Source organism: Parambassis ranga, chromosome 14, assembly GCF_900634625.1.
Source record: "Parambassis ranga chromosome 14, fParRan2.1, whole genome shotgun sequence".
NCBI classification, from domain to species: domain Eukaryota; kingdom Metazoa; phylum Chordata; class Actinopteri; family Ambassidae; genus Parambassis; species Parambassis ranga.
This window is the reverse complement of record NC_041034.1, coordinates 19306722-19450900: the sequence shown is the minus strand read 5'-3', so window position 1 is coordinate 19450900 and position 144179 is coordinate 19306722. Positions and strand designations below refer to the sequence as shown.

Genomic DNA, 144179 nt, shown 5'->3' with positions numbered 1-144179 from the left:
TCTGCAGATTCCCAGGCTTTTAAGGGCTTTTGTGCCAAACAAATTACATACTGCACTGGCTGTAGCATTTTTCATCTGGATGGACTTTAGCCCGTAAAGGTCTGAAATGCAATCTGTGAAGCACATGCTTTATCTCATCAATTTGAAATTTCATTTGTTTTGTTTGAGACACGTGTTCACTGATACATTCTATTTGAGCTTTTTTGGAACAATGCTTCACAGATTCCGAGACTCCCAGGGCAGCCGGGACTACAAGGGGAGTCTAGACCACCAGGACCGATACAGCCCGGGCAAAATAAATAATAAAAGATAAAAGATACTGAAGTAGACGTACTGTCTCTTTCATTAAGTCTACCTCTCAGCATTATTTGTAAATACAGCAAGCCAATAAAAACATAATCAAACATCTGCCTGTGCTGCCATGTTTTTATGTATTTACATTAAAGGTCATCTGATTAATGCCTGTTTAAGGTCATGTGATTAATGTCTTTTTTTAAATACTATAACTATATATATATACACAATACAGACCAAATGTTTGGACACAGCTTCTCATTCAAAGAGGTTTCTTTGTTTTCATGACTATGAAAATTGTAGATTCACACTGAAGGCATCAAAACTATGAATTAACACATGTTAAATAAGCTTCCGGCGTGGCCTCGAGGTAGCAGCCAGCCAGAGAAGCTCCGCACACCGCGGGTGTATTAAATTGTTTTTCATAATTTATTTCTACTCTAAACGCGGTCAGGCACTGCAATAATGCGTCTTTCTTCGTGGTCTTCATCACTTTTGGAGCACTTTTATCATGCCACGTCTCGGCCGTGGCGGAAACACGCCAGGGCTCCATTGTTTCCACCAGGGATCAGCTGATGAATCTCCAGCACAGCGGGATGTATGGCCAGCGACACGAAATCCCCAAAGAGCTAAGAAGGAAACAACGTGGAAGCAGAGGGGGCAAAAGAAGACAGCTGAGGAAAAGAAGATACAAGTCGTATCTTCCTTCTATCGTTATGGGTAATGTTAGATCACTGGGTAATAAGATGGAAGAGTTAACATCTCTCACAAAGAGCGAGTGTGTGTTTCGTGAGGCGTCTGTAATGTGCTTTACAGAGACGTGGCTGCACGAAAACATACCGGACTCTACCGTGAGTTTAGCCGGCTTTCAGTTGATACGGGCGGACAGAAACTGCACCGAGAGCGACAGGAAGAAAGGAGGGGGACTTTACTGCCATTGTACTCGTTCACATTGCTCATTCAGCTGAGGCGCCGCAGGCTACTGACGTCATCAGCTCTGTGACCACGAGGCTTCAGACCCAGCACCTAATGCCTTCATAGCGATTTCTGGCGATTTTAACCATGTTAATCTGAAATCAACTCTGCCCACTTTCAAGCAGTTTGTGGACTGTAAAACAAGAGAAAATAAAACTCTAGATTTACTGTATGCTAATGTTAAAGATCAAATGTTAAAGCTCCGTAGCTCTCCCTCCCTTGGGCAGATCAGACCATAACCTAGTCCACCTCAAACCCCAATATATACCAGCAGTACAGCGGCAGCCGGTGACCACCAAAACTGTACGGAGGTGGACACCGGAAGCCCTGGTGACCCTGCAGGGATGTTTTGAGGTGACTGACTGGGATGTGTTCTGTGACACCCACGGTGAGGATGTAGACATACTCACAGACTAATTTTTGTACAGACTCTCTAATCCCCACCAGGTCAATACGCTGCTTTCCAAACAATAAACCATGGGTGACAAAGGACATCAAGGCATCACTCAACAGAAAGAAGACAGCCTTCATGAGTGGAGACAGAGAGGAGATGAGGAGGGCCCAGGCAGAGGTGAAGGAGAAGATTGGAGAGGGCAAGGAGAGCTACAGGAGGAAGCTGGAGAGCCAACTTGCCCGGAACAACTTGAGGGAGGTATGGAGTAGCATGCGAACCATCACTGGCCACAATAGGATCTCTGACCAGCTGATGGATGGAGATCTGCAGGAGGCCAACCAGCTGAACCTGTTTTTCAACAGGTTTGACAGGTTTGATAGTCCACTCCCTGACCACCCTCCGCCTCACCCCTCCTGTGATGCACCATTAACACCTGTCTATAATAACAATGTACCTCCTCCTCCTCCCCCTCACCACACTAACCAGTCTCACCTCCCCATCAATAACATCACCCTGCCCATTAACCCTGTCCATTAACAACCCCTCAGCCTCCCTGCCCCCCTCCCCCATCAGACCACTCTCTCTGCTCTTCTGTGTCCACAGTTACCATCACCACAGAAGATGTGAGGAGGGAGTTCAGTCGCCTACGACCGGGAAAAGCTGCAGGACCGGATGGACTCAGCCCCAGAGTACTCAGAGACTGCGCCACACAGCTGTGTGGGGTCTTCCAGCACATCTTCTCCCTGAGTTCATGTTGATGAAGATTCTCAGTCATCCAGGTCATCATACGTAGAGAAGGTTGAAGCAAGGCGTCATGTTGATGAAGATTCTCAGTCATCCAGGTCATCATACGTAGAGAAGATTGAAGCAAGGCGTCTGGACTTGTAGAGTTTTCTAGAAGACGTTTCGCTGCTCATCCAAGCAGCTTCATCAGTTCTAACTGTTTGGTGGGGAAACATGGTTTATATGTGGTTACAGACCTATGTGGGTGGGTCTGGGTAAAACTTAAAAAAAGCTTAAAAAAAAAACAATAGCACTAAATGTTTCCATACTTACCTGTGATGTTCTGGCTGACTGGGCCAGGTGTGTCTAACGACTGGCTAACGACTATGAAACTGCCAGAGGGGGACTGGTTGACAGCCCTTTGTTCTTACTGTGAGTATGTGCAAACTTCCTGGGAATGGATGGAATCACTGCATTGTATGTGGTAGAAAGATGATGTCTGAGGCCACCACCTCTGTTAAGGGAAGGTTTTTCCAGCTTAACATAGATGGCTTCCTTGACTCCTCTTTCATACCACCTTTCCTCCCTGTCTAAAATGTGAACATTGTTGTCCTCAAAGGAGTGTCCTTTGTCTTTGAGGTGGAGGTGAACAGCTGAGTCTTGTCCTGAGGAGGTGGCTCTCCTGTGCTGAGCCATTCTTCTGTGGAGTGATTGTTTAGTTTCTCCAATGTACAGATCAGAGCATTCCTCACTGCACTGGACTGCATATATCACATTGCTGTGTTTCTCCCTGGGAATCTTGTTTGCACACATGTTTGCAGGGTGGTGTTGCTCCTTCTTCTTCCCCTCTGAGCTGGTTGGTACAGTTTGTGCTCTGTGCTGCAGGGTCCTGATGACTCCCAGTTTGTGTTCCAGTGGGTGGTGTGAATCAAACAACAGGTACTGGTCCGTGTGTGTGGGTTTCCTGTACACTTCCACATTGAGGCTCCTGTCCTCCTCAATATGTACTGTGCAGTCCAAGAAGGCCAGATTGTTGTCCTTGGTGTCCTCGCAAGTGAACTTGATGTTGTTATCCACTGCGTTGATGTGTTCTGTGCACCGTTCCACTTCGTTGGTCTTGATTTTGACCCAGGTGTCATCCACATATCTAAACCAGTGGGTGGGGGTGGTTTCAGGATAGGAACTCAGGGCTCTTGTCTCCACTTCTTCCATATAGAGGTTGGCCACAATAGGAGACACAGGTGATCCCATCGCACAGCCGTGCTTCTGTCTGTAAAAGTTCCCATTGTACTGGAAATAAGTGGTGGTCAGGCAGAGGTCCAGCAGGTCACAGATGTGGTCTGGCGTTAGGTTGGTTCTCTCCTTGAGTGTGCTGTCTTGTGTGAGGCACGTCCTTACCATCTCTGTGGCTTCTGATGTAGGGATGCAGGTGAACAAGGAGGTGACATCAAATGAGACCATGGTGTCATCTGGGTCCATTTGGATCTTCTCCACCTTGTTCACAAAGTCCTGAGAGTTGTGGATGTGATGTGGTGTGTCACCTACCAGTGGTGTCAGGAGTTCAGCCAAGTGCTTAGCCACGTTGTATGTGACTGAGTTTGTGCTGCTGACGATGGGTCTGAGGGGGACTCCTTCCTTGTGTATCTTGGGGAGTCCATACAGGCGTGGAGTGGCTTCCCCAGGATACAGTCGAAAGTAGAGCTTGCGGTTGATGATTTGGTCCTGAATCCGTGCTGTTGTTGAACCATCGCTGGACCCCCTGCAGTTTGCTTACCAGCCCCGTATTGGAGTGGAGGACGCCATGATCTACCTGCTACACAGAGCCCACACCTACTTGGAGGAGGCAGGCAACACTGTTAGAATCATGTTCTTTGATTTTTCCAGTGCGTTTAACACCGTGCAGCCTGCCCTTTTGAAGAGGAAGCTCCTGAACATGCAGGTGGAGACCCCACTGGTCACCTGGATCACTAACTATCTCACAGGTCGACCACAATTTGTCAGGCTGAGGAACACCGTCTCGGACACGATAGTGAGCAGCACGGGGGCACCCCAGGGCACAGTACTGTCTCCATTCCTGTTCACACTCTATACATCGGACTTCAGACACTGCTCACAGTCCTGCCACCTGCAGAAGTTCTCGGATGACTCTGCCATTGTGGGCTGTACCAGCAAAGGTCGGGAGGCGGAGTACATGAGTGTGACAGCTTCGTGGAGTGGTGCGGGCAGAACCACCTGCAGCTGAATGTCACAAAGACAAAAGAGCTGGTGGTGGACTTCAGGAAGCACCAGACACTCCCAGACCCGGTCAGCATCAAAGGTACCAACGTGGACATTGTGGACAGCTACAAATACCTGGGTGTCCACATTGACCGCAAACTGGACTGGTCCACAAATGCAGAGGCAATATACAAGAAGGGACAGAGTCGCCTGTATCTCCTAAGGAGACTCAGGTCCTTTAACGTCTGCCAGACCATGCTGCAGATGTTTTACCACTCGGTGGTCTCCAGCGTCATCTTCTACGCTGTAGTGTGCTGGGGCAGCAGGATGAAGACGGCCGACACCAACAGACTCAACAAGCTCATTAGGAAGGCTGGCTCGGTACTGGGAGTGGAGCTGGAGTCTGTGGTGGAGGTGACGGAGAGGAGGATACTGAGGAAACTCCTCAGTATTCGTAACAACATGTCTCACCCCCTGCATGACACACTGCTGTCCTACAGGAGCACATTCAGCGGTAGACTGAGACTACCAAGGAGCAGCACAGGAGGTCCTTCCTGCCAGTGGCCATCGGACTGTATAACTCCCTTTCTGTAGGGAGAAGAGCTAGATAATCATGTCAGGCATCACTGACATTCCCTCCTCTGGTCTATATTTATGTTTACTTAGCACCTTATATCTCCATATTTGTATCCATGTATCATATATTGTGCTCATACTGCGTACTGTACTCTTATTTGGATTATAGTGACACTTATACTCTTATACACTGTACTTAACTGCATTAAAAGTAACTTGATACCTCTGGCACAAGAATTTCCTTTGGGTTTAATAAAGTTTTATCTTATCTTATCTTATCTTATCTTATCTTATCTTATCTTATCTTATCTTATCTTATCTTATCTTATCTTATGTGGAATTGTATACATAACAAAAAAGTGTGAAACAACTAAAAATATGTCACATTCTAGGTTCTTCAAAGTAGCCACCATTTGCTTTGATCGCTGCTTTGCACACTCTTGGCATTACCTTTTGATGAGCTTCAAGAGGTAGTCACCTGAAATGGTTTTCACTTCACAGGTGCACTGTCAGGTTTAATAAGTGGGATTTCTTGCCTTATAAATGGGGTTGGGACCATCAGTTGTGTTGTGCAGAAGTCAGGTGGATACACAGCTGATAGTCCTACTGAATAGACTGTTAGAATTTGTATTATGGCAAGAAAAAAGCAGCTAAATAAAGAAAAATGAGTGGCCATCATTACTTTAAGAAATGAAGGTCAGTCAGTCCGAAAAATTGGGAAATCTTTGAAAGTGTCCCCAAGTCCAGCCCCAAAAACCATCAAGCGCTACAAAGAAACTGACTCACATGCGGACCGCCACCGGAAAGGAAGACCGAGAGTCACCTCTGCTGCGGAGAATAAGTTCATCCGAGTCACCAGCCTCAGAAATCACAGGTTAACAGCAGCTATGATTAGAGACCAGGTCAATGCCACACAGAGTTCTAGCAGCAGACACATCTCTAGAACAACTGTTAAGAGGAGATCATCATTTCATCATTTGGACCATTTCATCATTTGTTAAGAGGAGACCATCATTTCATTTTCAACAGGACAATGACCCCAAACACACCTCCAGGCTGTGTAAGTGCTATTTGTCCAAGAAGGAGAGTGATGGGGTGCTGCGCCAGATGGCCTAGCCTCCACAGTCACCGGACCTGAACCCAATCGAGATGGTTTGGGGTGAGCTGGACCACAGAGTGAAGGAAAAAGTGCTAAGCATCTCTGGGAACTCCTTCAAGACTGTTGGAAGACCATTTCAGGTGACTACCTTGAAGCTCAAGAGAATGCCAAGAGTGTGCAAAGCAGCGATCAAAGCAAATGGTGGCTACTTTGAAGAACCTAGAATGTGACATATTTTCAGTTGTTTCACACTTTTTTGTTATGTATACAATTCCACATGTTCATAGTTTTGATGCCTTCAGTGTGAATCTACAATTCATAGTCAATTATAAAGTCAAAATAAAGAAACCTCTTTGAATGAGAAGGTGTGTCCAAACTTTTGGTCTGTACTGTATATATATATATATATATATATATATATATATAGTTATAGTATGCTGAATTACCAAATTCTGTATACAAGTATTGAAGACCACAATGTTTGAAGTATTTTAAGCTTTGAATGGTTTCTCTCTATACTTAGCACACACACAAATACAAACATTTCATTCCATGCTAACTAAACAGGATCAACTAAACAGGATCATCTTTATGCTTTGATGACATCATCATGATGTCATCAAAGCATAACGGATGACATAATTATCAGATGTCTGATTAAGGTTTGTATGATGTCATAATCTTTATGCTTTGATGAAATCATCATCATAGGATGATGTCATCGGAGCATTGTAACTGCAGGTTGCAGGAAACAGATTTTCACCCTTTCTCTGTGTCTTGACGCAACGCCTACTGAAAACAAACAAATAGGGAAAATAGAAAACAAACTGTCATGGAACTCTCACTGGGAAAAACTGATGAAGAAATTCAGGAGAGTCTGTACCTTAGGGTGCGATGTACATGTAACATCAGTGAGACCCAGACTAAACTCAGTGAAGCCTTGGACCGGGAGAGAGAACTCTTGCAGCAGATTTCCTGTTTAGACAGGGATCAGGGCATTCTGAGGATGGAACTTTCAAATCAGATGGAAAATAACACCCGTCTCTTGGAGGAAAACAAGGCGCTCAAATTGCAGTTAGAGGCAGCTCAGAATATAACTGAACAAAAGAAGGCTGTAGACACTCCTCTCCAGCTGCTCACCTCCCGCCTGACCCAGCTCCAGCTGGTGGATTGACGCCATCACCTCCGTCAGCTCTCCTCCCCCTGGGCATGCCTGCTTCGGCCGATGGTCTTGCATGTTCCAGGTAGGTGGTTCCCCCTTCATTTCCCGTGGAGGGTCTTCAGACGACCTCGCCCCCCCTCTGCTCCTTCCGAGGGGGCACTCCCGATGACGTCGCTTCCCCCTGCTCCGTCAGACGGCGAACTCCAGACGACGTCGCTTCCCCCCGCTCCATCAGAGGGCAGACTCTAGACGACAACGCTTCCCCCCGCTCCGTCAGAGGGCAGACTCCAGACGATGTCGTTGGATTTTTGGTGGCACCAGTTGTTACTCTGGGGACCTCCCCTTTGAACATTGAAGGGCCTTCAACCCAGCGTTCCAGCCTGGGCCCAAATGAGCCCTCAGCTCCAGTGACCAGCCCGGTCCTCAGCTCTGGCTCTGGTCTTCCAACTGGACCCTGGAGGGTCCTCCTCTCTGGTCTCCTGCCGGACCCTGGAGGGTCCTCCTCATCTCTGCTGACCTTCTGTCCTGACCCCGGTGGGTCACCTCCTCTGTGTTCCTGTCCTGTCCTTAGTGGACCACCGCTCCCAAGCTTCCACCACAACCCCGGTGGGTCCACCTCGCCTTCCTCGTTGGTCTTCAGTCCGGACCCAGGTGGGTCCACCTCGCCTTCTTCGCTGGTCTTCCACCCGGACCCAGGAGGGTCCGTCGTCTCGTCCTCGCTGGTCTTCCGCCCGGACCCAGGAGGGTCCGTCTTCTCGTCCCCAGTGGTCTTCCGCCCGGACCCTGGAGGGTCAGCGTCTTCATCTCTGGTGGACTTCCGCCTGGACCCTGGAGGGTTCACCTCCCTGTCCCTGCTGGTCTTCCAACCGGACCCTGGAGAGTCCGTGACTCTGCCTTCTCTTCTTCAAAACTTTGCAGACATAAACACTATTGTATTATAATATTAAATACTATACATCATAATATTAATGTTTACCGTTGTGATTACTACCAATATGAAGGGCAATTTAAATATTAATACACAACTACTTAGAAAACGATAGCGTCAATTTCTTTAATTTAAAACAGAGAACGTGCGCTCTTTAGCTAACTGCATATGGGATCGAAAAGAATAATGTTTTCCATATAGTCCGGCTGAGGAAGCGGCCTTCAAGCAGCAGATAGTTTGTGTAATAATAATACGAATAATTATCAGATGTCTGATGTCTGAGGTTTGTAGGATGTCATAATCTTTATGCTTTGATGAAATCATAGGATGATGTCATCGGAGCATTGTAACTGCAGGTTGCAGGAAACAGATTTTCTCTCTTTATCTGTGTCTTGACGCATCGCCTACTGAAAACAAACAAATAGGGAAAATAGAAAACAAACTGTCATGGAACTCTCACTGGGAAAAACAGATGAAGAAATTCAGGAGAGTCTGTACCTTAGGTTGCAATGTACATGTAACATCAGTGAGACCCAGACTAAACTCAGTGAAGCCTTGGACCGGGAGAGAGAACTCTTGCAGCAGATATCCTGTTTAGACAGGGATCAGGGCATTCTGAGGATGGAACTTTCATATCAGATGGAAAATAACACCCGTCTCTTGGAGGAAAACAAGGCGCTCAAATTGCAGTTAGAGGCAGCTCAGAATATAACTGAACAAAAGAAGGCTGTAGACACTGAGCTGTACCAGGAGAAGAAGAACGTTACAGAGCCAGAAAAAACACATATCACATAAGTTCAGAAGGACCTTGCGGCTGTGGAAATATATGGTCAAACTTGGTCAAAATATATGTTTGTTTGCACATATGGTAAAAGTGTATGGTTGCTCATAGATCGAGACCTCTGACTGAGGCCATAAAGTATTCTGATGTTTAATGGTTAGTCTAGAAATTCGAACTGCAAACTCCTTAGTTGACCCCAAAGATGAAAACACAAGCTTGCCAAAGAGATAAGATATACTCAAGGTCGTAACAGGAGGACCTGTGAGAATACACACACACACTCACATCAAAGATGTGAGTGGAGAACTTCAATGTCTTTTAGTTTCGGAATCCGGGGTGACCAGATCAGGTCACAACAATTTGGGGGCTCGTCCATGGGATCAAAGGCAAAAATCATCCTCAGATCCGTCAATTGAACACAGGGGCCGATTACGAACAGACAGAGGACACGTGCCGGCAACAATAAGGTAAGCAGACCTTTTATATCTGCATTGACTACTCTAAAATGTAACGTGTCCCGAGTCTTAGTAGTAATCTGTCTGTAAAAGTAAAAAAGAACATTGACTGAATGAATTTAAGAGAATAACTGTAAGTGAATGAATTATGACTACAGTGAAATAACTGTAAGTGAATGAATTATGACTACGGTGAATGAGTAATGACTACAGCTGTTTAAGAGATAAGTAAATGATGCCTGCAGAGGATTAAGAGAATTTAAGAGAAAAAGGGGTAGCAGAAAATCCTGAGTGTGGCGACTCCACCGGTGCTCTGACGAGAGGCCGGAAAAGCTGGGTTTGAGGCCCGGGGCTTGAGGAACCCTAAATCACTACAAAAAAGAGAGAAAAAGGAACAAGACCAGGCAAAAACACATGGTATGAATGTTGGACTGACTGGAAACTGAAACAATGACCGCACTAGTTAGGCGGGAGTTGTAGTAAGTCTACAGGCTTCCAAATTACAGATATATAAGATTCTGGTGTCACGGACAGAGGCTAGTCTCGAATCCATTGGACTGAGTACCAGGGACACAGCGTGCCATATTTCTCAGTCGGCCAGAATCTAGAAAAGAAAGGAACTCTGAGACTCATAACTGTGAGTCGTCTGAGATAAAGACGACAAGACCAGAGAGTAGAGAATAAATAATGAAATAACTGTGAGCCGTTCTTACACTGGACGGCAAGACCAGAGAATAAGTCCTGTGAGTTCATGAAGCACCCCTAAAGAGAAACAAAGAGAAGTGAAGATACAGTACTGACACACACACAGAGCTCGCAGTATAAATGGGTAAAGCATGAGTGTGGAATGTGTATGAATGCCAGAGACGAGGTGAACTGAAGCAGCAGCACTGCTGGAAACCTTAATTGGTGTAAACGTAAAGCAGTGGCCTGTTGAAGTAGGTTCACTCACGGACTGGATTAGTGTTTTTGTTGTGCACATACTTTTGTATATATTTCTGAGGTGAACATAGTTTGTGAACTTTTCTAACAATATAGTTTTGTTAATTCTTCTGAGCACAGTTTTGCAAATAACACAAACTTATTAAGCTTTAGTTTTTAATTTTCACGTAATCACATGACTGAGACTTTGATGACTGACGACATGGACGGAGATTTTAACAGAGACACTGTTGATGATGGGTGGGGTCCGAACAGCCCACTAAAAACAGTAGAAGCTCAACTGATTATTTTAGAGAAAGCGCTGCATCAGGCTTTTGACTCTAAAACCGCATCTGAAGAGATGACTCAGATGAGGGAGGCAGTCATTAATTTGTTGGGAGAAATAGGCCGTGGCATGAAAGATAGAGGTTGTTTACAGAAGGAGTTTTGGAGAAAGGAGGGTGAAGCGAAGGCAGAGAGGGAGAAGGCCAGGAAGAGTGCAGAGCAGTGTGGCTGGTCTAAGAAAGGGAGATTTAAGAGGGAGCAGGAAAAAGCAGAGGAAAAGAGAGCTCAGTGGGCGCGATGGGCTTTGATAGGTCAGGGTGTAACTCACCTCATGACTGAGAAGCCCAAAACACAGGATGCCAAAGCAGAAAAACATAAGGATCCCCCACCGTATACACCACCCCCTCCTACTGCACCACCATCCTCTCATTCATCCGCTGGATTATATCCAGTTTTACAAATAACTCAAGGCACACTGGCCATAACAGACATGCCTGATTCCCCTGAGGCGTGGTCTGATGACAGCTCTCACACGTCCCAAGTGAGTAGTGTGTCGGCTTTACCCTCGGGAGTTAGCACCCGTGAAGGGCCTCCAGAGGCCCCTGACCTCTCACCTTTCCAGCTGCGAAAGGAGAGAGAACCGAGCTGCGACAGAGAGCACGTGTCTTACAGCTTCAGAAGTGAGGGACATAGAGGAGGACGCCGCCACTACTAGACAGAGAGATGACACACCTTTCACTCAGGTCAGCACTGAAATAGGCAGAGCACTAAGAAATAAATATCCTCTGCCTGCTGGAGCCGCCGTTCCCACTTTGAAATGGGACCCCAAACAGAGTCCAAGAGAATATCTTAATCAAAGCAAAGACACATGGATCAAACACACCGGGTGCCACCCTGGTAACCCAGGCATTCAGAGGGTGTGGTACAGGACCGCCGTCCTAAACGGGGTCCCTGAGACCGTAAAAACTGCCATGGATAATAACCCAGACATGGCAGGGTGTGATTCCAGTGTGTGGGAGAGACATCTAGTGCATCATTTGGCTCGTGCCCAAGAGGCAGCACAAGCTGACAGTAAGGATGTCCAGGATTTGCAAACACAATTATTGAAACTGCAATTGACTGAGGCCAGACAGAAGGCCAATGACAAAAAGAAAGATAAAAATAATAAAGTCATAGTTGTCACTGAAAGCTCTGACGCACCTCCTGTCACACCTTGGGTGCCTCCACCACCTTATTCTCCTGATTATCAGCAGCCTACGGGGTCATACAGGGGGTACGGATCAGGGAGGGGCAGATGGAGAGGCAGGCGCGGAAGGGGTGTGTTAGGTGAAAGATTTTATTTTGTATAATGTTGTTATGTGGTGTGGGTCCACATATCTAGAAGTGTGTCCCTAATATGAAGTTTTCATTTCTGTATGCATATTACTGTAATGTGTTTTATAAGTACTTATGTGTGAAGTAAGTTTTACAGAAGATCAGTTAGCTGTTGTCTGCTCTTTGGAGACAGCTCTGGTTGATATCAAGCTAAGGTTGTAAATCCAGATCTTGATTGAAGGAATGTGTTAATCTCCATGACCCCATTTTACGACCCACCCTTCCTGTGAGTTTGTTTTTCTGGTCACTTTCAGATTTGACCCACAGCCTATGAGATGTTAGGACTTAAAGTGAACTTACATGGGGGAAGAGGTGTAAGCTTTTATGGGGCGTCATAAAATCACTCGTATGGGACAGTGATCATTGTCGTGGTGAACTTATCTTCAACTTAGGTTTACGACTGACAAAAGGGGACCCCCTGCTATTTCCTTTCTGTTTTCTCCTGACTCTCAGGTTTAACCATTACCAAATAAGGTAAACTAAATATCAGTTGAGCTGACCCCATTGGTGCAGAGTTAGGGAAGGACATGATTTTATGGGATCTCAAGATAGGATAAAAGGTGTTTACAAGAATGGCATATTGTTCTCTGGCTGTGAGGCCAGGCAACCACAGAGATCTCTGTTTGTGTGACCCAGAACTTGCTTCTTTACTGTTAGAATAAATTGTAATTTTGAGACCAGATATTGTCAACTTCTTCTTAATCAAAGAACCGGGGAAGATGAATGAAAGGATCCAGAAGATTTTTATGTCCCTAACAATTTGGTGTTTCCGCCCGGTTTGAAGAAGTGAGGGTCTAACAACATCCTGCCTGACTGAGTGACTACTGGCTAGCCAACAACAAACGAGGTAAGCAGAAACCTGTTTAATCAAATTCTGCATATTGGACACTCTAAATTAAGTAGTCACTGTGACTGGTATGGTGTTTTAAAGTTAAAATTGTATGAGGCAAATTGTGAGTCCACATAATTGAAGAATTATTCAAAAATTAAATATTAAAATAAAAAGAGTAACACATAAAAATTTAAGAAAGTCATTGGGTTTTGCAGCCCCGACTATGTTTGGACGCGAGCATAGATAAGCTCGGTTGAGAGCCCGAGGGAATTTGATGACCCCTGAAAAGAAAGAATGGATTGGCAGTAATAGAATCAAAGTGTGTTAAATGAATGAAAAAGTGAAAAACTTGATGTAAAGATTGGGCATAACCAGAATAAAAGTGGATTGGCAAAAATAACGATTGATTGGCAATACGTTTAAAATGTTTTAAAAGATTGGCAATAAGTTTCAAATGTAGGCCTAGGTAAATTGAGAAAGCGCTGTATTGTTAAGGAAAAGATAAACCGGTGATTTGTTGTCTTGTCTTGTCGTGGTTGTTTTATGTACTCCATACTGTCGGAGAATTGTTGTGTTTGAAACTGATTCTGCGCTGGCAGAGAAGTGAGTTTGTGCAGAGTGTTTGTTGTAAGTTGAATGTGTGACATGTATGTGTGAAAGTGTGACTGTGTTGTCAGAGTCACAGTGAGGGATAGAAGAAGGGACATATAGGAAGTTAAATTTTAATATAGCAGGTACATAGGAAGGAATTTTGTGGTAATTATGTCTGAGTGGAAGACAATTGATGAACAGATGAGTAAGATGTTAAGCCGTTGTCGTGGACAGGTAGGTCCGGACAACAAGCAGAAGGTAGCTGCTGAAATGCAAGCAGTGGTTTGTGAAGCGGTGACAGAACAGGGAGTGAAAGGAGATGATAAAAAGTTGCTAAAAAGTGTGATTGCAACAGTGGAGAATAAAGTTAAATTAGAGAGAGAGAGAAAGGAGGAGATTATTAGATCCTTAGTATTAGAGACAGTTGAGTTGAAGAAGGCAGTGAAGGCTGATGAGGAGAAATGTAAGATTTTATATCAGGCATATCTGTGCTGCATAGATGATGATTGTGAGGAGTCTGGTAGTACCACTGATATTAAACAAGAAGTAGAGAGCGAGGGAACTCAGGGGGCGGAGATACCACCTCCTTATTCGCCCGCCTCCACAGTAGCCGCTGCCCTATCTCAGACCCCACCTCCTGGGATGTACCCCATCATGACTGTCCCTGATGGGAGGGGGCGAGTAACAGACAGACAGACAGGAGAGAACTTTAGTCAACCTGGTGCCCAGCAGCACTGGTATAGACCAGCAACAGTGGAGGGGCTTCCCCTGTTGCTTCAGCAGGCCTGGAAAAATGACCCTGATTTACCAGGAAGTGATTCTGTTGCTTGGAAGAGACATGTTGTACACCATATGAATCTACACACTGACAAAGAGACCATGGAGATGAAAGGGCTGCAGACACAATTATTAAAGCTGCAGTTAGCTCAAGCTAGAAAGGAAGCAGCATATCAGAGGAAAATGAAGAAATACACCCATACATCACAGCTGGTAGTTCAGCCTCAGCTCACTCTCCCACCTCAGCCACAGTCCCCAGTTGTGGGAGAACCTGATATGTATTTAACCCCACCTTGGGTCACCCGCACCCACTATCGTGATGGGTGGTGCCAAAGTCATAGAGGAGGTAACTGGAGGAAGAGGGGTGGCCGTAGGGGAGGGGGGCATGGAAGGGGTGGATACAGCGGTATGCGTGGGGGTGACTGCTTCTATTGTGGAAAACCTGGCCATTGGGAAAGAGACTGTCCCTACAGAGTGCAACCCCTACACTGCCCACAAGGGGCTCCCTGGTATCCTCCCCAGGGAAATGGCATCCAAGGATCACACTGATATCTGACATCATTCCATCAGTTGGCTTCTTTGGGGAACTTCAACATCTGCCATTCACAGAACTTGTGAAACTGCATTAGCAGACCAGCACAGACATTGTTTCATTTGCTCCAGCTCATCACCAGTGAATGTGATGGGCAGAGACTTGTTGATCAAAACTGGAACCTCCATTTTGTGCTCCCCAGATGGACTAACAGTGACATTCACTGATGAACAGAACTTTGCCTGCTCCCTGAGTGTTGGAGTAACTGGATAGTGGCTGATGACACCACTAAGATACAGAGACTTGTGCAGATATCTACTGGATTTGCCTCCTGCCTGAGTTTCCTCAAGGGGGTGGTCTCCTCAGTCTATTACAGCAGTGGAAACCCTGGATAATGTCTCTCTGATCCTATAGGCTGCCACAGACCCTCTGTATGTTACACTCTTCTATGACAGGCATGAGGATCTCTCTACCAGGAGAGGTTCTCTTCCTTAGAGGGACGAAATTGGTCCATCATAGTAGATGATATGTTTGTGGCTGAGGAAGGAGTAGTTGCTGATTTTAAGTGGCTCAAATGTGTGCCACATGTTTTATTAGCCATTCATCCAAACTATCAAGCTGTAGAATTAGGCTCCATGGTCAAGAAATGTAAAGCTACTTCTGATAGGTGGCTATCACAGCGGATAGGTATTCAGCATTCTTCATCCTCAAACCTTATTAGATTACCATTCACAAAGTAGACGATTCCATGTTTTTTAACACAAACACAAACAGACGGTATAGCAAATGATTGATCATAAGGCTCAGGAGCTGTTAGCTACACTACCACATAATTTCTAGATGTAAGTTGTTGTGTCACGGTACTCTTGTCTCTTTCAGAGTCTCAACTTCCACACTGATCTGGCTCTTCTAGTATCCACATAAATTGTTATTAGAGGTAGCAGAGCAGTCATTTATTGACTTGAAGGAGTCTCTGGCATGTGCTGTTGGATTAGCCCTCCCAGACCACTTAGTTCATTTTACTTGATGTTTCTGAAACAGATGGAGATGTGCATGGTGTTCTGTTTCAGAAAAAGGGGGGTAAGAGATAGGTTTTAATTTGTTTTAACTTGGTTAAACAGTTAGATTGCACCAGACATGCAGCAGGAATTATTAAAATGGTGCAGAAAATAGCTTATCAGGTCTTTAACTTCTCCCAGGAAAAGATGGTCTGGGTGTAGAGGGGGCAGAGTCAAGAGAGAGAGTCAAGATGTATGCGATGTATTCTCCAGAAGGGAAGCCAGTGCTTCCACCAGGGCTCAGGAAGAGTGTCTTAAATGAGGCGCATGGGCATGTGGGACATAAACAGATGCTGAGGAATCTGGTACATTGGTGGCATCCATTTATGTCAGAGATGACTAAAAATTGGGTAAAAGAGTGTAAAATATGTACACAGTATAATCCCAAACACACAGTGAGGCCGGATATGGGAAGTTTTCCACTCCCAGTTGTTCCTGGACAGGAAATAGTTATTGATTACACAGACATGGTGGAGAGGCACCAGGGATGTCGGTATCTCCTGGTGGCAGTAGATTCATTCACAGGGTGGCCAGAAGCGTGGCCTGCAAAGAAGGAGGACAGTGCTACAGTGATAAAGTGTTTGATTAATCATTACATTCTACAGCATGGATTTCCAGAACGAATTAGATCTGATAATGGGTCTCACTTCAAGAGTGCAGACCTAGAAAAGGTGGAGCAGGCTTTGGGCCTAAGACATAGGTATGGTGCAGTATATCACCCACAGTCACAGGGAAAAGTGGAAAGGATGAACCAGAACTTAAAACAAAAATTGGCTAAAATCTGTGCACAGACCAAATTTATATGGGTTCAAGTGTTTTTATTGTATTAACATGTATATGATGTTCAGTGAATAACGCCACATAATTCACATAATATGAGTTTTTTACAGGCTGACAGCCTCTTGGAATGAATTTTAAGCTTTGGTGTGAGTATGTATATCACAGGTGAAAGGAGAAACTGAGAGACCAGATGAGGACACGCCACATACTGAGTGGGTCCTCCTGAAGGTGATAAAGTGGACAGGCCCTTACCAGGTGGTGAAGCGCACCTCCCATGCGGTGCGGCTGAAAGGGAAAGGAGACACCTGGTATCATTGGAGCCAGTGCACCCCGGCCGTGGAGCCAGGGCGGACCCTGGCCGACATTTGACGAAGCAGGACAAGGAGAAAATACAAGGGGCAGAATAATCCCCTAAACGCAGGAATGTGACCAGTAGGTAGTCTACCCTACTTGGTTGAAGAGGACGAGACGTGAATTACAGCCGACACGAGTGAGCAGTTGTCAAGAGGAAGGTTTGAAACTTCAGGAGCAGAGGTTTTGGTTCCTGTTATCAAGAAGACCTCGACTGTCAAGATGGAACTGTGGGGAAAATGGAGAGTGTTGGGTGGTTTTATTTTGTTATTTGTAACTGTTGTAATTCTGAGTTTATATGTGTGTGAAAAGAGAAGTGATTTGTTTTTTTCCTCAGGGTCCAGCATACGTAGGGTGAGGAGAGCACCAGGGACAGGAGGAGATGCATGTGTGAGAAAAGAAAGGGGTATAGAGTTAGACTATTATAAGGGTGCAGAGTCCTCTTATATTTTTGATCTGTGTGCAGTAATCAACTGCGGAGGACATAATGCATCGTGGAGAGAGTATAATGTCTATGTTTGTGGGTTAGGATGGCCAGGGGCCTGGAGATGGTGTTCCTCATGGGAACATGTATGGCAGGCAACAAATTGGGCACCTAGAACAGCTAAAACAACCTCAGATGGGCGGATCTTGTTAAGTGGGTTTTTCCGTATACAAAGGGATTGGAGCCACACACAGAATCCCATTATGCTATCAATTATTGGCTTGGAGCAAAACCCTTATGTTAAACCTTCTGGAGTGCCTGGCCAATGTTGGGACTCCAAATCTGATGATTTTTATATTGTCGTAGGAGTAGACGTGTCCGGTAGGGATCCTGTAGGATTGATTAAGATTAATTTGCTTGATAAACCGGCACTGATTAATCCATTGCCAACTCCCCCTCCTCAGAAGGACATCGTAGTTCATGATTACACTATGTTTACCCCATTTGATGTATTAGCATTGTCTACTGGTTATGAGGATGATAATATTTGGCTCAGATGGATGGTGAAACAGGTGAGGGAGCAAAATATGTCAGATTGTGTTGCCTGTGCATCAGCGCGACCCCACTTGTACACTGAACCCGCCCCATTGTATCCAGATGATGCATGGGGATTTGGTTGTATTATGGCCATGACTCGTGAAGTCTCTCCATCAAATTGTACCACGTTGTCTTCTTTATTCCCACCAATTAGTGAACAAACTAAAACTGGACCCTTCAGGCCGTGGAAGGGTACTGGTAATTACACATGTTTCAACATGACAGGCACAGGAACGGTTAATTATGGAAATATTGATGTATCATGGTGTGAGACGGTGTTGCAACGTAATACCTCGGTTTTAGGATCAAAGGCTAGAGCAGATTTATATTATTACTGTGGGGGGCCTCATTTGTTTGTTTCTTTACGAGTAGACGGAAGGGGTTTATGTTCTATGGTCAGATTGATGTCTCCATTGCAGATAGTAGGTGAGAAAGCTACCAGGGCACCATCCCAACAACAAGTAAATGCGGCACTGACTCGCAGACGGCGGCGACATGTCATCACAAAGCGTTACGCAAGCCACTTTGATTTATCCTTAGGCAGTCCCACCTACATAGATGCAATAGGGGTTCCAAGAGGCGTTCCAGATGAATTTAAATTGGCTGATCAGGTTGCAGCAGGGTTTGAGAACATTCCTATTCTCTCTGCTCTTTTTCCAGTGACTCCTAATAAAAATGTTGACAGAATTAATTATGTGCATTATAATGTTCTTAGGTTAGCTAATTTAACCAGGGATGCTGTAGAAGGTCTTTCTGAACAGCTGGCCCCCACCTCTCTGATGTCAGTACAGAATAGGATGGCTTTGGATATGTTATTAGCAGAAAAAGGAGGGGTATGTGCTATGTTTGGTGAAATGTGCTGTACATTTATTCCTAACAACACTGCCCCGGATGGTAAGGTGACAAGAGCATTAGAAGGCCTCAGAACCCTATCTCAGGAGATGCATGAGCACTCAGGAGTTGATAACCCTTTAGATGGCTGGCTAAATAAGTGGTCTGGTCCCTGGAAAACCTTAATCATTTCTGTAATGACTTCTCTTACAGTTTTTATAGCTATTTTGATTACATGTGGATGTTGTTGCATACCTTGCATGCGTAGTTTGTGTAATAGATTAATTGTATCAGCTGTTGAGAAGAAGGATATAGGTGTATATCATCCATATCAAATGCCTTTGTTAGCAGCAGAGGTGCCTGAGGGAGATGAGGATGAGGAGGCTCCGTTGTGAGCTCTTAAATGAGCTCAAAAGGGGGAACTGTTAGGTGAAAGATTTTATTTTGTATAATGTTGTTATGTGGTGTGGGTCCACATATCTAGAAGTGTGTCCCTAATATGAAGTTTTCATTTCTGTATGCATATTACTGTAATGTGTTTTATAAGTACTTATGTGTGAAGTAAGTTTTACAGAAGATCAGTTAGCTGTTGTCTGCTCTTTGGAGACAGCTCTGGTTGATATCAAGCTAAGGTTGTAAATCCAGATCTTGATTGAAGGAATGTGTTAATCTCCATGACCCCATTTTACGACCCACCCTTCCTGTGAGTTTGTTTTTCTGGTCACTTTCAGATTTGACCCACAGCCTATGAGATGTTAGGACTTAAAGTGAACTTACATGGGGGAAGAGGTGTAAGCTTTTATGGGGCGTCATAAAATCACTCGTATGGGACAGTGATCATTGTCGTGGTGAACTTATCTTCAACTTAGGTTTACGACTGACAAAAGGGGACCCCCTGCTATTTCCTTTCTGTTTTCTCCTGACTCTCAGGTTTAACCATTACCAAATAAGGTAAACTAAATATCAGTTGAGCTGACCCCATTGGTGCAGAGTTAGGGAAGGACATGATTTTATGGGATCTCAAGATAGGATAAAAGGTGTTTACAAGAATGGCATATTGTTCTCTGGCTGTGAGGCCAGGCAACCACAGAGATCTCTGTTTGTGTGACCCAGAACTTGCTTCTTTACTGTTAGAATAAATTGTAATTTTGAGACCAGATATTGTCAACTTCTTCTTAATCAAAGAACCGGGGAAGATGAATGAAAGGATCCAGAAGATTTTTATGTCCCCTAACAGGTGGAACACTTAGGGGACAGCCGAGGGGAGACCCAAGTCGTGACCGCTGCTATTACTGTGAGGAGTTGGGACACTGGGCCAAAGACTGTCCACACAGACAGGGACAGTATGCCCGAGGACGTGCAGCGTCTGGTCCACGGAGGGCTTCCTCCCGCCCCCCAGGACCTCCATTCACTGGACAGTTTCCTGTTTCCGGCTGGGAACAGTGGGATTGTGACTTCTCACAACAATGACACACCCCACAGAGCAGCTCAGATTACATCGTTACGGCAGATCCGATGTTATCTATGCAAGTAGAGGATGAGACACTGCCTTTTCTGGTGGATACTGGCGCCACCTGTTCTACATTATTTCACTCATCTTCTATGGAATTGTCCAGCAACTCTATCACTGTGATGGGCTTCTCTGGGGATAAACAGACTCTGCCTATAACCACTCCCATGACTGCTCAGCTGGGACATCAGACTGTTTCACACTGTTTTGTACACTCACCTCTTCTGCCTCTGAATATACTGGGGAGAGACTTGCTGATTAAGTTTGGAGCATCTATTTTGTGCGGCCCAGACGGGCTGACAGTGACACTGCCGGACGGCACCATGTTCCACTGTAATGTTGCAGACACAGGCGGACAATATCTGATGAGACCTGTGACTGACCCATGTGCTGACATCTACTGGGGCATGTTACATCCTGAAACTCCCCAGACCTCAGGAATCCTCTCTGCCTACCTGCAGTGGAAGCCCTGGATAGCGCAGGTCGAACCATATGTTTCTCCCCCTGACCCCCCTCATGTGACTCTATTTTATGACAGGCAGCAAACTGATTGGTACCATGAGAAGTTTGCGCACTCCCTAGACGGACAGGACTGGTCTATTACAGTCGGAGACATTTTTGTGGCACCTGAGGGCGTGGCAGCCGGTGTGGACCTCACTCCAGAACAAATGTCTTGGTACATGATGAGTGACGAAGGGCATCCCCACGTCTCATTAGCTGTACATCCAAACCACCAGGCCAAAGAACTAGGTGGCATGGTTAAACGTGCCATGGGGCAATCAGACTGGCAACCCACACCTTTACCTCAAATCATGTATTCTCCATCTGCTAAAGCATACAAAATAACTGTTTCAACTATGAACACTGTCACTCTGGCACATGAACTGCTTGCTAGACATCATGGTAGAGAGAAAACTGATCATTCTCTGGCACAGGCTTGCCACCACAGAGCTTGCCACCACATTTATGGGCAGACGGTCCCACTGATGTGGGTCTGGTGGACTGTGAACCTGTGACGTTTCAGATTAACACACCAGGCCCTTTATGGATACCACAGTATCCACACAAGCCAGCAGCCGGAGCTGGCATTGCAGATACTATTCATGGACTCTTTGAAAATGGCGTGCTGGAACTCTCTCACTCAGATTGGAATACTCCCATCCTACCTGTAGAAAAGAAAGGGACAGGTAAATATCGCATGGCACATGATCTGAGGGACATTAACGCTGCACTGTCAACCCCCACGGTACCAGTTCCGAATCCATACGTGGCATTGGCCCAACTGGATCCTTCACAGAGCTGGTTCACCTGCATAGATTTAGCTAATGCTTTCTTTTGTCTCCCTCTGGCACCTGAATGCAGAGACATTTTCTCATTCACATATCAGGGAACGCAGTATCGCTACACCAGGCTACCTCAAGGTTTTGCGCTCTCCCCCGGTATTTTTAATCAGGTTTTGAAACAGATACTCAGTCACTGCACCCTCCCAGAAAACACTACACTCATTCAGTACGTTGATGACCTTCTTATCGCAGCTCCAACGGCAGCAATCTGCCTGGATGCCACGCAGGCTGTTTTGCAACATCTGGCCACAGCTGGTTTTAAGGTCAGCAAATCTAAACTCCAATTAGTCAGGAAACAAGTTGCTTTCTTAGGACGCATTGTTTCACAAAAGGGAGTCAGCATATCGCCTTCACACAAATCTACCATTTTGCATCATCCGCGTCCTGATAAAGTGAAGGACATGCTCTCATTTCTCGGTCTGACTGGCTACAGTAGAAACTTTGTTGCTAACTACACTGGCCTCACACAACCTCTCAGAGACCTTGTCAAAGAACATGGCATGCGTAATGTGTCAGCTCGCCTAAATTGGACACAGGCCGCGGAACAAGCATTCATTACTCTTAAACAATCTTTGGCCACTGCAGCAGAACTAGCCACCCCTGACTACACTTTACCTTTCTATTTGGATGTCTCTGGAACGGATGCCTGCATCAATGGCATCCTGTTCCAGAGAAAAGGGGGAGAGAGACTAATACTGATGTACATCAGTGTCCCCCTGGACAACATGGAGAAAAGACACCCTCAGTGCACACAACACGCAGCAGGAATAGCTAAGCTAATTCAAAAAACCGCACACATGGTCATGGGACACCAGCTGTATGTACTGACAACACATAGTGTAGTGGCATACGTGAACTCAGAGACATTCACACTCACCTCATTGAGACAGAGGAGGTTGAGCAAGATTTTAGAAGCACCAAACATCACCTTCACACATGATGGTATAAACATGGCAGAGCAGATAGGAGCTGGAGAGCCACACACATGTGTAGAGAGGGTAACCAGAGAAGAAAAAGTCAGAATGGATTTACAAGCCACACCTCTTTCACAGGCCAGAAATCTGTTCACAGATGGGTGCTGTTTTAGACATGACACAGAAGGACTCAGAGCAGCATACGCAGTTGTTGAAGACACAGGGGAAGAAATGAGAACACTGAAAGCAGAAAGATTAGAGGGACAGCAGTCAGCGCAGAGAGCCGAGGTGAGGGCAGTGATTGAGGCACTAAAGATAGGTCAAGGACAGGACATCAATGTTTTTACTGACTCAGCATATGCGGCAGGAGCAGTGCATGTGGAATTAGGGCAATGGCTGAGAGCAGGTTTTCTCACTGCAACTAACAAACCTATACGGCATGAGGCTGAAATGAGAGAGCTTGCTGAAGCTCTGTTGTTGCCTAGCAAAGTGGCTGTGATTAAGTGCAAAGGTCATGGAGCAGGAACTGACAGGGTCACAAGAGGAAACAATGCAGCAGATCAGGCAGCAAAACAGGCAGCAGGCTATGTTGAGCGAATGATTTTTATGTGTTCAGAAACAGACTTGCCTCCCCCTGTTGATTGGACTGATTTGATGCAATTGCAAAACAAAGCCTCTCCACAGGAAAAAACTGTGGAAAGCTAGAGGGGCGACTGACACAGGAGGAGTATGGAGAGGGCCTGACGGACGCCCCATACTGCCACCTGGACTGAGACAGACTGCCATGGAGGAAGCACATGGGGTAGGCCATGTGGGGTGTCGTGATAAACTGTCATTAAATTTCTGATTAACACCTACATCCCTAGACATGGTTTTCCGAAAAAAAAAAAAAAAAAAAAAAACATGCTTTTGGTACTGTTTATCATCCACAGTCTCAAGGAAAGGTGGAAAGGATGAATCAAAACTCAAACAAAAATTGGCTAAAATCTGTGCACAGACCAAATTTATATGGGTTCAAGTATTATCTATTGTATTGATGTTCTGGTAATAACGCCATATAATCCACACCCTATGAGCTTCTTACAGGTCGACAGTTTCCTGGACCAGCTGGCCGGCTGAGACTGAAGAAGCATGCAGTATGGTATTAATATAAACCATAATATAATGAATTTGAAGCTTTGGTGTTAGAATTTGTATTACAGGAGAAAGGAGAGATGGTGAGTCCAGAAGGAGCCACACACAGCCGAGTGGGTCCTCCTGAAGGTGATAAAAGGAAGTGGTCGGAACCAAGGTGGACAGGTCCCTACCAAGTGACGGAACGCACCTCTCACGCGGTTCGGCTGAAAGGAAAGGGGGACACCTGGTATCACTGGAGCCAGTGCGCAGGCGCAGAGGAGCCTCAATGATCTCTACAGGACGTCCACGCTGATCTGAGGGCGCAGAAGTCTGAATCGGCTGATTCAGACTTCAGATCCTGTCACAAAAGGGGCAGAATAATCCCCTGACAGAGATCAAGGGTCCTGGGTAGTCTACCCCAGTGATCTGAAGAAAGAAGACACATCCTGGGGACGAGACGACCAGAGAACCTGACGGGGGCTGGATGGACGAGGCAGACGGACCGAGACCCACCCGTGGACGGCTGAATGACACACTTTTGAACATTCTTACTGTAGGATAATTTTCATTATATTTGAGCTGTTAGGAGTATCTGGGGGCGGGAACGGTGAAAGACCGACCGATTAAAATACCCCCACATACTATGATGTATAACATGTATTTGTTTTCTTGTTAGGATAACCATATTAGGGTTGTTCATAATTTTTTTGATCTATTGGTTACACTGCGAGTTCCCTGGACAGAGGTGTAATACTACATATTCATTTTTATATTAATCTTTATACTGTTCTACTTGTTACTTATATTATTCTTATATTATCCCATTGTTGGCAGAGGACTTGGAGGACGATCTGATTTTCAATGCAGGGATTTAAACGTTGCCATCACGTTTCGTTTTATGCACTCACATGATATGTTTTTTTAATACACTACATTTTTCAGAGTTTTTCTTTTTTGCACCTTCATTTATGGTTTTGACACACATACACACACACCAGGTGTTTGGACATTTACTCACAGTGTTGTTACATATAGATGTCACTTTTACCCATAGTTTTGTTTGATTACACACAGTGTTTTCCTATTTGCTGATGTGACCGTTTATTGTTTCTTTTTCCTTATTTTGTGTTGGACTCTTAGTAGAGTCCAAAAGGGGGAATTGTGGAAATATATGGTCAAACTTGGTCAAAATATATGTTTGTTTGCACATATGGTAAAAGTGTATGGTTGCTCATAGATCGAGACCTCTGACTGAGGCCATAAAGTATTCTGATGTTTAATGGTTAGTCTAGAAATTCGAACTGCAAACTCCTTAGTTGACCCCAAAGATGAAAACACAAGCTTGCCAAAGAGATAAGATATACTCAAGGTCGTAACAGGAGGACCTGTGAGAATACACACACACACTCACATCAAAGATGTGAGTGGAGAACTTCAATGTCTTTTAGTTTCGTATACGCCCTCCACCTTGTGATTATTGAATATGCATGTTTCACTGAAAAACATTACCTTTTATGCCTTTCTATGTAAATGTAACCACACCTTGTTGTAAGATTAATAAAACGAGCCTAATGCATGGGACAGACAGAATGCAAATGGTCAGCTGCAGGAGCAGATCGAGGGGTCTGTATTGAGCTGTGCATTCTCCCTTTATATAAAGGCGAAACTGAAACTGATCAGTACTGGTTTTCATTCAATGTTCTGTGCATCAGGGACGGAGTCTGGGAATCCGGGGTGACCAGATCAGGTCACAACACGGCGTATGGTGAGCGCTGTAAAGAAGAGATTGCAGGACAGATTCCAATGCTCGCGTTGCAGCGAGCTAAACAAGGTGTTTTCTGAACTGCAAAGCAGTATGAGGCAGTTGGAGGAGGAGGTGCAGAACCACCGAGAAAAATTGGAGGTCGCTCGGAGCAACATGGAGCAGAAGAGAGAGTCACGGACCCTCCAGGCTCTCTCATTGACTCCCATGTTTATTTGAGGGTGGAAAATGGTTTCCAGGAATGTCCTGAATGAGCTAATATTTATATGCAGCTCTCCATCCATCCATCCATCCATCCATCTTCAACCGCTTATCCAGGGCCGGGTCACGGGGGCAGACATAGTCTCTCCACCGCTTCCTGGGTCTTCCCCGGGGCCTCCTCCCAGTGGGACATGCCCGGAACACCTCCCCAGGGAGGCGTCCAGGAGGCATCCGAACCAGATGCCCGAGCCACCTCAGCTGGCTCCTCTCGATGTGGAGGAGCAGCGGCTCTACTCCGAGCTCCTCTCGGGTAACCGAGCTTCTCACCCCATCTCTAAGGGAGCGCTCAGCCACCCTTCGAAGGAAACTCATTTCGGTCGCCTGTATTCGCGATCTCATTCTTTCGGTCACTACCCAAAGCTCATGACCATAGGTGAGGGTAGGGACGTAGATCGACCGGTAAATCGAGAGCTTCGCCTTCCGGCTCAGCTCCTTCTTCACCACAACAGACCGGTACAGTGACCGCATTACTGCGGAAGCTGCACTGTCAATCTCCCGCTCCATTTTTCCCTCACTCGTGAACAAGACCCCGAGATACACAAACTCCTCCACTTGGGGCAGGAGCTCTCCTCCCAGCCAGAGAGGACAAACTACCTTTTTCCGGTCGAGAACCATGGCCTCAGACTTGGAGGTGCTGATTCTCATCCCTCCTACTACTCTTTCCACCGTCCAACCACCCCCTCAGACGAGGTCAACAGCTCCCCACCTCCACTGAATACAGTGTTGGCAGAGTACTGCTTCCCCCTCCTGAGGCGCCGGACAGTTTGCCAGAATCTCTTTGAGGCTGACCGATAGTCCTCCTCCATGGCCTCCCCGAACTCCTCCCAGGCCCGAGTTTTTGCCTCCACAACTGCCCTCGCTGCAGCACGCTTGGCCTGCCGATACCTATCAGCTGCTTCAGGAGTCCCACAAGCCAACCAGGCCCGATAGGACTCCTTCTTCAGCTTGACGGCATCCCTGACCTCCAGTGTCCACCACCGGGTCCGGGAATTGCCGCCACGACAGGCACCAGAGGCTTTGCGGCCGCAGCTTCGGACGGCCGCATCGACAATGGAGGTGGAAAACATGGTCCACTCCGACTCAATGTCTCCAGCCTCCCTCGGAATCTGGGTGAAGCTCTCCCGGAGGTGGGAGTTGAAGATCTCCCTAGCGGAGGGTTCAGCCAAACGCTCCCAACAGACCCGCACAGTGCGTTTGGGCCTGCCGGGCCTGTCCAGCCTCTTCCCCCGCCAACGGATCCAACTCACCACCAGGTAGTGATCAGTTGACAGCTCAGCCCCTCTCTTCACCCGAGTGTCCAAAACACAAGGTCGAAGGCCAGATGACACGATTACAAAATAGATTATTGACCTCCGGCCTAGGGTGTCCTGGTGCCACATGCACCGATGGACAACCTTGTGCTCGAACATGGTGTTCGTTATGGACAAACCATGCCCAGCACAGAAGTCCAATAACAAAACACCACTCGGGTTCAGATCGGGGAGGCCATTCCTCCCAATCACGCCTCTCCAGGTGTTACTGTCACCGCCCACGTGGGTGTTGAAGTCTCCCAGCAAGATGACAGAGTCCCCGGTTGGGCCGCCATCCAACACCCCTCCCAGAGACTGTGAGAAGGTCAAGTACTCTACACTGCTGTTCGGCGCATACGCCGAAACCACAGTGAGAGACCTCTCCCCAACCCAAAGGAGCAGGGAGGCGACCCTCTCACATACTGGGGAAAACTCCAACACATGGCAGCTACGCTGTGGGGCTATAAGCAAGCCCACACCAGCCCGCCGCCTCTCACCATGGGCAACTCCAGAATAGAAGAGAGTCCAACCCCTCTCAAGGAGTTGGGTTCCAGAACCCGAGCTGTGCGTGGAGGCGAGCCCGACTATATCTAGTCGGTACCGCTTGGCCTCCCGCACAAGCTCAGGCTCCTTCCCCCCCAGCGAGATGACATTCCATGTCCCCAGAGCCAGTTTCTGTGTCCTGTGGTCAGGTCACCGAGGCCCCCGCCTTCGACTGCCACCCAATCCACTCTGCACCGGCCCCTTACGGTTCCTCCCACCGGTGGTGGGCCCATGGGAGGTTGGCCCGTCGTCGCTCCTTCGGGCTAAGCCCGGCCGGGCCCCGTGGGGAAAGGCCCGGCCACCAGGCGCTCACATTCAAGCCCCAACCCCGGGCCTGGCTCCAGGGTGGGGCCCCGGCTGCGCCATACCGGGTGACGTCACGGTCCTTGTTCTTCTTTTCTTCATAAGGGGGTGTTTGGACCGCTCACTCAAACCCCTCCACCACGGTAAGGTGGCGGTCCATGGAAGGGATATATGCAGCTCTTATTTTGAAAAGTAGAAAATCTTAATATTATGAAGCTTAAATAATGTTGGAGAGACAGGTGTGTCAGCCTGCCACCATGGTAACAGCCCTGCCTGCCTGACTAAGTTGGAGACACAGGTGACTGTTAAACTGCTTTTACTCCTGTCACGGCAGATCAGTGTGTGTTCACACATCTAGAAGTGTGTCCCTAACATGAAGTATTCATGTTTATATGAGTATATTACTTAATAATGTGATTTTCATCAAGTGTTTATGTGTTAGGAAGTTTTATAGAAAATCAAAGTAATTCGAGGATACTGAATGTATTAAGAAGTAATTTCATAGTGTGTCATATAACTTTGTTTTCTGCAGTTCAGGCTGTGGCAGATGAGATCAGTTGTTCTCTGGAGAGAGCTCTGGTTGGTACGAGATGGTCATAAATTCAGACTAAGGACAGCAGCACCTCTGACCTGATAAAAGCCAGATTCTAAAGGAATGTGTTTTTCTCCTGAGTGCCCATGTTATGGTCATCCCTAGATTGGACTCACAACCTATGAGATTTAAGGAATTGGAGCTTTACCTTATAAGGGAATAAACACTAATAGTCTATTCGCTGTATGACCCCAGGGTCTGCAGGGGGGGCAGTAGATGCCCCTGTGGGCTGGCAGGCAGGAACGCCCATGTGGTATATCAATGTGTGAATTCCATGTCAAGTTGTGGTTGCGTTGTTCGTTGTTTGCTATGTGGTTGTTTGTTCTTGTTGGTTGTCCTGTTCTTGTGTTGTTCTTGTTCTTGTTGTTCTTTGGTTGCAACAACCCAGAGCTCTGTGACTCAGAATCTGCCTAATTGTTCAATAAATTGTAATCTTGACACCAGAATTTATCCGCTCCTTCCTTGTAAACCAACTCGGGAGGGGATCAGAAGAAACAAGGGGAATTTTAACCCTAACAATTTACACTTTAATCACCTGTAAGTGTCTGCAGGCTCCTCAGCTCTCTATAGTGTTTTGACCCGAAGGACCCCTGAGCTGCCCCAAAGTGCCTGAGTCAACTGTTATTTAACAATAGTTACTTCACTAAAATTGATATTAGCTTAAGCACAAGAAGATGGATTAAATTAATAGTCGGCATAATAATAAAAATAAAAAAACACATGATGATGAGTTATCTAATGTCCTGTTTATTCATTATTATGGCATTATCGTGTTATTTTATATAACATTCATTTTATCACATAAGTCAACATAGGCTCATTGCCATTACTGTACATAGACCATAACACCTAATGTATCCTAAAATATTATAATGTTTGTTTGTTTTTTTTTAAATTGATCCACAATAAAGAATATGCATGTGTTTACCTTGAGCTCCTTTAGCTGCTGCTCCAGCCTCTGTTGCTCCTCTTTGGCCTTTTGGCCCTGCAGACTGAGAGCCTTGATGTCACCCATCTTGGCCTCCATGTCAGTGTGCAGCTGCTTTACTTCTTTGTCTAGCTTTTCCTTCAGCCTCATCTCCCGGGAAATCTCATTTTGTTGTACCTGAAGTTCCTGCTGGAGCTGGGTTTACACACACACAGACACACAGACACACACACACACAGACACACACACACACACAGACACAGGAGCAGCAGGTTGGTGTCAAACTGGATGTAAATCAGGAACCAAATGCAGTTATAATCACCATAGGAATTGTATCATAAAACAGTTTTTTGCAGCTAAGTACAAAGTTTAAGTCATGAATACTACTGTGTATAGTTTAAAACATATCACTTGATTCAACTGTGCAATTGGGGGGTTCTGTCCATTTGCCGAACCTGTGAAATATTCTCCAAGGATTTGCGGGGAAACGGTGCACAGGTCCACAACGAGAAGCAGCACAGAAAGGACAGGACTGACTGAAATAAATGGAACATAAAACTAAATATCTTTTAACTGTTACGAAGCTATATCTGACTAGCTTCAGCAAAGGCTCCTGTAGCTTTGAGTTTGCTGTTTGATGTAATTGCATAATGTGATCAGCCAGTCAGAAAGTCATTCTCTGCTCAGTGCAGCAGGGGGCAGCAGCAGTTCTGTCCATAACTTTGCATGCGTTTTATGACATAAATGTGGAAATCTGGCCAAAAAAGTTTTACACAATATCATACTGTATGAATGCATATGATCTTTTTTTTGTTTATTGGACACAGGCGTTTAAAATAAAACTTCTCTAAGGGCTGATTGGATACACATGTTATCAAACTCTTTGATGCACAACATGAGACAAAAGTGACCTGATTGATTTTTGCAATGAATGAATGAAATTCATTTAATGTCATTGAGTCATAGAGTTCTTGTCATATGTATTAAAGGTTCATAGGACACTGACTAGTCAGTGCGGCTCTTTTGCTTGGGTTGCTGTTTTATCAAGTTTCATTTTCCTTTGCTTGTTGTTGAAACTGAAACCTGAGTTGCAGTTTTTTTTTTTTATTTTGTCTTAGAAAAATGTAATATGCAAAAAAAAGAAAAACCAAGAAAAACATTCTATTTTTGCATATTGAGTTTTGCTAAGAGGTGACTTGATGCTGAAAAACAACAAGCACCCTGAGGACATGCCAACCAGCCCTTATTCCTTCTCTTTTCCACAGTTTGAATGAGTTTTTTGTGTGTGGTCAAGGACAGGCTGTTGACTCTGTTTGGGCTTTAGTTCAGGCATGCAACACAGGTTCACACAGTATTTCATTTTCCCTGTTGTAGTGCCTGGCTGCAACAAGACCGTGGGTCCACTGCGATGGCAGCATGGAGGTGTGCTTCCTCTTCAGTCTGCTTCACATGGTGCTGAATGCTCTCCTGTGCTGACGTCTGGCTGCTGCAGGCCTGTGAACTGTCCTGCTGCAGCCCAGTCAGTTGTTTTTACTGGGCTGGTGTTCTGAAGGAAGTTGCTTCCAAAGAATGGATGGCTCAGCACAGCCATAGGCGTGAGGCACTGATCAGTATCAAGATGAAGCTTCCCTTTAATTATAATTTACATAGTTTAATTAACCTGTCCAGGGTGTACCCCACCTCTCGACCATAGATGGCTGGGATAGGCTCCAGCCATCTGTGACTCTGCATAGCAGGACAAAGCGGGTTCAGATACTTATGACACACTGTTCAAACCCATCATTCCCAGCTGGTGTGGGAGCAGGTGGAGCTCCTCCTAGAGGAGCTGGAGGAAGATGTTGGAGACAGGGAGGTCCGGGAGTCTCTTTCTTCCAGTTGCTACCACACCATGTGTTTGGAAGTAGTAATGTGTTGATGTTGTGTTGCATTTGAAGCACACTGAAGGGGTGGATGATTGACACTGTGGTTGAATCGTTACTATTCATTCAAATCATATCTGCATGATTCTTTGATAGTCTTGTTGTGTGTGTGGTAAATGCTTACAAAAATATCCATGTGATCCTTTGGTGTTACTTTTTGCTGAAGAACACCAACAGCCATGTTAGAAAATTTAAACATTTTAATAAATAAAAACTGATGTAATATACACCATTATACAAGCTACAACAAGCATACCAAGACATTTGAATTACAAAAAACTGACAGTTCAATTTAGTTGCTTTAAAAGCTTCAATTGTTAGGAAGTGGGGGAGTGAGCGGGGATTACAATAGCCATACATTCTTGTTAAGAGTTTGTGCCAACAAATATAAAAAGCATCATGAGTTCTGACTTCTCAGAGATGGATGGACAATAAAAAAAAGGAATAAGTTACACATCTGGACTAAAAGACATTTTTGAGGTACTGAGTTGTCTACACCTGTAACTAACAGTGAACACACTCACGTGTTTGTTTTCCAGACGGTCTGTAACTCAATGCAGTTCTACACATCTCAGGAAGACCGAACAATGCAGAGGAGACGATGAGTTCTTCTTCCACTTGTATTGCATTTTGTGATGAAAATAACTTCATGTATGGAGGCTCCAAACAGCTGAGTGTGGGATTACTTCTATAGGTGGCTCCATCTAGTGGTGGATTTTTATTTTTTTTTAAGTAGCTTGGTTGCACAGGAACCACACCCTATACCACCTACAATAAAAAGGGTCTGCCTGCAGGGTATGCTTCATCTACATAGTGAGCATCACTCAGCACCAAACACAATCTGCAGCCACCGATACAAAGAAAAAAACAAACAACACGATGTGTATTTAAATGAATGTCCTATTAAATTTCCTTGCCGCTCTAAAAGTTAGTCTGATCGGATCTGTGTATTCCCTGAAACAACACACAACCTCTGACACACACATGAGCTGGGTCAAAGCAGCCTACAGTACAGTACAGGATTGTGTAGCTACATTTTGTCTGAAGCGAGGAAATAAGTAACTTAAAAAAAGCACCACAGATGTTTTTTTTTTTTTTTAAATAGCACCAGTTGTCAGAATGTATGTGTTTTTTTTTTTGGCAATGTACAGCACTGAATTGAATGTCTGGAGTATCTTTTAGCAGCTGCTGCAACGCTCGCCTTTCACCCAAGAGCGAAAGTCAAGGAAAATGTCCATTAACTTGCACATGCTTTAGTTTACACACCAAAAATTTGGATTCCCCCTCCCTCCTCTTTTTTTTTTTTTTAAATGTCAGTTCAAAGCAGCATCACGAAGCACTGCGTCTGTTACATAGTACATACTGTAAATATATCTATCTGCACAGTTTGAATATACATTTAGATTGCAGTGCTCTGCTGTGATACAGATTGCAAAGGAGCACCATAGTAGGGGAAGAAAAAAAAATCAACTCATGCCAAAGCATTTCAAAAACAAACAAACAAACAAAAAGGGTGACTGCAAGAAGCCAGCAGGGGGTTAATAACTCATAAAACCTAGTGGGGAGCTAAACTAAGCTGCTGTCCCCTCCCCTACAGAACGAATGAGCAGCGTGGTGAGATGACAACCCACAAGTTTATCAACAGGTACGTTTGCTATTCACACCAAATGGACATTACTATAAAAACTAGTTTGCTGTATTCCTTTCTCTGAGAGTCTGTGTGTAATAGACAGTGAGATATACAGTATAGTTTGGTGCACCATTCTTTTTTTTTGTACACAACTGAGACAACTCTGCATCGCTACAGTATAAAGCAACAAATGGATAGAAAAATAATAGACTTGTACATTCTTGAAAACAGTTACTGTCCCAAATATAGATACTCATATAACCATTTTGGTTCCATGACAATATATAGATATATATATATTTTTTTAATTCATGTATTCATTTATTTATTTATATATATATATAAAATTTGTTTTCTATATTTCTTGGCTCTATAATTTTGATTTTTAAACTAATATCTAGCTTTTTTAAGCTTTCCATCACTCACATAGACAGTGGTCTGTTACATCATGTCACTGAAGCAGACCCTACACTACTCAGTTCCCACTCACTCATCAGAATGTGCATTTGTGTATTTTCTCCTACAAAAAACAATATATATATATATATATATATATATATATGTATATATATATATATATATATACATATATATATTGACAAGGTATGCTCATTCGAGAGATTATTTACATGCTGTTGAACTTTTTTGAATCTCGAATCTGTAGTGCCTTGTTGTACATTGATACATGATCAATACTTGAGTCCACGCTGCTGCACTGGTACATTGGTTGTAGTGTCTGCAGTGATGGCTGTATGTTAGGTGAAGGTCTCTGCCAGGGTGCTGCTGCTGGCCCTTCACTAAAAGATCACTTCTGCAATTAGGTCGTATAATTTTGTATTATTTTGACCCAAAACACGTCATCTATCCGCGGACCTCGAAGCTGATTTGTCCTTAATGTATTAAGGAATTAACTGTGAGTCCTGTAGCATTCGCCGACATGTGTTAGCACCTCCATTTTTTCTGCAGCTGTTGATTCAGACTCTGTCAACATTTGTCTTTGAAGACAAATGAAGTGAAAAGCCATGCTATAAATCTCCTCAGCTCAGGAGCTGAGAGGTACAGTACTGAGATCAAAAAACAATATGATTCTTCGATTATTCCAAGTTAATAGAGTCAAAGTATAGAGCGCTGTAGGGGGCTGAGTAATCCATTAATTTCACACTAAAGTACTGACTGTAATCTGTCAAAAGTATATAGACACCCAGTCACCATACATCCATTTTTTCTGCTTTCCTGTCAGCCCATTAAGCATTTGTCAAGTCTGGTGAAGGGTGATGAGGTCAGGTGTCAGGCCAAAACAGGAAGCCAACGAAGTTATCATCTAAATCCTCCTCATATGCTCTAAAGCTCATTTTCACTGGTTTGTTCATGAAATGGCAGAATGCCTTGATTATGGCCAATCAATAATTAATTCAAACAATCATCTAGTAGTATGCAGTGTTAAAATATCCAAACTGTAACCACACAAAAAAAAGAAAACACCAGCAAAGTGGCACATTGCGTCCATTTACTTTTGGTCACCTTGTGTATATGGAGCACGAAATGACTTAAGTATAAATAAATAATATGCATGTCAGCTGAGCGACCCTGACAAATCAGATTTATACACAATGGCTGCATGTAAAATTATGCTAATTATATTTAGTTGCCGTTACATACTGTGGCTAATGCTGTTGCCAGATAAGACAAATGTTTTTGCATTTCTGCAGCCATATCCCCTGCAGCGCTGAGGATTGTGGGTAAGAACAGCCAACAGAATGTGACAAACTTTAAGCAGATGTAATAGTACATCCTGCAGTACAAATATACCAGGATGTAGTAGTTCTGTTTCTGGCATACTGTGAAAAAAGGGGATTTATTTTTCATTATTTATATTTAAGTCATCTGCTGTCATCCATAGACTATAAAAACATCACAGATGTAGTAAATACTAATTTATAGATCATGGTGAAGTTAAAATCCACATGTTGTGTGCTTTTATTGCATCTGGGAAAACGACTTCATTTGTACACATCATGAGCAGCCTGAATAAATGTACAGCTGTCATGTGTCAACATTGCACCTCATAAGCATAAATCATAGTGGCCATTCCATATTTTAGTCAGTAGCATACAAAGATCACACGTTACACTAACACTACGTACACGTTTCTCTGTGGCACGTTAAGAGGTATACAGTACTTCTTTGTTGAGGCCCCTGGCGGGGGTTGGGGGCCTGAACGTTAAGATCACCACGCTTCACATAAGTCTCATTTAAAGCCCTTGGTGATGACACGACTGTCACACAAAGTTTCCCACCACAGAGCTGCTTCTGTGACTGTTTGAAAAAATGTTTTAGGGTGTTTCCATTTAACCAAGACAAAACATTATCTGAAAAATTTGGACTGGCTTTGATCACAGCAGCATCGTCAGAATATTTTTTATGGTTTTTCCATTTTTCTAACTGCATGCTATAATTCACCAATTTTAATAAAATATGCAATTTATTTTACAATATAGACTAATAATTACATCTACAAATCTCCTGTATATGAGAGGGTGTTTTCCAGGTTAAATGTAAATTAAATACGACACAGAACAAAATGTTCAGTTGGCGAAGTGATCAGTTTGGATTGTAATATGTGTACTTCAATTTGCAACAAAACATTATATAAGCTAAGTATATTTGTACGTGTACCAACATTCTGTACATTATAAGATAATTATTGGTATTTTTAAAACTCTTTAAAGGAGGTTGTGTGTTAATATTGATTCATTATTTTTGAATGAATTTGTGGGCCTATTTTCTTTGATCTATGTATATATCGGGGAGTTCATCTTTATACTGTATGAATTGTCTGTCTGTTGCCACAGCAACAATCCGAACGTCCCGCCCAAAGAAAACTGCAGCGTCCCTCCTCTAATATGTAGCTACTTTTACAAAGATGTTTCCCTTTCGACTTCTGCACGTGCGCTTTTTCTGTCATCCACTCCGAAGACTCACTTTTTTCTCTTTCAGTGTGATTCTGTATCTGACCACCACTCCAACAGCCTGTTCTTCCTGCTTTCATATGAAAGATAAGACAAATAATCAGTCACGAAAATGGAAGTTGTATGGAAGGAACAACTCAGCGTTGTAGCACCTTAGGCTGAGCCTAAAGCCTCTGTCCTCTTCACAGAGAATCATTAATCATTAATAAAACTGTCCTTATGGATGTCTGGATGGACTAATGCCACTTTTATCTGAAATTATTATTATTTTTTTTGGAAGTAGAGATTTTATTTCCACAATAAAAGCCTCTGGGAGACATACTAATTATGTCATAAATAAAGGCACTAGCTTCTTTACTGTCTTCAAAAGCAACTTGGATGAATTTTTGCTGAATATGGTTGTGACTCTCCTGTCTTTAAAAGGAAATAGTTTGTTTACCAATGTGTGACAGTTACTGACACGATCCCCTGTTTCCTCAATATGTAAATGAAAATGCTCCTTTGGCATTTATTGTGGAAATGTTTGACTTGTGTTGGAGTCGCAACTCAAAATCCCAATAATAAAAAAAATAACAAAAGTACACAAATAAATACACAAATAAAAACACACACAGTCCGAACATGTGGATATACACCCTCTGAAAGAACTGAGCACCTGTTTGAGCAGAAAAACAGCTAAAGTGTGAGTGAGCAGCAGCGTGTGTGGTGTGTGATGTAGCTGAGTTGGCACTTCCTTCTTCTCATCCAATCAGAAACAAGAATCACCCCCATCCCTGCTAAAACATAAACTTTGCTTTGACTGATGCCACATAGAGGAGAACTGTAGTCTGTCTTTTAAATGAGTGGAATAGAAAGGATGCAGATACGCACACACAAAAAACGATAGATTTCAAAAAGTGACATTCACAAAAGCAGGCAGAAGCTCAAGTAAGGTCAAACAAAGCCTCTAATATGTAGGAAACAAACTACTTACATGCCATAACAATCCTATCCTCCACACATCTTTTATTTTGGCATGACTTCCTGGATAGGATTCAGAGCCCTCTAAGCTACCTAAAGTAGAAGAACTGGAACAGAGGATTGTGAGACAAGATTTTGCTCCAGTGCAAATGAATGAAGCCGAAGTCAGAGCTGTTAATTTGGAGCAAACTATATGCAGAACCGAAACTCTGAGTGGTAATGGTGCGTGTTACGATCTCCTGTTTCATTCTAAATTCTCATCCTGTGCACACACAGCAGCCTATTTACAAAATAAACGAGAGCGATAAAGGCTAGTCTGTTCTGCTGGCTGATCCTGGTGGTTGTGTGGTCTTCGTGTCCTGTGCTCTGAGGTATACTTGTTACAGTAGGAGTGAGGCGAGTATCTCGGCAGATTGCTGGCGGAGAGGATCTGGTGAGGGTGCTGTAAACAGAGACACGCAGTTTGTGTGTGTGTGTGTTTTTTTTTTAATTTTGTCAGGGTTAAAGGGTTAGGACGGGTAAGGGTAAGGGTGGGGGGGTGCACTGGCTCAGCACAGGGATTAAAAATGCTTACGCTGGAATTACACCATAGGAATAAAAAATGATCATTTTTACTCATTTTTGAATTTTTTTGCACTGGAGTAAAACTTTGACAGTGTGAGTTTGATTTGATCCTAGACATTGAAACACACATCTTTAAAGGGGAATACTACTTGAAAAGATGCACACACTAAAATTTCTTTCTAATGCAACTTGACTGACCGAGGGCGCAACTACAGAATCTGAAATTTAGGTCTCTTCCCTGTTAATAATCTGCAAAAATCTTTCATAGAGTTATAATTTTGGATTGGGATGTAGCTAGTGCAGCGTTGGTTTTGAAATGAAAGAAGGGGGTGGCAGGTAGGGAGGGATGTATTGCACTGTTGTAACCTTGTCCTCACGGGCTTTCAGAGGAGGGTGGCGTGATCGAGGTCTATGTTGTCCATGCTGGCCAAAATTGCCTTCTGGTCCTCCCGAGGTGGGCGGCGGTACAGCAGGGCAGAAAAGCGAGTGTACGGGTCATGGAGGATGGGCCGTTTCTTCTTCTTGCGGAGGTAGAGAGCTTCTTCTGGCTGGAGTACCTGAGAGGTGTAGGCCTGCTGGGTCTGAGAGGTGGAGACACCTGGGGGGAGGGAGGTCATAGAGGTCATGGTGACAATGTTTATGTGCGCTTGAGCCACTGCTGAATAAGGAGATTGATGTAAGAGTATATTAATAATACAATTGCTGCTACAGCTTAGCATACTGTGTGAGCATATACAGTACAATACACTGCATCTATACTTCAAACTGTATTGCTACAACAATTCTATACCAGATACGGCAAGCTTCATTTCATGTCAACACTGTAATACATTTATGAGTAAATGTGACCTGCAACCAGCCTGTGTATTACAGGATTATATGAATTTCATATTCAGCAGAAACCACTGATGTTGATATGGATATAATGGCAGGGTGCCATCTAGTGGTAAGTTTAGAAATTGCAAGCAACTGAGTCCCGCTCGCTGACTCCCTGAGAATGTCCAAGTAAACAACAGAAACTATGGTGGCCTGTAAGTGCCTAAACCTACAGGTAATGTGATACTCTAATGTACACACACCATCAAAACCCACTATTTATATGGTAAATGTACTTATACAGTCCTTTTTTAATACTCTTCTGTTTCAGAAGAGTCAAATTGTTGGCGTGCAGAACGGAAAGAAAGCAACTATGGCGATGCACTGTCCAATGACGTGTCCAATGCATAATTAAAAAAGCTTCCAGGAGGAATTGTGGTTGGACATCATTTAAACACAAGGTTCCCAAAGTGGGAGTTGAGTTAGGTGATTTCCAGAAATGTAATAATATAAAATTTTATTTTTTTATTTTTTTAATAAATTGTAAAAAGCTGTTTGTTGTAAAATAAACCATGCAAATAACAAATATTATAATTTAGAACGTTCACAATAATGCACAATAAATACAGCAAATAACAGGCCTCTGGATCTCGGGACCCGTCCATTGCAGGTCTCTGCATGCGCAGCATTTTTTGGGTTGCAGGTCTCGGTCACAGTCTGAAAAGGTGCTCTAGGCTATCTTGTGCGTGTTTAAAGTCATTTTTTGCTACAACTGAATTTAATCCAAAGCACCAATCTCATTTTTTGGCCTTATGGGAGCTGAGTTGAAGGAAATCCGTCATAACAACTTTAATCCATGAAAACTGGACAGAATCAGCATTCGCACCTGCTTTCTTCCTGCTCTTGGAGTTATTGTTGTTCATCGTCATCTTCTTGGCCTTTTTAATACGTTGGTATCTCAGTGCATCAATCCTCTCAGACCCCGAAAGGGCACTCGGCGCACCTCGATGTTTTCTAAATGAGGAAGGGAGAGAGAGAAAGAGAGGAAAAAACGGGTAACTCCGGGCCAGGCACGGACAGCACGCTGTGATTTTGCACTACGGAGTGCAACAAAGACCCACACAGTCTCAAAACAGCACTGCTCGTGCTAAGCAAGAGGTGCAGCACATCGCCACAGGATCAATGTGAGACACCTGAAGAGCTCCAGCAAAAGGATTCATTTCCAAGGTTTAAAGATTAGTTTTTATGTTGCCATTAACACGTCAATCATCTGGATTTACCATTTCAGAGCAATGTTTAGGATATTAAAAAAAAATCAATGCAGATGGTAAATTTCTTTGCCCTTAAGGGCCTTCTGAGATAGTTCGCTCAAATTGATCCAAACAATCTTCATCCAAAAAAAAGCAAAGTATCACACAACCCCTGAAACCATTACCTCATGATGTAAATCAGTCAAGTTTCTGACAGGATACAACATTTAAAAAGACTTGCACTGTTGGTTTCAGAGGAAAATTCTCCAAACAAATGGAGAATATTTGGACTTTAGAATTGATAACATGTCTGCAGTTTTGGGATGTTTATTGTGAAATTGAATCTCTGAAAATAACAGATGCAAATGCTTCTTCAGTGTGGAGTGTATATGTATATATATATATATATTTGTACAGCTGCTCATGACCTCCCTCCCAGTCACGGAGGCGACTCCCACAGATCTCTGCCACAAACACACACTTGGTTCTCTCAAGGCACAGAAAACAATTAGCATTACAGAGAGGGCCATCTTCCCACCGTGGCTGCAGAGAGAAACCGAATGTCGTTAGTAGAGGGGGAGAATCACAGCTGAGCAACAAAGCATCGTCAATATGTGTTCATAGACATGGATACTGTCTACAATGGGCTTCACCATGCTGACAGGGGGAGAGATGGCGGGAGGGGGAAAATGACTACTCGGGAACAGTCACATAATGAAAAATAAGCCAAAGAAAAGCGAAGCACTAGGACAACAAATGTAACAAGAATTTATCCATATAATTGTTTCGTTTTGGAAACGGAAGAGCGATATTTAGCGATGGCATGCATGGCAGTTTGCACATGGAACACGACTTTAAAGGGGAATACATTCAAAAGCACTTCGTCGGGCAAGTTGACTCAAACATCAGGGGGTCCTCAGCCCCGTGTGCCCCTCCTCAGCTAAATGTTTGTTCCTTTAGAAGAAAAAGAAGTGCGGACACTTGCTTCACATGGCAGTGAGAACTGTTCTGCAGTCCAAACTTACTTGAATACTTACAGTAGATGGATTGATTCATGCTCTGTACAGATGCTTTATGCCAGGGATTAAGGCCATGTGTCCACCAGGAATCTTGTCTTATCTTATTGCTGGGGCTAAAAAGAGATGCTTTTTTTCTGGAAGTGCTGCTCATGGCTCCTGCTGCTGCTGCTGCTGTTCGGTGTGTCTTTTTATCATCTCAGATCTGACAACTGCGCACATGCTAAGGTTTCATCACTGCCAGGAACATGCAACAGCATTTCTGCTTAGCAAGAAAAAAAACAGAGAAACAGCTGCGGGGTGGTGGCTCCCAGTGGACACACAGCTTAAGGTGACGTCACAACGCCAATCTTACAAAATATTTCTTTGGAATATAAATATTTTTCAATTGGTGTCATACAATATAAGCATCTGTTTAATAGAAATGGCAGAAAGTGTCACGCTTGAGGAGAATGCTAAGAGTGTTTTTACAAAATGAGAGAATAAGAATATCTGCGTCTTCCTATAATTCCATAAGTTATTCTTATATTCCTATAATTCACTTGGCCCTAGTTGTGTTGTGTCTTTTGCTGCCATGTCTGTTAGCATGCAACATCTGGTTGGTGACACATCCTGGTCTGCTTGCTCTCATTGTCGCCACTACAGTCCGACACGCGGTTTCTCAATGTAAATATAAAACATGTTGGACATATAAAGATCGGGGACGCTGCGACTAGATTAGGAGCAGTAAAATAATCGTATTGACACACTAGAAGACTATTTAGACAAACAGATCATTGGTGGGTAAATCTGGCCAAAATTGGGCATAAAATTCTCTAGCATGAAACATTTGACAGGAGAGGAGACTATACCATGCAGAAACAGCAGAGTTAAACACTCACGTTTCTTCCGATCTTTCAACCATACCAACACACAGTACAGAGCGCAACAAAGACCCATGCTATCCACAACATATGTAGTTGGACTAATGTTAAACTAAAAGTGTAGATAAGGCCTGAAACTTGTACTCATTAAAGTCCAGGTAGGCCACACACACATCCATTTGTATTTGGGACCAAATACTGTACTAAAACCTGCCCTATTGATCGCTGTATCTGGCTTAGTGTACATACAGTACAGTTCTCTCATAGTTTATAAGTTGGACTCTTAAGCTGCTTCAAGTCTTGTGGTGGGTGAGACCAAGTGAGCCTGCCAAGAAGGCTACAACTGAACACTCAACAACACTGGCCAGAAGGAAAATGGAATCAAAACAGACCCCTAGAAGCCAAGATGGCTGGTCACTGGACTACAGGGAGGAAGAGAGAATGTGGTACCTACGTTTCAAGATTATGCTACAATCATGAGACCACACTGTAAAATGTGTGTTTAAAGAGAACAACAAACAAATAAGACGCTTCTTCGCCAGCGTGTCTAATGCCAAATACAATTCTGTGCCTCTTAAAAAGGTGCATTGTGGCGGATCTGTTGGGTCCATTACATGCAGAGTGGCCACAATCAACTACACAAGCCATGACACAACTGGATCGTGGATCTGTGGCGTGATGGACACAGAATTGGGTGTCTTGACGACATGAGAGGGGTCTTGTCCACACTGATACCATACATGATGTTTGTCTTGCCTTACGTGGCTTAAAGCAAAGCCAGGGAACAAAACCATAATCCATCTATCCATTTTCTTCCTGTACCACAGGGGGGGCTGGAACCTATCCCAGCTGTCAATGGGCGAGAGCCAGGGTACACCCTGGACAGGTCACTAGTGCAACACAGGGCAAAAACACTGATCTTCGCACTCAATTGCAGCATACTACATCCTAACTAGGTGTCAAGCACATCGATCTGAGTCCGGGTGCTGAGATTCATTAGGGTGAATCAATAGAGTCTAGAGTCCATAGAGGGCTGAGCTGGCAGAAAATACAACCAACCTGTAGTGCATTGTCAAAACTTTATCACATTGTAGGAAGTTTGCATCATCAATGATTTTACTTGGGGCTCAGGCTATCTACGACATATACAGTGGGGCATGTCTGAAGTTAAAGTGGAGAAGGCCTGAAACCTGTCCTCACTCAGGTGGCCAAACGCAAATTAGTGTTTTGCACCACATACTGTCCTAAAATGCATGGATTTGAACCAAGTAACTGACTTGGACAAATTGAAAATAAAACTGGTTTGCGGAGACTTGTGTAAACCTGAGGGGTGTTTATCTGTGGTTAGGTTAAAAAGCTGCATGTACTTTCTGTCAATTAGCAAACAACTCAAGCATGAAGTCATGTTGGTGATACATCTGACCTAATCTATTAGCTAAGAGATGGCATATGCATACCGGTCAGAATGCATAATGTACTTAAAGACTGCAGAACTTAAAATGCATAGCCACTTTGAAAAAAAGGAAAAAAAGGAAAGAACTGAAATGAATTACACGTGTTGGCTGAAGGAAGGAACAAATCAAAGAAAGACTCAACGTCTTGTATTCCCCTTTAAAGGACGAGGTGATCAAAAAAGTCCCACCTGCTAACCCCCCCCTTTCAGACATGGATCCAACCCTTACCTATTGCGGTGTAGAGGACCTGGTCACAACAACGCTGCCCAGATAGCTGAGATCAATCAAAAACAAAGCAGGTAAGACTCCAGGAGCCATCAAGAACCACCACACTGCCCCTAATTCATAATGATGGAGACATTGCAGTACATGAGAAGCGGACAGGCCCTGTGACACACTTTGCCCAACAACCTTTTCCGTGGGAGTCAGACCTGGGGTTGGTGACCTGAGGGCATTTAAGAGGGTTGGGGAGACGAGGGTTACAGAAAGGGAAGGGGGAGGTAAGGTAGGAAAAAATCTGGTAAAGGGAGAATTGGTCATGCAATCAGGTTACTGAGGCCGAGGATGGGCCGCAGGGCCTGCCACGATGAACTCTTCTTAAAGCATCCCTCTGCATGATAAAGGCATCTTCAAGGCTTGGAGCTAGACATAACAATGGGTGTTTTGTCTGGGGAATCAATTGGATGAATATTATGGGATTCCTCCTGTTAGGTGAAAGCAGGGTAACGCATGATAAAGATGGAAAAACAGGGACCTTGTAGTGATGTCTGCAGATTCCCAGGCTTTTAAGGGCTTTTGTGCCAAACAAATTACATACTGCACTGGCTGTAGCATTTTTCATCTGGATGGACTTTAGCCCGTAAAGGTCTGAAATGCAATCTGTGAAGCACATGCTTTATCTCTTCAATTTGACATTTTATTTGTTTTGTTTGAAACACATGTTCACTGATAAATTCTATTTGAGCTTTTTTGGAACAATGCTTCACAGATTCAGTGGGTGAACACCTCTAACTTGATGTCTGACATGAAAAGCAGCATTTGCTGAATTGAAACTAAACACTTCCAGAGCAACACAACAAAATGATCTTCCTTCGCCCATAATTTTCATTTATCATGAAGTGTAAATGAAAAAAGGTATAAACTAAACTATAGAAGTAATTTGCCACAGAGATGATGGATATAAGACAGCACTTCAGTAACCAAAATGTCAGAGCAACTTGACACATCAAAGCATTATGGGTTGGGGCAGATGATTCAAATGGCATCCCTCTCTGCATGCCTAATGGACCTACCCTGAAGCTGACAACTGGGGTGGAGAGGGCTCAGATGGAAGGATCTCCTCCTCAGTCCTCCTCTGAGATGGCATCTGCCCAAATATGTTGCTGCTTTCCATGGGGGGTGACGGGGACTGGGAAGCTGGGTAGCTGGTTGCAGAGGTTGCAAAGGCCATGTGGGAACGGTAGCTGGGGCTTGCTCTCCTGCTACCCTGGCCTTGGGCAGGAGAGGAGGAAGGGGAAGATCTCCTTGAGAAGCTGGCTGCGGAAGGAGGGAGGAGGGTAATCTCAGACATCTCTGGGGGTATGGGAGGTTGGACAATGCTGGGACGTGGCCTGGGACGTACTACGATTTCTGGGGAGCCCTCGTGGGAGCTAAGGGGGCTTTGGGTGAGGGGTGAGAGTCGAGAGGGCTGGAGAACCACCTGATGCAAACCAGGATCCATCCTGCGAGCCTGTCTGGGACTGAAACGAGGGGTGGTTTCAAACCATCGAGTGTCCAGGCTACTGAATGTGCTAGGGACTATATGAGCCATTGGATCGGTGTAAGGCAAACCCGGCACACCCATACCGTGGCTTGTGTGTCTTAGCTGCCCTAAATGTGCCTCTTGCATAGCTAAATGCTTGGCTGGGGAGCCATGAGGCTTGGCCTTGCGGGGAGACTTGTGGCTCTTTGGGGCCTCCAGTGGCAGGACAGCTGGGTAGGTGGGCATTGGTAGGGAGGGGGGCTGTAAAGCACTGAGGGGAAGAACATGAGGTGGAGGAGGATAGGGAGAGTCGTGGCGAAGATGCAAAGGGTGATGTGGTGGAAAAATGAATTGGGGCCCCTCTAGACTTGCAAAGGTGAAATCCAGTCCCTGCCAAATCTCTGGTGAACGAGAGGAAGAGGTGAGGGTTAGAGGAAGTTGGAAGCCGGAGACAGCATATTGTGGAAAGTCACCCTCTCCCATTTCTTCTGGAATCATGGGGTGACCAAAGGGGCCTTCAGCAAGGTATGGAGGGGAGGACATGACAGAGCTGAGCGGGCTGGTATCAGGCATGTAAAAAGGAGGTGGGGGATCATGATCTCCAGGGGGTCCTAGGTAGCCATAGAAAGCCCTGTGGTGGAGAGAGCCTCGGATCTGCCCTGCGGCCTGGAGCCGACTGCTCTCCATGATGGTCATACCTTCGAAGGGCCTGTGGAAACGAGGGCTGTAGGCTGGAGGTTGCAGGTAGGATTCCTGACTTGAAATGGGGGAAATCTGGTGAGGCCGAAGGGGGGCCATTACTGGCGGCAGAGGCCTGGGATCGTCATTTTCTTCGTCTGACTGCCGGAATTCGGGATAGAGGTCTGATTCTTCCACAAAGGGGAAGCCCTCGATCCGTCGTGGCTTGACAGACATTTCTGCGTCACTGGCGTCTAAGACAAAGCGTCCATCTGGACCTCGGCTGATGAGTTCAATTGGCGTTGTTGCTTCAGCTTCATGCTTGGAGATGCTGTACTTCTTGCTTGTTATTGCTCTTTTGGTCTTCTTGTATAAAGATAATTCCTCCTTCTTCCCTGGACTTGGGGGTGGTTTCTTCCCACGCTGGTCATGACTATCTTCAGATGATTCTGACGGAGACGCCTTGGAACGGATGCTCTCTGGGCTCACCTTTCCTGAAGATGACCTAGGGAACAAAATAAAGAGCATGTGAAGGCAAAGACTATGAACCAATGAAAATAAGACATAGAACAACTCTTTCATGTTGATACTAAATGATTTTCCTTTCATTAGCCCAGCTAGCATGTTGTTCATTTTTTTGCCTCACTATTATCCCACCGCAACACACATTTTGCCTAAAAAAAAAGTAAGTGTAGACACAAAGGTTTAGTGAAACAGAGGTTTGTTTTTCAAGCAGTAAGGAAGGTGCACACAAAGGAGGGATATCAGACAACAATTACACACTGCAGTCAATGATCAAATTCATGCATAAGGAGGAAATAACTGACAACAACAAGCTGGTTTATTAGTAGCCACACAAAACCTCCAAATACCTTATGCTTTGGAAGGTCATTTTAGTTGCTGCAGTGAATACATAAAATACAAGTAAAGTCAACAATTTGAACTTAGTATACAATTGTTGGTCTAATTTGCTGCACCAGATGATCAGTTTATCAGATTAAACTGACAATAAACAAAAAAAAACCTGTCATCAAATTTACACTCAAGAGTGTTTGGTATTACATTCCATCACACCTTCTCTTTTACAAAGCATAGATAAGGACACCAAATAACCCAAACTGTTCTAATGTTTAATTGCAACAGTTTTATACATGCTGTTGATAATACAAACAAGGACAGGAGTATATGTGAATAGAACTGCCCCTTCAAAATAAAACTAAAAGTTATATGCTAAATATAAGGTACATATTTACATATAAAGTTACATGTTGTAAAAGCCTCTCTTAGCTTATTGCCTATGTGAATGACTGGGATGGTTAGTATGTATATGTACCAGTCTAGCTGGTACAGCTAACCCCCAATGCATGTAGCTGCAATGCTAATGGAATAAAATGCTCCAGATAAACATGGCTGATATAGGAAAGGAGAAGGAAAAAAAATGTTGGTCATCATAGCTGTGTGGCACTTGGTGTGTGCTACAACAATGTAAAGGTCAGTTCACAAGCTCTTTAAGATGGCTCAAAGAGGGAAAGCTATACGTTGGATTTTTTTTGGTAGCCTTTGTATCCTTATATATGAGATCTGAGACATCATGACAAGACTCAATCAGCCCCTTATATACACTCAACAAAAATATAAACGCAACACTTTTGTTTTTGCTCCCATGTTTCATGAGATGGACTTGAAGATCTAAACTTCATTCCAGATACACAATATTACCATTCCTCTCAAACATTGTTCACAAATCTGTCTAAATGTGTGATAGTGAGCACTTCTGCTTTGCTGAGATAATCCATCCCACCTCACAGGTGTGCCACATCAAGATGCTGATCTGACATCATGATTAGTGCACAGGTGTACCTTAAACTGCCCACAATAAAAGGCCACCCTGAAATGTGCATTTTGTTTCTGCTTTATTGGCGGTCTGGGGACTCAGAACCAGTCAGTATCTGGTGTGACCACCATTTGCCTCATGCAGTGCAACACATCTTCTTCGCATAGAGTTTATCAGATTGTCTATTGTGGCCTGTGGAATGTTGGTCCACTCCTCTTCAATGGCTGTGCGAAGTTGCTGGATATTAGTGGGAACTGGTGCACGCTGTCGTATACGCCGGTCAAGCACATCCCAAACATGTTCAATGGGTGACATGTCCGGTGAGTATGCTGGCCATGCAAGAACTGGGACATTTTCAGCTTCCAAGAATTGTGTACAGATCCTTGCAACATGGGGCCGTGCATTATCTTGCTGAAACATGAGGTGATGTTCATGGATGTATGGCACAACAATGGGCCTCAGGATCTCATCACGGTATCTCTGTGCATTCAAAATGCCATCAATAAAATGCACCTGTGTTCTTCGTCCATAACAGATGCCTGCCCATACCATGACCCCACCACCACCATGGGCCACTCCACAACATTGACATCAGCAAAGCGCTCACCCACACGACGCCACACACGCTGTCTGCCATCTGCCCTGAACAATGTAAACCGAAATTCATCCGTGAAGAGAACACCTCTCCAACGTGCTAGACGCCATCGAATGTGAGCATTTGCCCACTCAAGTCTGTTACGGCGACGATCTGGAGTCAGGTTAAGACCCCAATGAGGACGACGAGCATGCAGTTGAGCTTCCCTGAGACGGTTTCTGACAGTTTGTGCAGAAATTGTTTGGTTATGCAAACCAATTGTTTCAGCAGCTGTCTGAGTGGCTGGTCTCAGACGATCTCGGAGGTGAACCTGCTGGATGTGGAGGTCCTGGGCTGGTGTGGTTACTCGTGGTCTGCGGTTGTGAGGCCGGTTGGATGTACTGCCATATTCTCTGAAACGCCTTTGGAGACGGCTTATGGTGGAGAAATGAACATTCAATGCACGAGCAACAGATCTGGTTGACATTCCTGCTGTCAGCATGCCAATTGCACGCTCCCTCAATGCTTGTGGCATCTGTGGCATTTTGCTGTGAGACAAAACTGCACATTTCAGGGTGGCCTTTTATTGTGGGCAGTTTAAGGTACACCTGTGCACTAATCATGATGTCAGATCAGCATCTTGATGTGGCACACCTGTGAGGTGGGATGGATTATCTCAGCAAAGCAGAAGTGCTCACTATCACACATTTAGACAGATTTGTGAACAATGTTTGAGAGGAATGGTAATATTGTGTATCTGGAATGAAGTTTAGATCTTCAAGTCCATCTCATGAAACATGGGAGCAAAAACAAAAGTGTTGCGTTTATATTTTTGTTGAGTGTAACTTGTACCATAAAAGGTTCATGGTATTGGAATGAAGTGCTTTTATAGGAAAGAGGAAATGAAAACAAAAGTGTTCTTTGAAGCCACTTTATTAAGTGATAAAAGAGACATATAGCTGAATCACCAGCACTTCTCTTTAAAATGATAATTCCAATGTTTATTACGCATCTGCCAATGCAAAACACTGTTACATGTAAATATATTCAGTGCCTTGTTGGATGTGTATTTAGGTTGCTTAAATAAGATTAAATCACCATTTCTGTTCATTTGAACATTTTTATTATTTGTTGTTTACAAAACCAGTTTTTTTAGGTCATATTTTTTAAATCCCCTCTCCTTCTGTCCTATCCCCCTCCTCCTTTCTCTCCTTCTCTCTGAAAGGGAGTTGTTCTTTGCCATTGTTGCTGTCATTTGTTTTTAGGATTAAATCACTTAAATCAGCTTAAAACAAGTAAAAAGCACTGCTGATGATCTTCAACTGGCTGTTACACGACAAACTGCAAATTCAAGCCAAGTTAATCCATTGACCTTATCAATATACACAATTAGCCCCTTTTGAAAATGTCATTCTGTTAAAAATACTGTTTCTCATTCTGTTTAATAGAGCAAGACATTTACAAACATATACGTTTTATTCAAGAAGCTTGCTCTTTTACACTTTGACAAGGTTCCCAGTTCCAAACACACTTAGGCACTGTCCCAGCATTATACTGCCACCAATGCTTCACAGTGTGAACTGTGTTCTTTGAGTTATACGCCTCTTCTTTCTCCAAATGAAGGCACCATCTCTGTGACAAAAAGAACTCTAGTTTTGTTTCATCTGATCAAATGACACACTTCCAGTATGTGTGATCTGTCTCCAGGTTGTTGCTAGCATACTTCAGTCTGGGCTGGAGGTGTCTTTTCTGCAGTTTTTCTTGGTCTGCAGGGTCTATAGTCACTCTAATGACTGTCTGCTTTGACACTTCAGTTCTAGACTTTAAAGGTTAAATCCTTCACTAGTATCTTGGTTGGTGGTTCTCTTCCTCTCTCTTCCTGCCTCAGCCAGTCTTGTTCTGTTCTTAATAAAACCACTCACACCAGTTCTTCAAACATGGAAGCACTTTGATAAACGTGTATATCCTTCTCCTGCTTTGTAGACAGTAACAATCCTTTTTCTCTACACTTTTGCTATGATGCTTTTACTATGATGCATTATAGCAAACCATTACTTGTCCTACAAGAGACCACTCCTCACTTTAAGTACAAATCAAATCCTCTCAGTTAAAGCAAAGACTACAAGTATCACTCATAACATATATCTGTGGATGCTCACATTCATCCAGGTCATAGTCATGTCCAAGAGTTTAAATCAAGGCAACTGGACTCAAGGATTGTCATGAAGATGTCTTCAAGAAACAATCCTTGAGTATCACTCATAACAGTAAACTGCACTATGGCTAACAGAGGGCAGGTCTGAGTTTTTGGTTTGTGTGAACACAATCTGTTCATTAAAGCCCTGAAGGCTTCATCAAGGGAACCACAATGTTGTTCAAATTTCTTTGCTCAATTAAACAGCAGTCAGGAAATATTTGAAAAGAATGACATTTTTATTAGGAGGTAATAGTTGTCTCTATCAGTGGATAAAATACATCATGACAAAATTTTCCATGAGCTCACACACTGTTTTATAAGCAACATTTGGCACTGATGTCAAAACATGCAGCATGACAACTTAAAAACTGGACTCTCACTAAAATGAAAGAAGTAAAGTAATAACTGCGGCATCTTAAAAGAGAGAAGAACAGTGGAGAAGAAAATCAGTTCATAAGTGTCAACGAGAGGAGGTGGAACGGTGATTTGAAGGAGTTAGCAGGACAGAGTTACACACAGCAGAGACGACCAAAACATGACACAAAGCATTAGCAGAGTGCTGTGCACAATCAGTGTGTTAAAGAATAACACTGTTCTGCTTTACTGTAAAATAACCACTTAGAGCTGTAAGTCACATATAGTCACAATAATTCTGGTTTATATCCCATTACTGTGTCAGCTGGAACCCTGAGGGTCATGCTAACAAGTTCAGGGAGTATTAACAAAGGGTTTCTAGGAATGTTGGTTTTCAAACATAAATTATCCACCTGGAACGTCCCACTAAAGGTCAACATCCTTTATAGACCACTGTGAGGATGGACATTTAAAATGGATTACCCCACATAGAGCCAGTGTAGGTGCATTTACTTTGAACAAAGTCATATTTCCAGGTTCTGTGCTAAGCTAAGCTAATTGACTGCTGACACCTATGAAGAATACAATGAGGCACTGTGAAAAACTGCACAAGAATAATTCTATTTATCTAAAAAAAGAGGAAAATTGCGGATTGTTAGACATAAATTCTTAACCTAAACTCAACATTTTGATGACTATACAGTGAATGGTCGTTACTCTGTACTTTGGTTTACTAGCAGGGTCTCAGTAGCTGACTACATTAGAACCAGATGAGAGACATAAAAGGCATATTAGCCCATGTAAACTAGTAATGTACAGCATAACAATCATTCAATGTACAGAGAAAATAGTGAGTGCTCCCAATTAATTATTCAGTATCTACTGATGATGAAGACCAGTATTGTTGTTGCCTGGTGACATTTGGTCAGAAGCATGCAGACAGGTCAGGAGTCTGAGGAGCTGAAGTGAAAAAAGGGGGTGGGGGGGGGGGGGGTATATAGTGTGCAAGAACAGGGGAGAAGAGGGGTGGGGCAATGGCTGGCACACTCACTGAGGACTGGACGGTTGGGGCCTGTACCTGCTCAGCCCCTCCCAGTAGGGCTCAACGCTGGGAATGAGGCTAAGTGGGCTCCTGTAGAAGTGAGGAGATCAGACAGTAAGAAGTGGGGGAGGATATGGAGGTAAAGAGGAAGCCTGGCTATCAAGAAGGCAGGAACACATACAGCAGTGACACGCTGGGGATTACAAGTACTAATGAAGATCTGAGAGAAAGCAGGAAGACAAGAACGGCTGGAACGGAGGGACGGGAAGGAACACTTTGAAATCAATTTATTGACTCTAAAGATCCCTCAAAATCCCAACTTCTCAGAGCATGATGATAAGATTCACCTTGTGTGGTATTTGGATCCCACGTTTGAGAAGAAAGAGACAGAAGTAAGGGAAACATTTCAGAGACTGGTATGTCACACAGCTGTAGCCCCGCTCTGTAGCACCTTCTTTAGCTGTAAAATGTTAGCTTATACATGCATGTTATTTTTGTATGTTGGCAAGTTTGTAGAACAATCAGACCAAGTAAAGTACATATTTAATCTGGGCAAAATGTAAAATTCTAAACATTGGTGCTTTAATCTGTAGAAGGTTACTTTCTATGATTTCCCTGTTATTCAATGCTGCACTGAAACAGACGGACACATAAGATCATCTTTTTCTACTTTTCAACAAGTCTAATGAAAAGACCAAAAACATCGTGTGTCTCTCAGTCGACCGTGCCAACGTGTCTTAGGCAGATTACCCCAGCACTGCGGATTGAAAAGTGGAACTACTTGTAGTAGTAAATCAGGTGGAGCAGCTACTACTTCAAGGTAGTTGGGTCTTATCATCAGATTTGTGGACAACATTACTAATAATAGATAAATAATAAAACGCAGTAAATGAGAAACTAAAATAATGAAATGAATAAATGTGTTTCTTCACTAAGTCCTAGTATAGATTGTCCTTTCTCAGTAACATAATGGTGGATTGGTTTTTGTGTGGATGTAGCTCCTGTGCACTCTGGTACTACCAATAACATTACACCTGTGCTTCTCCTGTCATGGCATGTCAAAGAGTCTGCTGGAAGCAAAGGTGAGATGTTCACACTGGATCAAAATCACACAAGGACAGAGGAATGAAAAGACATTTTCCGTTACCTGTCACAAAGAGGAGGCTCTTTCAGAAACATGGCAGGTGATTTGATGAAAACTATATTCAACCAAATCAAAACACTTCTCTCTATCTCATCATACTATAACTTCAATATAATTTTATAAATAATGTCATACACTGCAAGTTGCTTAAGAGTGTTCTTCATTTTATCCACATCCAACAAGCAGCACTGGAGCCCTGATAGCTATAACTGTGACCCCCCCCCACCGCTGGTCTAATAACAATCAGTGAATTCTGACACTTCATGGACAAACCAGTGGAACATGTTGTAATAATGACCACCAGTTCAAAACTTCTATTCATTGACGAAATTCATTTCAGTTCATTAAGAACTACAGAGTGCCCTCTATGTAATCTGCAGTCAATTTTAGTGCAATGAATACAAAGTGGCTGGCACACCTAGAAGTCGTAGGTCTTCACAACGGACAGTGGATTTGAGCCGAACCCTGATTTTGGCATCTTGTTAATCTTATTTATATGCGCATTATGAATTTGTTGTAGCAAAAAGACAATAAATATGAAGTGAAGAGCAAAGAACTGAGCAATGTGTCCTAGTTATAGTGTTGGTGTACTGATGGCTGTTTTGTCAGCCTTTGGAGACCCTCATGAATCATTCATGCTCACACAGACAGTGGTTGTAGCATTCAGCTTCTGCCTGGCCTTCAAACACACTTTTATGACTGGGCAGATTTCATGTGTGATGTTGCCTGTGTGTGTGTTTGTACAGTATGTGTCGAGGGTTTATTTGTTTCAGCAGTAAATCTGTGTAGGGTAGGGGTTACTTACGGAGTTTCCATGCTTTTTCTGCAGTGTGTTATGGAAAGAGGCGGGTCTGAAAGATGGCACCAAAAAAAAGCAGAAAACACTGTCAGTGCCAGTAGACAGTGTCAGCAAGGTCAACATAAGGAGGTGCTTTCAAATGTTCAAATGTACTTTCTGCCAAACCTCAATACTCTAAAAAATATTTACAATGAGGGGAAACATTTTTTTTGTATGCATGATAAATAGCTCCAACCCAACACATTTACTTAAAAGGTTTATAAAAACTAGATTCCCCAAAGACCACATTAGCTGCAGAGCCCGGAGCAGGATTTGAATCCGCGTGACAGAATGCAGTTTACAAAACACAGTAAAATATTATGGCTGACTGTCTGTGTGTGTCTGTAAGCTAATATTCTGAAGTCAAACAATAACATGGATTTCTCCTGTAAAAACTGAAAGGATGTGACTCAGATACAGCAACAAGAAGCTGCACATCAAGTACATGAGTCAGTGCACGTTAGATAACATGGATGTATGTGTTCAGAGCTGATTCAGTGAGAGAAAATCCCTCGTGAGGTTGTTCCTCTCACCTCTTTTCCTCTTGAGCTTCCTCCGACGCTGCTTGTTGACGAAGCAAGCGGCCATCGTGCTGAACAGGACAGCTGCCGCCAGGAAGCAGATGGTGGCCACGATGCCAGCCACCACAGGCCGCGCCAGCCCGCGCTCCTCCACCATCTCTGGAGGAGGGAAGAAGTCTGCGGGGCAAGAGTCAGGCGGAGATGTAACAACTTACAGCAAAGTGGGTGTGGGTGCGCACAGGTGGAGGAAATGTAAAGGAACAAGTGTAAAAGTTCAGTTTGTTCAGGCTTCTGAAATGGTAAGATTAACGCTAGTGTCAACAGTCATTCTCTGGCTCGGAAATACTGGCTGATATTTACTGTGAGATTACCAGGCAGATGTGAGTCCACTGGAAAAGAGCACAGCGTCCCCTGCAAGAACACTCTGCACTCCGATCAGACAACTATTTAATTATGAGTTAATAAAATGAATCAGGGTGTTCTGTCTTTTTTTGTATGCATAGAAACTTTTTTTTATTTCCCTGAAGTTTTCTCCTTTGAAGAATCTATTAAAGGAAAAACACCTATCATATCCAATAAGATTCAAATATGCACCGTTTACCAGTGTTGGATGTGTGCGTTGTAAAGTAATCTATTGACCGGCCACTTGATTAGTTAAACCTGGGTCATTAAGGAAAAATCTAATCAGCCAATCAGGTGGCGGTACCTAAATGTCTTTAGTGATGTAGACATAGAGGTGTGGCCATAAGAATATGACCTGCTGAAGACAAGACAAAGACATGTGACTGAATTGACTAATGGTCTGAAAAAGAGAAAATATACGGTCAGAGGTCAGAGGTCAGAGGAGAATGGTCAGACTGGCTGGAGCTGATAGAAAGAGCCAGGAACTCAGAGAAGCACTGTTCTAACAGAGGCCTGCAGAAGAACATCTCTGAACAAACAGCCTTGAAGCAGATGGCCTACAGATGGACATCTCTCCTGACAGCAACACTGAGGCTACAATTCACACAGACTCACCAACATTGGACAGTAGAAGATTAGAAAATCACTGTCTGATGAGATTTCAACTGCCACATTCAGATGGGTGGTTCAGAATTTGGTGTAAACAACATACAGCATGGATCCATCCTGCCTTGTATCAGCAGTTCAGGCTGCTGTTCAGGTTCCCCTGGGGGAGATTTTCTTGGCACACTTTGGACCCCTTAGTACCAACTGAGTCTGGTTCAAAGACCACAGTCGACCTGAGTATTGTTGCTGCCCATGTCCATCCCTTTATGAGCACAGTGAACCATCTTCTGATGGATACTTCCAGCAGGAAAACACACCATGACACAAACATCACATCGTCTCAGACATGACAATGACCTCACTGCACTCAAATGTCCTCCACAGTCAGCAGATCTCAGTCTAATAGAACCTTTCAGATGTGGATGTGCAGCTGAAAAATCTGCAGCAACTGTGTGATGCTGTCGTGTCAATATGGAGGGAAAAAAATCTCTGAGGAATGTTTGCAGCATCAAGAATTAATCAAAAGATGACATTAAATTGGAGCAGTGAGAATTTCAAGCAGGACAAAAGGAAGAGAGGGCCATGATCGACTGATGCTGATAGAAAATGACCATGTAATAAAAGCTATGTAAAGCTTTTTAAAGGAAGCATTAAAGAGGTACAGTTGTGAGTGTGATGTCAGAGTGGATGTGACTTTAATATTCATATCATCACTATAATGAACAGTACCATTTATGTACTGTGGTGCCTTCCTGCCCTGTTTTGCGATGCTCTGTTTAAATGGCTGACTGCACTCTTCAGGCAGTGATGCATCCAAGCCAGAATTAACGTGGAGCATTAACAAGATCATTACAGTAATAGAAACCTTGCCAGTATACAATGTTTTTGCTGTGCAGCTACCGACTATCACAACTGTCCTCGGTTATTAATGTGGGAGTTTGTTTTAGTGGCCCATAGGCTAATAAATCTCTCAGTGAGCACCAGAGGGTACAATGTGTCAGCTTCCATTATCAACTTGTTAGAGTGCTTTATGTGCTGCAGTGAAGAATGATACAGCAAAATGCAAAGTACCGTACGTTCAGGAATACTCAAACGTGACTGAGCCGCTGATCACCTTTGAGGCCTCTGAAAGGACAGGGGGAGTGTATCTACATCACTGTGAGGGATATGCACGGAGACGGCAGTCAAATGGATCCCATATCAACTGAGAAATGTAAAGAGCCTTTGATCAGCTCCCAGCTCTTCAGCTTGACCAGTGGGGGGCAGCAGAGTGCTTTCAGGGATCCTGGGAAAATCTTCTCTATAAATGCTACAAACAGCTGCTCCAACCAAACGACGTGTACTCAGTGACCTCTGCAGGGAGCCACATCACATTTTGAGGGGTTTAATTTCACATTCAAAATTGAAGTTGAATATTGAAGCAAAAAAAAAGCCTGCTTTAATGAACCTTTTTTTTTTAGCACAAAGCAGCCCAGTATGATCAGCAGGGGAGATGGCCAGAACGATGATGTCATAGTTTTCAGGAGTCTGCATGTAAAGCAAGCTTAAATTTAATAGTGCTGAGCAGGCAAAATGTAAAGTCAGGAGTTGCTGCGTGTGCAATACATCCACTACTCCTCTTCAGCTCGGAAACGTAAAGATAGCCTGAGATCAGAGATGCAGGGAGCAGCCAGAGGTGAATCTCCAGCATTGACGAGGAAATGTCCTCTGGATGCAAAGCAGAGAGGAGCTCTATGTATCTCATAACGTAGGGATCATACAAGATTTACTTACCTGTGCTGGAAACTCCTACTACATTACTGGGCTCGCTGATCATGTCATCCATGACGGCCATGACGCGGAACTCGTACCATGCCTCCTAGGTAGAAAGCAGAGAGAAGAACATTTAGAAATGTGAACAACTGGGCTCTGTGTCTCCAACAATCAGTCAGCTTAGCAAAATGTGGTTTTAGAGGAACTAAAACAATCTTAAAAGCACAAAATTACATGAATAGTGGATAATCTGGTTTTCTCAAATAACATTTTTTTAGGATATTTAATTAATTTTCTCAGTTTCCTCGTAAAATAAACACACACTCCCTAAAGAGCAAACACTGAGGGACCACAATAATACTGTTAATAAAACAGTTTTTGTCTTTTCTCTTTTTTTGTTCACTTCAATCCATCTCACAGTATCAGGCAGCCAGCTAGAGGAGGACTAAAGGCAATAATCTTGATGCTCCACTCTGACTGCTTTAAAGCTAAGAGTTACCTCAGTGTGCCACTCAGAAGCTACCATGACATGTAAAAACCACCACATGTGTTTGCTGGTCTTCATTTTTCTGCTTCCCTTTCCAGCCAGTTCAGCATTTGTAAAGACTGATGAGGGGTGATACAGTCAGAAGAGGGTTAGGGTAAGTTCTTCCACCTCAAACTGGAAAGATCATTTCTTTGAGACGGAACCGGAAGTCAACAAATGTACAAACTCATCCTCCACATGCTCATTTGTTGCTTTAAAGTAGCAATAATGACCTGATGAGTGGAAGTTTGGATCTGTTAGTCTGAACACTGAACACTTGCACATGCATGTACTTGTACCAAGTGGTTAGACACAAGAAGAGTTACACATTTCTTTGACACATATTGTATCACACCACCTTGAAAAAACACTGACTTGTTTTGCATATCTCGCAGTTCAGCTAAGTTACAGCATGGATATGTTTAGTCAGTGTCTTGCTAACACACACAGACACACAAATACACTTCTGCATGGCTGCTAGCTTGTTGTCAGCTCAGTCTGAACAGATTGAAAATTTAAAGGCAGTCACAGCAAACGCCCACTATCACACAAATACACAAAACCAAGCAAATGACCCTAAACCGTGCAGTGAAAGAATTCACAACAAAAAAGTTATAGAAGCTAGGTGTGCAGTGAGAGAGAGAAGAGTGTGTGGGTGTTTGCTGTGTGGTGGGAGGGGGGGGGGGATGAAAGCATCTGTGTAGAGCTGAAAGTGGTAGTTAGATTAAAGAGAGATGCTGGAACGTGTCACGGCAGGAGAATTAGCTGACGGGAGCAAGAGTTGAAATGCTGAAAAAGAAGCATTGTGTCAGAGCTCATGAATCAGTAAAGACATATTGACTCTGTTTTTACTGTAGTGCAAACGGCTGTAGGAAATGTACAGCACTGCACAGTGTATTCATAATTTATATAGATACAGTGTATATCGTTGTAGTTCAATTTACATATGGTCTCTGGTCTGTGGTACATGACACATGCGGAGATAAAAGCATGTGTCCTGAGCGTCATAATAGGGAGTAAAACCTGCACAGATAGTTCAGAAAGTGTGAAATCTGTCTACTTGTGCACACCTGCATTGTTACTATGACAACCAAGCACAAAGACTGTGGTATGCTAACTTGAATATAGAGCAATCACATACACATATGTGACTTCTGAAGCATGTGTCTACAAGGCTCGGGATTCAAACATGCTGATCGACTCTGCAGCTCAGGGTGGAGCAATTAATAGTTTGTGTCTGCCTCGCTGTCATTTTTAATGACTATTTTATGTTGTTCTTACACCCTCACAAACACACAGTGTGTGAAACTGCTAAATCAATACAGATGGGAACAGGCAAACAGGAGGACACTAAATTTAGTCACATTGCAAGTTATTTCTGAGGGCTCAGTCAGATAATGTGTCCATGAGATGAAATGATGGAATATTTGGTCTGATGATGGAGAATTTTGAAACTTTTTCTCACCAGGTAGAGTAGATTTGATATATTGACAGGTATTTTTTAACCTTATGCTTAGTGTCTCCTCATACATCAGCAAATGCAGAACAGCCCTGAGGTGACGAGTGCAAAGGTTCACAAGTTTCAAGTGCAAAGATTCACAACAGTCATAATGGCCTGCCCTGCTGTAACCCCATAGAAGTGGTTGAACAAGAACATTTTAATCTGAATTATAAAGTAGATAATAACTGCTGTCGTAGAGACTGAAGGGTGCATTCAGTCATCGCCCTCTTCAGTCCAGAACCTGCAGATTCTAGAGTCAAACTTTTACCTGTATGAGATCTCGGGCGAGCAACTCCGTCTCCCCCGCTGGAATGGCGTCGTCCAAGACCTCCCATCGCTCCCCCAGACGAAACTCCATGACATAATGCTGGATAGGTGCTGTGTGATTGGCAGGCGGGATCCAGGTGAGCAGGACTCCCTGCTGCGTGCGATTGGCTGTGAGGCACCGTGGTGGGGTAAGCAGCACCAATGGTTCAGGGGTACTTATAGGAAATACTGGAAGAGCACATCATGGTTGACTCAGTTATATATTCAGTGAGTGTGATTCAAGTAACTCAGCCCTACTTTAAACTTCAACGCTGACATCCACTACAGACCAGATGTGATTAAGCTTTTATAACACATTTATCACCAGCATATGTGTAAAACTCACACTTACCATCATGCCAGAAAATGTTTATATTGATGTTTATTTTCTTCTCTTTTATTGTGTATATGGAGGCTTTAGCGAGCTCTTTTGAGTTTCTTTTTCTTTTGAGTTTTCTTTTGAGTTATAGTTTTGTAAATTGTCTTTGCAAATGTTAATATGTGCAAATCAATGTATTTTCTTTATCATACTCTTCAAAAATTAGGCCAAAAAGAAATATATGTGGACAATACTAAGTACCCTGATAATTCAATTGCTTGTATATCCACCTTTAGTAGCGGTAATAAGGAATTTCAGCCCATAAAAAGTTAGAATAAAACGATCATAGTATGGGTCACCGTGGCAATATAATACTCTGCCTTAAAAGGAGTGGGTGATCTCTTAAGTTTAAAACAATTTCTTTTTTTTCTTTTTTTTTGTTGAATGGCAAAAACTCAACTTCGTGGAGTCAGGACAAAAGGTTAGTTTTATAATACAAAAATGTAAACCATGATGCTGGAGGTTGGTAATGATTCTAGCCCTCTGTATTTTACAGTCAGGGACGGCAGCTTTACATGGTGTCTCTGGCACGAAGCAGGGATGAACTGATCAGATATTCAGACTGGACTGGATATTAGAATCTAAAAGAAAAAAACGTTCTGATCTATACTATCACATACATTTTCAAGCAACACACCATAAAGCAAAATGCACGTGGCTGCATCACGTGTCATGTAGCACTATAAGCTTATATACACAGTTTGAGAATAATTTACGATGGCCAAAGTGCATCAAACAAATGAAGAACTGACAGCAAAAACTGGAATCCAAGCCGGTCTGTGTTCAACAATTAGAGCAGGGTTTTGCTAAGCTCAGCTAAAATACCTCAGCTGATCTTACTGTAACTTTTAAGATTACTGTTTGGCTTCAAGTCGAACATTTTAACAAATAAAACAGCAATGGAGACGTAGGCGGTATTCAACATGTCTGCTCCTTTTTTCGAAGAGGATAATGATACAATAATTGCACATGAATGCTGTGAAGCTTGCTGGTTGTTGGAGGAGAGACAGACACAGGCCTGGGCTGAAAGCTCTGCATTCTTTGTTCCTCCTCCCTGACTGACACAGAAGGTGATGTGGCATGGATAGTTATCTCAATTTTCAGCGTGTCACTTATCTTTAAGTAACAATCTGTGACAGCTTCATTTGCACGTAATAAATGCTCTTCTGCAGTAAGGAATGAAATCATGCATAATGATTCAGCTGAAGGCCACTTACAGCTTTTAAATTGTTCTATGGTAAAGATGGTGCTATGATCTCTTGAGCAGCTGGATGCTGATTTTATTGCTTAACAACAACGGTTGGTTATAAAAAAAAATGCACAATTCTCCAGAGCAATTGGTGTTTTGTAGGTGCAGAAACACCAGCAACCACCTTTCATCGCTCTTGAAAGTAAATCATCATTATTATGAAGTCATTTATATAAAAACAAAAAAAAACAAAGCCTTGCATATCTATTTGAATCTTTATAAAGTTTGACTAAACACCTGTAGACATGAAAAATCTGCATGATCCAGTAACAGCTGAGGTGCAGCTGAATCCTTTAGTCTGTGAGAAATCACGGCACTTGCACACAGGGTGTTGTTTGGCTTTTCCAGAGCTGAAGTGTGAAACTTGTCAGACTTCATTTACAGCACAGATCTTTCTAAATTTACTGCAGGGCTAATTTTACGTTTAGAACATGAACTTCAAACAGTAATGAGAGCCAACAGATCCTCCTTCCCACACACACACACACACACACACACACACACACACACACACACACACTTAATGACTGGTTCCCATTGTCCCGACTGAGGAGTAGTGGGTGTAACTCACCTAGTGTGTTCACAGTGACAACCTCGCTGAAGGGGCCTGTGCCAAGCTTGTTTTGGGCCAGGACGCTAAACTGGTATGTTGTCTCTGGCTCCAAGTTGGGCACCACCATCCAGTCGTGGCCTCCAGGCACGGGTACGGAAAGCCAGTCATGCGGACCTAAACGCTCCCTCTTCAGCCTTCAGGATGAAGGGTGAGCGGATAGACAGGAGAGGTTTTAAAAAAAGGAGGTGAAGAGGAAGGTGATGGGGGTGCCTTCATGTTAAAAACAAGTGTCCATTTAACCCTTTAAACATTAAAAAAACAGTTTCACATTTCAATATTTTTGATCACAACACGACTGATGACAATAAGCCCATGCTGCGCTCAGCTTTGCAGTTTGCTGGTTGCCCATGCCATACATTCACTGTTAACAGCTCTCCATCACCAAATGAAGCCACTGAAACGCATGCAACAACCATACCTATATCTACAGAAAAGTACCATATGAAAGTGTCTCCGGCAGCTGCACATCACTCCCAGCAGCAGCAGGAGCAAAACGCTGAAGTTTAAGTGCACTTTTAAATGACAGCAGGACTGCACAGGAGGTCACCTGAGATGCCGGCTGTCAGAGAGCATCGTTAATTAACGCTGCTTGTTTTTATATGTGAGCTGCTCTCTGGTTTTCATAATGTTTTTTTATAAAGCATGATGGGTTCCAGTGAGCAGAGTTTGGCTCATAGTTGATGTTAATCCTGTGTTTTATTACCAAGCATTCTCAATGTACAACTGTCAAATTAATTAGCAATACTCACATTGAGATGATGTTTCCTATAAAGCTGCTCTCTGTCTGTGGTGACAACAACACTATCCTATTTAATCCCTTATCAAAGATAGAAGCTGTACAAACTACTAAACTACGCCGGGCTCAAACCTGTGTAATCACTGGAAAATTGCTCAAAGAGGATTATTCAAAAATGTCTCCATTTCATTGTTTTGATGTGTGCCTGTATGTCACTTGAAGGTTAAACTTACTTAGTTTTAATATACTGGTCACTCCATTCATTTAACCAAAATGTAGATGATTCCCCTTGTAGACCTGGGCTAACTGTACTTCCTAATTCCTATAGAACTTGGAGTAACGACACCATATTGGGCTTATATTGCAAAAAAATGTTTTCTATATTAGAATCATATTTTTATACAAGCTGCACTTATATATATTCTTATATTCAGGGAACCTTATGGCCTCACTTTGCAAGGTGTGGATGAGCCTCAGCAGCTGTTGTGGATGTGGATGAGCTTACACTATATAGATTTATCAATAAAAATACTAGGGATCTAAGCATAGAAAATTATCATGAGTGAATATGAATATTATCACTCCAGCTGCCATGTTTCATACCAATACACAGGAGGGAAGACTATAGTTACATCTCATTATGTAACAGACATTCATTCTCTCCCACTCCTACTAATCAGCTGACTACGGGAGCTTCAGTCAAGTCACTTGAGATTCTACCACGGTCTTAATCAACTAATAATGTCCTTGCTGTACAACTTTTAAATGTTCTTCTTTGCAAAGCTGGTCCTTACATCCAGAGTTCTTTCACCACCAACCCCCTGGAGAGATTTTCTATTCTATGCGCAGCTTCACAATAATACTGCGATGGAGTCACACATTCAGCCCATCCATCCCGAATCATCATGGTAGTGATAGTCACAGGGCAGGCAAAGACAGAGGGAGGTCTTTGTCTTTCTCTAGCAACTTCCTCCACTTCCTCCATAGTGATCCCATGATACTAGTGACTAAAAGTTTTGATACTATTCATTTTTCTTTCTAGTAAATTTGTTGATTTTTTGATTCACAATATTATTCCCCACCTCCATCCTGCAACAGAAACCTTGTATTTTTTGGACCTAATAATATAAAACACTCTTTGACATGTAATATTCGCTGCATCCCAACCCAACATTAGCATACAATAACATCCGGATACAATCATTTTATATGTCTAAATGTCATTCCACCCCAGGCCTTTTCCCCAGTCAAACAGAGGCAAAGCAGCAGCAGCGGCAGCAGCAGCAGGACAGAGAACTGTGGGTCATGTTCAGTTTAGTTGCAGCACTTATTATTCATTTGTTCTTTTTCTGTTCTTTTTTTTATTGCCTTCCTTTCCCAAGATTAGAGATGAAAACTCACTGACACTGGAACTCCGTGCATTTCCATCTTTTTCACAACTGTTCTGAACACAACCCTGGAAAAGACATGTTCAGAAATAACAAGAGGACGTAGTGTAAGAAGAAAAAAAGCAGGAAGCAAAGCATGCTGGGATGACTCACACATGGCCGTACCAGACTGAGAATGTCTGCTGGAAGCCTCCGTCGTAGGCCGCCTCCCAGGACACGTTGACCCAGGTGGAGGACGCCGCCACGTGGACGTGGGTGGGGGCGTGGGGGCTTGTGCCTGCAGAGAAGAGAGAGCAGTAGTTAAAAGGGCGCATTAGTCACAGAGAGACCCTGCTGTGGTACAGCACATTTATTTGACTTGTCAAACTAATTTACTGTGAGCCGGACCCAGTGATGTTACAGCAGCTGCAACTGGATATACCATCTCACAGCAGAAAAAAAATATAGAATTGACAGAGATTTTTATGGAAAGGAATTCCCTGTTTATTTGTTCTGATATTGTATTTGAGCTACAGTCATTGTAGTGCTCTGATCTGACAAGCTTATGTCCAAAAAAGGAGGCACAGTTGTCAATAAACGCAAAGCATAACAACACAGTACAAGGACAGCGCCTGCATTTAGAAATTGAGCATGTCACGACTAATTCTGAAGCACAACCATTTTACTCAAGTAGTGTGTGGTTTAGTTCTGCTCTCTGTTGCTTCTTTGGGGAATGTTGGCTCATCAAGGCCAAAATATTTTTCCACAATAAAGGTCTCAGGACAATGAACACGAAATAACACTCCTCGTAAACTTCAACTGCACAATGCTACACAATTTACTGTACATGTACTATGTACTATACTACGTGTACTAAATGATGATATAATACTTGATTGAGCCACTGCTATGAAATTTCATGCATATACACTGCTTGTATATCTGAATAACATTAAAGTTGATCTAAGTCTAAGTCTAACCACATAAATCCCGCCCAATTTTAAATAAACTGTTACGATTGGTCGACTTTCACTGAGTGTAAAAGTATTGAATTGTTATTGTTTCTTTTTCCTATTTAATTTTGATCTTATTTACATGTGTATTTAAAATCAAACATTCATATAACATGCGTTTCTTTGGGTTTTTTATTTTGTTGCTCTAGTCAAATGTGTGTGTGTGCATGATGAGTACCTATGACTTGGACATGCGTGCTGGCAGTGATGCTCGTGGCAACGTTGGTGGCGACACACTCCCACTCCCCGTGGTCCTCCTTTGTGAGTGACTTCAACTGTAAGCTGCCTCGGGGCAGAACATTGTGCTTGCTTTTACTGGGCTTCCCTACCTGCAGAATGACACATGCAGTAGTTTACCAACTACTGAAAATACCAACCTGAGTTTTCACAATATACAGAATGATGCATTCCACAAATGGGAGACAGAAACAATAGCTAATCATACAGTGAGTGGGATTAGACGTGCTGCATAATTAACGGAGATTAATGGAGAGAGTCTACTATGTTTTCCTGATTGCATATTTTATAGACATAAAAATGTGATTAAAATGCTTAAATGACAGAGTTTGTCCAATTAAATCCTACGCACCCACTACAGAAAACAATGGAAACACTAAATATGACTTAATGTAATAATAATAAGCCTAAAGGCGAAGCAGGGTGTCTCACCTTCCTCCATGTGATGTTGGGAAAGGGGTCTCCCTCTGCCTCACAGGGGATGACCAGTTCTCTCCCAGCCTCCTGCCTGTACTCCCCTCCAGGAACCACTGAGAATTTGGGAGGGTCCTGGTAGGCAGTTGGGAAAGGTAAATAAAAACTGCACTCCTGGATACCTGTATCAGAGTGAGTTAAACGTGCATACCTTTAGCACCAAGGGAGCGGGAGGGGACCATCCCATGGAACCCAGGGCATTGTAAGGCATGCAGGTATAGGTGCCGAGAGAGTCCTCCGTCACCTCTGCCACACGGATGCTCCCATCTTCCATTTGGCTCCAGCCAGGGTACTGTGGATGGAAGGAAGAGTGATGAAGCTTCAACTGAAAAAACATTGCATCTGCTTCCACACTGAGGGGAAACAAAGCGAGCGGAACCAAAGCTGCAGCGCCGCACCTTCTCTATCCGTAGAGGAAGGCCATCTTTCTTCCACTTAACCAGAGTTAGAGGGGGGTCGGCATCTACAGGACAGCGGATGAAACCGGGCAGACCAATGGCCACGTAGATGACAGATGGCATGTTTACCACGCGGGCAGGATCTGGTGTAGGAAACACAAGCAGAGGAAGCTGAGTAATAGAACTTTTTTTTTTCCGTAGCGCAGGGTGATTATGAAAGCTGTGAGGGGAAGCTTGGGAAATCACACAGTTTATGGGAAGTGGGCTCATCATGACATGATACATGGATTTATTTATATGGAGCACAGCTGGTCACAGAACAGCATTTGTTTGTGTTTGCACAAATATGCAGTTCAACACTAAACTCAGCTCCACAGCAGGTTTTACTACTGATCTGAAATTAAACGTGTGCTTAGGCAGAGCAAGGATTAAAATTCACCACAAAAGATGGCTGTCTTAAATTGGTTCTTACATGGTGTCTGCAGGGCTATCTCGAATGAAAGTGTGACATAAAGCTTAACCACAAAAAATGACATACAAGTCACTAGATTGTGTCTTTTAATGGCTATTTATAAATAAAAATCTCACTTAAGATGCTAAAGCTGGTGTTTGAATGGTTATAAATAACTCTGTCTCCACAGTTGTTTGTGAAGACAGTTTGTTTTATAGTGTGGATTCATCCATCTTTACAACATTACAGGAAACTGGATAGATTCACCCATTTAACCTAACACACATTTGGAATGTAGAAAGAAGATAGAGAACCCATGCAAACACAGAGAGTGTGTGTACAAAATTCTATGCAAATCCACCTGATAGATGTTGTGATATAAGGGATGCTCGCTTTAAAGTCTGAGGATACTAAAATCACTACAGTCTAAGACCCCGTTTACACATAGCCGGGTATTTTTAAAAACAAATATTTCCTTCCCTCCGTTTTCCAAAATGTCACCGTGCACACATCATCGTTTTCAAAAAAGTTTCCTTACAGTAACCCGCATAAATACGCTCCTAAGAGCGATCACGACTATGCCAGGCCTGTGGGTGGCAGTGTAGGCAGAAGGAGAAAGCCGTGCAAGCCAATCAGAAGCCTCATCGACGCAGTCTGGCTCTTTGTGTCCGAAGTTGTTCCAAAATTGCTGAACCTTGAGACCTAACATTCTCCTCTACACAGTAAGAGCAGCTGGATTTGCAAATGCAAACATGTAAAAAGTGCTTACACCAACAGAATTGCAAACGCTACCCGGAATGCTTCCGTTACTAGACTACAGCCTGCGGCAGCCGTACTGCACAAAAAGAGGTTGCACGAACTGACGCGCAGACTGCCGCAAACGAAAGATTTGTTTTCAGAGGCGAAAACTATGTTTATGTGTAAATGAAAGGCACAAACGAAGGGAAAAGTCTCAGTATTTTTTTAAAATACCCATGTATGTGTAAACGGGGTCTAATTCGCATTATAGTGCCATGTATTTCTAAACATTTGATTCAAGTCTATCCATCACTGCCCCTTTTATTTGATAGGATTTAACAAGGTGAGCTGCAGCAGGTGCTGCTGATCATCAGTCATCAGCAGGTGTACAGACCTCTGCTGCTCTGGAACGTTCAGGTGTGTGTTAACTAGGCTCATGCAAAATCGTATCGTGTGCAATTAATCGTCAGAAAAACTGTCATCGATTAATATTTGCCACTTATCGATTACGGCGATTAGTGCCTCGTCATGATGACACATTTTTGTGTGCGGCGTACTCTCACCATCACCCGCGCACATGTGAGTCCACAATAACAATAATGGAGGAAGGCAGTGGTATTCAGTTAAATAATGCGGAGCAGCACGTTCCTAACATAAGTTCAACGCCTGTCACCATAAGCCCGAGCACGAAGAAAGCCGGAGAAAGCCGAAGAAAGTGCGACGAGGCCACAATGCCGGCTACAGCTGTAGTCCCGCCCCATGCATTAGGTGAAGCGTGGAGCGTTGGTTGTTGCCATAGTAACTGAATTTTTGCTCGTATCAAATGAATGAACTCCGATATTTATTTACTGACTCCACAGCAAGATAGGAAACATTACAACAGCGAAGTCTCCTCCAGCAGATATTGGAAAGAATTCCACTCAGCCGAGAATCCGCGATACGTTTAGTCATTGTGCTGCTTACGACCAAACTAAGCGCTGGAAGATTGTAACGCAGGTTGATTTGCACAGACACACATTTAAATGTGAAATTGTCCGGTTTGTTTATTTGTTGTGTGTGTGTGTGAGTGAAAACATGCACTAGTCTGTGACATTCAGTCACAGGTTCATTTGCGCAGACACATTTTTTAACTTGAAATAATCACTGATGTGACTTTTCTGAACTTATTTGTCTATTTGTCTGTTTAATTTTAATGTTGATATGCACTGCTTTGTGACCTTAAGATAAAAACATTTGAAGGACAAAGTTACTTTAAATGTTTGCTTCATTATTATTTTGAAGCAGTTTGTGCCTCAATATTATCAATACATATTTCCATGGCTGGTTTGGGCCTAATCACTACTCACCAGCTTAACCTGTTAGAATGAAGTAGTTAACTTGACTGATGATTTGTCGGTATCATGCTAGAACACTGTGCCAATTTAGAGTCAAAAACATGTCAGTGCAATTGTCATCAATTAATCGTCAAATTAATCGTTATCGGCTAAATGCCACAATTAATCGTGATTAATTTTTTTGCCAATATCGCCCAACCCTAGTGTTAACACAATGACAAGAGAGAAAGACATAAACAATGGTGTTAGAGAAGAAACTGTTGCTGCACATCAATCTGAAAGACGTATAAAACCATTTCAAACTGTTTGGAGTTCAGTGTTACAGTGAGAAAACAAGTGGAAACATTCAGACAGCTGTCAATCTTCGTCCCCAATCGTCCCAGCAAATTCAGCCCAAGATCAGAGAAATACAAAAAAACCCAAGAGCTACATGTCAGAGCCTGCAGACCTCACTGAGCATGCTCAGTGTTAATGTGACAGCACAGTTAGAAGAAGACTGAACAAGTACAGTTTGTTTGAAGGGTTACCAGGAGAAAGACTCTTCTGTCTAAAAAGCACATGGAAGCAGGACTGAGGTTCACTAAACTGCATCTGAACAAAGAACAACACTTGAGGAACAATGTCCTATGGACACATGAGACCAAAGTGGAGTGTTTGGTCTTAATGCTCACAACCATGTCTGCTGAAACACACAGCATTTCAAAAGAAACACCTCATACCCACTGTCATGCATGGCTTTTGCAGACACAGGACCTGGACACCTTGCAGTCACTGGGTCCATCATGAACTACTCTGCATAACAGAGATGTACCAAAATATCATGAAAACATACTATGTATGTGCCAATGATACCAAATTCAATGATGAGAAAATATGCTTACAGGCATTATTAAAAATCAGATTACATCACATCACACTGATCTGCCTTGCCTCAAGATCAGCTGTGGTTGTGTGAGTTTTATTACTACATCTTTTCCACATTAGCAGCTGTCCTTTCACATTTTCTCTCTGTATTTAAGTCTTAAATAATTGGGATTGGACATGGTCAAGCTACACCCTTTGGGCAAACGCAGGCAGGTCCGTCCAGAAATGAAAATGGGACTGAGAGAAAGGAACAGAAGCAAAACTACTATTCCTTAAATCTGAAATTCTGTAGAGGGATGAGGACAGTGTGGTGCCTAAATGAGGTCAGGGAGGAGCACACTGGGTGATAAGGAGAGGAGATAGTGTGAGTGAGAGGAGGAGGAGGAGAAGGAGGAGGAGGGATGAGCACTAAAAGCAGTGAGATGGAGGGAAGTGAGCGTGGGAAAGAGGACAGGTGAGAGAGAGCGAGAGAGAGAGAGAGAGATGTGAATAGGTGACGTAAGGTAGAGAGGAGAAGCAGGCGGGCACAGAAAGGAGAAGGAGAGCGTCATGGTGAGGTCGAATGGACCGTGCTGCTGCCAGAACAACTTTGTAGTATGACCGCTGTCCTCTAAAGTACAAACCGCAGGCCCACCAGCGCTCTGCCACAAAGAGCCCTGAGGAGAGCCGCCACCAGCACCACAGACGAGAATATCAGCCAAGATTCTAAATATAGCCCTCAGACAGCCCTATCGCTCACGACACGCTGGTTCCCACTGCAAGATGCTTTAGGGAAGTTATTCACTGGCAAGCACTTGAGGGAGAGTGTGGGAGAGAGATTTAAACAGACGGAGGAGAGTAAAGGGACTTGAAACAATCGGAGGGGAGCGAATGTTGAGGATTGATAGAGAGGGAACAAAAGGAAAAAGATGAGAATAAGAGGAGGACAGAGAGAGCCCTCTGCAGTCTGACAGAGAAAAGTCTTACAGCAATGATGTAATCCCCCTTCTCTCACGGCTCCCTCCCTTGCACGACTGGTGTTGCCTACCTCTGTTCACACGCGCACGCGTGCACACATCAGATTGTAACACACAGCCACCAGAGGAGAGCAAGGGAATTTAAAATGTCTGTTGCCTTGACTACTGCCGGTGGCCGGTTACCAGTTGTCGAGGCTTACATCTCAAAGAGCCGGTCTTGCCTCTGCTCCAGATACTAACCAGATGCTTCCCTAAAGTGACAAATATCACAAAGAGCTCGAGCTGCGACTGACGGATGGACTGAGAGTGTGAGGAGGAAAGAAATGAAGAGGCGGTAACCCATGATGGAGAAAGAGAGAGGGGGAGATAGATGAAGATGTGTTGGTGTGCACATGAATATATATACATAAATGAGTACAAATGAGCCATGAGGAGAGGGTGAGGGGATGGAAAGGCAGGAGAAAGAGGGAGGGAAGCAAAAAAAAAACTAGTTTTGAAGAAGGCTGGATGTTTGACTGAGCGGTGGAAGAAGGCTGGCCTGCAGACTGGTGGGCTGTTCAAAATCAATTCCACGGTGCAGAGGATGCACCATGTGGGCTCTTTCAGCCAAACAAGACCATGTCTGGATACACAGTTTGATGTGAGACCTGATGGACAGACACTGGGGTCCCGTCTTAATAACATACACAATAAGAATTAACCCACTGACAAGCTTGATTGCAGCAATGGTTGTGTCTCAATTCAGGAAATCCCTATCCTTCCAAGGGTCTACAAAGCCCTCATGCGTTATTGGTGTGACCTTCGTCTATGAAGCACAGACCTCCATTGACCATGTCCTTCGGAGGGGACAGCACCTCAATTAAGAAACAGCTCATATCTTTCTCCAGAAACAAGTCAGGTATTCACCAGATTTCATCGAGCTAATCTGGCCAAGAGGCTCATGTACACAAGTCTAAAGACAAATTTAGACAAACTGGGGTGGGCCATCACTGATTTATTGCTGGATTTAAACACAACACAGTTTATGATCTCTAGGGTTCTTGGTTTCCATGGTGAAATGTCTGTCCCTACCCTAAACAATACCTCTGACATCTTCTGTATATATACAATATATACAATGTATATATTGCAATCCAACCCCCCACCACCACCACATCCAGTGATTCAGTATCTCCGCACAATGCCCCACCAGCACCCACACCCTATCAAAAACAAAACAAAACAAAACAAAATATGAGAAGGGATCCGACAAGGTGTCTGCAGGCAGAAGGCATGAGGAAAACCTTCCTTACTTGCTTATTAGCAATGCTAATAATGCTAACAAAGCCACCAAAGACCAGCAGTTTGTGACAAAACACAGCTCCATCAACCGGGCCTGTATGATATATTTGTCCATAAAAACATGCCTTGTCACTTGGACACTTTTTGTGTTTTTGTGGTTGTAAGATGACAAAATGTGAAAAAGTTCAAGAGGTATGAATACTTTTTCGAGGCACTGTATATTGGAGCAGGAAAGCACATGTAACACAACGTCTAAAGACAGACTCACATTGCACTGTTAGGTAGGCAGAGGCAGTCGGTGGTCGGCCCAGGCTGTTGCTGGGGGCACAGGTGTATTTCCCAGCATCCTCCGGCTTGACTTGGGCAATGATGAGGGAGCCGTCGATCAGAATACTGACTCTGCGCTTCAGGTCACTGTGGAGATGAAAAGAGGAGAAACGTTCAGAGAGAGATCAGTCAGCATGCTGTTGTTTTATTTGACTTCAGGTCATCTGGAAGAATTCAGAGCAGAGGGAGAGCGGGCGTTTCACATTCAAGTCACGTTACAAAATAAGATTCTGTACAACACGCTGCAAAATCTGTAACTGAAGCTCTGAAACTCTGTGTCATCTGCTGAGCGATACATACACCATCACTCATGTATGAAGCAGAGTTACATTTTCTGGCCCTTTTCTTTTTCTTTTTTTTTGATAATTTGTGCGTAGGTTTGACTGTGATATAAATGACACCTTAAGTCATAATTCACAGTTGTAGAGGGACTACAGGCTTCAAAGGTAGCTGGAGCATATTCCCCTGCTTATTACCAGAGAGAGCGAGAGTACACTGGTGCGAGGTTGATGGATTTATTGATACCAATACCAAAGATTTCAGACTTGTAAAAAGTCTGTAAAGGATTGGGTTTGGAAGAGAGGAAGGGGATCACAGAGATCTGGATTTATGCCTGACTCTTCGTCACACACAGTGCCTGCAGATCCCTCATTTATCCGACAAAAATCCAGCTTTTTGTTCAAAACATGTGACATCTTTGGGTGAAAAGCCTACAGCACATTTAAATATCAATGTATATAGAATTACACTGTAAGTGAAGATGTGGATATTCAGTGGTGAAAATGATCTCCATGCATTTAATAAGGTACTTCCACTTATAATTTATGCAGTTTTATGTATCCATGCTATTTCAGGCAAACTTAACACCACCACAGTGATATGACAGCAAAAGCAGGTGAGCTGTAAATTGGGATTTAATATGAAAACGGAACACTTTAAGTTAAAGATATGTTTTTTTTCATAAGTGTGGTCAAAATGGAGGCAGTAATATATCGCCATACATGTCTAGATCTAGAAGAATATTGGACCTTACCACTGAGGGAAAGAAGGCACTGCATCCACTACAGAGGCACCGCAACATCAGCACCATATCAGCCCACAAAGGTAGATGTACAGTGGTATTAAACACACTGAACTAACCACTACAAGGAGGCTGATCTTTTCAGACACTGCTGGAGCTGGAGCACAGATGGAGCTACATAGGAGGCGATGAAAAGAGACTATATCACAACTACAAAATGATATCACTTACAAAAACCAGAAAATCTTTGGCCACAAGCTATATTTCTGCTTATATCCTGGAGAAGCCACTCAATGCCTCCAAGATGCACAATGAATGAGTCCTGCTCAGACCCATCGTGAGCAGCACCAACTCAGTCAGGGCTAGAAATACACCATACCTTATCCAAAACTCACAGGACCTGCTGAGATGGTGAGAATTCAGATTCAGATGGATTCTTATGACACCATAGGTTAGTGTGATGTCATTTCTCTGCACACTTGCATCCTCACCACAAAAACTACAGGGATGGTAAGAAGGTCTTACAAGACAAAATGAATCTCACCCAAGACCACCTATGCGACCTACTGAAGTACAATGGGAATTTTTACTTAACATTTACTTCTCCCATTAGAGTCTACAAACCCAATGCTAGTGTGCTAAAAGAAGTCAAAAAGTTTAAACGAGTTAAGCTCCAAAACGTTTCCATAGACCACTTTTACTTTGGTCTAAACACCCCCATGCCTACACATAAACAGAGATAACTTGAGTGCTGACATAAAAACAAAACATCATGTGTAATTTCAGGATGCTCCAGCAGATATTAGACAGCTGTTTTTACTAAGGATGTACTAATTAGATATTAATAACATAGATCATTCCTGCTATTGACTGAATAGCGATGGGGTAGCAGCACACCATGCTATGCGACACTTGATACACAAACTATGATAGCTACTTTCATCTCTATTTGTACAGTGCACTAGAACACATGAGTAAAGTGTGTGCACCATACAGGATCAGATCTTCAGACAGACAACACATGTTGCAGAATGAGTATCTCAACAGTTTTGAAATTGTGGAATATCAGACTAACAATCTGAGGTCACAATTACTGTCATCCTGCAGCATCTAATGGAAGTGCACCATTACCAAATCCCAGGAGTAGGCTACTGAGAGCAATCATACAGTGCATCAGCAACAGAAACAAGTCATCAAAATAGCCCGAAAGCAGAGCAATGGATAGACAGAACGATTGCCATCACATGTGAATCTAAACGTACACTAAATATGTTCAACATCCTGTGAAGGTCTGAGCCACCAGACGCACAGTATTACATTCTTAATGCTCACAGTATCTGTGAGTGGAGGTGGCAAATACAAACAACTACCATCTTGCACTTGTGAATCAGCGCATTACCATGACGTATGGTGAGAGGAGTGAGGAGTACGTCTCAAGCAATCATCAGGGTTTTCAAATTGTAATTCCAAATGCTCACAGAGACACAAGATAAGCCGGGCAATCACTGTGACGTTTGACCCGCAGCCACAGGCTTTGCATCCTTAAGTCAGGATGTAGATGGAAGCCCTGCATCACACACTGCCTCCCAACAGTATGGGGGATTTCACTGGTCTTTATGTGCAGTTTAATGAAGATATAATCATGACCAGTTCCCAGATGGTCTTTGTTTACTTTTTTTTTTTTAATTTCAAGGCCCTTTATTTTACTTTAGAAAATGGCTTTAATATGTTTTCATACAGTATACATGTCTCTACTCTCTGATCTAGTATCATGCCCTGTGGACTGGGCATCAGAGAGTAAGGTGAAGAAATGCAAAATATCTGTTGCCTTGGCTACTGCAAGTGGCTGGTCAGCAGTCCCAAATATCAGAGCAAGTCTCATTATTCTAGCTCCTGGTCTCCAAATAGAAACATGTGCACGAGCAACATTAATGGACCACATGAAAGTACACATAATAAAGTGTGTGTCCTGTTGTTATTGTACTGTTAAAGGCATTCCAGGTGTTGATTCATTACTACCATTGTTATTAGATAACAGTTTGATTGGCATCAAATGGTGATCCTAGAACGAAGGACAGAAGCTCTGCCTTTGGCCTGCACCTATCTTCTCTCAAAAACAGTGCAACGAAGCACACGCTGATGTAATGTGATGCATTGTGAATGTGCATCATAAACCTAACTTAACTTCAAGCTCTAGCGGCTGCATGGCATTTTATGGGTAACCAGAATGGACAAGTGCATTGTCTCAGTCCTAGCAGCTTCCAAGCATCATCAGTGGAAATGTCACGGCTCGTGGTGATGCAGGGAGACGGACGTGGCTTAATGGCTTGAATCAGAAGCTGTTGATGAGTGGTTCCCTAAATCAACAATGCAACAACTGCTGTATAAGACTCCATTCAGTTGGCACAGATGGAGCACTTACCACTATGATATTTAATACATATGAACACAAGAGACAGAAAAACATACTGAAGCCGTTAAAATGTTCTCCTGCTGCCATAACAACATGAGATCTGCGTATTTAAATTGTCTCACGGTCAATGTCAATCAGTATTCTGACTGTCTCAGCATATTTTGGAACCAGCCATTTTCCTAAATAAACACAACAAGTAGCATCACCTTAGGGACATTGTGGCAAACACTTGGTACTAAAGTATCAGTCCTTCTGACACAGCCCAGACATTCACCTAAACGGCACTTGAGATTCCCAAAGAGACCATAACCACTGCTGCTCAGCATTCAGGGAAGACTCAACAAGCAGCTCACCATTTGATTTATTCCCTGTGTAATAAAACATATTTTACACACTGAGACAAATGCTTTTTTTCCCAAAGGCGGACATAGTGTAGATGAGTCAGTGTCTCCCTCCCTCTGAGCAGATCAAATACACAACACAGATCATCACACTCAGAGGCATGCAAACTGATATGTGTCCTCCACACAGCTGTTTGATGTCACTTATATATACTTGTCTGCATTCATTTAGCGCCCAGGCACTTATATAGTTATGATACACATCCTCATCATTTTCCTCTATGTGACAACAGCCTGTAGTGACACTATATGTCCAAAAAAGAAAATGGGACACCATGTGCAGCTGTATGGTACTGAAGGTTTGTTTTTAATTGTAAAGATGGGAAAATCTTAACGCTGCTGTCTACTAGATAGTGTCTATATGTCTATAATGTCTATAATGAGTCAATCAATGGATTCTGATGTGGACAAACCAGTGGAAAATGTCCTAACAGTTCCAAACTTCTATTTATTGAATAATTGTCGCAGCTTCAGTGCATATTGAGTATTCAGATTGATTTTGACAAAGCCCAGAACAGACTGGTGAGGTGATATGGCAGACAATAATGAACCCGATCATAACTTTACTTCTTGAAGAAGACGTTGTCCTCCTCCCAGAACCAGCTGTAGGTCAGGTTGCGGGGGTACGCTTCCGCCTGGCAGGTGAAGAAGGCATCCTGCGAGATGTTCACTGTGATGTTCTCTGGAGGCGATATAATAAAGGGAGGGCCTGGTGGAGAACACACAGAAACATTGATGATAAATATGATCCAAAATACTGAAAAAGAAAAAAAAGTCTAAGATGGAATAAGAACATTCTACTCAATCTGTCCTCATTTTCTGATGCATATACAGAACACACACACACTAAATATTGATTGCAGTAGAGTTAATGCAGGGAGCGAAGGTCACGTGCAGGATTTATGGCAACATACTGTTTATACACACATAGACTTACACTAGTACGGCCACTCTTTCTCTCATTCCAGACCTCAGAGCAACAGCACATACTTATTTTGCACTCAGGAAAGGATTATGAGAATTTATTCAGTGATACTCTGCCAGATGGATCATCCTCCTGGCACACATGGGTATATTTATACCATGATTTGTAATCATTCAATCCCTCTGACCATATCTTGAACCAGACGCTGGTCTAAATGCTACCTTCCTTTGCTTTCAGCACTTAGTGCAAACAGGATTTAAGCATCACTGTGTGACAGCCAAAACAGTTCCTACTGTACGTAAGTAAAACTCAGCAATACTGGTGGACTGGATGTGGAAAAACATGTGGATTTGAATGTTTATAGCATAATATTAATTTCTACAAAGCAGCCTAAAAAGGCTTCAGTTTGAAAGTCAGTAAGATTTGACTGCAAAGTACAGAGAGGTGCATACAGCTGCAACATCTTTGTGGTAACAAACACCAACACAGGCTGCATACTGATGCTGGTGACCTGTGCTGCTGGACTACCACTGTGTAAACTCTGGTTTTCAGTCAGTCTCTTTGGTTAGGTTTATTAAGAGATCTCAGTTTAGGTTTAAACTCTTCCACAACACAAGACAAAAAATGTCACCACCATTGTCTATGGTTACTAAACAGATGAGGCCCACTCTTGAGGCAACTTCCAACAAATGAAGCCAAAGTGTCAATAATTGCCCTTCCCCCACGTGGCCTCCAAAACTGGGTAAATTCCCATAGACTTTCATGTTTAAATGTCTAACTTTACAGCACAAGTAAACATGTTTGCAGCCGGGTACAGTAATGTTTTTGGTCTCCCTTTTTGTGACAACTGGAGAGCTGATCCCTTTTTTTTTAATAACAAGCTCAATTTAATTATATTCAGACTTCACATAATTATATGCATGACAGGCAGGTGCTGATTCACAGTGTGAGCTGCGACTAAGCTCCACCTGCCTCATTCACACAGCCTGTTGGTTACAGTGCTGTTGGGCCTTAAATGCACCTCACTGTGCTGTGAGAAACGCACCAAAGCGGAAAAGTGAAGCACTCTGTTGCGCCTCTGAGCTAGCATCAACGGTGGAACAGAGAAAAAAATGACTGCTGTGTGAGCCATTATGGAGGAACACTCCATAGAAAACAACTGCCACAAGGCACAACACCAGCATGTGCTTTGAAAGAGTGCACCAGGGCGGCACTACACCAGCTTCCTTTTAAGTAGGTAAATGGAATAAAAAAGTGAGCAAAGGTGGAGTAAAGGGGTGGAGGATGGGGGTCTTCCATGTGACAGTGTCACCTAAGAGTAAGAAGAAGAACTTGACAGTGCAGATTTGGAAAAATTACATTGAAATTTGTAGAAGCAGGATAGTCAGTCACACCATTTACTGCAGTAAAAACTGCTCAGACGTGTGCTGGGCCTCGTGGATGTGACAGTGACGAATAAATATAGAGTATTTGATGTTGCACTGCTGGGTGCAATGGGGGGAAAATCCCTTCAGAAGTGACCTGTCAGAAGACTGCAGCAGCAACTACTTTTGGGAAAGTTTGAATATTGCCACACCAATATGATGACAAGTTGAACATTTATTTCATGTTTACGTACATGTACATATTTAACCGACACACTTGAAAGACATAACTTGACATTTTCCTAATAGCAGTTACTAATCATGGAATAATAACAAAAATGAATAAATAAGTAAACTATTTCTTTTAATGTTTTTTTTTAATTATTGAGCATTCACCCAGATTTTAGGATTATTCTCAGAAAGACTATATCATATGTAAAATTTTATAGGTTGCAGGTTCACGTTTGTCAGGCGGGAGGGGGCCATTCTTCTTTATATACATAAACTGAGAATATACAGTCTAAAATAAAATAAAATATGTTTTCTTTAAGAATTATTATATGATTCTGGACAATTGGCACTTTCACAATAAAAGACAGGTGGTTATTTTTGTTGCACAGAACCATCTGGGATGTCATGGAAACTGTGAAATGTAGCGATGTATCTCGACTAACAGATTAAAACTACAACATGCCCAGATGTGCTGTTATAATGCCCATCAAAACCAATCTCTAAACATTACCATGACTATCAAATAGTAATAAAATTGGAAAAATACAACACTGCTGCATAGGGCTGGTTCTTAATGACCTTTTAACCACTATCTTTGGAGGATGAATGTCAACAACACCTACACACATGCACGCTTATTCTTGAATTTACAATCTGCTCATAATTTTAGTTCACACAGCCTTAAGCGAATCCGATCAAAATGTGCATGCACACACACACACAACCGAGTTGAGCCAGTGTTGCAACTATAAACTGCTAGTCCCATATGTTAGTACTGATCCGCAGCCCACGGCCTGATCCTTTAACAGGCAGAGCATTTCCATCTGCCAGCCCCTTAGCAGGACAACCAGGACTAGGCCTTGATGACTGTGTTGTTGATGTCTGAGTGTGTGTGCATGTGTATGTGTGAGAGCCAAACCGCCCTATTTGGAACCAGCTGAGTGCTGGAGATTTGTTGGCACAGTAGACTCTTAGCTGATCTGCTGCTCAGTGGCTTTCCAGGAGGGCCTCTATTAATCCGTCTGTCCCGTAAATTATACAGGACGGGTCAAACAAGCACTGTGGCTCAGCCGTGGCTTTGTGCAAAAGGAAATGTATGATCTCCGTGAACGTGCTCACTGTCTGCTCTGTGATGAATCAAAGCCACTGACACCCAGCGTATAGACCGCAGAAACATATTTAATCGATCAGTGATTTGATTAAAACAGGAAATAAAGCTGGAGGAAAATCATTCACAGCGAGCTAATAAGCTGATGTGAATAAGCTGCTAATTTTCTTTTTGCAAAGTCATGTCTGCTCCTAACAGCTTTTCCGTGCATACAGCATAGAGATTTTGAAGCAGCAAAAACAGGCCACCAAAGTCAGTTGGACTCATCCTCCTGGGAGCATAAAAGGCTAATACTGTTATGAACTACAGCTGTATTTATGTCCTTTAGCTTACCTTTGCTATTTAACATATTTTCCTCATCTGTCCTGAAAACATTTGCCATGTTTTCTGATTTTCAAAAACAATGACAAGAATGAATCTGGTGAGAATGCTTCACTGTCACTGCCACTCAGCTGTGTTCAACTGGGACAGCAATCTTAAAATGATGTGACCTGGAATGAGGCTGCTTGATCATTTCTCCTCTCTCAGTGAGGCGTGTCCAATCTGAAGTTGCTGGAAGGACACACGTTGGTACTGTTTACACTTTCAATTTCTGGAAAGAGTGTGCATGATGCACCACGTAGTAGACAACAGATGATTCATTTGCTAAATGTGTCTTGATTTTGGGGCGCAGCATGGACTGATACAGACAGATTGCTTTAGTCACACAAGCTGACATTTCATTTAGAGCTGTGGGCAAAAGCTTGCACAGTCACTGATTCTGATTTTCCTTTGGACTACTAACTAATATTTTGTTCAAACATATAAGTACTGTTGTGTAGATTCATCTACATTTAGGTGTTCCTAATATAAAGTGCAGATGTCCTCATCATGTGTATTTAAATTCTAATAAACCTGTTAGAATCACAGTGATAGCACAATGGAGGGATCAGCTAAGTGACAGGTCACCGTGGCTCAGCAGGGTCTGTCTCCAGTGGCCATAACTCATCTGTGGTATAAAGTCTGTGCAGACATTCTTAGTCCCCAAAAGTTGAAGCCTGTGTGGACAATGTTGGAGGCAAACTATTAGATAAAAGACGTACTAAATCAAGCACATTCTTGCATTCAAGCTAGCATGCCTGTGCTGGGCAACACACCAATTTGTTAGTTGTTGGCTTTGTAGAAAGTTGAACTTATTTAAAGAGACAGACCATTGTTTAGGGGATTGCCATAGGCCATCACACAGCACCATTCCTGTCACCTAGCAGCCTTGACGGCCACAGTTTGAATGTTTCAATTTCTCATCCTCAAATGTCTGAAGTGTAAAACTCTGCTGTTGAATTTTAATTTGAACATCTTGACGTATTTTCTTGACAAACAAAATCCAAGCACGGCAGGTTTGTGCTTCATGGACCGCAGGCATGGCCCTTGAAGGTTGCTCCAGTGGTTGTCACATGGGACGGACTGGGGAAGACATCCTGTTTATTGTGGTGGTGCACATTGAATCATGGGATATGATGGGCCGCAAATGATCAAGGAAAAAGATGGAAGCATTTTTCGGCTGCATTTAAGGGATCCTTCTAAAGAGGACTTGTTGTACTGCAGTGATGCAACCAGTCATTCATCCTTCCATAAAACTGGTGCCTAAAGTGGGACAGTTTGAATCTTGTGGTAGTTTGGTTTGCCAAGGGGCTCACTGGACTGGAATATATTTGCATACAGTTAGGGGAAAAATGATTTGAACCTCTACAGATATTGTAAGTTTGCCCAAAAGAATGATCAATTTATTCTCATTTTTATGAATGAAATACATTTTTGATCCCTTCACAAAACGTGCTTTAGTAGTTGGTGGCAAAACACATCTCAGTGGGGATTTTTTCCTTTTTTGCAGATCCTCTCCAAGTCATTAATGTTTCACGGCTGATGTTTGGCAACTTGAACCTTTAGCTCGCTCCACAGATTTTCTATGGGATAAGGTCTGGAGACTGACTAGGCCACTCCAAAACACCAACTGTTTTCTTGGTGACTGTGGTCCCAGCTGCCTTGAGATCATTGACAAGTTCCTGCTGAGCAGTTCTGGGCTGATTCCTCACCATTCTTATTGTCATTAATACTCCATGAGGTGAGATCTTGCATGGAGCTCCAGTTATTTTATGTTTCTTTCATTTGTGAATAACAGCGCCAACTGTTGTCACCTTCTCAGCCAGCTGCTTGGTGATGGTCTTGTAGTCCATTCCAGCCTTGTGTAGGTCCACAGTCTTGTCCCTGACATCCTTGGAAAGCACTTTGGTCTTGGTAATAGTTTGGAATCTTGTTTGATTGATTGCTTCTGTGGACAGGTGTCTTTTATACTGGTAAGGAGCTTAGAGGGCTCCCAGTGTCAGCTCCTTACCTGTATAAAATACACCTGGGAGCAGAAATCTGGCTGATTGATAGCTGATCAAATACTTATTTCATTCATGACAATGAGAATATATTTATAACCTTTTTTAAATACATTTCTCTGGATGTTTTTGTTATTGTTCTGTCTCTCACTGTTTAAACTGTCTGACATTATAGACTAATCATTTCTTAGTTATGGAGCAAACTTACAAAATCAGCAGGGGTTTAAATATTTTTATTCCGTGTATATAGCCAATGTTTAATTTCACTGTCTCACTGTTTACTTCTATCTATATCAGCAAAAATGGGGTTGCTGAGTGACCAGTCAAAGCTGGCTCAATCAAGGAAAGAACAAAAGCAGTGTCTTTAAAAAATAATAATAAATGTGTTGCTTCCTCTGCCTTCAAGTGCCTCCATAAATGCTTTGTTTAGATATTTTGTGCCATTCAAGATTAGTCCACCACAAAAACAGCATGTTACAGTGGATTATATGCTGCATGCCTCCACCCACCTTGTACTAGCAGCCTTGTGGTGTGAATGGCCTCTCCCTGGGGGCTGAAGGCTCGACACGTGTAAGCCCCACGGTCCTCACGGGTGATGGATAGCACCGTCAAACTCCCGTCCGACACCTGAACACACACACAATTGCACTCTGTAAATTTCATCTGTAGGTTTTTGCACAGTACCTTTAAAATACTGATGAATTTTTGCAAATAACAATTCTGTTATAATAAAAAAAGAACCTTCACACCACAGACCTGTCTACCAATTCTGTCTATACCTTCTGTTTATCTTCTGCATATTGAAGTGTTGTGTACAAATTTTCACAAGAGGTTTTCACTTAGCCTTTTTTCACCGCAGACATGTTCACATGTGATGGCAGGTGTGACTGATAAGATGAGTAATGGCTGCTGTCCAGTTATGTGCTACAAACACATGGCAGAAGAGTAGAAGAGTGTACACACTGACTTCTTCTATCACATACACACCAAAACTGTGAATGCTGCTCCATGCTAACTAAGAGAAGGCACCTACTATTACTGCATCTGCTGACTCATCATCCAATGCAGTGTAACAGTGAGTTATTAGTCTGTCTACACAGAATAATTATTTTTTTGTATTACAAAGTGAATTCTTCCAAAGTCAGACAGCAGACATTAATTACTGACAATTATGACCCTCAAATATTTACACTTGGTGTCCTCATGCGTTTCTCATCTGTGTGATCACCAGACCCAACCTCATCAGTTCCACCTGTGTCCAATCACACTTCTCTTTTTTGTAGCAGCACAGTGTCTGAAATCTGCTAACTGGTTAAGTTGTTTGTAGAGGACTATGATGTGAAAAAAACACTTTAGGCATTAATCACGTCATTGCTGACACAGGTAAAACATTTCACGTTGCTAAATAAATACTAAACGTAATGCATGACATAATACTAATGCTGTGACCTTTGTTGTACGCTGATTTTCATTATGTAGTGTGGAATACACAAGGTTTAAAGATTCTTATTACACATTCAGATATTAATACACGATGGTGAACACGCTGATTTTGGACAGCCCTGGTCTTTGCACCCCTTTCACTTGAGCCACTCTGTAAACTGCTGAATGACCCCCTGTGCACCTGTGGATTGTGCCCTTAAGACCATTTATCTTCAAGTCATTACAAACATAGCACATAATGTGATAAATTATATTCCTATGATGTTCATAATACATTTTACTGGATTCTATGTATATTAAGGCACAGGGGACCAGAAATCCATTGTCAGCACCACTTCAGGTTGTAATTGCCTACTAAACAAATGGAATCAGACTCCCATCTTCCGTCTTACCTAGCCCCGCCCTCTTTTTACAAATATGGTCACTTCTGGTTTCAAAACGTCAACATGACGACCAGAAGTAAACAACCAAAGTCTTTAAAATTTGAGTTTGCAAACCATGTGGGTTTATATGTCCACCTTTTATATACAAAGGTGAAAATCCTTTTATTTTTTAGGACACTAACATCACTCCAAGAGATCAGCTGCTGTCTTCTCTAAAGCTAAAGCTAAACTGATTTAGAAATGTATATTTTTTCTCCTGCTAACCAACTTAAATTTGTCGTTATATTTATTGACATGAATGAGATCTGAGTGTTCATATACTTACACATGGTTATTCTGCAGCAGATCTACAGGTCAGTCTCACACAGTGACAAGCTGCTGCCTGACAGAGGGGCAATTTTAGATGCTGCTATGTACAAAGCTCACTCATTTAAATAATTGATCTAATGTGGGGGAGTCATTCTCATTCCTACATATAAGACTCAGTGGTACATACTGAACAGCATTCACACTTACACAAAATGCTTCTTTTTTCATACATACAGATACAGCTGTTACAGTCCAACACACAATTCAACTGCACCAGGTTATTATTATCACTCTGCTGGACTCTGCAGGCCCCGAGCTCTACAGAGAATTTGAGCAGCTTGCTGTGTTGGTTTTCTGACTCACATTTTTATAGTTTCATTGAATCTCCCATTTTAGATCAGCATAATGTGTTTCCATTCAGAGAACACTTGGAATCTCAATTGAGTGGAGCAGTTACGCTCCTAAAGATGTTGTTCTCAGATGGTGGAGCTAAAAAAACTAGATTGAACAGGTTTAAAGTGAATGACGATGTAGTAAATAAGTAAAGTTGAGTACCTTATACTTGGCACTGCTGACCATGAGGCTGCCTTCCCGCAGCCAGCTGACTGAGGGCTTGGGGTTGCCGAAGGCCGTGCATGTCAAAGTGATGCTCCCCCCCTCCTTGGCCTCGACATACTGAGGTGGTGTATCTGTAAATGTTGGGGGGGCTGAAGGGTTAAAGGAGAGCAGAGAAAAACATAAAGACATGTTAATGATACAGAGAGCTGCTTGTTCTGCTTGGTTGTGCTTCTCTGCTACATTTATTTCATATACACGATAATATATATTGACAAGAAAAATTAGTATTTAAGTAGTTTAATTTCAAAGTGTGTGTATTTTATAGAAATGCGGTGGTCAGGTCTGTCACAGTTGCATTGTTAGAATTAGACAAACATTACTAATTATACACCTCCTCAGCTGGTTAAGTGTAGGTAAGAGTGAAATATATTTGGCTCTTGCTCATTGTTAAACATTGAGTGGCTGTTGTTTCTGCACTGCACAGTAAGAGAGCCAACATGACTCAGTGCTTTCTAAGCACTGGGCACGAGTCCACACATAAATACAAAACTGCACAAGTAGCTAAACGCAGCTGTATTAACCACAGCGACAAGATGTGCAAAGGAATTGTTTATTGAAATTGCAACACACAGTAGTGTGTTATGGTTAGGAAACTGCAGTACATCTGATTAGCTGTTCAATACTGATTTATAAAACACACCATTCACAGGTGTAGCACCTGCACTTAAATAGGAGCCTCTCTTATAACCCCAACTGCAAAAATATAATGCAATGATATGCAAATCTTATATATATATATATATATTTTATTCCCCGTAGAACATATCAGATGTTGAAACTGAGACATTTCACCATTTGATGGTCCCAACATTTTTGGAATTTGGGTTGTACAGGAGGGTGTACTAAAGTGAGCAACACATCACCACTTTTTGCCTTCTGTTAATATTGCAGACATATAAATTCATGTAGTTTATTATTCCAAACAAATCCTCATCCTGCTTCTCCTTTTTCTTGTAATGTTGAACACTCTTCTGCCTTCCTTCACCTGCAGCAGCCACAATGTGTCTCACACATATTGGACGATTCCTCAATCCTTTAATCTCTAGCACTAATTTATGACACCGTATTTAAATCAACATGGGCATATTTTTTTTTTTTTAAGATTGAGCCATATTTGATCTGTAATTTGGTAATGTTTACTTTTTGGCAAAATGATATATTGCCCCTAACAGTAATACATCAGAAATGATTGAATCTGTACTAATAAAATATTTAACATGTGAGTTACTACGATGGGGTTTCCATCAAAATAAACAGCAAACTGTAACCAAGTTTAAAGAAAACCTGCAACTAGTGTGACATGAATAACAATCACAGCTTCACTGAGATAAACACCTGGTTGTGTTATCTTCTCACCTTGGTGCAACCACCATGAAACCATTGCAGAGGAGAGGTGATGTCAGAGTGCATGAATGAATGCATGGGGTGCACACATTAAATAGAATAACATTTAAAAATAACACTACTTAAATGTTTCTGTTTATATTCATGTCTCTTCAGTCTTATAACTAAATTAATTTTGTCATAATTAGCAAATGAGTTGTTGAGTTGTGAGGTCATGGTAACCTTTGACCACATTATCCCCAAAGTGTGGCAGATGGGTTGATTCCTGACATAGTCTGTATAATTGTATGCTAATAAACTAGCAAAAGTCTTGTTAATAAAAAAAAAATGTGAACAATAAAACAAATCTGAAGCTGTTCAAGGCAAAAATCTGCTTCCATCTACATTTTATTTTAGGAAACTGTCTAAATACAACCTGTGAAAACATCTCATCCCCACTTAGAGAGTTCAGCTGAGTGTGCCTAATAGCAGGAGACTGGCCAATCAAACAAGTTGTCAAGAGACCTCTCAATAATGCATGTGTGTAAACACTGACTTGTTTTTGCCTTTACTATCTGGTTAGCTGCACGTCTCAGTTCACAGTTTGCCAGTGCCAGTACAGAAAATACATTTTCATTCATACATATGAAATATATAAGACAGTTTTTCACCTTGTCTGTTAGGAGTTTTATATTTTCAAGTGTGTGTGTGTGTGTGTGTGTGTGCGTGTGTGTGTGTGTGTGTTTTAGAATTGCACATCAATGTGCCTGGCATGCTGGATTTTGTAAAACCATTTTTCAAAATCCTCTTTGGTTCAGAGGCTGTCTAGATTATGAGGAGGGATGATCATACAAGACAACTTTACCAAAACGATATTTTCTAAATGCCCCGCCCTCATTCAACCCCAGCCGGCTCCATCCTGTCTGCAAAAACGCACGGATCGCTGTCATTGTCACAGATTCAATACAGATTTTGTTTGGTCATAATTCCTGTTTTGATATTCTCAATCTAATCACCTTAGGACTGAAGCTGATCTGCTTACACATGTAATCCTGTAGTCTCTCCATTACAAACATGTCATTCCATCTGCAGCCATGAGCCAGACCATAGTGCTAATTCCACGCCTCATATTTCACCTAATCCTAATTTAGACACTCAACTTGACTGACAGCATTCTACAGTGCTGCCTCTCAATCCAGGAGCTGCCTCCTTTGAAGGATGGAGTCTACAGAGGCATGGCCTTCATGAAAGTCACGCCGAGTCTTCTTAAATGAGGCTGTCTGGCCTATGGAGGATTTCCTATTTGTGCCACCAGCTGTCACCTGCTGCCTAGCAACCCTGACAGCTGCAGTAAGATGCTTACATAAAAAAGTGTAGTCCTTGGACATGAATGGAGAAGAAAACTTGATATGTTGGATTGTGAAGGATCCACCCATTGTATGCTCCACAAGTGGGGGAAATGAGGACGTATTTCTCTGCTGCAACCAAAGGAGCCTGTGAAACAGGACAGCCTTCGCACAGAGCTATAAGCAGTTGTCAAATGTAACATTCAAATGATCAGCAGCAGACATGGCAGCAGATCTGGAGACTGATAAGTGGTTTAATCTATAAAAAAAAAGCTGCTAAGACACTAAAGGCGTAAAGTTGAGATATACAGAAGAACAGCAATGCATATGTGCTAATTATATCCACACAGGAATTGTTATGGTGACAATATCACATCGGGACCTTGCTTAACTTTACATTACGCCATTATTGTCATGTGAACTGCAGCTGTGAGCAGGTGCTATTTTTATAACACTCCTTGGTGATGCATTCAAGGGCACTTACACTTACACATTATCTTATAGCAGCTTTCATATGTTATACAGCAGTTGAACACATTTAAAAGATAATTTAAAAAATGTACATACACCTTGATAAATTGAGGTGCAATATATTGTCCTGTGTTATATTTATATTCTGGGCATATCATAAGTCATTCTCAACTGCATGCTGTCACGCAAAATCTGCAGGTAATGAGTGATTAATATATCCAGCATGTCAGTGATTAACATCATGGTGTCAAAATACCACTGACCCATCATAAACAGTGACATACACTGTATGTGACAGGCGCTAAAGTGTGAGCACTAACTATGTTCTACAGCACCTAAAGGGCAAAGAGTTACATTGTATTTGTTAAACCGTCAAATATTCAGTATTTTTTGTACTTCAATTTTACATTTGGAAAAGTAAATAAAATGTAAAAATATAAATAAACCTTGTTGAAGCAATTGACTCTTTCAGTATCATCTGTTTTCCATTTTCTCTGTATCACTACAGTCAGCATCCCATAAGGCCACCAAATGCCATTTAAATCATCATGCATCATAGTGACAATGAGGCTAATTATAATTCTGCAAAATGTCAGAAAAACATTTAGATGTTTATAATAACAACTGCAGGTAAAATGATTCATTGGACATGGATTGGACACTACTGGTTACTGATCCTGAATCCATTTTTAGACCACAGCTGGGAGGGGTAGCAGTGACATTTTTATCCTGTTCTCCTCAACGACCCATGCAGAACAAAATGTAAGAGAAATAGAATGAAATGACTGAATGCTGTAAAGAAAGAGAGAGGTATGGGGAAGCCATGAGGAAAGAGAAAAAAACTGCTGTGCAGCATGTAGCCACTGCAGAGTGTGCTGCAGAATACAGGCAGAAGGATGTGCTAAAGCTATTTTAGGGGAAGCTGCTGAGGTCTAACCCTGGGAGATATGAACCTTGCTTCTTTGGCATCACCTCATGCCTGCACTGTGAGGGAGCAGGGGGCGAAACAGCAGGAATCTAAATCATCTTAGAGGAAAGAGGAAAACAGATAGTAATGTCCCACAAAGGTACAGAGTGGGATTCTGCCCTCCAGCTCAAAAGAAGTTTAACGCGTGCATCCACCTACTCATCTTTCTTCTCTCCATACCATCAAAAACTTCCAAAAGACACAGAAATGTGCAGCACTTCCATCACCATGATGAAAGATGTGAGAGACTATAAGCTGCTGCAGAGAGTATGTATCAGAGAAGCTAATGACTCTGTCAGTGTAATTAGTAAACATGTTAGCCACCAGAAAATATGGAGCTGAAACACCTAGCTAAGCATGCAACCCTCTACATATTGATTCCCTGGTAATTAGGCCATTTTTTTCTGGAGGGCACAAACTTAATTGGAGTACCCATGCTGCAGCTAGAGGATGATCATAGTCCTGTGGTACTTGCTGTTTTACATTATATTTAATGCTTGTTACTGTAGCACAGTGTCATCCACCATATTGACAGTCACTCAATTAGGTGGATGTGGAAGTTTGGGTGGCTTCAACTACTGTATGATATAAAAATATAGATCCTTTAAAAAGTAAGTGAATCTATTGTAATCTATTGTACAGTATCATCATTTAGCTTTATGTTTTACCTAATTGAGACACAAAATTAACATTTTAGCAATAATGAAAAAAAAATCTTGTTTAAGGTTTTACCAATAAATGTGTAGCTTTAATTCCTCATTTCATTTCTTTGTTGATAACTTTACATATTGATTTTATGTGCAGATTTTTGAGAGTCTATAACTATTGTGATTCAGGTGATTCATTATTTTAAGTCTACTTTGAAAAAAATACCAGCCTTCGTGAGTCACCTCCATCTAAGTTCCTTAGGCAGCTCCTTCTTGCAGTATGTGATGGAAAGGGAAGCTGAATACAAACATGGCAGAGAAAGTTGGAAGATGGCTGGTCAATGTCACCAGGCAAGCACTAACATAATGTAAACACAACTGTCCTTTTTCAAGGAAGGCGTCCATACAGTTACCCACACAACTCCAAATGATCAAGGTGTCAGCTCCTGTCCTGTGATACTTGACACAACATGTAAAGAGGGACAGATACCCAGCAGTTGGGCAACAAGAAAAGAACATGGGTCTACCACATCCTCTCAGAGACAAATGAAAACACAGGATCACACCTCAGGGACTTGCTACGCTGAGAAAAATCTCCTAAGTGTTCTTCCACCAGGAGAATGCTAAAAGCCACAAGTCCACAGTGACGATGGCTGCGATCCAGGAATGAGGATCTGCACTTGTGTCTTACAACCCAATTTGGCACCTTAAGACACAAAGAAGAGACCCCTTGATTGCTAATTCAGTGCATACATGCTGGAATATCTGCATGGTGTGGCGTGCACCATCGCTGCCTGAGCTGCTTTTTCCTGTCCAACAAGCACGCGTACAATCTCCTGCGGCTCGTAGAGCTGCATGTAATTGACATCAGGCAAAAGTGGCAGGTACTCCCCAGACTCTGTGTCCCCTGACCCTGCAACTGCTCTCTACACTGAAGGACTGGGTAGCCTTTTCACCTTTGTTTCACCTAGCAAGCATCATCAACTTCAGCAGCCTCGCCTCCCTCTTCAGTGAATCAGGACATCACCATGGCAATGAAGACAGCTGCTGTCACACCTGTCACCTCCATGTAAACTTAGTCTCCTCAGAGAGGGTTAAATGTCATGTATAATTCTGACACTTTATGGCTGCACATAGAAGGTGGTATGGCTGCCTACAGCACATCAATAGCAATCAATAAGTCCTCTATGTTTTATGCTATGTGCAAACAGAGATGTGCTTATGAAACAGACACACTCATATGTGCAAAAACATAACATGTTTTTTGAGCAAAACGGGCCTATATAAATTAAGGAACATATAAGATATTTAACTTTCAAAAGATTCTCAGCCTACATCAATAAGCACACTGACTCTGTCCGGCTACATGTTTGATGATCCTTAACATAACGTTGGAGGCACTGGACCATGTCACTGAGTAGTGTGAGTCACAGTGAGGTGGATCTGTGCAGCTGCTGCTGAGGGACCACATGGATTCTCTGACAGTGAGGAGAGCAGCTGCAGGGTGGTAAAATCCTCCAGATCCCTTCTCTATAGAAATCTTTTAAAAACTCTGACTGAGGTGGTGGAACTTTATTATTAGTTTGATAGTTGTGTTAATAAAAAATGGTCCATAAATGCATCTGTTTATATTATAGGCTACAAGGCAAGGTTGGGATGAGGTGGATGGACAACGACTTAAGAGCAAAGCAACTGTCATATATCACTCGAAGTTTTCACACACCTAATTATGCCTAACTTTTCACCTTAATATAATTTTAACAAGTGCAATACTGCATATAAAACTTTACTACATGTACAGCTGTTAAACTGGAGATAAACATTCAACATGGAAGTCTATGGGGATTAATTCACTTTTGGAGACAGACTCAAAAGGTCATGGAGGGTAATGCAATGTTTGGTATTGCATTGATTTCATTTCTCAGCTACAGACATTAGAAATATTATATTATGTATTATATTAGAAATAGTAAGGTGTAAAAAACTGAGTAATAAGGGCTGAATCCAGTATCAGTATATCCAGGAGACTGGATTGGAACAGCGCTGAAGGAACAAGGCATAGGTATAACTCTTCTAAGAGGTGACAGGATCTGTAATAACTATATTATTCTATTTATTTATTTTTATGATTTATTTTTACGTCACTAGCTTCACTGTGACCCAGTCAGAATGATGAAAGGAAACCACCTGGTTCTCATTCGCTCCATGGATCCATGCAAATTCACGCATGAGTCTTTCTCTGCCTGGAAGGAGCATTTCCACATAAGATACCACGTGACAGGGTATGTTTGTTCTCATACTGACCTCAACCCACACTGGCTACACCTTTGCTGCTTCCTCTTTTAAAGGGATTTCTAGTGTTTCTAAAGTGAAGCACTAGAAATCCTGCAATGCATTTAGCAGAGGATGTATTCCATTGCAAACCACTTATCCCACTATCCAACAAAAATCAGCAGGAGGACAAAGTGATTAAGATGTGGTAAAGTGACAGGGCCACTAAAGGACAGAGTGATAGACAGAAAGAGAAAAGAGGCAGAGGAGGAATCCTGGGGCTCAGAGACACTTCTGGGAGAGAGGCAAGGTGAAGCCAAACAGAACAAGAGCAACACTGATGGAACTGAGCTAATGTACCGTGACCACAGGCAGGGGCGGAGGATGCAGGGCCGTATCTGGTGTGTCTGTTACCACAGCAACGAGTGTCATCATACGCTGTCTGATTAAATGACTTGATGAAATGCTAGAAGTGCCAAGTGAAGGCTAGAACATTGCTGGGTGGGTTACTTGTTTTACGCTCAGGTGCACAGCGGGTGCTGCAGTGCTCAGCTCGGTCACAACTTCCAGCAGCATGGTTATGACACAATCATGATGGAGGACAATTCTTCAGCCTTAACCTCTTAACTCAAACTTACTAGATAAAAGAAGGCCTTTTTCGCCTCTTTAGCCGAGCTAACAGTCGCTGTTGTTTTCATCACAGGGATAGTATGTTGTCCAAAATAAAGACTATACTGGACTTTCCCTCTCGCCCACTCCAAGTGCTGACCAGCTACAGGAGCTCGTTCAGCAACAGACTCTGACTCCCATGATGCACCACTGAGAGACACAGGAAATCATTCCTGCCGTCGCCAAAAAAAACTACTGAACTCTGAACTGTACCAGTCAGTCTAAGACATTGTACACTTTGTATATCATGCTCTTTACTATATAAAGGTTTATACAGTAGTAAATATGTTCTTCTTGCTACTTAGTTACTTAGATATTTATTATATTTTTTCAACTCTATGCCATCTTTGATATTTGGTTGGATCTGCATGTCAATTTCCCCTTGGGGATAAATACATAAATTCTGATTCTGATTAAGAACTGCAAGTGCTATACAAAAGGCTACAACAAACATCTGTGCTATCCCTTCACTCTGTAGGGACAAGAGAGGCTATTTAAGCCCCACGCCCTCCAGAGGTTGACCAAAAATGTGTGTTGCTAAAACGTATTGACCCAATGTTGAGTGGAGCAGAGCAGTAAATCGAGCAGACAGCAAGAAAGATGGGTGGGTAGGAATAATGAATCAAATAAGTGAATTTATCTCAATGTTGGATGCACATAAGGAATGTTCCAGCATAACATCGAGCCAACGCAGCAGAGAAAAATCATGACCTTGCATGACTTTCAGAGGGTGGCTTCAACTGGCTTCTATGACACAATGACAGACATTTCATGCTTATATGAACAAAAACTGTTTTGATCCAAGTTTATTTACCAGAGGGTACATTATATGTCCTTTGTATGAATGATATTCAGAACATTTCAAACTGAGTATAAAACTAGCACTCCTCAGAAACGTATGAGAAACACCATGATCAGATGATCTGGCCATCTTAATGGTCCAGGTTTGATTCAAGTTGTTTGCTGTGATTTGTGGTCAGATCACATGTTTTGTGTCTGCAGATGGTCATTTGGTGTCTTTTTCCTGTTCTTGTTGTGTCTCTTTGTAATCACTGCATGTCTACAGTCTGTTGCGTATGAGTTCATTTTTCATCTTGAGATGCAGCTATTTTTAGTCGCTTCTCTTTGGCCTGTGAGTCTGTGTTTAGTAGCTCCATTAAGCAATACATCCATCTTAAAAGCCAGCTAGTTTAGCCACTCAGTTAATAACAATAATATTCATGATTATAATCAGCCTCACATCTGGGCATTCTGATGTTTATACTGAGCAGCCTGAATAATGCATGCTGCCTGATGTTCCTTACCGTTGACGGTGAGATGCACCCAGCTGCCGTTGTGGAAGGTGTCATACTGCTGCTCCAGCATCAGCACCTTACACTCATACCAGCCCTGGTCGTCTGAACGCACATTCTCTATCCGCAGGGAGGACTTGCCGTGAAGACTGGCCCGGCCTGGCCCAGAGAGACAGAGATGGAAAGGAGAGGTGTCAGCGGGAGGGGACACACAGAGGTGAAAAGGACAGAGTGGGTTGAATTTAATGGAGGAAATGAAGGGAAGAGGGGAACAGGTGAGAGGTGAATGAACAAAGAGGTATGAGACAAGAAACACCAGGTGAATGTTAAAGAGAAAATCAGCCTTTGCACAGTTCAGATATAAATATACATGAAGCACTGCACCGTGTTAGCATCATCTCAGGGTAACATCACAGCGCATAGGACACCTGCAACACAGCATCAAAGCAGGAGGGCGACTGCAGTTACATGTGCATAGTGAGATCTGTCACTTAGACATCAGTGTGAGATGTCCTTGTCTTCGTTTGTGTGTGGCGGTCTATTTTGGAGATACACTGAGGCAAGGACAGGTCATTATTTCCTTAGAGGAGTGGGAAGTGGCCAACATGACAACATGAGAGCCCTCAGGCTGACACAGGAGCCACAATCCGTCACAACAGATATCTGGATTTTACTTGGTGAGCAGAGTCAGGAATAGCTGCCTTTTACTTTTACAGATCAAAAGCTGAGGGCGGGGTGGAGGTGGAGGGGGGGATTTATGATGTTGCTCCGGGCAATCTGGCAACTGAATCATAACAGATGGCGACTGGCAATAAGGGCTAAACAAAGGGCTTTCAGGGAGTACGGGCTGGCTCAAAATGTCAGCATTATCAAAGCCTGGCTCTCCCTCATTAATCCCCATACTCTTCCATATCTGCTTCTCTTTGAGGGTATTCCTGACTCATTTTCCAGTTTGCCTGGCTAAATCCCCTCTGCAGCATGACATACCAGGTAAATATATCAGCTGCACTGGCGGCTGTCTTGGTGAGTTAAGGTAGACAGTCAGAGTGATGTTTGTTCTCTAGCCTGTGTGTGTGTTTGTCCTGGTTTAGCTATTTATATATCAGATTATATTTTTCAAGCTTCCAACCATGTCTGCCTTCTCTCTGACTCTGAAGGAAGCAAGAGAGAATCAGTGTCACTTACTAATGTGTTTTATACGGTAAACAATATCTATGGTTCTCGCACACAGTAGCTGCCTTTTGATTCCTCCTTCCATGTAAATGAACTGGAATCAGTATTTACACAAGTCTTCCAAATTCCCTAAGGTGTTACTAATGTGAACAAATAAAATGAAAGCCTACATGTTAAATGTAATAATTATCAAATTTAATACACCGTTACAAGCCTTTAACTAAAAGATTACCACATTTTGGTCATGTGACTGCTGAAGTGAGTCAGAAATGGCTTCCTGGTTGCAATAATAAGTTCAATTATTTGGTTTTTGCTGAATCTTTTTAGTGAAAAAGATTTTTTTCCATTGGGATATGTAAATGAAAGTGGTTCTGAAGTGTTTTAAAGTGTATGTTTGCTTAGACTTCCTACAGAATGAAACATCACACGGAAATTTTAAAAGCTGTTAATTAATCCTGTTATACCACTTTTTAAGGGAAAACCCCATATCTGAATCCTGCTAGCAGGCTTTCAGGGGGTTAAGAAAGAAGACATTGTGCATGTATTTCTATAAACACAGGGGGCCTATTTGACTGTCACTTACTGTATCAGCTTCACCTACTGCAAGAACACTGACTATGTTAATTCACATGCACCAAAGTTACAAGAAAATACATCTTTCTATCTGTATTTATTTATTTCAGTTGCTGTTAGAATTCATCTCGGTTTTACACTCATTTATACTCCTCATCATCATCAAAACAGCTCCCATGAATTGTAGATTCAGGTCATAACTGAATCACTGGATTTCTGTCACAAACAATCATGCCACTGTCAGGTATTTTTTTTTCTATGTATGATTTTTGATGTGAACATTTACTAATTTCACTGAAGGGTATGAACTGCTGCAGCCTGATTGAGCAGGCACACATTTGTTTCTGATAAAGTGCTCAGTGGAGTGAATGTATAGTATACTGTGTACAGTCTATGTAAGTATGGGGGTTCACAAAATCAACACGGAAAGTTTCATCCGTGTCAAAAACCCCACAATTTATATTTAAATATCCATTTTATAGAAAGAGTTTATTAAGACAGTAAGATGAAGTGCACAGTGTTCATTTTTCTACATAGCATTATGTTGCTTTTGCACTAGCATGCAATGAATGTTAAGTCTGAAACTGATAAAATGATTCAATGGACCATACTTTAGAATAATGCTACTACAGTCTGGCTCATACTCATAATAATGCAGTACTATTATACTGTTTTTTGCAGAATGCATGATGTCACAGTGCTATTTTGGATATAAAGATAGTATTTTAATATTAGACAGTGTGTTGTTGTTATATATGAATATGATTATTTGACTGGTGGAAACAATATGTGTTCTAAACAATGTTAAATTCAACCATAGACTATATAAAGATGGACAATGTTACAGCCAAAACATCTGGATTGCCTCCTGGTGGCTGGCTGCAGTGTGGCCATAAACCCTGCCTCTTCATGTTATTGAATGGGACAAAGACCTAGCTAAAACTGTGACCAAGTGTTTGTTTGTTTTTCAATACTTGTATATTTTAATAAGTTATTGTAGGAGTAACGTCACATTCAGCAGCCAACAGAGCAGCAAAGGTAATAGATTAAAATGGAGTTGGGCTTCTAGAACGCAACTGTGGCGACTGGTTCCAAGACTTTTATTTTTTTCCAACATGGCAGTGCCTGCAAGCAAGATGTTTTGTCTTTACTTTTGTAAAATAGACAGAGAAAAAAACAACATCATCCTTCTGTCTTACTCCCAATGAATCAAACTCAGTAGGAGAAGTATACGTAGACAAATGTGATTTTTTAAAATGTCTACTTCACACCTTTTAGATGCCTGTGAGTAACAGCAGACCTTCAAACAGAATACCAATGTTGAGGATATAAATACAGGTTTCATTTTTGTTTTCACAACACTAAGTTATAATTTGCCTGACAGACTGTGTTTATATGAAGAGATATTGTCAGGGAGAAGATTTATGATGGGTAAACAGGATGGACAAGCAGATGTGTATGGCTGATACTAGTGCATCAGATGTTGTATACTAAGTAGAGCAAAGCATTTAACAGCCACTGTCAGCCAGCAGATTGAATTATTACAAGATATTTCAGGCTTTAGATACATTAAACAATGTTACACCACACAGTGTTAGAAACATCCCACATGAGCTGCAGCCTTGGAGATGCTCTGACCCAGTTCTCCAGTCTTCACAGTGTCAATCACAGGTGTCATGGTAACCAGACAATCAGTATTATTCACTTCAGCTGTCAAAAGGACAGGTAAAATATGTAATATGGTGGTATTATATACACACATATAGTGTTTATATATGCATGTTCTATATATACATTCTGTTTATTTACATATATATTCATACACACTGAACTTGTTCCTTGAACCTCTGGTGTTTCTTAGGCTTACTCATGTTACTCTTTCCTGATGTTACTACAATCTCTTGGGATCACTTCAGCCTTCTTCTTTTCTTTGCTCACCACAACAATGCCTGGTTGGTAAGCCAGTATCATTTTGCCAGTCTCTATCTGGATCTGATTGGTCATTATTATTCACCCTTGGGATGTATCCCTCTTTGACCGAGGGGCCACCAGCCCACACACATCACAGAACCTCCTGTATTCTCTGTTGCTGGATGTACTGTTAAAATACATTGGGTCATAAATCTGTTGCCACATTGGTGATGATCATGAAAGATGATTTATTCCCCATGCAATCTATGACAAATCTCCCCTTTGAGTTTGTGCAAATTTGACACAATGATATCTCTCACTGTATCACACACACACAGGAACTGTGGCAGTTTACAGAAATCCCTACTGTAAGACACTTGGTTTATTTAGAAGAAAATAAAGCTGTCACACAGATGGCTGAACAGTGCAAATTCTCATCAAAACTGCATGTGTGCCAGCTTTTAAGATTTGATGCATGGATGATGTCATCAGAGTGCAATCCAGCCCTGGCAGATTATCTTTAGAATCTATAGTGAGGAAGGAGAGAGCCTTCACAGAGTCTCTGTATTTTAACTATACAAAGGATTTCCATTGATCATTGTTCATCTCTGGATAGAACTGGCCAATTAGGTCTCCCTCTGTTATACCCTGTGGAGCTGCGACAGTGTGTCAGTATGTTGTTATTAAGCCCCAGAGAGAACTTTCCCTTCTAAATCTTTTAATTACACTTAGAAATAACTGGACCAATGAACTGAGGCACACATTAGAGGGAGTAAATATTTCCAGGGGGTCAAAAAACATGGCGGACAGAGAGGGGGCACGCTTAGTGTTGCAATAGTGACTCATAAAGTGATTGCTGAAAAAAAAAGCTTATTTTCCAACAGCACTGATGGACAATCCACTTCCCTAACATAATGAGTCGCCATGGAAACAATACGTTTTGGTGCCCCTTAGAAACATATGCAATCTGTTTTAGTATTTAGTGGTGTTTGTCTGAATTCTTCATTGAAATATCGATAATGGTGTGATCGTAACTCGCTGCTGTTTTTTAAGTTTGTGCATGTTTTCTCAAGTTGTGTGTTAAACGCTGAACACACACCAGCAAATGAAGAAAACACCTCGACAACGCATGCACTGTAAACACTAACAAGCAAATAAAATAATGTTTGGGGTTAAAGTATTCCTCAGACTTTTAATAGCGTGCCATTTCAAATAACAACAAGTCACCTCTGGGTACATTCTGTTGTGTTTGGCTTTTGCATCTCTTTCTGCTCACGCAAAGTAGTCGCTGGTACAATTAATTAGTTTTCTTTAGTTCTGTAGATATTTAATCCTACCTTTACCATCTGCACCCCAAAAGCAATTTTTCCTTCTGTCACATTTTTAGTCCCTATGGGCTCGTTGTTTACTGTATTATAAAGTCCTGCACCCCTGTGGAAACAGCACAATCATAGCTACAACTAGAACTTAATTGCACATGTGCACTACGACACAGAAAGACAGAAATGATTGCCAGCTTTCCACTCACATCATCTGAAGAAAACCTGCCACAAACTTGCAACACGCGAACAGCTTATTTTGGTAAATTATGAGATGCGTTAAAAAGCACAAATAAATATCAGGATTTATTGACGGAGCTATACGTCAGACACTATATTCAACAACCGTCAGGGAGTCCTAAGTGCAGATGTAATACAGCTAGCTCTGCACAAAAGCTCATGTTCCTGCTGTCAGTGGACTTGAAGATTTGATGGTGCATTGTGTGATACCAACCATCTCTCTGTTAGCAGTGTTAAAAAAAGAAGCGTGTCACTGACCGCCTCGTGTGTTAGAAAGGCAGAACTGTGTGGAGCCACAATGCTGCAACTGTCAGGTGAGAAGTCACTAAAGGGCTTTGGTGGCATTTAACACTCTACGCTCTCTCTGGCCTTGTTTGCGTCCATACTTCATTAACTGATTTCAGTAGCAATTATGTCATTATCACATACAAAAACCCAGTGTGGGCACACTACATGAAGTGCTGAACCCGGCAACTGTAATTAATCATTTCAGCTTGGAACTTTTCAAACAGGATGCAAGATTTCCTTGTATGTCACTGAACTAAGGACATCCATGCAGGATCTGAAAACAATAAAACAGTCACATTATCAATCTTATAACCAGGGGAAACGAAATGTTAGTACATTACAGCTTTGATAATTATTATTTAGTTCAGTTGAGTTGGGTGCCTGAGCCGTGTCCACAGTATCATACTGTAAGTAAAAAGAGCAGTAACCCTCAGGCAAGCAAAAGCTGGAATCAGCAGGAGTTTGGCTCATTGATGTAATTATAACATGAGTCCAGCTGTTCCTCCCATCTCATCCTATTCAGTCAGTCCAGTCCCAGTCTCTTCTATCAGTTTCCTGCAGTCAACACATGGCAGTCTGTCACTGAGCTCCGCTCTTCATGATTGGCATTAACTGTGATAGCATGAGAGGACTCGCCTCGGGCCCCACATTTTCAACTTCGCATGAGGCTGCTTCTGGTGCAGTGGGTTGACTTGTTACCACGGCGCTGGTGTTCATCAGAGGCAGCACTACTGGTATACTGGAGTTCAGAGGTTTCATAACATGTACGCTTTATATTCTAATGTGGGTTCTGATACAGAAACTGTAATTGTATGTAATTAAAATGACAGATTCTTTTAATGGTCCTTTATAGGTGTGAGCCTTGCCCTCAAAAAAGGTGACAGAAGAAGAGCAGATTTGTTAGCTCCAGGAAATGTCTGCTGAGGCTAGTCGTCTAAAATGACTCCATTCTTCTCAACCAGCCTTGGAGATCCTCCATGATGATAGGGAACTTTCAACAATGTAATCGTGGACCACTTCATTCTATTTCTCTTTATTTTCTCAGTCCCTCTATTTGCAGTTCCATCTTCACCCTCTATTGCCTCTCTATCAGTGTGTGTCCATCTCTTCCTCTCTGTACATTCTCATGGAAATTTCCCTTCACCTCTCACTGCTGTTTTCTGACTCTTACTTCGTATGAAAAAAGTAACAACGGCTTGTTTCAGACCAAGGACAGACGGGCATCCAGAAACGGTGCCCTTTGGTTGGCCCGACTCGTTAACCACTCGATAACATCCCAATCTAAAGTGGGCACAATGTAAGCCTCTCTGTGTCTCTGTGACTTCATTTTATGATTTAATATTATGGTCTAAGTGAGGCACAGTAGGAATGTGTCTATAGAGAATCAGACATCTCAGTGCTGAAAACAGAGGCAGTCTTACCCAAGCAGAGGGGGAGCATTGTGTGCCTCAGATGTACTAAAATATTTCACACATAAATTATATGCAAACAAAAAGCAGCACTATTACAGGAGTGATAGCTGGGACTTCTTGGTAAACTCTATACACAGAGAATCCTTTGAGTAGTTACTGATGCACGTACAATGACATTTGGCTCTCCAAGGCTCCACGTTGGCTCCCCAGTTTACAGTACGTAATAAAAACATCCTGACACAGTAATGGAGGTAACAATGGAGGTTACGTCTTTAGTCATACACTTGCGATGACTATATCTTTATCTTTATCTCTGTTATCTGTGAACCAGCTCCCAGAGGATGATATATAAAGTGATTTGTAACCACTGTTCATAAAAACTTTTTGGTACTTTTTGGAGACCTCATCTATTGTCAAACTCCTGGGCCTACTTGCATGAGCAGCAGACAGTGCAGAGAAATTAGGAAAATAAAAAGAAGAAAAACTAGAGTCATGAACTCCCAGCCAGCGAGGGGGGACATGCAGGTACTTTCTTTTAGGTTAAGTTGCACAAGCACAGTGAAGCTTGTGAGGTGAAACAGAAGTAACATGAAGTCATGTGAGAGCGACAGTTACAGTTATGTTTTGATAAAAATAGCTATGATGCTGTGTGAAAACATGTGATACATTTTATTGTATTACCTCTGTTGGCACACTAACGCGCTAACACCTATCAGCTGGTGTTATTAGCATTAAGCATCACTTCAACGCCATTTTTAGTACTCACAGCCTAACCAGGTAACAAGCACAGTGCATTTTGTGTACTGCCGTTTTACTAATTGTTTGATATACAGTAACAACACAACCTCCTTTAAAATCCACTGACACTTCTGATTTACACCACCGTCCAAAGGTTTGGGGTCACCCAGGCCAGCTTTATCTCTGATCAGCACAACAGCTGTGCTAACATGATTGCAAAAGGATTTTCTAATCATCAATTACCTTTTTCCCATGATTAGATAACACAATGTACCATTAAAAGCTTCAGTCGCTCTTATCAAGCCACAAACCTTAGAAACAGATGTAAAGCCACATTAAGACAATTACAAAATTGAGTTGAAAGATATCCTATCAGATCTCTAAAAAGACTTAGAACAGTGTCTGTGTCCTCAGCAATACAGAGAAAGTAGACTGCATCTACCCAGTTCTCTGATCTGTATATTGGAGTCCTGTATGTTTAAAATAATACTGTTTATTTAAAGCAATCAATGATAAAGGCCTAGTTACATTTCATGCTCTTCACCTTGTTGTGCTGCTCTTACCTTTAAATTGTAGTAAGTATGATACAAAACACCTGCAAATGTGGAACTGAATGTGAAATAAAAATCGACAGGATATAATTCAAAAAAAGAATCAAAAAAATGAATACTGAATAAAATGACATTAAACCCAAGCTGTGATGTGCAAGCAGCCCTGTTTCCAGGTCTAATTTCCAGACTTTGCTAACGACAAAACAGTGTAATTGCTGCTGTCCTCTGGGACTTTGGGTTACATTCATGCCACCCTGCTCTTTTATATTATGGTCAGGATTCTGTAAGTGTAACCATAGCTTCTCAAACTCAGCAGTCTGGAAGGCGCTCAGTGATACAATCAATGAAGACAAAGTGTGCGAGGATACAGACAGATTATACAAAGCTGCTGTACTTTCTATCTTCTGGTCTCTCAGACAATTCTTTCTCCTGCTGCAGGAGGCAGGTGGGATAAGAAGTGTAAAGGACACTTTCAAAAGAAACCTTTTCCTGTATCTGATGCAGACAGTGGCCAAATCAATCAGATCTGCTGATAGAATCTACCATGCTAATAGGAAAATGCTTCTCATTAAGGTAAAGCTGTTTTTGAGCAGAACGTGTTCTTGTACGAGCTGGATTCTATCTTGCAGTAGCCTTGGTCAGAATATATATTTTCCTCATACCTTCTTGGAATATGACAGTAAAACATGAGCAGATAATGGTAGAAATCACTGAAGCATGTTTGATTATATTCAACTTTTATCTCTTCCCAGTGACACTTGTTGCTGCTGCTGCTGCTGCAATGGACGTTGAAATCAATGAATTGAAACCGTGAGGCTATAAACTGCTTTTTCTTCTTGTCTAGGCATTATTGATTAGTTTGAAGACCTACAGAGCTGAACTTATAGCCACCAATCACTGTGCTTTTGCCACAAAAGATCAAACACTAGTCAAAGGGGATTTTACAGTAACATGATGATATTGCTACATACATGTTGAATATGAATATGCTTAGCTTGGTCATAAATAAGCATAGGTCTGGTTGGTGTGATAGCCCCTGTGATAGACTGATTGCACCCTGTCTAGAGCTGAACGTCTTTGGGTTCGGGCTTAATTTCTATTATGTAACATGGGCTCGGGCTCGGGTTAGGGCTCGGGCTTGTGCTCTGGCTTGTGTGATGAGTTAAATTATGTTAACAGGCAACACTTACATGCCATTCTTGACAAAAGGCAAAATAGCTGTGTGCGTGCGCACATTTGAATAATGTCGGGCTTTTAAAAAGCTGTCAATCAAAATGCACTTGTCGGGCTCAGGCTGAATTCTGTCGGATCGGGCCTAACTTTTAAGGCCTGGATACAGCTCTAACCCTGTCCAATCACAGCTGGGGCGGGTAAAACATGAAGGTGGACCTGTAGGTGGTGTCAATGAATCACAAAGGACTACAACTGCTGCCAAATATATATATTTTAATCCAATTTTTAAAAAGAAATAAAGTCACTCTCTTTCTTAATAAAAAATTTGCCTGGAAGTGATATTTTGACAGTGGGGAGCAACAGGAAGAACTGGGGTAGAGAGTGGGGGAATAATCCGGGCTCCTACAATAAAGACTACAATGCCAATTGATGGGGTGCCCTGGGCATCTAGTTCTCTCTATTGTTCATACCTCTAAAGGAGCAAACTCTGGAGTGGATGTTTAACAACACATCCGCACAAATAAACACCACATTTGGTCGATAACTACCAACACCATAAACTGCACTACATGGAGCCTATTTCAGCTATCAATGAGCAAGAGGCTGGGTACAACCCAAGACAGGTCGCAACTCGCTAATCACAGAGCAAAAGAATTGAACATGTAAACAAAAACAGCATTCATTCTATGGCACCTTAGAGGCCTGTAAAATGAAGATAGTAGTTGTTCTGTATGGACTGATCCACAGACTAAAAGCGGAGCTAATTTTCAAAAGTTAAAAAACGAGTTAACTCATTTCACACAGGGAGACTACGCGCTGATTTAGAATGAAATACAAATGATGCTTGATCAAATTAGGATTCAGTGGCAGTAGTGAATCTGCCTTTGTGTGCAGTTCAGTTTTTAATCTTTGTCCACTGGCTATTTCAGTTTGAAGTCTGTGTGAAGCTACGCTGTGTGTGTGTGTGATATCTAGCCATCTCTACTGCTTTTGAAAGCCAACACAGATCAAGGCCTCATATAAACTGTTTAATCTGTTCATTTTCATCACTAAATTATAAATGTTTGAGGTTATCGATTCCTCTTCACATTGGGGAAATTCACATTTCATTTGTTATGACATGAATAAATGTATGATTAAATGAAAGTGAATTAAACGCATATCAGAAGGATGGGTTGTTTCTCAAATTTAATAAAAGCTAATTAAAGGCAAGAGAGAGGAGAATGCCTCTCACCTCTCCAACAAATTTCACCTTGAGCACAACAAATAGCTGCTGCCTCCGAAGAAAAGGCCATCTCATTAAATCTGCCTACATTAGTTAGTCGATATGGTAATTTACAGCGGCAAGCACACTGACAATCAAACACAGCAAGAAGCAATGATTTAATCTCACTGTTTAAATCTTTCACCACAACAGAGTGGAAGGAAAATCTCAAATGTGCTTCTATAAACAACATGCTGACTACTGCACTGCCCAATGCCAACAAAAATATCATGAATAAAATCCCCCAAAGGTAGCTTAACATTTGACCAAGTAAAATCCTAAATATGTAAATACATAAATAGACTCTCACAGGCATAGGCTGTATATAAAGATGGATGAAATGACAGCGCCACAAAGGTGAGGCCAAAACATTGCCCCCTGGTGTCCAAGTGCAGAATAAGTCATAAACCCGCCTACTCAATGTTAGCAGATTGGACGCAGAACTAGCTAAAAACCTAAGTGCTCCTGAAATACATTTTCTTAGATGGTTTATGGTTTGTTCATTTTTATGACTAGTTAGTGAAAAAAGGAGGAACCAATGTCACGGTAAGCAGCCAACAGCGCATCCATGTTATGGGTCAACATGGAAGAAGGTAAACGGCGATGATATGGCTTTACACATCAACCTCTGGTACCAAGACGGTGTCTATTTTTAACATGAAGCAAGACATTTTAGCCTTCACTGTGATACAATGGGCAGATATGGAACCACACTGTCCATCTAGATATACAGTCTATGCCCCCGGGTACTGCAAAAGAGGGTTTTTATGCTTGAAGATAATACATTTATTACACTAAATGTATGAAATGGTACATACGTCCTGTCTTCTAAGTGTGTCTGACAAATGTATCCAAATGTGTGTGTATCCAAGTTATGGGTCAAAAGTTAATATGATTAAGCATTAAGTTATTTTTTTGCTTGTAAAATGTCAATATTTACTATTTTTTCTAGTTAGTCAGACAAATATAGAACATATAGAGTGTTTATTTGGTTCCACTGAATCATTTTATCAGCATTTATACTGCACACATAAATCATTCAACTATTTGATAATGAAAATAATTGTCATTTGTAGCCTTACAGTATTTGTATAAAGGATTAGCATTATCTTGCCCTGAGGTTTTCTTTGTGTTAATTATGTTAGACACAGAAAACATAAAGGTTAAGTAAATGTTAACAACAGGGTTCTATTTCGAGATTTCTTCATCTACAAGCCAACATGGATGATGCATCAATATTCTACTTTAACTTCTCACAAATCTGCAATTAATTTAATTAAGTTTACAAAGCCAGATGATTCAACACACTGCACACAGTATTTTAAAAACCCTATGCTCAATGTGAATGAGACTGCATTCATGTTCTTACCAGCGTATTCCGGGTCCACGTGAGGAGGGTAAAATCGAAAGTTGATGAAGAAGGGGATGGGCATTCCATACTTGAACCACTCCACCACATAGGGCTGGCCGTTCAGGGGGTGGGACACGTCGCATCCCAGGATGACGTTCTCTCCTGCACGTGCCGTCACAAACTGGGGCTCCTCTCGCACTCCGTGGGCACCTGGGGAAACAGTATGCCGGGGTCATTAAAGTTTATTTTACTGTCACAAATTGCAGTTCCTCAAGTGGGCACCTGAGGCTGGCTCCAAAAGTGGGTCAATCTCTATAGACTTTCATGTTAAAATGGCAAATGGCCACACAAGCTGCCAGCCTAAATGCCACCTCCCTGCTTGCCTCAGCTCCACTCATGAGCCCCATCTTTGAGATTATATGGACACCAAGATGGCTCTAGCTGCAACCTCCACATTGACCTTCAAAAACAGAGGAAAGAGTTCTAAAGTCAACTTCGGTACAGTGAGCTCTCTCCCTGAAAATACTTTTTTTCCCTTACAATCAATGAAATGAAACACAGTGGAATGGACAAAGTAAAGGGCCTAGCAGGAACAGCATGGGGGCTGACCGTGTGGCCATGAGACCACTGAGCATTACCAGAGGCTAACTAGATAGTACTGTCAAGTGGGGGTCGCATTCTATGGGACTAGTGGACACACAGACACACACACACACTACATAACTACAGCTTGCCAGGCCAATTGATGTTAATATTTCCAGTGCTATTTCATGCAAAGCACAACAGTTCTTAAAGCCCAATGACAAAAGCAAACATTGCTGCTTCAAAGTTTGTGAACTGTATTTCTGGGAAATTCAAGGAAATGTTTGACATCTATCTCTGAGCGCAAGACAAAGTGGGTTGTGCAGCGAGACAACCACAACCACCATGTTTTTTAAATAATGATGGATAAAAAAGAACAAAGGTAAGTACTGTAAACTAACATTTGGCAGGATGTGTAGGAAACCATGACACACTGTTCACCTACAGACACATGCATAGGATCAATACAGGATAAAGCAGTTATAGCTGGTGGATGAATGGATGGATGCTGTCTAATATTTAAAGGACGTGGGTTTTTTTCAAAATGTCAACCTACCCCTTTAAAGGCTCTTGTGTTGATGCTGTCCACCCAGCCTCTTTCACTGGCACGCTCCTCTAATCTCCAGGCTATCATGACATCAGGCAATTGAAAGTAAACAACACAGATGTCTGGTAAGCTCATTCCACTAGTTTGACACAAACACCACCATGCGCTTTAGAGATGGCTCAAGATTGGAAAGAAATATAGCAAAAGCAGCGGAGTTTCCACCCAGGAAGTGAGTGTTTGTGTGTGATAACACAAACATGTGCTTGGCTGCAACTTCCATCACTCAGGACAGCAAAGATTGCCTGTGACAAATTCAATACACAGCCAAGGCCATTGGGCTGTGAAAAGCAAGATTAATGGCACTTGTAGACACATGAATGTGATTTATCTCAACCAAATCTTTTTCATCTCATTCATGTGACAAAATCATGAAAGAGGTGATGTGACAGTAATGCCCCTGATGTCCAATAACACCTGGACCTTTAACCTTTTTTCTGCGAGAATTCACTCAGCAATGGAGCACAGTGCATCTGCAGGCACGCTGGTGGACATTCACATTGATCCCAGGTTTGTTACTATGCAGCTTAGCTTTATGAGCGGAAACCCAGCATAGTAGCCTTTTACCAGTCAATACAGCTGATAAGATGTACTCAATGCTCATCCCTCTGGGGCCTGTAAGGATGCACGGCAGGCAGGCAGGCAGGCAGGCTCACCTATACACAAACGTTACCCTTCTTCCTGCCTTTCATTATCAGAAGAAAACTAAGGCATTGTGTGCACAAAGAATGGGACATCATTATTATATCCACAAATGACCAAGGCAAGGACGAATCACTGGTGTTACAATCCACAGCAAAGCACAGCATAAATGTGAGTCAGCAAAAACTTTTTCACAGACTGACCAAAGGAACTAAAAGTCATTTACCACTCAGGAGGTAGAAAATAATGAGCTGAGGCATCAGCTACAGAAGACGTTTCAAAGCTGCAGTGCAGTGCTGCCTCAGAAAGCGTGGTATCAACCCCCACCACCAACAATAATCCTCTAATGGTCACATACTAGAATAGAATTTAATTTGACAACAATGCAAAGTGAACTATAACGTATATGAACATTTTGCAGACATTTTCAATGCAAAACAGTTTTTTTATTTCTTGTTGACAAAGATCAGAAGCACTCTATGTTCAATCTATATTTGTATCTCAAGATCTAAAGCTCTAGTTTAACAAAGCCAGGGTAAATCTCCATTCAATTTTCAAGGTTCAATTTCTATTGAAATCAGCACTGACTCAGAGACAAGAGTCTGAACTACAGCTGCATCGGCTCATCTTGTTTCTACAGACAGAAATGCTGCAGGAAGTTAAAAATATTTGTTGTTAATATGAATTATATTATGTCATATTTCTCCAATATGTAAGTACATAAAAATGACATACATTTACATAGTATAGTCAATATCTTAGATAGCAACCAAATTCCAGGGAGAGGTACTGTATGACCTGCACGCCTGCAAACTTTATATTAAACACTTTTTACAACATTGTTATAACTTCTGCAAACCTGTTACATGCTCTAATCAGCACAACAATTGTTAAAAAAAACTGCCGACCAGCCAAAAAACTGCAGTATTGTCATATGACTGCTGGTCACAAATTAATCTTGGCTTCCTAGTCAGGCTGAGAAGTGCAGAATGTTTTTGTATTTTTTACAGAATATCGATAGTGCAAAGGTTAATTTTTAGTTCGTCTTTAATGAAGACATATATTGATGCTTGTTATTATGACTTGATTATCTTAGCCTACATCTCCCCTTGTAATAGTAAGGAAAAGGTCAGGTCAAGCTGATTGCTTAAAAAAACAAATAATGTTCAAAGCTTTATTCCCAACACTCTGTGCAGGCCTCTCTGTTTTTTAATTACCAGTGCGTGTGCTTGTTGTGGAACAGACCAAACAAATTACATTGCACTAAAAATTGAATATCCATTCAAGGCTGGCCGTAAATTCTCAACAGCGTTAACCCAAATTATCTGTCTTCACTTGAAAGCCTTAGCTTTCAAATGCATATTAAGGTTACATTGACAGCCTCCACAGTCACCTTGAACTGAGGTCAATATGAAAAAGCATGCAATTGTCTAGGTTTTGCACAGAACAGAAGATGTTTATCATATAATTAGTCCTAATTGTGAATGTTAGGCTCGTATAATCGAAACACAAAGTGAAATGTAAATCAACAGGAATCACCAGGAGAGCATGTACCCTCCAAACAATGTGGAATATCTGAGTGCACCATTATCAGGCCTATAATTTCCTATATAGAACTCTCAGGTACCATATCTACAGTATCTACGTAATTGAGAGGCTGTGTGGATCAGAAGAAGCCTGTGGCTTCATGGTTTGAGGCGCTTGTGTGTTCTCATGCTTGCCGGCAGAACCAGATAATAACTGAGCAAGTGTGATTTTCCCTAGTGGTGAATCCCCCACCCACACACACACACACACTCCCTAATCTGCCACCCCCTACTCTCCGTCTCCCTTGCACACATACGCACACTCGCTACCTCAAGCGGTGCTACATGTTGATTGGCTGCTGGTGACATCATCGCAGATAGCACAAAAACAGGCCCCTTGGAAGGTATGACCTCACTGTTTATAACTGATGAGAGGGAGGGAGCGCGCAAGGGAGGAGGAGGAGGAGGTGGAGAGGCAAAGCTGCCCCCCCTCCCCACAAGGGTTTAGCTCATTTACAATCAAAGACCCAGGGGAAGACACCTTGGCAAGGTAAAACCACTGAGGTGCACTGACACACACACACAGCACCACGAGTGTAAGTAAGTGGAAGGAAAGGGGAGGGTACGTTTGCAGAGAATTTGTGACTGTTGCCAGGAGGACTGTAACACTTGTGGAAGGCAAATCACGCTACATCGAAGAATATACTCCAATATTAATTTGGTATCTGCATCCCCTCTGCACTGCCTCCATTGTTTTATAGAGGGTGGTACATTCATTCCAGTTAAATGCTCTTTTCCTTGTGGTGTTGTTGAAGTATGTCATCTTTTCCTGTAGGCACCATTTTAATGAGGATCAAGTGTTTGCTTGTTCAAATAGGAAAAGAAACAACTATTTCCATGGGACCCACTCACAGTGAAGAGCTGCTTTGAACTTTAAAATAAGTTCGAGATGCAGATTTAGATCCCAGTCACTGGAGACGCCTTACAACTATTATGTAACATCATCTTAAACACACAATATTCGTGTGTTTAGAGTGTACTCTCCTGAAGATGCAACTACAGAGTCCATGCATGACATTTCACAGAGATGCAATAAATAAACTATCAAGTGACACCTTACAACACACTCTGGCACACTGTTGGAGCTGAGACAGTCTAGTCCCCCTGGTTCTTTCTGCGACAACTCTGCTAAGTGCCGAAAAAAAATAAATAAATGAGATTTTTACACAATACAGTATAAATTATGGATGACTATAGCAAGGTCAGTGCATTATCATATAGTCTAGGATTCTTGCGCCTGCACTTAAGTTTCCCTGTATCTTATTTGAAGGCTGGAATGATATTGTGGCGGTAATAAAACATCAGCCCTGTGAAATTAATGGAGGCATTAATAATGTTGCCAGCCAGCACACTAAACCAACAGCATATGCAAAGAGTTGGGGTCATATAATATGCAGCAATTGGCCGGGACACTCTGAAATACAGTTCAATACAAACATTTTTTTGTAATCCTGACAGATGAAGTGTAGCTAAAAAAAAAGGTGTCTGCTAATGCTAGCAGCAGTGCACCAGGGGCTGAGCAAGCTGATGTGCAATGGACTTAAAATAAATCATAAGAAGATCGGTGCTACTGTACAAAAACAAACAGCTGTAAAATCAGCACCAGTGGTCAAATGCCAACAGCACCACTAGGTAAAGTCAGGCACTGTATCTGCTGGGCCCTTAGACCTCCATGTTGAAATGTCCAACCTTACAGCCTGGTGGCAACTGTACAGAAATCCATTTTTATATTTAACTCCCCCATTTTAATTATAATAACTGCATTTTTGGGAGTTTACATGGACTGTGACACTGCTAACATGGCAACGTTTGAGGCTACAAGACAGCTCTCAGAAACTCATGGGCGACGTCACAGATACTTCGTCCAGAGAAACTAAATAAAATACATCTAAATATGAAATACATCTTGTGCACTGGCCCAAAGCTTACTGTAAAATGTCATCCAAAAAAAAGCTGACGACAACAATTTTACCAGCTGTCCCTGCCCGGCACTAGGAAGCTCTGCACTGCTCTCCTCTCCAGCTAACAGTACATGACACTCTCCCACTAAACGCTCTGCTTGTGTAAACGTCAAGCTGTAAGGTGCAAAGTTTTCTTTTGTAATTGAAGGAAGATCCTTCACACCCATAACACTCATCAATGACTGGGCCGTGACTGGATTCACAAGTCCTGGCAGAAACATTTGTCTGCTAGAAAAGTGCAGTTTAAAATCTGAACAATTTACTGATTATTTCAAACATATTTGGAAAATCTAATCTCTAATTCATCTAGTACAAGACAAAAATGCTTGTTTTTAAAAGTAGCTAGAATCCATATGCTAGCATATAGTATCTTTAATATCCTAAAATCAAAAGGTGCTAAGATGACAGAACACAACAAAAGAATCCAAAGAGCATCAAAATATCTCCCGAGCCCATAAGCATCAGAGGAGGCCATGAAGAGCTTCTATTCCCCTGCGTTAGATCAAACAGACTTACGTTACATTTTTAGATCAATGTGCACAGCCATGTGAACTACAGCATACTCATTGTGCAAATATTTCTTGCAAGAAGGAATTCATTTGGAAGGAGCAGTGAGTGAGGATGTGTTGTGAAAACTAGTTTGAAGCTTCAAGCATTTGAAGCTCGTGTTCAGCTTAAATGAGGAGGAAAACAGAAAGCAGTCAAAACATTTAGTCTAAAAGCTCAGGGAAACAGCATTGCTCATTTGTGTTTGTCAGCTTGTGCTGCAACCCTTAGATACATTGGGGTGGCTTAAAACACTAATGCTACACCAAAGGGTGGGAGACTTGACCTAATTCTGGATCTCTTACTCTCATGCAAGCATCCGTCATTATTTGGAATTCAAAGGAGATCTTGCAGTGCTGCAGCATCTGATCTTTCCTGCATCGCATGCGGACTAACGCACAGGCAGACTTCATATCGCAGTGCTGCAAAAGACAAGTTTGACTTTGAAAGGCATTTAATCCTGGATTCAATTTGTTGTCCATGCAAACATCCGAAAGCCAGCGGTCAAAGTGACCCTGCCTGGCTTCTGTCAGGAAACGACTTTTAAAAACAGTCCTCAGGTCAGTCAGTTCTATCACCATGCTGCTAGTAACAAATGTCCATTTAATCCATGACCCACTTTTCCCAGTGCTGATGCTTATCATTTGTGTCCAGGCAAAAGCCTGAGTCAAATTCAGATTCACAGAGCAGGATGTCCCCAAGATCCTGCAAGAAAGGACTACAGAGACCTCAGCTGCAATCCAAACAGCTCCTGCTTCTGTAGGTGTGCTGGTATGTCGCCTTAACCTACACAGCGCCCATGCAAGCAGATCTGCCTTACAAATATGTGCTGCTGACAGCACATTTAGTGCTGTCTCCTTGGCCCTTTGCCCTCCAGGTTTATCCTGCAGCTTCATTTCTCCGGCAGAGATGTCCTAGAATTGAAATGCATTGTGACATTGTCTGTGGCTGCAGGACAGTTAGACAGAGCAGACGTCCACACGAGAAGTGAGAATAGGCAAAGACAAACTTCCTTGTCCATTTTGCAGATGTTGGCTCTTCAGATAAACATTTGTTTAAAAATAATAGAATAGAAGAGAACTGAAATACTTTACTCATCCCAAGCTGGGAAATTGTGCAATATATATGTTTAGATAATACATACAAACACATAATTTAAGTAAAGAGATCGGCCTTTAAATCAGAAAGAGAAGCAGTTTGGCCTAGTCATGCACTTCATGACTCACTAAAGAATTGCTAATCACACTTTGGTTTCTCAAGCTTTTATAGAAATATAGCATGACTAGATAGCCTAGAAGCTGTTTTAAATTTTCCAAAAGTTTAAAAATCCCTCAATACAGTATATAAGAAGGAACAGATTAATGATGTCTACGGCAGACAGGATCAGCACTATATGACTTCCAACACTGTTTCAAGGCAATATGCCAAAAAGGTAAAGTGATGCTTTAACGTTTGAACCTGTTGCAGGCTGGTACCTCTAAGAGTCTTAGATTTTGCAGTGAGGTGTCTGTGAGGAGGACAAAGAAGTGATTTTGAGCCTCTTACCTCCTGCTGACCGATTGGAATTAAGGTCAGATGGCAGAAGGGTGGCTCAGCGGCCACTCAAGTACAGAAACATTCACAAAGAAGCAAGGGCAACTCAATATTTGATTCTGAGAGCACTTAGTGCGTAAACATTTGTGGTAATATGTGAAAAGCTAAAAATGCTTTTATAAGCAAGAAAGAAGCCCGTGATTGGAACTGGATGATTTCTATCTAATAGATATTAAGTGGTGACTAACATGGTAATAACAATAAAAATAAATAAAATAAAATAACATTCCAACTGGTGTATCCGTCATGTTCTTTGTCATGTATTCTGTGCCCCCCATCACAGCTGTTGACATAAGGGTTCTGTTTTGTCTGGCGCTGCATGGCAGTTCCTTTCACAGCTGCAATTGAATGAAAGTCTGGTGCACCTACAGCCTTAGTACAGTTGGAAAGGTGCAAACGGCCTAATCAAACTCCTGCCACAGAGAGGTGGTGTTGGAGCACTTCCAAGTAAAGCCTGGAACAGTATGCGAGGGGAAAACTAATCAGAGTAAATGCTGCACATCATGGGCCGACAGTGCTGTGATGCATTCTTGACAAGAATGGAGTTCACAGACATTTTGCATCTGTTCTGCATGAGTTACTGTTTCACTTTTTTCCCCCCTTTGAAGAAACAGAGAACTGATCATAATAACGTTTCATCAGTTGCAGCAGAGCGCTGCAGGGGTGACACATTTTTGTAAACCAACATCACACCAGCTCCCTGGACAAAAAGCCAATGAGATCAGCTTTTGGATAATGGCAAGATAAACATCATAAATGAAGAGCACTAAGCCTAAAGCCTTAATATGATTACCAGGCCAGTGTTATGTTATTAAACTACAGCATGGTCACACGACTACAACGTCATCACCACTAACATGCTTGACCGATGCATAGTACGGTTTGCCTACTGCTTTCTATTTTCTGTAGCTAGCAACTATTATGTAGCATCACAAAAATGAAGAGAAAGGGGCGTGTGTTTACTTTTGAAATCTGGCTGACTCTCACTGAGTTTTCAAAATCTCCTACCCTACCTTTAACGGAGGAGGGAGTGCAAACTACAGGCATGTGAAAATCCACAGGGTATGTATTTGTAACTACACCATTTATGCCTCTTTTCTTTTGGTTTTCCAAACCATTACAGTGGTAACAGTGGTATATAGAGTATCTGCCGCTGTCAAACACATGGCACTCACAGAAGTCAAGGGCCATTAGCTCGTCCATCTTATTGTCCAGCGATCTCTCATCTTCCACAGTATGATGACAGAGAAGTGCTTTTAGTCTCCTCTTATCTATCCGTCTCTGCTCCCTCATTGCTCGTCTGCATTGAGTTGCTGGGCAACAGTAGCGTTGCTCAGTTAAAGAGGTAATAACGTTGTATGTCTGTGCTAATCACACTATTTAAGAGGTGCTGAGTTTAAATGTCAACAGTCTTTCTGAGAAGCACCACCTTTTGTAAGTCTTACATTAATACATACACTTATTGTCTTATTTTAAGCCTTGGTTTGGTGTTTCCAGTATTTCCCCTGATCTTTTACATCACAGAGGTCAGTTTCTATTTGTGGTCAATCAAGCATGAGGCCAGTTATCCAAGAACCAATCATTTAAACTGGACCTTCACCCCCGTAAGTCCACCCACTGCAAACTAAATTATACATATTAATACCTGCAAGTATTTACAGTTACAGCTCAGAAACACAAAACTCAACTGAGCAGCTTTTGGGTGCTGTAAAACAAATCCAAACATGTTTTTGTGCAATATAATGTTAATGTTAATATAATGTGATGTACAGTTACAAAGACAAACATAAGTACACAAAAAATAAATCTACAACTACATTTTAACAGCAGTTGCGTTCAAAAAAAGATTGAAACAATCCAGGACAGCCTGTGCCCTGAGAACTTGGCATCTGGCAGAATCCAGAGGGAACACTTCTCTCCAGTTATATGAGCCATCACTCCGTTTAGTCGCCACCTGTCTCCTTGGACCTGACATGTGTTTGCCAACCACAATCAATAAACAATCAAGATTTGATAAAGAAAAAGGCTGCCATCTGAAAACCTTAACTGTGTACAGCTGCTTACTGGGCAGTAATGTGTGGCTGTCACTGCTCTGACAAGGTCATGGCATCAGGTCACACAAGACAAAATGACATATGTGAGCTGTCAATACAGAAACATCTTCAACTCTTGTTTCTGTTAGATTCTGCGATTGCATCCACACAAGGTGGAATAAGTGCAACACTACAGCCTTAGGAAACACTAAACACCAGATGAGATTATAAAACAGGATTCCTGGCAGATGCAAGCGACAAATCCTGTGTTGTCTGCAAAATGCTGTCGTCCAAACTTCATAGTAAGCAAATTTTACCTGGTGGTGGAGGAGATACAATACCAGCTGCCCTAATATGTCTCTATTTAGACATGACAGCTATTCCCTGCCCACCTCATGTCCAGAGTGCTCTCTAGCTGTTCTCAACACAGGTACTTTCCTCCACTTCTCTCTTAGAGCCTACTAATTTTCCATTCCTCACTGCAGCCTTTACATTAAAAAACACACAGTTACATGCATTCTCTCTTTTTCATGCCTTGTGTGTGTGTGTGTGTGTGTGTGTGTGTGTGTGTGTGATTTGACCTTCTGATACAAAGATTAAGAATTGCCCCTGTCAGCACTAAGTATGTTGTTACCTGACACCCTGAAACCATCCGTAGAGGCCAGTCGGCTGATCTGTCAGCCTCACCCTTTAGGGGTGATGGAGAGTCATGGATACCAACATGGGTGAACACAGGAACACAGTGCACATATACAGCAGCTGTACAGTACCCATGCACCAATCACAATGGGTCTCACTGAGAATCTGATGATTTTTTTTAAGAAAGCAACATTCTAAATGTGTCAGCAGGTACTGAGAATAATTTTAAAATGAAATGAATTGCTTAAAATGAAGAAGAAACCTCTTATGTTTTGTCTAGATGTGTGCACTGACGAAAAAACGTTTAGTTGGCCAACAGAGCTCCAATGATCAAACCAGTACAAACAGCTGCACAGTCAAATATGCTCAATACACTGTCATAAGAATACTGGATAGTGGTGGCACGGTGGATTCTGTGTGTTGATGTCCTGCAGGTTCAGATAAATGAACATCTGATAGTCATTAGCTGCTTCTTTCATTTTGTGCCTAATTACTGCTAACCACAGCAGTGATTTATCTATGGGATCCGCATCAGCTCACATCAATCCACTTCTACACTGCTGCCACAGAGCGGTGAGGGGATCATGTGTCATATGCAGCCAAAGCCAGACAGCATCACAATCAGGCTACTTACTCTGCCCTGTGCATTTATTACTGCTTTCTCTCAGCACGCAGCCATGCCTATAGTATCAAGGTTAGAATGTGGAGTTCAGATCTTGGGCGCTGAATTTAGAGTAGCACAGCTAAGGTTATGGTGAAGTATCTTATGGCCCAATCCAATGAATGTTTAATGGGTCTGGAGAAGTCGGCATAGAGGAAGCTGACTGTGCTGCATCAGTAGGCCAGGCTGTAAAATGAGACAGGGGAGGAAGCCAGCCAGCATGGGATGGCGGGAGGAGAGGGGGTGTAATGGAGTACAGTATTCAGTGAAAGTATACAGAACTCGACAGAGCAACTAAGATGTATATTAGCAGGAAGCCATTACCAAAAACCACACTGCTGCACTAAAAAACCTCCAAATGAAAATGGTATGGGTTCAAGTATGAATCACGCTCCTTTCCAAACCAGCACTGATATCCGGCATATTTTAGAGGAAACAAACAGATTCTTCACACTGCTGACTTCAAATGAGCCACAGTGCTCTGTCTGGTAACATTAGTATGTTATATGCACTCATCCCTCTAAGTGAGCAAAGAAGCGCTGTGCTGTAGACAGTGGGATCTCTAAGCGAATCAGGAAAACCCTGTCAACTCAAGGAAAGGCTTTCCTCTCAGAGCTGTTGGTTAAATCTGACTGCAGAAACAAACTGGAGGCAGAATGCATTACTATTGTCTGCAAACAATGCCAAGATCATTTCAAGTGCAACGTCAAAGCAGTGAAGTAATGTGGGTCAAGTGCATTTTAAGGCTTCTGAGACCTAGCAGGAAATGGCTCCATGGCACCAAGGTATCTGGATTGTAGTTGGAACGAGAAGCTTCATTAGAATTTCTCATGATTCTGATCGATGGTCTTTACAGTCCTTTCCAACACACTGGTTGAAATAATGCTTGCTTTGCCCATCAGGGACTGCATTACTGGGTACATCTGTCTATCCATATGTCCAACTGCTAGCCCCATGCAGCTGTGAATGATGTGCTAATGAGGCCTACAGTATGAGGGACAAATCTGGGAAAAGAAAAATCATTTCAACCACGATGTGAAAGAAAGAGTCAAGTTAACAAAGCAAAATCAATAAATACCTGTAATTTAAATTGGGTTTTATTTCACATTCCATACATATTGTGTGGTCAAATCGAACTTCTTTTTCTTTGTCTTAACAGCTTCATCACCTCTGCCATCAGGTGTTAAAAACCCAGCGTAAAGAGGACGTCAGATATTCTAACTTTGAGAGAAATAATAGGACTCTCTTATTTCAGTAAAAGTATCCTTACATCCTCTGTGCTGCTCTGCACTGTGTGTGCGGGAGTATGTTTCAACAACTAGCGCACACTCAAAGTAGACATGGACACACACACAGGGTAGGGAGAGGAGAGGACAGAGGAGTAACCAGTAAATGACAGCAAATGACTCTTACAATGACAAAAATATAACAAGAGTATATTTATAAAGACAGATGACAGAGGTCTCCAATTTATATTGTTATTTATGAAAATAATGTCATTTGTTGTTTTTTTTTTAAACTGACAATATGGTGGTGGTCATTTCTGCCTACTGTAAACAACGTCGCAAGTTTCACATCCTGATCTCAACATAAGTGACAAACAGAACTGTCCTAATTTTGCTCTGAACAGCTTCGGTCCCATGCACACTTACGTCACTAAGTGCACTTTCAATAAGTGGAAACCCTCGGATGCTGAACATGGAAAGACTCATTTTAGTATTTTAGCACTTAGACTTGTGTGCAAAATGCAGATGTTAGCTTTTAGCTCAGCTGGACTGCCCTCTCTACTGTATGGATCAAGGACCAGCAGCCCAGAAACCTCAAGCTTTGAATTTCATCCTAGGTCTAATGCCGTTTACCACCACTTGTCTCCACTGAGAACTTTAGGAGTGAATACAGGATGCTGCTCACTTTTTGGCCTATTTCCCCATTCTAACAACAAATGGTGCTCTACCAAAACATGGTGTCAATACAACAAAGTGCTAACCATGTGTCCATTCACTGTATCCTGACATCAGTGTTGCAGGAGAGCTACAAAAGTTGTTACCTAGAGAGTCAAGATGAGTCAGCTAAAAGATGCTGGTACAGTACATTCAGCTCACATACAGGACCGCAAGGCTGCTCCAAGTCAAATACTTCATCATGATCTGTGTATACACACTTATCTGTAATGACCACAATCTATTTTAGATCCTCTCAGATCTGAGGAGTAGCTGCGAGGGGGTTAGAAGGGAGTATGTTTGGGATAAAACGGGAGCCAAGAGACAACTGGTGTGATAGTGATAGTGTCTTCATCCACACTGAACTACGCCAGTGGACCCAAACATTCTTCTCTGCATGCTCCCAGCTCCCAGCCCATGATATATAATTGAAGTTACACAGAGAGGCAATACTAGATTAAGAACCTCTCCCACACAGAATAAAGTGACAAACCCACGACACTGACTGATGGCGCAGACAAATCCAAATGCAATTGAAGAACACTCGCAGCAGAGTGTGAAGCAGAGGCAGATGTTATATTTGAGGTATAAAACCTATTAAAGCTACTTAGAGTGTGAATACCAGAATAAAGAGTGTTTCTGAGCCGACAGGACTGAAATAGAAACAGCAGCGGACTGCTCATATACAGCTGACGGGGATCTGCAAATAATCTAAACGCATGGAGCATCTCTTGCCAGCAATCCCTTTCATTGGCTAATCTGGGGGTGCTCAGCCACCCCCCCAGCAACCCCAGGAGACCAGTTCACTGAACCAAAATGGAGTCTGCTGGGGGCTCGGGGGTGGGGGGGTTCGGTGCCAACAGCTGTCAGTCACTGCTCCTTGGCCCAAATACCAGACTGATTGACATCTAAAGGTTGGTGACTTTTATGATGAGTGCCATTTGCCCCGGGCTGCAGGGGTGCTACTTTTCATTAAGCTCAGTAGGAGTGATGGCTTTCCCTGTATATGGAGATGTACTGTAAACTGCACAACTACATATAATTACATTTTATTATTACAGAAGAACACAGCAGTGCCCAGCACAATTGCCACTGCTAGTTTTTTTTTGTTACACATTTAGCCATGCTCTATGCAAGTGATGATCTTAGGCTGCCATGCAGAATTCAGATTCTTTGTTTTTTTACATATCTTATTGATGCGAGTATTTTTATTTTTGTAGATTGTTTTACTGAGACATGTAGAATACGAATGATCATGTACCATTCTTCCTGTATTCACAATTTGTGGCTATGAAAAACAGCGTAATTTTGGTAAAATTTTGTTTTAAAGGCAATTTAATATGCTGGCGGCGGGTGTTGCCAGGGTTAACAATCATACACAGTAAATAACTTGGAACAAAGCTTCTCTAACGACACCCATAGGTTTCTGAAACACCCAACTGACATCATGGCAACTTGGTGGTGTTGTAGGTGCCATAGGAACGTGCTGTAGCTTTTGTATTTAGGCTTCAAAGCTCTAAAAGCACACATACACCCCTGCCAACATAACTATGATACAGAAATATTAACCAATAATATCAGCAGATCTCGATCCACTCGACCATGCTACAACCTCCACTGCCATCACCTTAAAAAAACACATGAACCAATAAAGAAACACCAGCAATTAGACTGATCCTTTGGTCTAAAAATGTCATGTTTTTAGTTCATTTTTTATTAGAAAATTGAGGAAGCCTTCAAAGAAACAGACAAACTGTTATTCCATAATATGTTGTTCACTGCTGTATGTTGCTACCATTTGGCGACATGTTGGCGTGTAGATGGGATAAAGCATCTCCTAATTAATGAAATGTTTTGCTGCAAAATGTGAGAGAAGAGAATAATCTGGTTTCATCACAGCCACACCTTCTATTTGGAAACCAAATAAATAAAGATACAGGTCAGAAGTGGGTCCTCTTTATCTTTATCTGTCTGAAAATGATCCAACTTCAACCGAATGCTTGAGAGTGTTGCCACAACATGAAGTTGACAGCAGGAATATAAAGTCTAAAAATAACAACTGCCAACTTAGAAACGTTCCTTTTTCTGGCTCAGTATGCAAGAGGCTTTAAGCTGAGATACACCCTCTGATGTTAAAAAGACGAGTGACCTCAATCCACAAAGTTGAATGTTGGATTTAGGAAACCATTTCATCCGACGCCGTGGCCATCTTACTTTGATTCACACCTATACACACTTCAACTGTACTTTAAAGAGCATGTGCAGCCTTCTGAAGTCCTAACAGCAGAAACATAGACTGATGGAGCTATGTAGACCCATCAGAGATTCTAATAATTTATGTGTCGAGTTATTTAGTCACTGAACTGATCAATAACAGGCCAGATTCGAGCATTCCTAATGAAAAGCATCTCAACACACAAGTCCTTCAGTGAGAAAACGCTGAACACCCACAGGATTTCTATCCATGCAGCCAACAAGACAGGCGTCTCCCTTTTCTTGGTCAGCAGCTTTGTTTCTGCCAAGCAGCCACCCACTTACAGTGAGACTGCTCATTAAGAGATCACACTATAGGGATCATCAAAAAACAATAGTGGGATAGCAGGGACATTTGTGGGAATAAAATTAATTAGACAGCAGCGCTTTGTTCCATCTCCATTTACACTGCTGATCCCAAAATACACACGTTCCCAATCGCGAGTTCAAAAGTTCCACATGAATCTCATTTCACTCCTGTGCACCCTGAAGGATCAGACTGTAATCACTCAGTAACGTGTCCACGTATTTATACAGATTATTGGTTTTCCTGGCTGTCCTGCACGATGACCAGCATATTCCCATTTATTTAACCTTACGTCAGAAATACCAGCCGATATCTATTGATACTAATCATGCAACACTTCATAGTTATATACAGTCTTATGTGTGCTGCATTGATATCTGGTTTACTACCTTACCACATCGCCATAGCAACAAAAGAACACAACACATTAACCATTTTAGTGCCAAATGCAATAAGATGTCAATTTGTGCCACGTACAATGTTTGGACCAGTCAAACAGCTACTGACACTAAGGTGAGTAGACCAGAGCGACCTCTAGAATGTTTGGAGAGGGCAGCCGTGCTCTGAAACTCTGCTCACTACAGCAAAACTACAAATATCACTGGACTACAAACAGAGCAGCAGCACCTACAGCATCCTAAAGGCTATTCCAGCAATGCAGCGTTGCAAAGTGAGAGAACTGCAAGAAACATGGCAGAGGTAAGCGGACTTTAAAGCTATTAAGGGTTAAATTATTACATTATTTTCCATGGTATAACTTCAAGTCGTTAATTCTCAGCCAAAATGAACTAAAAACATCTGAGTCAGACTGAACCAACACAACCAGCACAGTTACATCTTTCAGTGCTGAAACTTTTTCGCTCTCCCATTGACTCAAACCACTCCAAACAGCATCCCACTCACACACTGCCCCCCCCCCCCTCCTCCTCCTCTTGGCATGTTGTGGCATATGTATTTATCTAGCGACTGAGTGGCATTTATCTCACAGCTTAGTCATAATTAGTCAACTTAGTCTGGGGCAGACGGCCTGTTAGTGGGCATATGTTCAGATCCTGGTTAAAGACACACTGCTCCCTGAGGGGATGGTTGCATGTTGACATGTGTGCCTATGTTGTGCGAGTGTGTGTGTGTGTGTGTGTGTGTGCGTAGGGGTAACAAGCGTGTGTGTCTCTGCAAATGGCAGCAGACGGTTGCTGTGGAGCGCGCCCTGAGCCTCCATTAACACAACCCACCATGTTCCCTTCTCTCAGCTACCCGGCCATGCTGAGAGAGGCCACTTGAAACCTGGAGGGGAGCGAGTTCATCCAAGTGTGCGGAAGAGGAAGACGACAGGACAGTAGGGACGGAGCGTAGAGGAGAGGGGAGGGAGGACGACGAGGACCTGAGTCAGAGGAGGGAGAGGAAGAGAGGCGGTCTGGCACCGGTCCAGGGTTATCACTGGCAAAAGTCGAGCTATTTGCCAGCTGCCAGCTTGAGACAGCAGACTCCGCCACGAGGATGCCGCCCTGCGCAGCTTCTGCTGGCTGGTGTGTTCATTTGTGTTTGTGTGGCTGCTGCAGAGCTCCATCAAAGAACAGGACAAGAAGCATATGCATAACCTGTTACACCGCGTGAAGAGTTCGGCCACAGTTTCTCCTCCTCTTCCTGCTGCCAAGACCAGGGAAGCCGCTTAAAAACATTCCCCTAAGTCTTTCCTTCTTTTTGGCAGATGATGCTATTCTCTGTAGGGCAGCACATTACATAACTGTTTGCCATAGTGGAGCCCAGTCAGAACAAGGATGTGAACAGATGTAAACCTGCGAGATTCGGAGGCAAACAAACGGTGACGGAAAAGCTGGCCGATATCATCGAGCACTCTTTGGTGGCATCTTAATCAATGATGCTGAGGCACAGATGTTGTCCCAATTTCACTCACTCTCTCCTCTAGCTTGAGGATGAGCAGTTGAGAGGGAGGGAAGTGGGGGAGGGGGAGGGCGCATGCTGTCATCAATGACACATAACACAACTTTGGACCCAAAATCAAAAACATGTACTTCCAACTGCAACGACAGTAACCACAGGGAAAGGCCCTTATGTGCTCCTGCACACCGCAGGGGGTCTGGGGTAAGCCTGGTTGGAGGATCACTCACCCATGCAGCCACTTGCTCAAGCCAAAGTCCACATGAAGTCATCACGGGAAGTGATCAAACTTGCACCACAGTGGAAGCCTCATTGTGCAGGGAATTGTCAATGACAACGCGCTCCCTCTAGCGGACAGAGCCGGTAAGGACGCCGTGAGTCCACTCAGAGCATTTTAATGACATCCACAGCAGCGCATCATACTAATCACATTCGCCTTCACATTTCACGACAGCGCGCCGGTGTGAGGCTGAGCAGGGACCGGCTGCTGCACACTCACACATCTCAGCAGAAACACAAATACACTGCAGAATTATCACTCTGGAGCCAGAAACGTCACAACTCCGTCAGTGCCATTTATCACCGGAAAACACGCATCTCAGTGCGTTACGGGGAGCAGAAAGCAGCTTTTACTACATCCTCCTTTTCCCCACGTCACAGTGAACCGGTGCGTCTCCGGGCTGCATCTCCACTCAGGTGCACATATAAACTTCATGACGTAAAGTGGGACATTTCTAACATACAAGCGACAGGTTCAAAGTTATCCAACAGACAGAAGCTTTACATGGAAGACGGGGGGAAGTTGAAATAAAACTTGCGCAAAGGGCGCTGCTGGATACAGATGCTGCACTTCGACTCACCTTGAGCGGCCGTTCCTCGGGTGCTGAATACACTTGCTATCAAAGTGGCCACATACCAAATCATAGTACTATTGCCGACCAGAAATAAACCTCATCATATCTCAAAGTGCCCCTTTCGGTGAATCTCTCAGCGCCGAGTGGCCCAGGACAAACTGAAGCGGGCCGGTATCCTTGTTTTCTTGTTAACCGAGCCCTGGATACTTTTCCATCGGCGCTTTCCCCTCTCTCTTCCCCTCTCCTCCGCTCTCCTCTCGCATCCTGAGACGGATCACCTGCGCCAATGGGACGAGAGCAGACGACGCTGTGAAACCAAGCCCGAGCCTTTAGATAACCGCGGTCCCGCCCCCGCGAGCGTTTCATTGACGGGCGTGGGAGGGCTGCGGCCGCTGATTGGTGACCTGCGCTGCATCTTTCCCAGCTGGAGCGGGGTGTTCACGGGATGTGATACGGCTCGGACATCATAGTTATCTGTTAAATAAAAGCAGCAGCTAGGAGTAGAATGTCACTCCATTACTGATAATAGTTTTTTATCCACTACCATACATTCATTTACAACAGCAGCTATACCATAATAAAGAACATGTCAATATCAAATGTCAAAAACAGTATTTATACTACTACAGCATAAGAATTAAAATACATTAGGCATGGATAAAACCAGCTGTAGATCTATAGCTTATATTAAACAGGCTACTGCACATATATCTGATCAGTGGAACACCACTGCAATCTCTACAGCCGAACTCCAACAGGTGTCACCACACCTGGGAGATAAAATCCCTACAGACACATCAGCAACCTACTACTCACGTTTGGCTTCCCCAAACTTCATTTAATGTGTCTAAGTAAGTAAAGTACAAGGATGAAAAACGGTCAACTCCCAAACTGAAGCTTCATAAAAAGTTTCCTGCATGTTCCTATTTTCCCTGGAGCCATGAACGCCGCACAAGAGGGAGCCGTTTCAAGGTGGGTTGGAGTGTGAAGCCGTAGCGGAGCTGCAGTATCATCCTGCGCAATAAGACGAGAGGGATCCTCCAGCCTGTGCATCATCACATCACTGACAGCCAAGAATTCAAATCCCTTCTTTTTTCCTAATAATTAGCACGCATGAATGAAGTGGGGGGGGAGAATAAATAAAACATGCCACTTTCATTCAAGAACACTTATTACAAAAACTGCAAAAGAGAGTGTGATTCATCTTTTACTGATAAAGTGATTCCGTCAATGACAGCTTAGAAATGAACTGACTCAGCCTGCCTTGCTCATAGAGCATCCATTAGAGTCAAATATAGGTCTACCAGGACCCCCACTGCTCCTTCAGGAGGAGGCTCCAGTAATAGCTTCCAGCATTATGACTCTTTGAAGTTATTTAGGGTCGTTTTCTTTAACTCATGTCTTTCTCATTTGCTATTCTTACACTGTGATGCAACTCGTGATGTCTACGTTAAATAAAATCAGTTTCTTCTGTGATTCACTCACATGACTCTTTAACCTTATTTAATACTCATTTCTGAAGCCCGGAGAACTACCTTAACTTTTTTGATATTATACAAAATTTGTTTGCTGCACCTTGCATCTTATTTGTTTCCACAATTTGATGATTATCTTCCCCATTAATAAATTGTGCCCAGCTGTTTGTATAAAGTCTGCGGTCATGATCATGTAGCACCATCTGGCAGTTTCAGGTTCTGATTATTTAGCCCAATATTGTTGTATAGATTCATAACATTATGTAAAAATGATCACTTCCACCATCTAAGATGAGCCCACAGAAAAAAGTGGGAGGGGCTTAGCTATTATGTTCAGTATGTTTAGTAGCATCAGTAATTTAGCTCAGATGTATAAAGATGTGTTTTAATACTGACTTCTGATTGGTCAGAAGTGCACATTCCGAAGCCACTTATTTCTTAAGAATGAACCGCTCCTGTAGATGTAGATCTGAGCATTGCAATGGATGCTGTTCTGATCAACGGGGAGAATAACACTGAATCTATAAAAGAATCCTGTAAATTAGGTTTTCAATCTGTGGCAGATTGCAGAGAATCAGGTCCTTATATGCAAATGTAGCCTCTGCTTTGTGTCAAGGTCACACATCATCCTGTTACAGTGATGGGTTCCAGACATTATTCCCTAAATAAATAATCTAGTGCCTCTTAAATTTCTTTCATATCTAGCTTTTGACATGTGCCTGTAATGCACCTTAGCACTGGTTCCCAGCTTATATATAATGGAAAAAAGAAGACTGGTAGCTAGCTACTTACCACAGTCTGTGGCTATTACTTACTGAGGAACAAAATCATATCTGAAGAGATGACAGGTGACAGCTCATACGCACACCTCAAAGACACTTGGATTCTAGCCAGGAAGCAGGTAGCAGCATCAGACGCCTCAGTGTGCAGGAAATGCTGATCATCAGTACGGATGTCAACAGAACCAAAAACCTGGCCACCTGCTGTCACATCATCATCCTGCAAATCTATTCCACCACAGCCAAGAAGAAAAAGATCAGTTTGGAAGCAACTGACCTGCTTAATTATACTTGTATAATAAATATGTGTTATTTACTTATGAATTTTCTCTCTCCTGATTCTTGTTTGGTCATGTCAGACAGAGAGAAAGATTCAGGTCAGTTAAAACAGTTTTAATCAAACACAGTTAGGATGACTTTGCCTGATAAGATTGTTTTCAAGTTCTCTTTCCTCTCTGTCTTTTTCCTGAGGCAACCTGCTCTCCATCACTCCTAACAGCCTGCAAGGCCTCAGCTAGTCCAGTTAGCTCATCAACAAGAAGAAGCAGAGAGAGTTTACTATGTCAAACCACCCCAGCATTTCAGCATCTCTTACAGAGACATCACAGGTGCAGCTGAAATCCCCCCTTTTCCCCTGCTGCTCGACAGCCATCGCAGGCCTTGTGGTGATGGGAGAGCGGCCATGTCTCACGGATAAGAGTGTGCTTTATGAGAGTCGTGTGAAGTGCAAATAGAATATGGAAATTCGGCTTTCATCATGTTCTGTGAGCAACACCACCACACTGGGCTCCAATCAGGCTTTTATTCCCCTGTGGTGTTTAATGAGCCAGGTGTGAGGTGTTAACTGTTGGGACTACAACTGTTATATTGAAACGTAACTGTTAGCCGGTTGGTACAGCTAAACAATATGTCACATTATCATCCCGAAAAGATCTTTCAGTATTGCCTGTCCACTTAAAGCGGGCTCATGTCCGTGTAAAAGGTAAGGTCTGTGAGGACCATGTTGGGCTGTGCTAGTGTATGAATCCATTTGGCCACTACGATCCATTAGGTGTAAATGTGCCCACGAGAGGATTGTACTTTTATAAGCTGACAAATGAATGAACAAGTTTATCTAATCAGGCATCTGGTGTGGTATATCCACAGCCAACCCTTAGGCACGACGAGACACTTAGCTAAATGCTAACAATAGCATGCTTTAAACACAAGGGTAACATAATAAATCTAGGTAAATCCACAACATATGGTGATTCTCCTGCTATGCCACTAGCAAAAATGTTTTAAAGTTAGCATGCTAACCTGCTAGACCCTCTTTTCTGGGCACACTGACTAATTTATTAGCATGGAGCCACATTAAATCTGCTGGGTTATCAAGGTTAACACACTGACCACAGCTGCCAATCACCAATCACACATGCACCAACACCTTTCGAATGTTTCCTACATGGAATAAATTGGACTTTTAGACAGTTTTAGATGCATCCATTCACCTTGAATGGCCCGCCTGATCTGATGCTGACAGAAATGCAACTCTGTGTATCTACACAGGCTGCTGTGTTTACATCAGAAAGTATGATGTAATAATAATACTACTAGTTTTATATATCATGACCCTTCACTGGAAAAAAACTAAAATATTGTGGCCTAACACATTATCAAGAAAGCTGCTTCATTGTCTCAGAAGCTCTTCTCTAGAGAAAAGTGTTATGATTTAACTACAAATTACACCTTAAACATGCATTATGATGATACTTGCAAAATGGGCAGGTCTGCAGTGGATGACGGAGGAAGCACATAATGACATTCATGGCTCTGTGATTATCAGATGTTGCCATGGCTATATAACAGTAAGCAATACCTAGCCCTTGTTACCTGAACCAGTAAATGGAACTCATTATTATTATTAACATCTATTATATCTTAATAGTTGCACCAATGCATTTCATTTGAGGATGCACACAATTCATTCAAATCATATTGGCTGATATCATTCAGTTTTATTCAGCAGTGTGTAGCCACTAAATTTTAGGGAGTGACATTAAACAGTGTTTCATTAGCCCCCCCCCCAGAAGGCTAATGTGAAAATGTGTTTATCATGTGCCTGGGAGCACTCAGACTGCACCAGGGAGGAGATCAATGCCCCCTCTGTAGATTGTCAATATGCCTCCAAATGATAACCAAACACGGTGAAACCCGGCTGAACTACAGTCAGGTCAATGGAAGTTGCAGTTTTTTACAGTGCTGGGTTATTACAGGATTGAAGAAAATTCAGCTGCTAAATCCCACAGTAGAGAGACTGCAATAAAAGTAAATGTGAGTCCAAGTGTATTTTTTAGCGATTTTGGTTATAGAGTTATCAGTGGAACACTAGTTTGGTGATGACAATCACACACCATGCTGTTAAGATCATTGTGTCAGCCAGCTGTGTCAGGAGAGATCCCGTTTAAACCTCCTCTTATGCAACTGCCTTGCAATACTTGTAGCATTCCTAAATGTAGAGCATGAAGTCATTCCATCCAGGTAGGAACAAGTCAGCCAGGCTTTGTTGATCCCTTTGCACAAATCTCCACTGGGGGCATGACAACATCGTACCTCTAGAGTTACTGTACGCAGGCCCACCCTACTGAGACCGAGAAGTAGCAACAGAGACAGTGGCCCTGCATCGGGGAGACGTGATTGTGTTTGTGGCACTGGCGGATGTTTTTGTGCTCTCCTGAGGCTCCAGAGAGTGCAGACCCATGAGAGCTGTCGCAGGGAAATTGTAAAGGGGCGCAGTTTCAGGAAGAGAAGTCAGAAGAGACGGAGGCTTAAAAGCTGCTGGTACACTTATCTAAATAGAGAACATCTTAGCACTTTCCTTGGAATTACATTTTAATGTTTTAGCGTCAGTCTTTTTGTGAGGTGTCTATGCAAGATCTACATTTTACAGAAAACCTGGCAGCAGGTTGTAAAATCAGTCCTTTAGAGCAACTTTGATTGAAAGGTTTTACTCAGTCATGCCAATTCTGATAAGCCAGCTTTATTCGTGCATACAGTGCATATAAAGTTGCCTACCACATAGCCTGGAAAACCTTGATGACTTCATTTAAGACCATAACCTGCACCTATCATTCAGATTATGAATTACTTCGGACTCAAATACTGGATTCTACTCCATCATTTCACACTGAGGTGTGAAGCCAGGAAGGCTCTGTGAAACAGTATTCCAGCTCCACCACTGTCCATTAAATGCATTCCTCTGGGTCTACAGTGTACATGACTGGGATCCAGTGGTGGAGGGGATCACTTGGGGTCGTCTGCTGGTCAGGCGACCTCCCTCCCTTTTTGTCTTTCACTCACAATCACACATTCTGTCTCTTTCCCACCCAACCTTTCACTCAAAACCAGGAAAGCTGAAGGTCTAGCTGGCATGCAGCCCAGGCTGTGCTAGGCTCCCCCTCTCTCAGACCACCACCACCACCACCCACCACGGGGAGTGAACCAGAACCCACAAACACATATCCAGGTCAGCACACAACAAGCACACTGATGCATTGTGTATACTGGACTTCAGCAACACAAAACATAGTAAAATTCAAATTAGGTCAGGTGACAGGAGTGGACAAGTGGATACAAAGCCACTGATCACAGAGCTCATTCTGGGGCCAAGAATGAATGGGCCAGCAGTTCTGACCTCTTTTAGTATTTCAAAAGAATTTGCTCCTGAAAAAAAGGAAATTCAGTCCCTCCAATAACTCTATACACACACAGTGTGGATACAGTCAGTGGATGTTGAGGTTGAGGTAAATAAGGTCAGGTAGGTTTGGAGTGGTTGGTTAGCATTGTTGAATTAGGTTGTTGAATTTGGCCTGCTATCTCCAAAAACACATCAATTTCTTTCTGTCATATTAACATTAACATTAGAAGCTGAGGTTCATGAAGCAACATCCCAGCACCTCAAGCTTTGAGGTGAAGGTCTGCAGAGAGTATGCAGTCAACAGCCCCCTTCAGCTTCCTAATGTGGACTTCACATCAATAATAGTGCCATGATCAGATGATGTCAGTCTATTCGTCCATACGTGCCTTTCCGGCCATCCTATGTAAACAATATGTCAGATCACGTGAGTGACCACATGACTAAACCTTAACTAAAAAAACTACCCATTACTTAAGTAAGTTATAGCATTATTTGCCTGAGCAGCCTGGGAATCCTGACCCTGTCCTGTTTTCATATTTTCATATTTTTCGGATAACCCTTTGAAACCTTTGTCAGCATTTGGGTCCAGGCCTATAAATCATTACAGGGTGTGCGTGACTTACCCCACAGACGATCTCAAGTGCTCTTCGCTCAGTCACACACGAGATGTAGAATATTAAATTCAAAATTTGCAAAAAAGATCAGATCAAGATGAAGAGATCTCTTCCTTCAAGCAGCTTGGAGGAGTCATCTTCATGTCACATGAAACACTGGTGTTCTCTTCTGTATGTTGGGGTTTCATAGGGACAGTTTCATGTCTGTTGGAGAGTGTCTTTATTTTTTTATAAAGCTCATGTATTTATTAGGACTTTTATTGCCAGCCTTATATAAGTACTGCTTTGAAAGCTTAAGCAGGGGAGAGCAACTATCTTCCACATCCTTCAAACGACTCTGTATAGGGGACAGTATTTAACAGCTGGATTATTTATTGGCTGCCAAAGTCCATTGCAGTCCATTGTGAAGAACACTGAATGGAATAATCTGAATTTGTGCTGCTAGCTTTAAGTGTGTCTGCATTGAATATTATCCCATTGAATTTTGTTTGATTTGTTTTTTAAATAAGCAGCTGTAACTGCCAAAAAAAAGAAAAGAAACAGGAAACTGACAAAGGCCTCTGGGCAGATTTGCTTCACGGTTCTCACACTCTTGTGGTCGTGTACATATGTGCCATAGCCTGCTGAGCCACCAGGACACATTAATGTGGGCTGTTTGTGCCACTGTGACAGATAACAAGGATAAACAGACGGCTGCAGAGAAAGTCCCCAGGAGATATCACCAGAGGAATATGTTTACTTGGCTTAGACTGTGCAGTTAGTGAAGGATTTGCCATACTTCAAAACACAGAAAACATATCTAAAGTTATCACAAAGTAGCATGAGAGTAGAAATATTTGTTTAGAGTCAGTCCTACAGGCGCTGGATTGACATTAAGTAAACTAAAATAACAGAACGCAAACACGTTATGTCATCCAATGACGATTTGTCTGCAGATAAAAAGCCAAGAAGCCAGCTCGAAAACAGTAGCAGTAAGTTATATTGCAAAAGATTAGGAAGCCAGAAGTAAAAGAATTGCTGATGAGAATGTATTTTTGATGCTAGGTACTGTTCGATCACTCTAACACATGTTGGAAATCACACATTTGATGCCAAAGGTCTCGGACACTAGCAGCACTTGTTTACATCCACAAGAGGCCACCTTAAGGTAGTTATGACAGTAACCTGACAGGTAGTAAAGGCACATTCATACCAAAATGTCAACCAGGAGAGCGATGTTCAATGTTTGATATGCTGCAAATACAACTTGTACACTTTTGTTCAGCTTTGTTTTGTCTTGCTGCTTTAGATTTATCGTTCCCTCTCCATTAGGAGGTTTAGGAAAAAAAGTACTTAGTTACATTAGGGGTTAGAACAGTTGCCACAGTTCCAAATTCAGCCCCTTTTACAGTATGATTCATTAACAAGGCGGTCCCTGCTGCCAAAGCATTCAAGTGCATCAGACTAGTGTTGACATTATAAAACCATGACACCAAAAGGCTACCTTCAGGCTCATGTATGTGCCACTTTCAGCTCCTGACCAGCTTTATCCGATGCAGCTAAAGAAAGCCACTGCAGCAAAATGTCATCAGAAAGCATTTTACTGTCACTATAACAGAATCATTTTGTGCCCCTTTAGGTGGCACCTAATGGTCCACATCAAACAATTGATTCAATAATATAAAAAGAGAAAAAGTTATGTTTCCACAAGCTGATCCCTACAGTTCTTATGAAGCTACCCACAAGAGCCTGGTGTTTGCCCACCCACCCCCACTGTAGCCACTATGCAATACTTATGAAATACTATTACAGTGACGGCAGATTTTCTCATTTGAAATTAATGACATTGACACTAGAGAGCAATGCAGTCAAGGCATGAAGTGTCATCCTGGTGTAAGAGCCAATCTAGTCCTCCGGAGGGACCACATGGCTGACCATACTGAACCTTACAGCTCCTACAGCACTTAGAGGAGGAACAGTGAAATAATCCCACAGCAGCTATTAATTAGTTTGCATTCTTCTGCATGGCATGATTTCATATCTGCTCCAGATCCTAATGAGTGTTGCTGGGGATGAATGGATAATATAGTTGTGCTACTTCCTCTTAGAAATTACCTGGCAAGTAGCAGCATGAACAAAACTACCATCAAACCTTGGATCCTGCATCTGTAAACCGTACTCATGTTCTTTTCTGAGATCAGTTTTTCTCCCTTGTTGCAGTCTGATAACTGCTGTGATCGAGCCTTTCCTAAAGTAGAGCCATCTTGATACCACACAACTCATCCTATTCAGGTGAAGTTATTAAAAATGTTATATGCCAACAACAGTTAAGGCCAAATTATTTATTCGTGCCTAATTTTGAGTTAAAGTACATTTCTACTCAGTTAATGTATCTGTTCCAAAGACTGTAGGACATGTGGTAATGAAATGTTTAGAGAGGTGGGATCAACCTAGTCAATCTCCTTTCAATGGCAAGTCATGTTTAAGACCAAAGACCTTGGTGAGGACCTCCAGCTCTGTATTGTTGATGCTAACAGAAAAGGAAAAGGCTCAGGTACCAGTAGCCACAGTGCAAAGCATTATTAGAAAATTCAAGAAGTTTCACTCTGCACAAAATCTCAATTTTGCCTATTCGAATTTAGGCTTTAATCTTGATTGATGGAATAATATTCTGCACTCTCGACCACATGCACCACAATCTCAGAAAACATAGTGCGGCTGTACGACACCACATGTGAAAATACAAACACTATATTACAGGACAAAAAAACTTGCTCTTACAACAGATGGGTGGATGTCGTTAGCTGGGTCACCAGGTGGAATAACACCTATGACATAATGTCATGCATCGGAGCAACAAGCAGTGGCAGCAGTCATTTTTGAGATGTCTCATTTAGAGCTCAGTACCTCTGAGTGGTCGGTGATTAAGCTACTAAAAGACACACTGAAACCGTTCAAACTGGCACCTCAGGCCCTATCCACGATGCCTTACCCACAGCATCATCTGTCCTCCCTGCAGAATCTCAAGGAGTGTGTGATAAAGGGCTAAATGTATTATTATTTTCATAGGCCGGATGATGGCAAATCTGAAAACTTACTACAGAAGAGGGCGAAGAGTGGATGCTTCTCACTAAAGTGGCCTCCTGGACCCACGGTTCTCTCGCTTAGTCCACCTCTCATCTGAGCAGAGAAAACTCATCAGTGACAGCTTATCACGTGAAATAATGGACGAGTCAGACAGTAACTGTACACAAAGAAGAGACAAGGCAGCTCCTGCCCTGAGTGTGATGGGGGACTTACACAAAAGCAATGAGTCTAGAAGCGATATCGGCTTTGTGGAAGTGCAAGCTTACATGAAGGAGACTTCCACCCTGCTTTGGGGGAGAGATACACAGTACATGAAACTTTCCAAGCTGGCTCCAAAATATCTGTGCGTGCCAGGAACATCTGTGAACAGAAAAAGAGATGCACTCAATCCCAATCACATTAATAAACGTGTGTTTCTTGCAAATAATATCAGAAAGTGATTTGGTTAGTAAAGTTTGGCTGTTGTTGTGTTTAACCTTGCTACAAAGCTGACGAAGCACCTCCCGTTATTTGTGATGTTTGGTTAAGGTTAGTAATACTGTGACAGACGTGAAGGCAATAAGTTCTTAAAAATGTTTAAAAAATACTGACTGATCTCTTATAATTACTGTGTTGTGCTGTATTGGGGCACAGCTGAGGTTTGAGTGTGGCAAACAATGATTTTTAGATCCAACAGCACTATTAGGAACTAAAAGTGACCCCCTTCACTGGCAAGAATGGTACCACCAAGGCCATTTGGAATCATTTGAGAGATGCTGGTATAAAAATGTCAAGGCAGACACTCCAGCCGCCGCTGACAATGGTTGGCAGAGAACAGAATCAACATCTTAGAGAGGCCAAACTGAACCCAACTGAAAATTTGTAAAAACTGAAGACCACAGTAATGGCAAGGAAGCCTTCCAACACCACAAACCTTGAGATCTATGCAAAAGAAGAGTGGTCCAAAATACGTGGAAAAAACTATTATAGAAAGCTTTTGCCATTGATTGTTGGAAAGGGTGTGAATAATTTTGGACACATTTTGTCAAAATGTTAACATAAAAAACAACATGTTTTAAAACTATCTTTTCCACAATGTTTTACAGTCTTTTGTCACGTTGTTGTGTGATTTTTGCCCAGAATAGAATCATTAGAATTTGGCCAGGATATGAATAATTTTGGGCTTAAATTGCTAATACCTGGAGATTATGGACTGTTAACACTGTATTGAGCAAGTCAATGTAATAAAGACTACAAGGCAGTGTTTCAGAACACATATATTTACTCTGTAATCTTCCAATTTTAATGATGATTTTACATTTCTTTTATCTTTCTGTTTGTTTTAAATTGTAAATCATTATTATGTCTTTTAAATTGTGTAAACCAATTACAAACTCTGTGTAACTCCTTGAATAAATACACAAATAGTTGGCTATAAATGTGTAATGGTCAGGTCTCTGTAAGCAGTGACTGCAGGACCTAATCATGTTGATGCTAGTACCTAGAATTATGAGATGTGTGGAAGGCAGCTAAAACTTTATTAGATAATAAACACAGCAGATACTTTTGATGCGGGTTGAGTCAAACATGACCCCATAAAAGGAATTTCTCTGCCTTTTCTGCACAGAATAACTCACTCATGTTTTAAGACACCACTCACTTTCCGGATGTTTCAGAGGACCAACCACACATTTCCCCAGAGTGCTTTAACAATGACACATTAAAACCTTTCAGCAAGGCTGTGGGAGGAAAAAAAATGGGTTAAATGTATCTGACCTCACTCAGGGGCTGTTGAATGTCGATGAGATGATTAAATCTCAAAAGCTGTTAAGTGGAGACCAATTGGGCAGAGCAGATATCCTTCACTAATACCACTGCGGACAATGCCCAGAGGACGAGTGCTCTTATTGAAGGAGATGAGCAGAAGTAATCGTGAGATTAAAGCTCGGACACACACCAAGGTGTATTTATGATACTTTTAAATCTGCTGGGAGCCAAATTCCAAATACCTGCACAGGAAATCTACACAATTATGGGCGGTGTAGTTATATACTTATAGCTGCAAAATACACATAATAAATATACACTAAGATTTTTACTATTAAATTATTATGTGAAAATGGGGATTTTCAAAACACATGCATTAATTAAATGCAAATGGCTTTTAAAGAAGACCACTGGGATTTCTCTTTGATGTCAGCTGGCTGAGTTTTATGCATAAATGGAAGAAAAACATCTCTCATTCTGTATCTGTTGAAAAAGCAGCAATGTGATGAACTATGGAGTGAGAGATTCCCTTTATTGTATGGCCTGGACTTTCTTCTTGTGTGGCAGCAGTGGCTCAGTGGTAGAGCAGGGTTGTCCAATAACCGGAAGGTCGGCGGTTCAACCTCCCTAGTCATTGTTGTGTGTCCTTGGGCAAGGACAAGGCACTTTACCCGCATTGCCTCCAGTGCACTCACTGGTGTATGAATGCGTATGAATGAATCGGCGGTGGTCGGAGAGGCCGTAGGCGCACCTTGGCAGCCACGTCTCCGTCAGTCTCCCCCAGTGGCTACCACTGGTAGCTCACCACTGCCACTGTGTGTGAAAGAATAATGCATCTCAATGTAAGCGCTTTGAGTGCCTGCCCAACAGAGCAGAAAAGTGCAATATAAGACCAATGCATTATTATTATTATTTTACGCTAAATGTTTGCGTTTCAATATGTCCAATAAATGCATGCTTGCAGTTATAAATGATAATTTGATATTAATAAGGGAGCCACTGTCTGTCTGTCTCCTGATATTTACAATATAACATAATGGATTGTTATTGCATTAGGTTTGTAGTTCTTTGTACTTGAGAGCTGGCAGAATAAGGTCTGGTTCTGCTTTTTCACTCTCACGTACATCACGTCACATTTTGTGAGCAATGGATCCAATTTGATTTCATTAAAAGAGACAACAAACAGGGAAAATAACCTCTGAGGAACATTATCCATCCATATCTGATAACTTGATGTGGATACATACTGGATCATTATTGGACTCAATTATAATTTCCAAACATCAGATCTTCTGTAGACACAATGGCGCACACACAAAGCCTTCATAAAGCAACCACCACCCTCAACATCTTCGATGCATGACTACTTTCTGCTCTTGTCATGCTATATCCTGCACACATCCATCTGCCAGTTGAATCCAAGAGCAGCACATGCTCCTAGAGCTGCTCCAGTTCTACTGTCATGAGAACCAAGAAGCTCCCACATGTATGTTGTATTTTACAGCAACATGCAAACTTTGTCATGCTTCACAGCTCACACGCCTTTTCCCTCTCTCACTGAAACAGATGGAGTTGAGAAATTAAAAATAAAATAAAGGTAGCAACATGATTCTATAATGTGCACTGTATCATCTGCACAGGTGGGATTAGGGTATCCAAGAATTAACATGATTGTCAAACAACATCATCATGCAAGCTCACGGAACACACAAAAACATCTTGCATTCAATCTGTGTCAGACTGTACAATGGAAGGCATGTCAGATGGGTGCGTGATGAGTCATGTAGTGCTACGATGTAAATATAACACATATGAGAGCAAGTCATCCATCTGTTCCGATGTTTTGAAAATGCAGCTCATGCTTACAACAATCAGTATTTTGGCGACTATCATGAAAAAGACAACCTGCCAGCCTGAAATACTGTTGCAGCCAGCATTTAATCAAAAAACTAAAAGTCACCCAAGTTAGTAAACCTAACACAAAATCATCTGATTCTAGTGGAGCTTAGAATTAGGCAAATACAACGTCCGACAAACAATTACATACTTGTTATTGCAAAAATGAAGCCAAAAGAAAACAATTCATGTGGGCAAGGTGTCCATAATGACCGATCAGCTTGGAGTAATGGTTTCCTGTATGACCTTATCAGCCTGTCACATCACTGTGGAGGAATTCCGGCCCATTTTTTTCTTCACAACATTGCGTCTTCAGTTTATTCAGGGTTTTTCTGGCATTCATTTATACACAGCCCCCATCACAGCATTTCAACTGATGTCCAGACTTTGACTAGTCTATTCTAAAACCTTGGTTCTTTTATGTTTCAGCCATTCTGACATAGATTTGCTGCTGCGCTTTGGAACATTGTGCTGTTGTATAAACCAGTTTCCACCAAGCTTTAACTGTCAGCAAGATGGCCTCACAATTGCCTCTAGAATACTCTGGTATTCAGCAGAGATCATGATGGACTGAATTGCAAGGTGTCCAGGTCCTGGACTTGTTCCACAAGTTCTTTGTAAAACTTGTGTGCTTCCACATGCTTTTTAGAAACAATCCTAATACTGTGACCTCTCAACATATCACACACTCAAACTGAGCTAATTTCTCCTGCTACACCACCTTTCTCATTTCCATGTGCACGGTAGCACTGCAACTTTCTTATCCCACTCCTTCAGCTGAAAGTACAACTCTGCATATCAACGAGAAGACTCAAAAGTGCACAGTCACCCTGATGCACAAATGAGGTGTAGAGGTGAGCGAATAGAGAGTACAAAGAAATGAGAGCCAGGACAAAGAAGAACACGATAAGTGAGAAATGGGCTTTAGAGAGAAGACACAAAAAGTGTTTGAAGACTGGCACCGAACAAAACCTTCCACTTGGAGATGAGCAAGTGGGCTTATTTTCAAAAGATACACAAGACAACATGCAAGAGAACCAGAAAACAAAGCCTTTGTGGGTTTGATTGCAGCTCGCACCAACAGCTGCATTCTCATTCTGTCGAAAAACTACAATGTACTTTGATTGTACTAATGAATCACAAACCTCAAAGGGGAGTGTGCAATCTTTGTATGCAGTGTAATTACAATGCAACTATTAGAAAAGGGGTATTGTCTCTATAATGAACTAATGATCATAAGGATCTAAAAAAATCTATTTGTGTTTCAGACAAAAACTGAATATATCCTCTGAAGACAGCAGCTTGGAGAAGGTACAAAGTACACTGAAACCAGATGGGACCTGCTGCTTAATTACTTAAATAATCTTCCCAAACACTAACATGCTTTTAGGTGTAAGACAGCCTCCCCAGCTGCATGCTGGGAGATCAGAATTTAAGTCTCATCTGGAGGAGAAATTTCTTAGTAGGACCTCTACTGTTTAAAGCAGACTAAAGCTGTGACACTCAGTCCGATGCTATATCAGGCTTCCCCATCAGCCCGATCTTTGCTATCATTAAGCACAGTGGGGAAAAGTAGTTTATACCCTGAACCACCACCATCTATCATCAGAGAACTTTTTACTAAGGAAACAACAAGCTGCTATGTATCTTTAAAGGTAAGCAAGTAGCAGTTGTTGTTTTTGCAGGAAAATGTGCACATAAAAGGATCAAGAATCATCGCATTTATAGAAGCCAATCATGAGTTTATTGTTGTTCTGTGTGCCGTTGTCGCTCTTGGGATTACATTGAGACTTCTATTTACAACTGTAAGAAGAAAAAAAATGTAACTTTAGCTCCATTTGTCAAAACTTGAAACTTCTTTAAATAGATAAACACTAATTAACTGAAAGTATCAGCTCTGGACAGAAGCAGGAAGCGACGCAGTGCCTCTCAGGACAGCGTGACGAGCAGCAAGAGTCAGATTGTGGGTAACACGATGGCGGATGACTTTATCAAAGTGAAGAGCAAACACTCAAAATGTTAATGATGAAGAATGCGGTCAGCATGGAGACTGCAAGCATGTGTGGCTGATGAAAGTCGCAGCAAGTCTAGGAAACACCACCAAGTAAGTAACCATGTCTTTGCTGTAACACCAGAGTTGGTACATCATGGTCTCGCGGTAGAATAACATTTCCCACAATGGCATCCCTACCAAAAAACGACACATGAATACGCTGACACCAGATAGCCAGAACAGCTCTAATCTGCACCCCCACCCCACCCCTTTGTAGCAACTTGCAGCTGTAGTTAGGAAATAAAATGACTGGTTAGTCAAAAAAAATAACAAAAACAAAATTTGGTTAAGACACACATACTCCTTCTATCAAACACATTGTACAAGAAAAGTGGTCCCTTTTTGCCAGAGGCATTCTCTATTACCATGGTAATGGGTCTTGCCCCATACAACATTGTGGGTTTCAGATATATTCACAGTGCTCACAATGGTCTGTACCAAGGACTCTGCTAGAACCTTTTGTAATTTCCCACTAACAAAGGAGGCATTCTTCCAGCATATTACTTTTAGAACTATTTTAAAGTGCATGATCTTGACATTTCCTCCATCCATTAAAAGTAACATGATAATTTTTATTATTGATTTTGATTAATTGAAACATTCCGCTCTCCACCACACTTCTTATTTTTGCCTGGTTTGAAGGACATTTAACTGCTCTCTCACCAAACACTCATGCAGGTATTAGAAGCAGCTCAGGTAAGTAACATTGATTTATGGAGTACCTCAGCTCTCCCCGCATACAAATGATCATGGCTGGATTGCATCCTGAAGGGCACTGATGAGTGGAGAGCTAGGTGGGAGAAATGTGTCAATCCAACCCACTCCCACCCAGCAAGTGTGACTCACTACAATGACTGTACTCCTCCCCATCTATTCAAGCCAGATATTACACCTCTGAAAGACAGATGCTCCGTCTAATAGATCGCTGAGTAGTTGAGGGAATCACATGAGTGATACAGCAAATAACATGGATGACTGGAAGATTGTGATTTACGTTTCTTCATTCTACATTTTTAGAACTCGGAGGACGGTGGCATAAAGACATCACATAAGAATCACATGACATGGACTGATTATAAATTTTAAAACTCATTGCTCATTTGTTTTGGATTTTTTATGACAAAATCCAACACCTATAATTCATGTATACTTAACTAAAATCTTCATTTATTAATCGGGCAACATAGTTAAAGGTCACGTGTTGTTATACAGCTTTATACAGCAGATTTTTTGTTGCTGGAACTGCATTATTCTATTTTTATGATAGAAAATTCCTAAAATGAGGATAACATATTTTTTATAGCCACCTTTGTAGCAACCTTGTGACCCAGTGAGTTGGGTGACTACTGCTCTGAAGAGTGCTTCAGGTAAGGGAAGGCCTGTCGTCACTGGTATCAAAACCATATGTTTGAATATGATGTACAAAAAAAAAAAAAAAAAAATATGAAGTGGGAGGCCATCGTGAGGAAAAGCATTTAAACAGCTTCAGCATTAATAAATCAACTGGCTTGCAGCAATTTGCGGCACATTACCTCTTTCTTCAGACATCAGCTTACGTTATACTTTGAACTATGGAGCTAAATACAGGTTAATCCCTGAAAGACTCTTTGTAGCAGCCATTTTTGTCCAAGAATAAATCATTGACTGTGAACTTGTTGAATTCCATAACTTCTCACAACAAATACAACACATATTCTAACAAGGGATGCACCAGTCCAATATTAATGTTGGCAGTGACTCTGACTCAGAAGCTACAGCAGGTATCAGACTTTAACTCTATGTTTGCACAATGTGCTACATCATGCATCAGCAGCATGCCAGTGACTCACAAAAAAACACAGAACAACAACATCGAGTGAGCCATTGACTCAGCTGTAAGGTGGTATTTCATGCTTGCAGTGACAAATTCAAAGACAGAGAGAAAATGATACTGGATTGTACCAGCCAACGCACAAAGGACATGTTATTGGTGTCATTGTTTCAGGAACTAAAACTGCACGTCACACATGTCATAAAACTATGATCATATAATTACCAGGGCTGTAATCACCCGGTCGATTTATTAACCAAAATTCTGATTGGTCGACTTTTTGTAGCCTCCTCATCAGGAGGAATGTACCAAGTGCTAATAGGGATGTTTTCGGCGCACCTGTTTCACAGGTAACAGTCGATCTTTGAACACCCCCCTTGTTTTCACTGCTTTGGTTTAGCCCGACCCACTAGAGACAGATAGACTTATTATCCAGGGAAACTCCTGTCATTTCATATAATATATTACAGAATACAGAATAATTCATGTGCCTTTTGAAAGTCCGGCAGAGAATTTAATCTTGTATTAAAAAAAAAAAACTAAAAATATCAACTTAAAACATGCTTGAGGTCAACTCCATCACAGAAAAGAGATTTATTTTTCAGACTGGCAACAATACATTAACACAGAGAGGTGAAGCAGCTGGGACCCTGCTCAGGGGTGGGGCACTGGGCTGTGACAACAACACTCCCCCTGCTGAACCAAATCCACAGTCTACTGCTATAGGCAGAATCTAATTTAAGGAGGAAGAGTATTCTATTTTTACAAATCCTTACCCTAAACAAAGATCCACAGATATGTAAATGATGTACCAAAAACGTTCAGTTCCCACATTTTATACAATGAATGTCTTATCACTTCACAGCAGCTGTCACACATGCATACATCTAGCCTCCATGCTGACTCGCAGCCAGCGTGAAACTTATCATGACTCAGTGGCTGATATTTCCATGTGTGGGCTCCAACTATGAATAATCATGACTAACATTAATGACCTTTCTGGTCCAGCCAACGCCATGTACTGTAAGGCCTGAGCAGGCATTGTTGCCTGTGACAACATCTACTCAGCAGCCACCCACCAACACCTGATGCAAGCGAACGGCCTGTCATTGTCGTCCTTGGAGCATTGTCATCAAGACATCGCCTCTCATCTGTCTCCCCTCTGTGTGTGTGTGTGTCTGTGTGTGTGAAAACGGAGGGAACATGAATGAGTCACCCACCTTTTCTAACCCCTACATCTGCTCTTATATTTTTTATTGACAGTGTGTGTGAAAGGGGAGCTGGGTTTTTCTCTGGGTGACTCACCACTCCTCACGCTCTAGGTTCAGATTCCCACTAGGCCCGAGCTGGTACACATTCTGGCAGCATTTCTTACCAGCACAAAGGTTCATTTAAGTTCACAGAAGGCTGATTTCACACCAGATATAGCTGTATTATGATAGGTTGAATTACTACTAGCCGCTCCATGGAACATTAAAATCTGCTCTACCTTTCTTTTACCTTTTGCCCTTAAAATATGTATCCATCACTGTGCTATTGATTTCTAAATAGTTGATTTCTCCCAGCAGGCCGGTAATGTGTAATGCATTAATTATTGTGTTTTTGCTGTCTGATGTTGCCATGGTTCCCTACCTTATCATATCGTAGAGATGTTAAGAACTCCCCAAATTCTGTTCACTGGTGTTTTTCAGTTCATTATGCTCACTGTTTGTGAACCACCTACATCATCTCAGTCTAACGTGTGCTGTGATGAGCATGCAGTGACAGCAAATGGTGACTACTACTCTGCAACAGACTGAGGTAAGTTATGGGCCAAGCTGAATCTGTCAATGTGGGACAGGGACTAGTCATGCTTTTTATATTCTTGACAAACAAGTACTGACTTGTCCTAAAAATGTATTTTCCCTTTTAACTGGTGCCTGGAGGTGGCAGTGCCAGAAATCTGTCAACTACCTGCTGTAAGCAACAGAAGGTGAGGAAGAGGGTATGCCACTGAAAACAGGAAACACCAACCTGACACATCTGATTATACTGAACCATACGAGGTGGTATTATAACATCACACCAAGCCACAAAGGATGTTTAGGGACTAGCAAATAGCAGTTAGATAAATTCAGTAAACTATATTTATTCAGTCAACAAAAATGTGTGTATCAAAGGTAAACAGTCACCTGTGAACTGACACTGGCATGATGGATGTGTTCAGTACAGATAAATAAACATAAACGAGGTTCAAGACCTGTCATCAGTCCACCACAACGATGGCCACTTTAGCGTGAATATGAATATAACTTGAACACTATATCAGTACTTTCAAAATAAATCATAGCTATTATTTTGTCCTAAATGTATATTTTTAATTTATTTTGTTGTAAGTAATGTGTCCTGTTGACCAGAAGGTGGCAGTAATGCACCTGAAAGCTGTTTACTAATTACCAATAAAGAAGAAAAGGTGAAATAAGAAGGTGCAAATGGAAGGCATGGTATGATAGTAGATGCTAAATAAGATCAATTATACATAACAGGTCCAAGCTAGCATCAGACTGCCACAACAACGCACATTTCTGAGTGCAGCGCCCAGCAAAAAGTCTATTCACAGATGACAACAACCTAACTTTGTCATCTCAAAGAGCAGACAGCTGAAGACATTGCGAATACCAGTGACTACCAACAGAATACAAACTGTGTGATGTTTGGGGCGATTAAATTCCAGACTATCGAAGAGAATTCTTGCTCATCCCAAATATATATTTAAAAGTGTCTGAGGTTAGTGGAGTACAGCAGTCAGCCAGACTCACAGTCTATTGGAAAACAGCTTAGTCTTTTAATGTGACCCGTATTCATTATCAAATCTAAACAATTTAATTTACAATTCATTGTCTCAAACTATTTACTGCTACATAATTGTGTGGCACAGCATAATGAAGTGCTGCAATTCTATTTTGGACCAGCCAGCTGAGCTTGGACTGACCCTCATGTTAATTCATTAGCTCTTGTTGGCAGAGCTGACTGCAGAGCTGCCGCACATTGAGAGGCAGAAACAACTTGGAATAGATGGAGCTTCAGGAACGGCATCTGCTTTGGTTCAGCAGTGCAGTTAGCAGGTGGCTGTGGTCAGTGTTTTGACACCGAGGTAAAGGTTGTCACTAGTGTGAGCATGTGTTCACAGGTTCAGTACCTACGCACTTTGGCTCATGCCAGGTGAGAAATGATGCAGGGAGAACTCACTCCTTGTAATCACAGTTTTCACAGTTAATTGGTCTGACGTCTTTTCACCATGTGAGCATTTTTACTTAGCTTGAGTCACTGTGAAGCAGGGGTGGAACGGTTCACTAAATCCACGGTTTGGTTCGTATCACGGTTTTCGGTTCGGTTTACAATGTTGAGGTTTTTTCTACTTTTAACACTCTGGAAATACCAGATGAGCACAAAATATATCCATATAATATTATCCAACACTCAACATATTTACGAATCAGTTCAGTGTTTCCCCATCATTATATCAGGTCAAGTCATTTCATTTCTTTTTCATTTCTATATAGCACCAGATCACAACAGAAGCCATTTAAGAAAACCTTTCCTATAGAACAGGTCTACACCTCGTTCTTTCATTAAGCTGCAGCTGAATCTGCTGCTACAGTGAGACTGACCGGCTGTGAGTGCGTTGAGGCGGGGGAGGAGCTCACGGTCGCTGCTTGTCGAGGACAGTAGCCTGACTGCAGAAAGATTTCACGTCAGTCTCCAAAAGTCACCAGAGAGAGTCACTAGTAGCTTTTGATAAAAAAAAAAAAAGTTTGGAAAGCACCAAATGTAGCGAGAGGGACGCCAAGTTGCCAACACTCGTCTCCATGCTGTGGTAAAAATGTCTCCCTGTATTACTTGATGCGCATGTCCAGAACTGGACAGAACACGCGCCCCAAACCGAAACACGTGTACTGAACGGTTCGGATGTTGGATGTTGTCCTGAACCCCACCCCTCCATGAGGCATGTCTGTGCCCTTTCATTCCTCTGTG

General features: G+C 42.3%; 1 protein-coding gene across 1 annotated transcript; it reads right to left on the bottom strand.

Annotated features, from left to right (window-relative positions):
* Positions 1 to 37943: 37943 nt before the first annotated feature.
* igsf9bb (immunoglobulin superfamily, member 9Bb) lies at positions 37944 to 123221 on the bottom strand. Its single transcript, XM_028421732.1, has 20 exons — positions 123057 to 123221; positions 104969 to 105160; positions 92970 to 93116; positions 83909 to 84060; positions 81728 to 81845; positions 75795 to 75936; positions 71334 to 71479; positions 65442 to 65584; positions 65195 to 65335; positions 65002 to 65118; positions 64511 to 64661; positions 63506 to 63617; positions 61175 to 61350; positions 58938 to 59164; positions 56664 to 56748; positions 53895 to 54059; positions 53329 to 53374; positions 44252 to 45883; positions 39263 to 39390; positions 37944 to 38158 (listed from the first exon to the last, which is right to left on the bottom strand). The coding sequence occupies exons 1-20, from the start codon at positions 123118 to 123120 to the stop codon at positions 37944 to 37946; spliced, it is 4299 nt and encodes a 1432-aa protein (XP_028277533.1). The 5' UTR covers positions 123121 to 123221.
* Between the last annotated feature and the right edge of the window lie 20958 nt (positions 123222 to 144179).

Coding starts and splice junctions, on each gene's coding strand:
- igsf9bb (XM_028421732.1), bottom strand. CDS start 123,120: ATGATTTGGTATGTGGCCACTTTGATAGCAAGTGTATTCAGCACCCGA. Junction 93,117..104,968: donor CGTGGACCCGGAATACGCTG/GTAAGAACATGA, acceptor TCTCTGGGCCAG/GCCGGGCCAGTCTTCACGGC. Junction 64,662..65,001: donor CCAACATCACATGGAGGAAG/GTGAGACACCCT, acceptor GTCATTCTGCAG/GTAGGGAAGCCCAGTAAAAG.